At 37.7% G+C, this 122,097-nt stretch overlaps 12 protein-coding genes across 23 annotated transcripts; 6 read left to right on the top strand and 6 right to left on the bottom strand.

Moving 5' to 3' along the window:
* The first annotated feature begins 490 nt into the window (after window positions 1–490).
* LOC143354076 (mitoferrin-1) lies at window positions 491–4,434 on the top strand. 3 transcript variants are annotated; one of them, XM_076787814.1, is made up of 5 exons: window positions 491–1,112; window positions 2,832–3,114; window positions 3,214–3,438; window positions 3,567–3,774; window positions 3,930–4,434. In XM_076787814.1, the coding sequence occupies exons 2-5, from the start codon at window positions 2,838–2,840 to the stop codon at window positions 4,117–4,119; spliced, it is 900 nt and encodes a 299-aa protein (XP_076643929.1). In that variant the 5' UTR covers window positions 491–1,112; window positions 2,832–2,837; the 3' UTR covers window positions 4,120–4,434. The 3 variants fall into 3 exon arrangements, with proteins under 3 accessions (XP_076643929.1, XP_076643927.1, XP_076643928.1); XM_076787812.1 differs by having other exon boundaries at window positions 504–1,168; XM_076787813.1 differs by lacking the exon at window positions 491–1,112 and adding an exon at window positions 2,595–2,732.
* A 2,594-nt stretch (window positions 4,435–7,028) lies between these two features.
* On the top strand, window positions 7,029–8,914 carry LOC143354077 (uncharacterized). Its single transcript, XM_076787815.1, is given in 2 exon segments — window positions 7,029–7,490; window positions 8,598–8,914. Coding segments are annotated over 2 exon segments (627 nt in total). The 5' UTR covers window positions 7,029–7,080; the 3' UTR covers window positions 8,815–8,914.
* Window positions 8,915–9,472: 558 nt separating this feature from the next.
* LOC143354684 (uncharacterized) lies at window positions 9,473–12,755 on the bottom strand. Its single transcript, XM_076788948.1, has 6 exons — window positions 12,736–12,755; window positions 12,020–12,318; window positions 11,753–11,955; window positions 10,739–10,941; window positions 10,168–10,345; window positions 9,473–10,093 (listed from the first exon to the last, which is right to left on the bottom strand). The coding sequence occupies exons 1-6, from the start codon at window positions 12,753–12,755 to the stop codon at window positions 9,830–9,832; spliced, it is 1,167 nt and encodes a 388-aa protein (XP_076645063.1). The 3' UTR covers window positions 9,473–9,829.
* Window positions 12,756–12,784: 29 nt separating this feature from the next.
* On the top strand, window positions 12,785–16,679 carry Suv3 (Suv3 RNA helicase). The gene is made up of 15 exons (XM_076787807.1): window positions 12,785–12,990; window positions 13,089–13,321; window positions 13,399–13,621; window positions 13,715–13,883; window positions 13,944–14,055; window positions 14,140–14,270; window positions 14,359–14,672; window positions 14,766–14,907; window positions 14,994–15,152; window positions 15,218–15,397; window positions 15,463–15,611; window positions 15,865–15,980; window positions 16,082–16,129; window positions 16,215–16,321; window positions 16,473–16,679. The coding sequence occupies exons 1-15, from the start codon at window positions 12,917–12,919 to the stop codon at window positions 16,539–16,541; spliced, it is 2,226 nt and encodes a 741-aa protein (XP_076643922.1). The 5' UTR covers window positions 12,785–12,916; the 3' UTR covers window positions 16,542–16,679.
* A 135-nt stretch (window positions 16,680–16,814) lies between these two features.
* Window positions 16,815–19,266, bottom strand: LOC143354075 (uncharacterized). 2 transcript variants are annotated; one of them, XM_076787810.1, is made up of 3 exons: window positions 18,322–19,266; window positions 17,212–18,244; window positions 16,815–17,136 (listed from the first exon to the last, which is right to left on the bottom strand). In XM_076787810.1, exons 1-3 carry the CDS (start codon window positions 18,538–18,540, stop codon window positions 16,838–16,840), a joined length of 1,551 nt encoding a protein of 516 aa, XP_076643925.1. In that variant the 5' UTR covers window positions 18,541–19,266; the 3' UTR covers window positions 16,815–16,837. The 2 variants fall into 2 exon arrangements, with proteins under 2 accessions (XP_076643925.1, XP_076643926.1); XM_076787811.1 differs by having other exon boundaries at window positions 17,212–18,229.
* A 1,582-nt stretch (window positions 19,267–20,848) lies between these two features.
* Window positions 20,849–23,159, top strand: LOC143354074 (nudC domain-containing protein 1). The gene is made up of 4 exons (XM_076787809.1): window positions 20,849–21,323; window positions 21,406–22,384; window positions 22,468–22,832; window positions 22,922–23,159. Exons 1-4 carry the CDS (start codon window positions 21,209–21,211, stop codon window positions 23,119–23,121), a joined length of 1,659 nt encoding a protein of 552 aa, XP_076643924.1. The 5' UTR covers window positions 20,849–21,208; the 3' UTR covers window positions 23,122–23,159.
* A 15-nt stretch (window positions 23,160–23,174) lies between these two features.
* On the bottom strand, window positions 23,175–27,192 carry Cmtr1 (Cap methyltransferase 1). The gene is made up of 3 exons (XM_076787806.1): window positions 26,840–27,192; window positions 24,017–26,216; window positions 23,175–23,944 (listed from the first exon to the last, which is right to left on the bottom strand). The coding sequence occupies exons 1-3, from the start codon at window positions 26,883–26,885 to the stop codon at window positions 23,476–23,478; spliced, it is 2,715 nt and encodes a 904-aa protein (XP_076643921.1). The 5' UTR covers window positions 26,886–27,192; the 3' UTR covers window positions 23,175–23,475.
* A 4,042-nt stretch (window positions 27,193–31,234) lies between these two features.
* On the bottom strand, window positions 31,235–49,817 carry LOC143354073 (uncharacterized). Of its 3 annotated transcripts, XR_013082271.1 has the most exons (7): window positions 49,663–49,817; window positions 49,395–49,526; window positions 47,647–48,091; window positions 45,781–47,421; window positions 34,171–39,994; window positions 33,431–34,097; window positions 31,235–33,377 (listed from the first exon to the last, which is right to left on the bottom strand). XR_013082271.1 is itself a non-coding variant. In XM_076787808.1 (5 exons), exons 2-4 carry the CDS (start codon window positions 49,424–49,426, stop codon window positions 45,802–45,804), a joined length of 2,097 nt encoding a protein of 698 aa, XP_076643923.1. In that variant the 5' UTR covers window positions 49,427–49,526; window positions 49,663–49,817; the 3' UTR covers window positions 31,235–39,994; window positions 45,781–45,801. The 3 variants fall into 3 exon arrangements, 1 of the variants encoding a protein (XP_076643923.1); XR_013082270.1 differs by having other exon boundaries at window positions 33,431–39,994; XM_076787808.1 differs by having other exon boundaries at window positions 31,235–39,994.
* Window positions 49,818–50,266: 449 nt separating this feature from the next.
* On the top strand, window positions 50,267–52,206 carry LOC143354069 (uncharacterized). Its single transcript, XM_076787805.1, has 2 exons — window positions 50,267–51,087; window positions 51,283–52,206. Exons 1-2 carry the CDS (start codon window positions 50,551–50,553, stop codon window positions 51,424–51,426), a joined length of 681 nt encoding a protein of 226 aa, XP_076643920.1. The 5' UTR covers window positions 50,267–50,550; the 3' UTR covers window positions 51,427–52,206.
* On the bottom strand, window positions 51,800–98,023 carry LOC143354068 (spondin-1). Of its 6 annotated transcripts, none has more exons than XM_076787800.1 (18): window positions 97,957–98,023; window positions 95,920–96,184; window positions 81,326–81,527; window positions 68,946–69,189; window positions 67,788–67,974; window positions 66,149–66,313; window positions 65,508–65,631; window positions 63,814–63,944; window positions 62,034–62,262; window positions 59,783–59,951; window positions 58,939–59,296; window positions 56,646–56,862; window positions 54,863–55,033; window positions 54,589–54,711; window positions 53,998–54,149; window positions 53,733–53,811; window positions 53,598–53,660; window positions 51,800–53,237 (listed from the first exon to the last, which is right to left on the bottom strand). In XM_076787800.1, the coding sequence occupies exons 2-18, from the start codon at window positions 95,920–95,922 to the stop codon at window positions 53,068–53,070; spliced, it is 2,787 nt and encodes a 928-aa protein (XP_076643915.1). In that variant the 5' UTR covers window positions 95,923–96,184; window positions 97,957–98,023; the 3' UTR covers window positions 51,800–53,067. The 6 variants fall into 6 exon arrangements, with proteins under 6 accessions (XP_076643915.1, XP_076643918.1, XP_076643914.1 ...); XM_076787803.1 differs by having other exon boundaries at window positions 51,800–53,243; window positions 59,053–59,296; window positions 97,957–98,022; XM_076787799.1 differs by having other exon boundaries at window positions 51,800–53,243; window positions 97,957–98,021.
* A 268-nt stretch (window positions 98,024–98,291) lies between these two features.
* LOC143354683 (uncharacterized) lies at window positions 98,292–105,615 on the top strand. Its single transcript, XM_076788947.1, has 11 exons — window positions 98,292–98,370; window positions 99,084–99,220; window positions 99,635–99,859; window positions 100,520–100,979; window positions 101,050–101,437; window positions 101,610–101,729; window positions 101,977–102,089; window positions 102,553–102,692; window positions 102,847–102,965; window positions 103,437–103,782; window positions 104,215–105,615. Exons 1-11 carry the CDS (start codon window positions 98,292–98,294, stop codon window positions 105,037–105,039), a joined length of 2,952 nt encoding a protein of 983 aa, XP_076645062.1. The 3' UTR covers window positions 105,040–105,615.
* Window positions 105,616–105,754: 139 nt separating this feature from the next.
* On the bottom strand, window positions 105,755–107,332 carry LOC143354067 (splicing factor YJU2). 2 transcript variants are annotated; one of them, XM_076787796.1, is made up of 3 exons: window positions 107,186–107,332; window positions 106,278–107,057; window positions 105,755–106,196 (listed from the first exon to the last, which is right to left on the bottom strand). In XM_076787796.1, exons 1-3 carry the CDS (start codon window positions 107,207–107,209, stop codon window positions 105,864–105,866), a joined length of 1,137 nt encoding a protein of 378 aa, XP_076643911.1. In that variant the 5' UTR covers window positions 107,210–107,332; the 3' UTR covers window positions 105,755–105,863. The 2 variants fall into 2 exon arrangements, with proteins under 2 accessions (XP_076643911.1, XP_076643913.1); XM_076787798.1 differs by having other exon boundaries at window positions 106,284–107,057.
* Window positions 107,333–122,097: the final 14,765 nt, after the last annotated feature.

Below are 122,097 nucleotides of genomic sequence, written 5' to 3'. Positions count from 1 at the left end.
TTTTTGCATTCTCATCTTAGAATAAATTTCGAGTTGTGCATAAGTTTGAATAAATTTGTTTATATAAAAACAGTGAAATACATAAAACGCAAATTTACTTCGGATATTCCGCCCGACTGAAAGAATACTTTCCCCATAAAATATTAAATGTTATTTCTTGCATAATTATTCATATTATTCATATCAATGCTATAGCATACATATGTATAACAATATTTGAATATATTTCCCTTCGAAACTAATACTATCAAAGTTACATTCCACTTAAATTATTGAAATCCAACTTCGTCGTTTTACAATCAACAACGAACCTTGAAACATTCAGACTGTGTTGATACATTACGTTCAATAAAGTCGAAAAATCGTGGTAATAAATTAACGTTACAGTCGATATAATTTCAAAGGAAGGAAGATTTATTATAAAGCGTTAAATCATCACCACGAAAACTGTATAAATAAATTTATTACTATGCAACTGATAGATGCATACATGGCTTAAATAATAATCAGACTATTTAGCTGTGTGTATGAATATATATAGTATATAAACCACACGCACGAACCACGTGGTTGGCTACGACGCATGCGCGGCACGTGCGCATACGGCTAACCTCACCATATCAACTTGTGGCGATTCAGTCGCACCGCGAAGAATGCCGATGTGCATTAAGTTCTGGGACTAGTCGAGCAAACCGTCGAGCCTAAATGCCGGTCGTTTGTGCATTTTTCATTGTACTAATCGACCAGCCTGGTATAACAGAAATTTCATTACTCTGAGAGAACGTGGAGAGGGGATCGTACATTGTAAATTTGCCTATCGGGGTTAGCAGCCTTTTCAATTCCAATAAGGTTCCATTAAGCAATCAACGTGTACGATTACGTCTTGTCACTCCGAACGAACGAACTTTTTCCTCGATTCCATTCGAATGAGCAACATTTCGATGATTAAGCGACACTACCGAAAACGTGTTATCCGCCTCGACAGATTGCATAACGATTGTGGCATTTTAAAGTGGTAAACTGGAATTCGCGCTGACACCTCTTCAAAAATATGAATGCGGAAATATACGAGAGCCTGCCGACATCCTCCATGGTCGTGCATATGACAGCAGGTGCGTTTGCTGGAATAATGGAACATTGTGTGATGTACCCCCTTGATAGTGTCAAGGTAATATCTTTATTTCTTGCGAATCTTTTTCTAAGATATTTTTACATAACCTCAACTATTGTTACACGTTACTCGATCGCCATTCAATTCCAATAAGATTTAATGACATCCAGCAACGTGACGCTATACAAGTCCCGGCACAGTCGAGATCTTGAATAAATAACTGGGCGTTTACATTGTTTAAGATAACTGCAATTAATCACTGTCAGCCAGTGAAGTTACAGTCGCTTCGCGATTTCACTGATATTTTCGCGTTTTATGTTACGGTTGGAAAGCTATTGTGTAACCAATTCAGACAATATCATTTCATAATTATTTTTAGGTACTATTAGATTGATAACGACGAGCAAGTTTAAGCTGCAAGAAAATTTCGCAGTGATCTTCTTTGTAGCAACATTTGTAACATTTTCATTAATTACACTTTAAACGAACAGACGAAATGTTATTTCTTTTTCTGTGTATAAGTTATGCTAATCTATGGTATAAAAAGACAAAGTTATTCAAAATGAATTTTCCTTGAAAACGCTTGATTCTTGAAAGAAAATGTTTATGCATTCAACTTTTGTAGTATTAGCTCCATTATTATGCAAAGGAGGTGTCCAATTTGAATGTTATGTCATGTTGTAATACATGTATAGTGTAAACAATCATGAGTAAATGAATACTTTCATTACATATAAATAACATTAAAGTTAAATTTGTCTTCAAACACCTGTTTGTATAATTTTTTTACTATACTTGTAACAATGCTAGTAGACATTATATTCCTTAAACAGTACCTGAGTTTTAAATATTCATTACATAACATGTCTGTTGTAGTCGGCAGTATATTTTATTTCCTTTTAACCCATAATTCCTATCCATTATTTATTTTCATATATAAATATGGGAAAGTACATATGTAATGGTTTACAGCTGGAATGAAAATTTGTCATGTCATGCAAACAGAATGTCATAAGTTTGAAACTTTGGAGTTTAAACACTTGCTCTGCATTCTATTTGCAGTGTGCGCTCATATATATATATACATATATATCTCTTTGATCTCGTTTCATTTAAGATTTGCTTAAATACTTGTAAAAATTCTTGGTTGATGATTATCATGTCTTTATATAATTGCAAGTCATGTTCTTCCAGGACTAAAACGATGTCATGATATCTTTCTGTTATTATCCCTAATTGAAAATAATAGACAATGCAAAAAAAAAGAACCGAATTTAATATTCAGTCTCTGCTTTCAGTTTCGTAATATAATATAATACAAATTTTTTATTATAAATAAAAGTATGTAGCATGTATTTGTAGATTATCTGAAGAAATAGTTTTATTAAGTAGAAGACTTATTTGCAATATGTGATTCATGTATATTTAATTTTCCGACTGTATTTAGACGAGAGTGCAGGCATTGACACCAGGACTCGACAATGTCATGATATCTTTCTGTTATTATACATAATTGAAAATGATAAACAATGCGAAAAGAAAACTGAAAATAATATTCAGTCTCTGCTTTCGGTTTTGTAATTTTATACAATAAAATTTTTTAATTATCAATAAAAGAATAGTATGTATTTGGAAATTATCTAAAGAAATAGTTTCATTAAGTAAAAGACTTATTTGCAATATGTGATTCATGTATATTTAATTTTCTGACTATATTTAGACAAGAATGCAGGCATTGACTCCAGGTCTAGGAGGGGGAGGAGGAGTAGGAGAAGTTTTAACTAGAATGGTACGACAAGAGGGCATCCTAAGACCAATCCGTGGTATGAGTGCAATGGTTGTGGGGGCTGGTCCAGCACATGCCTTATATTTTTCATGCTACGAATTCTTAAAAAATAAAATAGTAGCCTCAAGGTCGCATTCTGAATTTAACTTGGTTGCTTATGGAACTGCTGGTTGTGTGGCGACGCTCCTTCATGATGGTATTATGAATCCAGCAGAAGGTAAAAATATTTGTCCACAGATCTTGTAATGTCTATTTTGCACATTCGTGTATAATTCTATTGTTACTCATTGTTAAGAACAAAATTATTTTGTTGCAGTGGTTAAACAACGATTACAAATGTATAACTCTCCATATCGGAGTGTCATAGCATGTATAAAAAGTGTATATGAAAACGAAGGCGCTAAGGCATTCTACAGAAGTTACACAACCCAGCTGGCCATGAATGTACCTTTTCAAATGATCCATTTTATAACGTACGAAGTAGCACAAAACTTCACAAATCCAGAACACATATACAATCCTATAGCACATATGAAATCAGGTATTTACGAGTTCTCGTTCGAAATAGTAATATATATTTGTTGACTTTAAGAATGTTATTACCTTATAAGATATATCCTACTAAAAGTTTCATTATTAAATTTGCTAATAAATTCATATTAATTGTAGGTGCATTAGCAGGAGCTGTTGCTGCTGCGATCACAACTCCTTTAGATGTTTGTAAAACAGTTTTAAACACACAGAGTGGCGTACATGCTCATGGTATGATAGATGCTCTTAAAAAGGTTTATGCGTATGGAGGTGTAAGCGGTTACTTCCGTGGTTTACATGCTCGCATTTTGTATCAAATGCCAGCAACCACTATTTGTTGGTCAACGTAAGTATTTGTATCATTATAGTGATCAGAAAAATGTTTAAATATCAAAAATTTTCTTCTAAGAATCGAATGCAACAATCACAACGTTTACGACTGAATTGAGAATTGAATGCCATTAGATACTATTATAAAATGTTATGATACGACTTTTCTAGGTACGAATTTTTCAAATACATACTACATAAAAAACAAGATGATGTATATTGTGAACCAGAAGCTGATAATGATTTAAGTGGTGTAAATCAGAGCCAGGCTGGCTCTAGGTCTAGTCGCTTTCAGGATGTGAGCGTGTATCTGAATAAAACGGCCCCAACCTCGGTATTACTCGAAGTGTCTACCAGCTAGGTATTTCTAAATTGCTTATGATTACCATCACACTGGAAGACTGTTGGATGAAAAATAAGCGTCTGTTTTTCGTATGACGAGAGTTTATCGAAGATAAGTGATATTTTGTTAATTCATCTGTTGTTGTTGTATTACTACATGTGTATAATAATTGAAGACGCGATTGATGAAAATTTATGTCTGAGCCAAGCGCAGGACGTAGGCCCATTGGTATTGAGAACGTATCGGAAAATTTCTTGTTACTTCTTAGTATGCGGTCGCTCATGTAAGAAGTACTGACACAAAAAAGCAAATAATATAATAATTTATAAAACATCAACATTAGCAAACTATAAACTGAGTGAAGACACAAAGCCAAGAATTGTATAAACAAAAAGTATTCGGTTTTGTTTCATGCTGTAAAATTTGTCTGGATACTACTACACTTCATTTGATAAAATGTCTACTGCTTTTAAAGAGAAACGAAATCGATTTTGAAAAATTAACATTTATTTTTATCAGTATTGTTAGCTGTTATTCAATGTATAAAGAGAACTAAAACGAACGTAATGTCCGCACGAAGAAAAGGAAAAGTTTGTTATGGAAATCAAATGAAAAATGTCATTGTTATGTAAGTACAGTACATCATTAAATATTCTACTGAATTAAATACAAACTTCGTTTAAATTATTTATGAAACGATTGTGTATATATTAACTTATTTGCAAGAACTTCTTTTTGATATTCACGAATCGATTAATCTATGAAAAGATTTGAAACATAATTGTGCCTCAGAGTGAGTTACCCTCAGTTTTTAATTGAGGAGGTATACATGTATTTTGTACAAACAAAAGGCTATCGAGGACATTTCACATTGCTACAACAAAATTCTATTGAACGAGTTAATAGAATAGAATTTACTTGTATATTTAACATTGTACCATAAACTTAAATTAACAGCAAAATAATGGGATACATGGTAGGAAATGTAGAGAAAAAACATTGTATATAATAGTAAGTCAGTGTAATTGACGGATAAGCTCTGAATTTGAATTTCACCATGAAAAATCTCATACGCTAGGAACAGACATGTGAAATTTTAGTATTTGTAGCATTATAAAATGCAGATCTTTGAGTTTATATTAATAACGAAGGAAAACATCGTTCATTATTATTATTATCATTAGTAGTAGTAGTAGTAACTATCTAGACCAATTGCGGATGATGTAATTATTTTGTAGAGCAGTATAAATAAGTTAATATTACACGTGTATGTACAGAACGAACGAACGAACAGGCTAAAAAAGGAAAATGGCAATGGTACAGTACGATAAGTACAATTCGTCTTGATTACCCAAGTACAAATTAAGAATTGCTCCTTAGTCAGTTTGTAATATAAACGACATCGCATCTAAACATTAAAATGTAAAGAACTATTGCTTCCTATGGCTGTGATTACTGGGTCATTTGATGTTGACTTTAAGAGGGAGTAATATCATGTGAGAACTCATATTTCACGCCATATTTATTTATTATTACGGCACCATAATACTACTCATCATTACCGAATAAATCATTAATTGATGTTGCTTAACAAGTCAATGATCCTTGTACACGTTGAACGAAAAAGAAATTGTACACAGGAACGCACGTTCTTTAGAAATATTTTTCAATAGAACCGTGTCACAATAATATACATAGTATTTTGTGAGAAAAGAAAAAAAAATGGAAACATAATGATTATTTCTGCGCCGCAAAACTTTAGTCTCTTGTAAAAATCTTATCATCGATGACGACATCGAGATAGTGCGACATATATCTTTCTGTATACTTGCAAGTAACAAAGTGACGTGGTAAAACCCAACAAGACCCTAAACAAACGCTCAAAGACCTTCGAGTTTATGTTTCTACAGTTATCTCAAATGTTCTCAGAATCTGTGTTGGAAGAAAATTGATTTAAAGGGGGCTCTTTTGCACATCACTGGAATACTTATCTTTTTCCTACTGCCATAATACCCCTTCTTTATTGTTGAAAAGTTCTCTTTGCCGGTCCGCTGGGTTTATTACGTTACTACTGGGTTGTAACATAAATGAACACAGTTATATTCAATATTAAGTAATAATGAAGTATATAAAATTACATTTGATTCATTTTATAATCGGTGACTACAAGTGACTTTTTTTAGAGCCAGAGAATAAGAACATTATTATACTTGCAACTGACCTTATTTATGTCGCAACCTAACGCATTGTTACCTCCAGGTGTACACGTAAATACATATATACATATGTACGTTATATTTATAAATTTTAAAACTTGTGTGTATCGGATAAATGACCGAATATATTTAAGCGATCGCGTCCGGTGTGTAATTAACGTATACTTTGTGTTTACGCTAATTTGCCTTTTTTAGTGTGACTGTCGCGCAAAATTTTTACGTAAAACGCCTTTCTAATGTTTAAATAAATACTCACTTCGTTAATAATAGAAAAAAGTAATAATAATAATAATAATACCAGTCGTCGATTTTAATTGTCATTAGAACTGAAAATTTTAATTACATTGAATATTTATATTAAAAAAAGAATTAACCACGGCTAATCAAATTATTCGGGCGTTGTTTAAATGAAATTCGAAACCGATTTAGTTTCTATTCTCATCGATTTGTACGCGAAGAAATTGCTCCCACTGGAATTATTATCTTGTAAGTTAATAATAGCTCACGCAGAAATAATTTATCGGCATACGATAAGGTGTACTATATGTAATAACAATGTAAATAAAATGATTCATTGAAGTATGTAAATGATAGAACAATATTTCTTTTGCCTGCTATGCTAATGGATCGTTTTGGAAATTATACGAACACCGGAAACGTCGGCTTGGGTGTCTCACTTCAGAGCGATGCAAAATTTTGCAAATGTAACTTTGGCAGAAAAATTAATGTTCATCGTTGACTGCGTGCGATAAAATTACACGGTATGGCGAATAAAGGTATTTGCGATGCTCGTTGCCAGGCGTTCCACGTTGCGATGATAAAAAGGGAGGAAGCTGGACGTATCAGATGGTTTTTGAAAAATCAACAGAAATTATTGGATCGGTTGAAAATCACCGAGCCCGCGAAAACAGTTGAACCAGCCACGCCTGAGACGGAAAAACAACCGAGAATTGTGCATACGAGTTGCATAAAACTTCTACTTGTCGCTTATTGAAATTTAGACGATATTTAAAATTTTTAGATACATCTGAAACCACTGCCAAATTGGAGGCCCGCCGAGCCTGATGACTCTATCGATATGAGCATTATGAAACCAATTGATCCGCAGATTAGAGCTATTTTGTACCAAGATGCACCTAGTTTCATAACTGCTGAGAATTACTTTCACAAAAGGTTCTTTACTTCATAATCCTTCGTCAATTAACGCGTTACATACCGATAGTGATTTACAATAATTGCGAATTTCTGAATTTCCTCCCCCGGACTCCTGCAAGTTCTAGGCCTATGCCAGAGTCATTTCTGACCCACGCCGATATTTCACAATTTTCTTTCAATATAAGGCGATGGCTCGGGACCGGATATCGCCGTATTTCTAATGAAGAAGAAGAAGGGATTTTCTTATTTCGAACTAAAAAGCGTCGTCCTATATCGGAATAAAATTGTACATATCGACGGTCGCTCGAGCTTATCCCCACCGCGACGGGTCACGAATGACACCGGCATAACATACGGAGGGTTAACACATTGACTGCCATCTTAAGAATTCATTCTTGCGTTGATAGTTTGCGCGTACTAAAGCTTCGCGATGCGTGAAATACAAGAAGATTGAAAGAGCAAATCTTATCTCTCGGTCTTGTTTTACTGAATAAACTCCGTTAATGTTATCTGATTTTTATGATCGCTGAGTCGGCGGTCAACGTGTTAAGACAAGTTATTTGTGATAACTGGACTGCGGATTTTATGCATTTATAAAAGAAATGAATAGGTCAGATACAAATAATGTTAGGACAATGAAAGAATTCAAGGATTTTGTTGTATTAATTCAGACGATTGAAAGAGAACACATATATCTACAATAGACATGGGCAATTTTTATTTTGCACCAAGATCCGCATTCTAGTAATAATAGAATTTAAAGGATTTTCTTTGGAGATTATTGTTTAGAACAGTCCCGCCCAGCAAGCCTTGCGGCGGGCAAGGGAGCTCGCTGATGCCCATGGGCATAGCTGAGGGCAATGTGACGTCAGCGGGAAAAATATTATCATAGGCTGAACCATCGAAAGGAGGCGTGGTTCGTTGCACGCCAAGTCCCTCATGCCCGGGGAATCAAATTCTCTGCCCGCACGGGCCATAGCTGAACGGGTCTGGTTCAGAGGGAAGTTGTTAAGCTTCTATTAAATATAGCACAGCCACTAAAAAATCTATTAATAGGCTTCTGATAGCTACAGCGTTAAGCAATGGTATTTGCTGTTATGTTGACGTGTTCATTGATTACGATAGACTAAAAGATATGCCAGAAGAGCGGTTCTATTATCCGGATTGCACAAGTTGGATGCACGGATGGCGGTTCTCGGATTATCCACCTGTGCCACGAAGTAGAGTGGGACACACGAACGTTATGATCCGGGAATTTTATCACCCGAAAATATCGAGTCTTCAGAGGGAACCGGACTGGTACCGACCATGTTTACGCACGCCGTCGACATGCGATTCATAGCGAATATTGTACAGAATGCCAGAAATTTATACTCTACAAACAGTCCCGTTCAGCAAGCCTTGCGGCGGGCAAAGCCGCTCGCCGATGCCCGCGGCCATAGCTGAGGGCATTGTGACGTCAGCGGGAAAAATATTGTCATGGCTGAACCATCGAAAGGAGGCGTAGTTCAGGAGAATCAAATTCTCTGCCCGCACGGGCGATAGCTGAACGGGACTGCTCTACAAGAAACCTCCATAGCACGCAATATTTCATCAACTGTATCATTTCGAAGCAATGTAAATTTGATGCTGTTTCTCCTTGGAAGCAATAAATATTTTTCTTTTCTTGATGGGACATTACGCAGGCATTATTTTTACTATGTAATACGTGACTTCCAATTTTGAACAGGTGTTTTATTACAGATTTTTCTGAACCAAATAAATTTTCCTTGTTCATGTAGTTTTCGGAAAGTTTAGTATTATATCGAAGTTAGAAGTCCGGGAACAGTTATTACAGTATCTCAGTCCCTGTGCTGTTTTCTAGTTTTTAAATTATTAAATGCTGCGCGCACGATATAGTTTATCGTAACGGGATTAATCGAATTATCCTCACACAGTGTATTAAACTTGATAGAAAAGATACGAACTTGCAACATCTTATTTTAAGTCTCTTCGCATGGCATCTTTATTGCTGAACGTTTTGAAAGACTTTTTTAATTGTATTTTCTTATCACACATGTTATATCACTCAGAGTCGTATTATATATATTAAGTCGAGTGATAAATGATTTCAGTTTTGGAGAGCAAATTGTAACGATGCATTTATCATGCATTTATCTCGTGTCAGCAAATATATAGATTTACTGATAAACAAAATTGATATACTAAATGAAACTCATCAATGACTTGACCTAATATTTCTATTCAATCAAGTTTCCTTTAGAGATAATCTCGGTTCAAACTTATTTAATGTTTCTTAAAAAAGAAAAACTCGAGCGAGACATGTACATTTTACATTAGAAACGATACAAGTATGTTTACAATTTTTTTGAAGAATTCTCCTCTGTTTTATCCTTGTCTGGCACTATCAATCGCTGTAACTCCAGTGGCAACAAATACTGTGCTTGTTCCGGGACTGCGGAAAACGCGAAGTCGATAAACTTCTGAAACTGCTTAGCCACTTCGCAGAATTGTTCTTCCAACAATTTTTTCTCCACGTGGCAATTAATGATTTCCTCCCTCATCGCAGTAATAACGTCGTTTAGGCGAGCGATCAACACGCGCAAGCCTTTTATCTTTTTCTGTTTACGCGCAATTTTCAATCAGACGCTTGCAGCTTGTATTTTATCTGGTGTGATAAGGAAAAACCTATTACCTCGAAGTGTTCGTGTATGATGTGCTTCTCTCTGCAACATCGCAACTGTTCCAGACAGTGAACGTTAATTACGTTCACGGTGTTTTGCATTTCGTACTGGTGCTTCTGGACATGCAACTCTCTACCCACTTTCTCCTTGAACTCTCTCTTTTCTTCATCCAGTTTCACGTGCGTTGCCCTACGCGAAATTTTAAGGGGGAATTCTGGTTTTGAACTTGCAAAAGAAAATTTCTTCTGCAACTTCCTTAAGCATAAGTATTCATAACCATGTGTACCGAAGGATTTGTTTAAATTCGTAAAGTTAATTTAGTTATATTTTATAGTCCTAAGCATTACTCTATAACATAGGGTGACGCATACCCTATACAAAAATGTGTAAGTATAATTGTTTCTAATTGAATTTGTTACCTAAACAACTACTTTACGCGTGTGTACAATTCTAATGCAAAGTTCATGCACACAGTTTCTCTGAAAAAAATTCTTAAAATTGGTTAAAAAATGCTATTCAAAACAAGAATAGCCCCTTAATTATTAGTTTCGTATGAACCACGTGAACAGTTCTTATGTTAACCTCGTAATTCCATTAAAATCGGCTATTATGGTCTCTTTTTCAGCACGAAATGACTCCTCGAATTCGTGATACAACATCTGTATCGCGTAAGCCATTTCGGTCCGCATTTTTTGCATTATCTCATCGGTTACTTTCATTCGCTCTTGCACAACCGCTTTCTGCATTCTTTTCACCCATTCGGCGCTGGCTTTACCCCATTCAATCTAGAAAAGGAAGGTATAATCATGTTTTCATATATTGTTTCGTCATTTTCCGCATAACTGTGCCGTGACATGAAAGCGGGGGATTTCCCGCTCGGTTGCGCAGTTTCAACGCTAGAATCAAACAGAGGCAAAAGCTCTCTCTCTCTCTCTCTCTCTCTCTATATATATATATATATATATATATATATATATATATATATATATATATATATATATACTCTTTAGCATAACTTTTCCTTGAAGTATAGATAAATATAGACTTAATCGATGAGAAATTGTATAAGCTTTTAAGAAATACAAAATTGCTTAACATTTGAACGAGCAAAAATCTTATCATTTAGGCGGCAAAAATGGAAGTTTCAAATATTCTTCAGAGTTGTGGGAGAGGGCTAGACTGCGAAAATTATCAAATCAATTGAGAAACAGTAAAAACACTTAAAAAATTTTAAATGCTCTGTTACAACTCAATAAAACGATTAAATAAATAAATGTCATAATCATGCTAATTCTTATTTCAGTAATAATTCATTATAAAGTGTTGACATTTAGCGTGTTGTTCAATTGGTATGAATAGAGGAATTAATCGGTGGGGGAGGGGGGGTTCCCCAAGCTCGTTAAAAAATAAACCAATGGAAGGTTAATACTGAACCGTTGATCATATGACCAGGCTCGACGCCATTGTTGTTTCTGTTAGTTAGATAACACAGTCATGAGTACTGATGCGTATCGTGTGCATTATTTTCATTTGTCATTCTTGTTATTGAGTTTACAGGGTATAGCAAGATACTATGCAAATTATAACGAGTATTACTTCGATCTGTTTCTGAATTTCTTTTTGCACTGTTTTAATATAGTTTTCGTATTTTTCATGCAACTCTTGTGATTTCAGCTCAGCCTCCCGACGTTTCTTTGCTTGATACATGTGAAACTTCTCCTGCGATTGTTTCTCTATCTCATTGCGTAATTCATTTTCGATTTGTTTCCGAAAACGTTGCAGAAGGGTCTCGCCGATTTCTAACGAATCGCTTTCATATTAAAACCGAAGGAAACTTTAATTCAATTTAATTTAGTATTTCACCTAGTATGGCTTCGTGCACATTTGCTCTGACGGTTTCGTCGTGTGCGAGCGACACTAATTTATTGTCGTCAATTTGAACGGTAAAACAGGGTGGCGGTGATTTTTCCGGCGCTATTAAATCCAACAGGTTTTTCGTGTCATCGTGACTATATTGGAAGAATACTTGCGCCAAAGTCGGGCCTAAACAAACGCGAATTTCCGACGAAGTTGGTATGCCCGACCTTGAACATTGTTGCGAATTACATGTCTTGGGTATTCGACCACACGTCGCACGCGCTTCCTCTGTAACAGTAATGTTTCTATATCACTTTTTTATTTTATGCCTTTAAAACGCATTTCATATTGTTGCGCAAACTTACCCATCGTGCTCTATACACTATGTACAAATATCGAAATAATTTTTATTTTACCGTTACATCACTATAAATTTGTAGAAAAACGATAAATTTTTTATCTTAACCTTCTTAGATGCATTCCTTTGCCTGATTTGTGATTAAATAGGAAAACAAAAGAAAAATAGTTAGGTAAATATGCTTTTACCAATAGAAGTAAAATTTTTATCGAAAACATTGATGTTCGTGTTTTCAAAATAAGTGACCTTGAGATCCTACATAAATACAGCGTTGCCGCTTCTTTTAGTTGGAGCATAGAATACTCTCTGTGATATAGTAAGGAGAGAGGATAGAATATTTACTATCCTCTCTGATACTACCTACTCTTTGGTCTGTGCATACATAGTATTTCAAAGTCTGTGCGACGCCTAGCTATGTTTACCACTTCTATGATACAGCGAGTAGTGTCGCTACCTACAATAACCTCGGAGAAGTTAACCCACGAGGTTCAGTTTCCTTGATTACAAATCTTAGAATATGAAAGCTAACAAAATTGTTTTGAAAAATGATTCCACTGAAACATTTAGTCGTAGATCAGTTGAAACGGCGCAATAATTTTCTAATGACACCATTGCTCAGGTTTCCATTAATTAATCATATTTTGAAGCTTATACTATAGATGTTCAAGAATTTTTCAGAAATGATTGCATAAACTGTTTGTTTCATATCGTTTTTAGGCAATTAAGTCCCGCAATGACAAGTATTCCAGGTGTACGGCATAAAAGTAAAAAGAATGAGATGAATGTAAATTCGTTGTTTCAACCTGTTCCTGTTAAAGCCGAATCAAATACTACAAATGTGGGTGCTGAACTGACTGGTGTACTACATAGACATGATATTATATTAGCAATGAGTACCTTTGTGAACAAAAAAGCGATCAAGGAGTTAGCTGTTATGCACGGATTTGATGGTAACTATAATGCTTCATGGTATTCATATTAAAAATTTTATTCATATTTTATAATGATAGCTGTCTGATCTTTTTAGATAGCTTGTTGAAGAAAGTTTTGTCCGACTTCCGAAATTACTGTATATCATCAGAAACGTTACCTGTAGATCTTCATGTTACCTTAAATGACGTTATCAAAGGGGCTGCAAATGTCAGCGATATATTCCCTTATTTTTTACGTTATGCCAAACAATCATACCCGCACATTGATTGCTTAGACGACCTTAAGAAAATTAGCGACCTTCGACATCCACCCAGTTGGTAACGATAAATATTGATTTTGATATTTAAATAAATATTGTGTTAGTAATCTATTCGTTATAGCAGAATGTATGTATTACACGTTATTTGAAGGTATCCCACAGCAAGGTCTAAAACTAGAAAAATAATATTTCACGTTGGACCCACAAATAGTGGTAAAACTTATCATGCACTCCAAAGATTTATGTCAGCAAAGTCAGGTGTTTATTGTGGTCCATTGAAATTATTAGCTGTTGAAGTTTTTAATAAGTGCAATTCTCTGGTTAGTATTGAAATATCGAATGAATCTTCCAATGAGTATAATAAGCATTAATTGTTATAGGGTACATCATGTGATTTAATAACCGGAGAAGAAAGAAATTATGCAAAGAGTGAAATGTACCCTTCTGATCATGTAGCATGTTCTATAGAAATGGTGAATGTACAGAATCTGTGTAGGTATTCATGGTTTGATATTTTCGGTACAGGAATTACATATAGCAGAATGTCAATTGCACATTTCTAATGGTCTTTTACAGATGAAGTAGCTGTAATCGATGAAATTCAATTGTTACGTGACCCAAGTAGAGGCTGGGCATGGACGAGAGCTCTTTTAGGACTTGCTGCGGATGAAATACATTTATGTGGTGAATCTGCAGCTATATCTATTGTAAATTCAGCCATTTTTATTTTTCAAACTGTTAACCGGAACTCGTGATAATTTTCTTTTACCATATAAAATTGATATTGTATTGTAGGTACAGTCTATATGCGCAACGACAGGAGAAACTGTTGAAATTCAGGAATACAAGCGATTGACCGAACTTGAAATAGAAGATAGTGCACTCAATTCTTTGTCAAATGTTCAACCAGGAGACTGTATAGTTTGTTTTAATAAAAATGACATATTTCATGTGTCACAGACTATCGAAAAAATGGGGAAACAAGCAGCAGTAATATATGGCAGTTTACCACCGGGCACGAAACTCGCGCAAACTGCTCGATTTAATGATCCGAATGACGAATGTAAAATATTAGTAGCTACCAATGCAATAGGGATGGGTCTCAATTTGTAAGTTCGTAAAACAAACATAATTGGTAAACAATGAGTTTAATGTATATTTTAACATTATGCAAATGACGAAAATTGTTAATGCCATTTCAGACACATTCGCAGAATCATATTTTATTCCCTTCAACAGCCAACTGTAAATGAAAAGGGTGACAAGGAAATGGATATTATTTCTGTATCGACTGCTCTACAAATAGCAGGACGTGCTGGTCGTTTCAATTCACAATGGCCACGCGTAAGGGGTTTCATTTCATTACCGATTAAGTCATTTTAATCACCTTTAGAAACTAATGTTATTAACTGCATGTTGTTCCATTACAGGGTTACGTTACGACATTTAAACCGGAAGATCTTACTGTATTGAGAAAATTATTAAGTGAAACCCCAGAGAAAATAGAGAAGGTGGGATTGCATCCAACTGGTGACCAAATCGAATTATACGGTTATTATCTGCCGAACACTCCACTTTCGAATCTTATTGTAATATTTACTAATATATTATTATTTGTAGTTCATTGCAATTACTATATTCTCTACTTTTTCAGAATATTTTTGTTGCGTTAAGCCAAGTTGACGATTCCCTCTACTTTATCTGTAATTTAGACGATTTTAAATTTTTGGCTGATATGATACAACATATACCTTTAAGTCTACGAACGCAATACATATTCTGTTGCGCACCCGTTAATAAAAAGTCGGCATTCGTGTGTAATATGCTCGTAAAGGTAAGATGAAATGATTCTCGCTTAGTCATCTTTTCATATTAAAAATTTTCTTATTTGTGTTACAGTACGCGCGACAGTGTAGTAAAAATGAAAAAATAACTACCAGCTGGATGTGCCAACAAATTCAATGGCCTCCGAAACCGCCAGGGAATATTGCTGACCTTGTACATTTGGAATCAGTATTTGATGCATTGGATGTTTACCTTTGGTTCAGGTAAATAATATATCAATAACAATATTATTTCTATCATATATTTAGTTGTTTGCTGCTTCCATCTTGCTAGTTGTCGTTTTATTCTTTTTACCGCTAGCAAAATTATTCGTTATAAAATTAATTCTGTTATTCATGAACAGTGCGCAATAGTATATTCTGTAATACGCTATTGAATTTGTGACAACTAAGGATAAAATACTTGTCACTTATAGAATGCACTTGTTTATGTCTATAATTATTTATTATTGTCTAGCTATCGATTTACCGATCTATTTCCCGATGGAATTGCGATTAGAGAGATACAAAGAGAATTGGATAAAATTATTGAAGAAGGAGTAAAGAAATTGAAAAAACTGTTCCAGCAAACAGGTATAGTTATCTTGGTATACGATGTTAGTCGTTAAGTAATTATGCTTAAAATAGAATGTAAAAACGGAGCATGTACTAATACCATTTCTATTGAACAACAGAAGCTCAAGCACAGTTGGGTCAGTCTACAAATGAAAATCACAGTCAGGGTAAAGATGATTTATTATATGCTAAAAATATGATTACGCAAGATTTTTATATACAAACTAAGAAAACTAATACTTTATATTACAGATGCTGCCCGGTGGAATATCGGCTCGGGTAAATTAACAGACAGATTAATATCCGAAGGTCTTTTAACGCCAAAGCTATTAGAACAGTTACAACAGGAATGGTCCGAGGTAAAAAAGCAGAATTGATCAGATTGAATTGATAAAAAATAGTATTTAAAAGTAAAACTATTTACAGTAATATATAAACATTGAACAATCTTTTCTTGATACAGCGTAAGCTTAGAAATTTATTAATTTATGCATTTCTTGGTCATTTTAGAAACAATGGAAAGGAAATTCTTACAAGAAATATAGAAAGAGAACTTTCTTTAATCCGAAACGTAGGTAGAATTCTTCGGTTTAATAATAATTGTGTACTTTGTGAATCAATTTGACATAAAAATATGACCATCAGTTTTATATTTAGGCAATCCAAATGAAAATGTAAATTCAATAGATACAAATTATTCAAATTACAAAAAAACACTTTTACATATGTACAATCTTTATTGTTTTTCCCCCATGAACTGCGCTGAATTAATTCGTTTGTCTCGAAAATAATTCATCCTACCTATTCGTAGAAAGAGTGCAAAAAAATAAACGTAATTAAAAATCGAATTCCGTCGGAGATTTATTTGAAATTATTTATTTCTTGGATACTTTTATAAATCCATGTTTGCTGGCCTGTTTTTTCGTACGTTTGTATTTTTGTCGAAGTGTGTGTAGTTTTTGTTGGTTTTTCGTGAATATAGAAAGGTTGTATGAAAGAGGATGTTGAGTTTTTGATCTCCGTTGTAATCTATGAGATAAAGTAATACATCTCGTACACCGTAATGAACCATTATTCATTATCAATGGACATAATATATGTCTCCATCTTACACCGTCCTTGTAGGCTACTTTAATGTCAGTAATTTCTTGACAGCCTTCAGCATTGTATATACCTGATAAGAAATAAATAAACGGTTAAGATTCCCTTATAACATTAATTTATAAAAACGCAAGAAAAACGTACGTACCTTGACAAATCATTCTCTGATCAAATTCTTCAATAAGTTCTTCTATATCTAATGAATTTTGTACTATTAAATTTCTCCCCTTTTTTATAAGATTGTGGTTGAGGGGATTTATTTCTTTATTTACAGCGACACAACGTAATGTCAAATCACTCTTTACAAACACTTGTTTCTCTGTGAAAGGCATACCACTTTTCGTCATTGCCATATACATGTATACTATTGTTGTTGTATGGCCTGTTGATGTTACCAAACAAGACCAACTGCGAGGTAATTGTATTTCTGTACATATTTCAAGTAAATCCTCGAACAACATTTCATTCTCTTCATTATCATTGTATGCGGTAGAGCATGCATCCAACTGATTATAATTATTGCTTATTTGATTCTCTAGAGGCAAATGTTCGTTCTCCCCGTAATTATTATCTTTCGGTTCCTCCTTTATTACTGTGTGCTCCCAAAACTGCATCGACATTTCAGTTTCTTTGGGAAGCTCAGGAACCTTCAAAGGAGATTCTAATTCTACTTTAATGGCGTTCGCACGAAAATCTTCTGTACAGATTTCATGTTGGTCTACCTCCTCATTATTTGAATTCGTGCCTTCTATTAAATCAGCATCCGCAAAAGTCTCAGTGTTAAGGTGTACCACTTTACTTCTCTTCACTTGCTTCAAATTCTTTCCTGTAGGTTCATTGTGGGAGCTGTTGTCTGCACTGAAGTGGTCCTCTAATTCTTCTATCATAGTATCTGATTTCGCATTTGGCATATAGTTGTGATCATGAAATTCTCTACTGTATTTATAATGTAAGGGTATAATTCTATGCTTTTCATAACAGTTTATTTCTAATTTCTCTTCAGTTCTAGGTATAACAAAATTTTTTCCTTTCATTTCTGCTGCGTCCATTTTTCTTAATATGAACGGTGAACTATTTTCATCAAAGTTATCAGAATGTTCTTGACTTATGACCTCGTTCTGTTCATGGTAGTCTCTGCCAGGTACTGCTCCTGGTCGTAATCTACACTTTTTGTATTTGATCTATTATAAAGACAAGTTTATAAGAAATAACTAATAAGATGAAATAAAGATTTAAGCATGGAACTTATATTACTTACTGTTATAACATGTGGTGGAACACCACTGACCCAATGCGTAATTATATCGTCTCTGTGAAAATGTTTGCTGCAAACATACGTGTCGTCTGTGACAGTATAATTCTCAATTGCAATCGCTTCTTGCCATTTCTGTCGTGTTCCTGGATCTTTGGGCGCAGAAAAAAAGCTGTAACTATTCCTGTAATTGGTTTCTTTACACATAACACACTTGCGCGTCATGGTGACACACTATTTAAAATGTTTCCTCGTGATCCTATTTAATACAATTAACTTCTACCGTCGCGTTTCGCATTACACTGTCGTGATCATAAAAGAACATATCATAAGACTTTATCATAAAACTATGTAATTAATCAACACTACACAATATTAACAATAAATCATCGAAACCTGTATAGGTTATGATACCTTCTGCACAACATTGAGAAAGGGTAACATGTATTTATTGTCAAATCTTTATTTTACTATCATGGGATCAGTCATATACGTTAATTGTAACAAACTTAAGTCGGATTTATTTATACCGTATTTCAGAATTCTTCCTTGTCATTGAATGTATGTCTTTTTTCAATTCAATACACTGTTATCGGTAAATAATGGAATTTGTATTTAATTTCCGAATATATTTTAAACAGTCAGTGTTTCACGGTATTTCAGTCAGAAACCGAGTAGCACGTAACGTTATAAAATACTTATGGTGCATTATTTATTTTCATCTTGTGTTTTTGTGATTCCGCTGAATCGCATTCCCAGAATGCAAATAGTTTCAAGCGGTACTCAAGTACTCAGGTTGCACAAGTTCTCCAGTGTGTATTTCAATTTCCATTTCAGTATGGTTCGCAAATCAATTTTTATGATTGAAACTATATAGCAAAAATTGCGCGATACGAAATCTTTTAATTACTCTTATAAATCAATCTTTATCTCAATGCGAACAATTTTTATATATCTTTTTAACAATTAAATGTTATTGTAATTGATTTCTACAGTATGAATGACATTCATTAGCGTATAAATTATTTTGATCATAAGTATATATAGGATGTCTGAAAAATGTTATATTTCCTCGAAAGGGTTAATTCCCAAGGTCATTTGAAGTAACTTTTTACTTTGCGAAAGTGTAAAGAGGTGTTAACGAAAATTTTTCCAGCGAACTAAATGTCCCTACATAGGATAAATTCTGTCCTGTACACACGCATACGCCCTCGAAATTGGTCTGAAAAAAAAACGCTAGTGTTTCGCATCAAAGATACGAGAGTGCTCACTCCCGGGGTTTTTGCATAGACGAGGTATAGGAGTAGACCAATCACCATATGGGGTTTCGTGTCTCACATAAAACAACTCGTTTTCTTACAGCCTCCACGCTGACAAACGATAAATGTTGGAACTAGATGCACGAAAACGCGACCAAATCTGATCAAATACATACAGACTCCAAATCGTATTATACACACGTAGTAAAAATGAAGTATGTGGAATATTCAGTTCTTGCTAATACTAATATCCACAAATAGTTTTCAGTTGGATTTTTTTACTGTTTTCGTGTTACGGTTCTCGAGTTGTGTGGCCAGGAAAATGATTAGAGTAATAATTCGAGCTCTACCCTACTCTACTTTGCGCGGCTTCTTTTTTAAGTTCCTGCGAGCATCTTTCGCGTTCAGTGGACCTCAGCTTCTTTATTTGTAAATTTTTTACATCCAGCGCCAATATATAAATAAATAGCGTACTATCATATAGCGAGTACCATCAGTAAGCTATCTCGTTGGGTATGAAATTATCATAATCATGATACTCCTATTTCCGTAACTACAGAATGAAAGAGAGAAGCTGCAAAAATTATAAGAAATGCAACATCATTTTTTAAGAGAACGGTTGAGAGGCGACCCATGGTTTCTTTCACAAAGTTGATCGTTATGACCAGTAGAACACGATTAAATAAAAAATAATTGTTGTTTTGACCTTGATTTTCAAGGTCGAGGTCAATTTTGCGGGGAGTTTTTTATGTTAATTTCCACCAAATCGTAGGTGTAGAATCACACTATGGTGGCCGCGATATATAATTTTTTGACACCCTGTACACGTGTAACATTGTAATTTATTTGGTGAGAAATAAAGAATATTAGTTACAACAGTTCATGTGTTCTTCTTTCCGCAATATCTTAAAAAATTTCGGGAACAGCAACATCTTTGAAATTAGAGAAAATTAAGCGTTGTACTAGGAGAATGTAATATTGAAAGAAGTGGCACAAAATTCAGTAGTTTAAGTCAATGACAAGTTGGACCGTCAAAATTTTCCGAAATTTTTCGAAGAATTGAGCTTCCTATTAGGAGAGGATATGATATTGAAAGAGGTGGCACAAAAATTTCGAAATTCAGTAGTACAACTCAACGACAAGTAGGACGTTCGGGGAAAAATTGAGGGTTCAATAATTAAATACGCAGATACGACTTTTCATTACATTGTCGATTTTTACATAAAATGATTGCGTTAAAATACAATATAAATGTTTACATGTAATGTGGATTGCGCGTCGGTAACCGTGTTATCACACATGGTAACGTCGAGTAATCTTCCCTGTACAAGCACAGACGAGGTATAGGAGTAGACCAGGCTTGGTTTCGAGTGAATGCGTCGTCGAAAGCCATAAATAAAGTTCGTCCCACTACCGACGAGAGTAACTTGCCCTGATCTTTGTTAAAAAGATTTTATTATTTCATGTTATAATACAAGGATTGTTATTAATGTTACAGCGTTGTTATATTGCTAAACGACCATCTTAGTTTATATATTAAAAGTATAGCAGGACAATTGTAAAACAATCAGTCTTGAATAACCTTCTTCGTTGCTCTTGATTTCAAGTGATGCGAACAAGAATAAAGATATAAAATGACGAAAATTATTGAACTACGTCCTAAAAAGAATTTGACAAATTCAAAATTCGAAAAATATCAATTTTGTAATGATGAAATTCCGGTTGCTACTGAAATAGATCTAAATACAGGTAAATACTTACTGTTTACTAATTCATCCTGGCTATATCGCGAGAAGTGATAATATTACAAAAACCTTTTAAAACATTATAGATGTACGTCGGTTGGAATTAACATTGAATCGGGACTCTCTATTGGAAACTCATTTATTTGCATTCCATAATCATTTATTTAAAAATCCATACGATGCATCCTGCTGGTACATAGATGATAACTGGATGGTTTGGAGACTTGGAGAAGATGGTACTCTAGAGCAACTACATCAAATACATAATAATAATGCAAATATACAAAATGTATTATACAATCCATCAATTGTTTTCGCTAGTAATAATATCGTGGTAATTTCTGATGGTGGCGATTATATAAACATATTATTAGTAGAATATAAAGAGCACATTAAAGTTATTCCATTAAGCGAAACAGAACCTGGAGTTATTTTAGATGCAAGATATGTGAATTCAATGTCAACCATTATAGTTGCGTTGTGCAACATTAAAAATATTGGTGAAAAGAAATTTACAAATCTTCTGTTACTAACGTACGTATGGAAAAGTGAGGGAGATGCATTGAAATCTTTTGAATTTAGCCATAAAGAATCTTTGAAAATCAACGGTGCTATCGAGTATATACATATAGAAAATGATGGCAAATATTTTCACTCCATTTGCCAGGATTATATTACATTTCAGTGTCCAAAAGTGCAAGAACCCGTTGATAGTAATGATGATTCAGAAACATCATCTAAAATTAAAATTCCAAGGTATTGTTGGTCGCAAGACGAAGATTCGCTGACTATTTGGATTAAAGTGGATAAAGAACAACAGAAAGATATTAAAGTACATGTGACACCATTAGAATTATCGGTAACACTGAATGGTATTGTGTTAGTACAGGGTCAAAGCCAACATAGATTAGATGAAAATTTAACAACATGGAAGTATGAAGATGATACTTTTAAACTAGAATTATTTAAACACGAAAGTGGTTTAATATGGAGCGAATTAATTAAGGGTGATACCGGTGGTGAACGTTTACCAAATGCAGCGTTGGCTGCTGAAATTCATTCCAGGCAAGATAGTGAAAAAATATTCATTATTTTTGAAGTCCAGGGAAATTGTATTTCTAACTCTCATTCTTTGTTTTTATATTTAGATTAGCACACTTGTGTACTGATCAAACAGATAATAAGCAGGATGGTCAGCCTTGTATAGGATTCAATTCTGAACAACTCGAAGAGTGTGATCTTGAAGGAAAAGACAATCTGTTGCAAAGAATTGATCTTGTCACACAGAAGAACACACATTTAGCTATGCTAGGGACAAATAATCATGTCTTATTTACATACAAAACAAAATCTGGCCAAGCAATATGTCTCAGACATGATAATGATAGTTGTTTATGGGTTAGTGGTGAAGCCGATGATATTAACTGGGTTATAGAGCATTATTATACGTTTCCTGGTTTTGGTTATGTCGAAGCAAGTAAAAGTAATAAAAAATTCTGTGTCTCTCCAGATGGTGAGTATTCAATTGTTATTACTATTAGCTAAACATATTACTTCTATGTTTCATTTTACTTAAACGATCTCAACTTACTATATTTCTAGATGGTTCATATGTGGCTATATTAGAACACACGAGGTACATTTTTTTGTATAAAAGGCCAGAATTGACTGCTCAGGTTGAAAAACAGTGGATCATCGACTTAGGAATCGATGCACTTCCCATTATGGGAGCTACAGCTACAAACAAATATTTAATTGTACTTACTAAAAATAAACTATACCGTTTACATATTTGTTTCTGAAATGAGATGCATTGATCACTCTAGTAAAACTTCTAAACCTAATGCGGTCAATGTTTTTATTAAGACTGTCATTGATTACATATAATATATGTATTTACAGGGTATTATATATTTAACATTAATCTTAAAATCTATAATGCCTAATTACTTTCCCCATCTATATTCTCCATCTAAGACTTTGAAGGCAAAAAATAATTCATTGACTGAACTGAGATTCCCATTTGATAAATATTCTGCCAAGTATGTACGAGAACGTTAACTCGTAGTAAATACTGAAGAATAAATATTGAAGGAACATTCACCAAAGTTGAATCTCAGAGCGAATAGGTAATTACATCGTAACGTAAAAATTAATTATTTCCGAAACTTATCAGAAATATGGTTTATCAGATCGTCCATAGAAATTGTTTTATCTTTAGGCCAATGCCAAATAAGACGATTACTGAATGTTTCAATAAAACTTGCGTCAGCTGAGTCTGGCTTATCTTCCATAAATTTACTCTCCTGGGTTTTCGCATTATAAACGTACAATCTGTTATGTCTTTTGCTTACATTTACTGACCACGGGTCTGCAATTGATTTTAAGAACAGGACACAGCTTATAATAAAATATGGTTTCTCGTCAGAACAATCGGAGTCCAAATCTGTGTCCAACAATTCATACGTTAAAATTTGTTGACTATTTTTCATTATACGTTCTTCCACACGCAGTTTTTCTCGTATGTCCAAACCTAATGGAAATAAGTCTTTGGTACGTATTCGAGTGTACCCGCTTCCATTAGGTTTCCATAAAGCTTTGCAAAATTTCTTTGCGAGCTTATGCCTATAAAAAGTTTTTTGCATCAGTTTTATGTTGTATCAAAAAAGGTGTTGCCGACTGTAGATAATTAATTACCTTTCTATTAGACATTTTTTACTAACGTCCTCGGAACCCAAAAAAAGTACATCTATAATGTGTAATGTGCATAATCTGCGTTGATTCCTATGTTGTTTTGTCATTTCGTTAATTTGTTCTGCATACAAAATTGTACCAGCAGGCATTTCTATGATATTAGGTTTAACCAACTCCCAGGTACCTCTCGTATAACGATACACTTGGCTTCGTCCCAAGCCCAAGTAAAATGTGGCATTACTATTGTCGTCGCTTTTACTGGCGCAGGGAACGCAAAAGTAATCGTGTGGTTGCGATATTGCACTTAATGTTTCTTTTGTCAATACCTTTGGATTTTTGGAAAGGAATGTAGTAGAGTCTGTAAGAAGACTTCTCAATTTTTCCTGAGGTTTCATACGTTTCGGCATTGTCCTACTTTTGTCTGGAATATCCCAGAACTTCAAGCATTCTTCACGCAGGAGAGCCTGCTTTGGTTCGATGAGAGTAGTATCTTCGCAAAAAGCGGCAATTTTCTGAAGACCTGTTATTTGCTTCTTTCCCAAATAGTTATTAGATTCTCGTAGATATTGCAAAAACTGATTTTCTTTTTCTAATTCTTCAAAGGGCACTAGGTGTGTAACATCGTTATTTTTATCTTTTTTCAAAAGTATTTCATTGACGTATTTCAAATATCTCACAACAGCTTCTGTATTCGGCCTTTTATGTTTGCATACTAAATATCGTTCAGAATTTGCTGGTCTAGAGGTGTTTGGTTTGAAAATACAAATCTCGTTGAAACAACGATACATTAAGTAAACTAGTCCCCCGCTAAAGGGAGTAAAAACATCAAACAGTTTTGTGACAAAATGCCCCCCATCTTTCACAATCATAAGAGCGACTAAACACTGGCAAAGATATAATTGTTTCGACAAAATTTCTTGTATATTTTCTTGGCCTTCCACCGAAAATCCTCCATCGGACATCATAAAATGTACACCTCTATTATTGGTATGTTGCATTATAACCTCTCTGAATGCTTCTTGATTAGCAGGATCAAAAACATTACCATCGTCAGAGGGCCCATAGTACGGATGAAAAGTTTCACAAGGAGCAGCATAAAAATCAGCTAGCTTGAAATCGTTTTCATTTTTTAAAGTAAATCCAAATCCTTTAGCGTGCCATTGTTTCCTCCACAAAACATATTCACTGAAACCACCTGGTCCAGCACACACGTCAGCAAAATAAAGTAACTCATTATCTTGTAGGTCTGGGTTAGTAAACATGAAATTACATGCTTTATCTATGTTTGCCATTTTTACAGCTGCTCGATTCAAGAAGAATGCACCACGAATAGTTTCATAGGGATTGCTACGTGTTCTCGCACGGCGCAATTCTATGTCGTCTAATTTATCAAATATAGATTTTGCATTAAGAACATTTCTAACTATATCTTCATCACAGAATTCAGTTTCATCATCTATAATAAGCTTTGCAGGTCCCTTTTTTAACCAGGACATCATTTCGTCGAAAGTTGGTGAATCATCATGAGGATTTTTTATCCATTTCATCAATTCTATAACTTCCGTTTCCTCTTCTGAAGAATTCCATTTGTGACCAGAAGCTTCGAGTCCAGGTATATGATGTCCAAACCCTCTGCGACCATGTTGTTTTGCTGCTTCCACTGGCTCCAGGCGACCTTGTGTATGTTTACCAAGACCACGACCATCTGTGTATCCCATCTTTTGCATCATCCGTTGAACTATATCTTTGTGATAAATTTTCTTTTCGCCATTGTTGCTCTTTTCGTCATTACCCTCATTTATTGTGAACAGTTTTTGCCGTTTGACTGGAGCCTCGTATCCCATACCAGTTGTTATTAATTCATCCTGTTCGTCATTAGAGTTAGATGTTGTATCATCTGTGTGTCTACTTTGCAGATTTTGGCTGCTGCATTCACCAGCTGAATCTTGTTCGCAAGATAAATCTTGATGTATACTATGTGAACTCGATTGAGGATCATTTTTTTCATCAGAATGTTCATAATAATTCACATTGTAATCACTGCCATTTGAATCGGAATTCTCATCCACGGACGTATCATTACTACAATGTTTTCTCTTCTTGGAATAACTCGGATACTCCTTTTCTTCCATAGTTTCCTTGTCACAAATTTCAGAATCGTCATCCTCATTATTCGTAACTTCAAATTCACTGTCATCTGAATCTGAAACATTGTTTATTGCAAGATACTGTAACATCTTATAACTAAATATTAGGTTGATGCACATGAAATGTCTGAATTTTAACAGTAACATTAATCAACCACAATTCTTTTCTAAATGAACTTATTGATCAAAGAAAGCACTCTTATAATCAAAGCATACAATGCAATTTCTTGATTGTATTACAGTATAAATTGAAGTGTTTGGTCATTCATGTGCTTTATTTACAAGATTGTCATCTTTGTAGTACTTTGTAGTTTTTTTTACTATCACAAATAGTGTGTTGATTAATCACCACATTTTGGCCAAATATCAGATGATGCTATCCACAATATGTTGTTTTTCCATTCATACAAAAAGAGTACACGACAATCGCATCAATTGATGTTAACTACATTAAAACTGCAAATAGGATCTGAAGGATCAGCTTTGTACCTTAAAGTGATATACAATAAACTATAGACTGTAATAGTATTTCTTGATCAAAACGTTTTATAACATTTGCATTTTAAAATCAAATATTTCGTATGCAACAAACAAATATAATTGGAGTTATTGGTATTATAGCCTAAATAAAGTTTATAAAAAAAAGCTTTCCAAAATGAAAGAAAAAAGTATCACTTACAGCTTTTCATGTTTGAAGAACTTTTGTAGAATTTTCCATTCGACATACTGCTGTCCTGTTTGACGATAAATATTTCAACCAATGTGAACAATGTGAAGTGTATGAACAATTAAATTCATATAGTAAATAAGTTAATAACGACGATAATATTGTAGGTTATATTTAGAAATATAATCACTACAACTACGATGACACTCGATCATTGGAAAATTAGTAACTTTCTATGTAATTCTATGTAATGTCACTATTTATAACGAAATAATTTTTTCGAACTTCTATTCACACAAATAAATCGACAAGAAAATCAGCACGTGTAAACACGACCGCAGTCAACACAAGACTAATGCCGCTGATGGCAGAGAAAATCCCTACGTCCCTCAGTCCCTAGTAGGTCCCCCAACCACAAGGACTATGCGATGTCACATAGACGCGCGCCATGCGGCGGATTATGGTACTTATTAGTACTGAACTTGCAATACCCGGTTACCAGAGAGCTAGTGATGGGCACCGTCGACTAAAAACTATCGACTAAATCGATAATAGCCAACTACTATTTTCAGTCAACTGATTTTTTAAACTATCGACTGAATTTAGTAGTGGTTGGGTTACTATTTTCAGTCGACTGTTTTACACGTCGTCATCTTGAAATTTCAAATGTCAGTGTCCACACGATGAAACGAAAAGGTTAAAAATACATGATTATGACAGGACGTGCAAATATGCAAGTAATGAAATATGTAATAGATATTTCAATACTTTAATTCATATTAGATGTTAAAATCTTATTGCTATTTATGCGATATAAACCATATATGTGATATAAGTAGGCATAGACTATAGCCCGCAATCTAGACGTAACCACTAAAACGAAATTTCAGTCGACTAAATATTCGATAGTATGTAGTAACTATGTAAATAGTAATTATGATAGTTGAATTTAGTCGATAATGCCCATCACTACAGAGAGCCGAGGTTTTTCTTAAATAAATAAAAAAGTAGGCTACCATGGACTCTAACAATCCAAATAAATTTTGATATTCAATATTTTCTCACGCGTTTGGATGAAAGTCTTTTAATCATCTTAAAAAGTCAAAAATAATACAACATACTGACCGTCGCGTCGCGACAATACCAGTTTTTCCCTCTACTACTCCCTACTACTAACCTAATCCGTAGATTAAATCATCTACGAGATGACAGTTGTGGGCGAAGTGCTATAGTCTGTTGAAAAGTCGCAGTACCGTAATAAATAATAATAATAATAATAATAAATAATAATAAATTAACGAAACTGTACGTACAATAAAGAATATGTTCAACTGCAAAATTCGAAATGTTGTAAACAGCCAAATATTAATATGTACTTTTTAATTGTAATGTATACGCAAATAAATTCATTGTTTAGAGCTGTATTGTCATTGTTATAGGATGACATAATTTTGTTCCTATTATTGATTAACTACATTGCTTTGAACAATAAGAAAAGAAATAAACAAGAGTATCGTTATATAAATCATATGTTCATTCCATAGCAAGTGGTTTTTATGAAAATTTTCATGAACATTACTAACTTAACATTACTTACTTAATAGCCGCAAATCAGTAGATATTTGATTCATCATCAGATTTTTATCAGTAGATAAAAGATTCGTTTTGACATCAGGTACAATAATATGTAATAAAAAATACTTCATTACTATGTAATAAATAAAATAATATGTAATAAAAAAATACTTCATTTTTAATTAATAAAATGTTTTGTAATTTTTTTCTATTGGGATTTATAGATGACCGAGTATCGATTAACTTTTATTGGAAACATTTTTCTGCCAGGTTATCCGAAATGTTCAAAACATCCCTAATGCCCCATTGTGCGGAACTGCACTGATGGTTTTATTGCTGGATAGTTCGACGGCAATGATTTTGGGACTCTAATCCCTTAGGTAAGTAGACCTAGTTTCATTAATCGCGCACCGTCCGCGTCCGTTTGAAGATCAACTAAATCTGAACAGATCAGCAATAAACAGAATTTTATATAGATTTATTGTTTATAATTAATAAATTCTTGCACAACTTATGAAAATATTTGGAAAAAAGCACTAATAATTGTATATGTAATGTTAACATATTATAACAGACACGCCGCAACATGTAACGAATATGGAACCTCGCATAACAACTGTCATTCAAATTTTTGTTGACAATCTTTTGAATATTTTTCCGTTCTTTTGAAAATTGTATTTCATAGCAGAAGGTTCAAAGAAGCCAACAACAGTTTATATGAATCAATTTCAAGATAAAAATAGCACTAAATAGGTATTTCAATTTTCAACAACAAATTTATTTATATAAATTGAAAAAGCATTTATTCAGCTTTAAAATGAGTGTAGAAACAGAAAGCATTGTATCTAAACAGAGATGAAATATTCAGGTTGAATTAATGTAATGGCTCGTTTCGTTTACTTTTCCAGAATTGCGACTGTAACTTGGAAAATAGTCGAAATACGCGCTGTGCATTACACGGCAGTAACAGTAAATTAGCAACTACGCGACGAATATTCTCGGATGTGATTTGGCAACTACGCCTTCGATACCTGTAATTCAATATAATTCCTAAACTCACCACTCTAAAGGCCAATGCATACCTCACAGGCCAGGCCGGTCGGCTCAACATTACAACCCTGGTTTTGTATCTAGCGTTTAGGAGCCGACAAGCCTGCCAGGCTTCGAAACCGATTTTCTTCTCTGGGCTGTCGGGCCTTCTTCAGATGACCTTTCGAGAGCGCGTTGACAGTTCCCTGCTCTGCATGGCAAAAAAATGTTTTTAAGGGCTCCACAGGTCCTTAGGTAAACTATTCCTGGCACTTGGTGAAACAGCATCACACATCCTTTATTTATTTTATCATACGTAAATTATACATATATAATTTTTCTTAAATAATTTATCATGTTATACGCAAATATAATTTTTTAATGAAAATATATTAGAAATATCTGTTCTGCAAATTTTACCACCGGTTCAAGTGTAAACAAATTTTTTAAAATAGGGTCGTATTCTACGATTCTTCCTCTTTGAAATTCCGTTTTTTAATTCGCGGAGCCTCAAAAATTGTAAATATTGGGTACCTAGAACTGTTTTAAAAATATATTAAGTTGGAGGGAAAGTTCTGTCGTATTTTAAAGAAAACATTTGAATCAATTTATAAAAATATATGTTTAATATTATTCAATGATATAATTTCCATTATTTACAAGAACTTGTTGCCATCTTTCAGGTAACCTGTCCATTCTTGTTTCCCAATAACGTAAAAGCAACATGCGTTTTGATTTACAAGCAAAATTGCCTGCTTAAATAGGTATGGGACGCACGGCGATAAAATGCAGGTAGAAGGTGTTGTACCGTACGGTAAGCCTAAGCCATTAATTTTATGACGGGCCAATTGTTATGACGGGTATGTTGGTCAACCCTACAAATGAGGGTAGCGTAAAATTAGTTTCTGCGACGAGTTTTAATTACTTTATGACCACCGTCCGACGAAAACACGAAGGAAAACACACGGTCGACACGAGCTGGAAGGGACTTCCGAAAAACATATCGTAGAGGGCATATCAAAACCTCTGATTTTTTCGATATATCAGTCGATATTTTAGAACATGAGACATGAAGTCCCATGAGATGATAGGTCTTATTCTTATACCTCGTCTGTGGTTGTAGGCACTTTCTCAGTTATCTTGGTTTTCTGCGTCACATGCATATCCTATAACTATGCCGGGTCTATAAGTATATATGGCCTAAGGTCGAAAGAGATTGTCAAGAATCGATGAAAAGAATCGATGGTATATGGGAGAATCGCATTTGACAATCCGCTAAAAAAAGGTCGATTTTTCAGCACAGAATCGATTCTGCAAAAAATCGAGGTGTAGAGAATCGATTCAAAAGATCGATCTCTTCGCTAAAAGAATCGAATCGGAATCGAACATCCCTACCGTATATCGTATTCGGTTATGCCTGCATGCGTACAAAAGTATGCAACTTTCTTAATATTTACATAAATGAGAAAGAAATAAAAATATAAAATTCTTCTTAAATATATAAGAACCTTTATTTACCTATGTCATACAATGAGAATAATTAAGTTTTCGAGTAATATTTATTCAAGTCGTCGTGTCTTACGATACAACGTTTCAAATATTACCGCGCTTTCCATAGTTTTGAATTTCCCGTGCGGCATTCAACGATTGTAAATAAATATAAAGGACATTAACGAGAAAATAAAAAATTAGAACTAAATATTTAAAAGTAGGTGAGCTTCATTTGCGTTTCACAGTAAGGGACAAACAAATCTGTACCAGAAATGAAAATTAATACTGGGTAATAATCGAAATGCAAACGGATTACTATTGCAATATTTATTTTCTTACATTCTACCATAATACTGTGTAACATACAAGAAATGCACTTTAATGAAACCTACAGAAGAGAATTTGAATGTAAATTGTTACTTAATATTGATTACGCCATTCATCTTTTTTTTTATTTAAATCGTTCGACTTTGTACGCTGAGTTATAATAAATAATTTGTGTATGCTCTTTTTTTTCCTATCGAGAAAATGATAATTCTATTTTAAATAGAAGCAATCCATAAAAATAATTAATTCTAACATACATTTTTAAACAAATGTCACTTGTTTTCTATCACTCATTGAAGATTGCGGTAAAGTATATATTGACAATACACGTGCTACAATTTTATAGTCTTTTTCTTTCGAAAGTCGTGTCATGGTTAAAGGGAAAAGAAAAGAAACAAGCCACTGCCTCGTTGCCTCTCTTTGGTCGTAAAAATTACTGTTTTTTTTTGCAGTAAAACGGCTTATAGGATCAAGTAAAATCTCCATTCACGTTATTTCATTCGTTCAAGAAGAATGTGAAAAACAGGGAAAAGAAAACCTCTATGAAATTTACGCGCAACCTAGATTCTCAGTTGCACAAATGTAATACTGATCTTCTGCATGTGCGAAACATCCCTCTGCGACAAAACATGTTCACGACAAGGGTAAACATCAATGCATGACAGCAGAGGATCAATTATTCTTTTTCCTACAGATTAGCATTTCTCCGTTAAAGTGTTACTCATGCAGTAACTACTTAAAAATCGATCAATATTGCTGCACTGTAAAAAGATACTCGCTTCGATACGACATCCTCGGACGTATCAACGGCCTGAATGAATTCTGACTCGATTATTCGCCATCTTTAAACACGTTTGCCGCCAAATTCATCGTGACGGATATCCTCTACAACAGTTTTATTCATCCTCTCTTAAAATTAGTCAGTAAATTATCGAATGTAAGGCAGCAGTGAATCTGTTGATAACGCGCTAGAAGATATTCGCATTTCCCGAAAATTCTTTAGAATCGCTGGTGGATCGCGCGTAAAAGAGAGCCGAGTGAAGCTGAAGGTACAGGCGAAACAGTTTCTTTCATGGAAACTGTCGTTTAAGAAGCAACAAAGAAAAGGGCTTCGAATCGTGGAGCAAAATTGAGATTGTCAGAGTGGCTTCGCTACTACCGGCTCCTGAATCAGGTGCTAAGCCCGAGCTCGTATGTATGAAGATACAGAAATGTTGGAGATCAACTGTCACCGAGTTACCTTGGCTGCGAATAACAAATTTTCAACATTCGTAACTCGAGCATGCTACCGATACGTTCAGAAAAGCTTCGATTGGTTACGGTGGGCACGCATTATAATTCGACTTTCTAACTAGACGGAGTTGGAAATATGATTTCAGATGCAACGGTCCGTCATTCCGAATCAGTGTGCGATAAATGTTCATTCGCCCATCGGTCCACCAATGGTTCAAATAGGAATTCCAGTTGAGATACCCGATAGAGGCACTCTAATAGAGAAAGTTTCGCCTAATGCGCACAAAAAGAAACCATTCTAGGACTGTATATATTTTTGTATTTAACAGTACGTTAACAAGACTGTCTGCTTTTTCCAAACGGAAACAATAGAATACATTCTATTGATCAGCGAGGCGTTATAGAAATGCAATGCAACGTTGCCGTAATACGTAGAACGATTCCGAAGCGTAACGCCTCGTCGCACAATCATTTGGAAGATCTTTGAGGACTGGCATTTCGAATAACTTAACGAGAAATATCTGAACATGATAAAGCCAAACTGCTCACCTATTTAAAACGGCGAAATGAAGTTTCGCCACCTGCTATTGACTCATGCTTATGAAGCATCGGGGACTTCCGTGACGAAACAGCGGAAGACATCGCCACTTTCACGGTCCTTGCATGTCCAAATGAGCGTGGTGATTTTCGAGAGACCCTCCGGCAACAACTGTTGACGATACACGAGTGTTTATCCTCGAGGATAGCAGCTCAAGTTGTAGAGGATCTCAAATATACTATTCGTCTAACAGTCAATCGCGTCGGGGTTTTTTCCGCTGATTTAAGACCGGATACTATTGCTACCAGGTCGAGGGTCTGGCGTGGGTGGTGGATTATACTGAGAGAAGAGAAGTTGCTGGACTTGATGCTACGCCAGATCCGTTACAGAAATTCCATTCGAATCACGACTCGTGGCGTAGGAGTATCAATTGTAAACACCGACGCCAGTTAGATAGCTAGTGGTAGCCACCAGGGACGAAGAAGTTTCCTCTACTGATATGCTGGCCGCATCTTTATCTCCAATTTGAGGAATGCCGTGGCGAGTCTTGGTAACCAGACGACTCATCTCATAGAACTCGATTCCTGGCTCCGTGTTCAACGAGGATGATGTTTTGGTCAATGAGATTATGTCTGCTAACTACGACCTCCGGAGCTTGAGCAGGATCTTTCACTGTTACAATGCAGCCAAAGGAATATCTATTCTAAACCATGCCCAACCAGCAACTGGCTTCGCCAGTGATGGATCTGCGACTGCAAGAGAAACGCGAAATTGAGAAAAATGTTACGTCAGTCTAGCTGCCGTCTGTCTACCACGAGTTCGATCTGACATCTCGATCCTCGTGAAGAATCGGAAATACTTCTCTTTTTTTCGCTGGAAATATTCTAGAATTTACGTCTCCTACAATAATATTTCCTTCATTTCAAAATAATGCGTGTGTGTCTATATACGTGTACATCGAATATTGCGGGCATTCGCTACAACCATGGTAACGATCTAGAGGCACAGGGTCGACCGTGCTTTGAGAATTGTTTATTAAAATCGTGTCTTCGCCCACAGATGAATCTTACAAAACCCCTGAAACAAAAACGAAACAGAAGTTTCGTGGATTGTTCGACGAGGCCACCGCAGAGTTCGAGAAAGAACTTACGAATATTGGTCCATCGTTGCAAACGTGTAGCATCCCGCTCACGACATCAACCCGAAGCGTCGCGTTCTACGTAGTTGAGCGATTTCGAACTTCTCACAAGTAGTGTAGGGCTGGCGCATTGTAGACAGACATGAAAAGTTCTCCTTGCCTCAGTCTCAGCTACCGATCCGACAAAGTTAGGCAACAGCTGCATCCCGAAGGTCAGAGGTCCCGGTCGTCATCTCCGCCGTTCGTCTCTAAAAACCTCGATCGGAGTAAACTGGTGGCAGCAAACTGTCTCCCAAAGATTCGAGTGTCACCATTAGAAATGACGACGTTGAAGATGCACATCCCGTGAAAATCAGGGTCAGCCTAGCGGAGGCCGAAGTAGAATCGGGGATGAAGAATGCCTCTTGGCTGCTGAGAAAGTGTACCTGCCCTCTGGGTAGACAGAGTATATTGCGAACGGAGTATCGAGAGGGAAAAACTTGGACCAAACCGCTTATAGGCGATATTGGGCAAATGAATTTGAAGAAGGGCGGATCATATTTTTCCTCTTCACAGATGACGGAACAGTTTAAGAAGGTCAATAAGGGAGCAGAGGATGACTTATTTGACAAGCAACATCAGAAATAAGCTACGTTTATACGTGAAGACCTGACGAAGGAAACCTTATCAAGAGGTGGTCAAGCTAAAGCAAAGATAATAGAGGTATTGTTCGAAAGAGGCAGAATACTTGCCCAGAATCCGATAAATTATATATGCGTCTGAAAGTGTGTCCTCCATAGTTGGTAGTGAAATAAACGTATCGGTTAGGTAACCTTCTGGCCGGAAGAAAGTCCTGGATGCTGTGAAGCAGTAACCAACGAATTCAATTTGTTTAGAGCGGAAGCAACACCATCCTTTGCGAACCGCTTTGGAACTTCTCTATGTCCGGAGTCATGGGAGACTTCCATCGGAACAGAATGTCCTGAGGGTTCTTGCGAAGAGCGTGCAACAATTTGGACGGCTAGACAGATGGCAAAAAGAAGAGTACAAAAACTATTTAAAATTGATGAGGACTCCCAGGATAACTCCCTCTACAAGGGAGGGAATCCAACAAAGACTTGAAAAAACTTGTCATGGATCAAAAACTATGCAACTCACGAAGAAACATTTCGATCACTTCGTAGATCCCATTATCAGCAGGCACGGAGAACTTTTCCACATCATCTGTGACTGTGCCCATAGCCATAACACCTGCCGCTTGTACAAGTCATCCAAGACAGTCCACGTTGCACCAGAGGACAGGACACGGTTTGTACGAAGAGTATATAGACACACACGTTATATATGCGAACAAATAATTCATAAATCCTTGCAGCAAAATTGACATCGAATCTACGTTCTTCGAGAACTCTTCAATATTACTCGTATTCTAGAAGAATGGAATATTGCCGTCTTCTCTGCTGCGGTTTCACAGAATTTTCGAACGTTCGTTAAAATTGATCCGAGGACGACCAAGGAGCGGTTCCTTTTTTGTTATTTTTTTCTTCTTCTTCTTCTTTAAATCTAAGAGTGTTGCAATCTTGTATACATATCTTGGACATTGGCCGAGCTCTTTCATATTGTAAGGCGTGATAATTCAATGAAGCCGTAAACATGTTACAAAATATGTATACATATTTTGTAATTTACACCATTCCAGACATCAGCGGCTTGATTCTCTGTAAGACTTTCGCCTTCGCGTCGCCTGAAATCATGCACAGTGAATCGTTATGCTCGCGTCTCTCTTTCCCCACATAATTTAGCATACACTAGTATTATTATAGCGTCTTTCGAACTACCCATTTTTCTGCCTTCATTTTCTTCTTCTCTTCTTGATGCGCGAATCGGAACAGATGCGTCAACTATTCCAACAAACAGGAAGTCTACCGTGCTGTACTGCGTTCACCACTCTCTCACCCTTCCCTCCCGCCCAAAAAAAAACAACGATCGTATAATTCCTATACTTTGTTAACAATCGTTCGCAACATCGTTCGGTCAACTTCCGTCCTCGTGTTGTTTACGAAATCCACGTGTGAGGTTCGTTTTCATACAGATCTGCTCGTTACAACCTGTGACTCCAAAAATATGTTTGGATATACTTTGGCTATAAATACAATGTACGCTCAAACAAACAAACAAACAAACAAACGGATCCGTTATGCATCCGCCGCGTAAAAATCAACCGTGAGAAAAGTGCGGATGTTCGTAACGAACACCTGACACGTTATCGATCCTTTACTACACTGAACGCGGTATACATATTTTTCTGATGTTTGCATCTTTGACCCTCTCGCTATGAATCTCGGCGAAACAGGTCGTCGGTGGCTGCTGCACAGTCCTTCCGGCGGGAGGGTCAAGGACACGCGTTTTTACGCAGAGCGCCTCTCGCGACTATTCGATTACAAAAATCAGTTGAACGACCCTACAAAAAAAAAAGATTCAATAATTACAAGGATCAGGAGCGCACAGAGAACCGATAAACATTGCTATGTCCATCCGCTTGAACGTTGACGTTAAAATGATTAAATAAACTTTTACAGTGCGTGATTATTCATCTATCTATACAGGGTGTTCGAGTTCTTTTGCTTTTCACCGTAAAACTTCACCAGCACGTTCTACCAGTAGAAACGAGAGAAAATTATTGTTATCGTGTGCCTGTACTTTAACCTTCCGTGTGCTATGCCGGGTCAGTGACCCGTGGAGATAATCTCGACCGTCAATACGTACAATTTTATTCCATGTAAGACGACGCTTGTTATTTCGAAATAAGAAAATCGCTATTCCGTCTTCTTTTTTTTCTTCATCCGATATAGGACGAAAGCCGGTCCCGAGCCATCGTCTTATATCGAAAGAAAACTGTCGTGATCGGCGTGGGACTGAAATGACTCCGGCATAGACCTAGAACTCACAACAGTCCGAGGGTTAAGTTTCATTTTGATTTGAAATTAATAATTAGTGAATGCTTTGTCTCGAAGAGCCTCGCACGTTATTATAAGAACATATTGTGGTTGTCTACAAACAGGTCTGTTTTGCACCCATAAAAGCGAATAATAGTTTTAGTTGTAAGATGAACCGACAATTTATTCTTACAAAGCAGCTGTTCGGATTCTATAGCTCGTTAAAATCTTTAGGAACCCATGCTCGTGCAACAATTTTTTCTCGCTCTACAGAAAATAGACTGGGCAAAGTTCGATCGGAGAAAACCGGTAGCCCCTGTACATTGTGTTTCTAACATGAAACCATCAACATCGGAACGAAATAAATAAGGTCCGTTACGGTGAATGATCTTAACGCAGATTTAAGACCAGTCGAAGAGATACTGTTCTTCCATCCGAATAGCCCAGGCTTATGTATGTACCATTTGTCGTGTGGCGCATCAGGTAAAATTATAAACTACTTTTCTGTGTACGAACTGCGTCTCGAATATGCGCGCAGTGTCGCGGAAAATGTCTGCACGGTGAATTTCGTTTATCGCACGGTGCGCAGCGGTCGTGCTCGACACACGTTCTTATGTACAAATCTTGCGTTTCGCATAAGAGAGAATGAAAATTTATTTAACAAAAAAAAAAAAAAAGAAAAAAAAAAGAAAAGAACATATATAGATAGATAAGAAACAGAATTTCTGAAAGAGAAACAGACAATAGACATGTTCACGCTTATTCGGAAAAGTTGAGACGAGAAATGAACAAAAAGAAAAGAAAATGGTACAATGTGTTGCGAGCGTGTATCGTTTATAGATTTAATTCTCTTAAACTTTAATTCTCGACGCGTTTAAAGGTTTCTTCTTCGCTGTGACTCGAAATTTTCTCTGCCTCGACGTTTAAAATACAAGGCGCGCGCTTGCGGAACGCATGTCGTTTACAATTTTCGCAAATATTCAACGCGCACGGGAGATGCTGCGCGCGTTGATCGACCGTCGATCGGAAGAAATGCTCGGGACAATTTCTCTAGTTTAACATGTCTTAGTTAGAGCGTAGTACGGAAGATAGCAAAGCACTCGGAGCGACTGCTTCGCGCGTTTTGCTTCTTTTGTTCCTCGGTTCTTCTTTCCCTTGATATTCTCCGAGCGGGGGATACATATTTAAATATCGTATTTCAAATTACGCATCGAGGTAAAAGCTCTTCAACATATCTGCAAAATTTAAGCTGCAACCCATTCACGTTACAAAGAAGAATGCAATATAGGAACTACCATGAAACGGATTTTGCTCTTTTTTTTTTGTTCTGCTTTCTTTCTTTCTTTCTCTTATTGTTGCTGCAGTGTGTTCTTTCCCACGAACGATTTTACAACGACAAATCGAAAGCGGCGAACGCGGCGAGCAATCGTGAATCGAAAGTTGTTGTGTGAGAACGCTTCCCAATCGAGCGACCGACTCCTCCTCCGAGTCGGGACGAAACGAAGAAACAAACAACGAACAAAAGAAAGTATATTAATGAAGAAGAAAAAAGATGAAGTAACGGGGACCCGTGTGTAACTATTCTCGTCACGATGCACCAGGCTACTAACTCGCTCGCTCTCTCTCCCTTACTCTCAGTAAAATGCACAATACGAACACGCACCCGTTATCGAACTATAACATAATAGTACCGACCCGTACGGCACTACTTCGCGTAAAACATATTGTTATAATTAATAATATACAAATAGTCTATTCTGTAGTCTACAGTATACGAACGTATCTGCGGCTGCTAAACTTGTGTATAAGTTGGCGAGATTCAGTCTTCACATATAAAGGAGGATAGAACACTTCTTTTTTTTCCTTGTTTAACATTACAATATGCACATTTACGTTTATAATAATAAAAATGTTTATGTACGCGATATCACAGCGTTCAGCATTATTAAAAAGGTACTCGTGTTCCCGAAAAACTATTTAGTCGGTCGGCGACTCTTTAGCTCATGATAAAGACGAATATGTATTATGTCGGGGCTACCTATAGGCGCGGTAGAATAACTGTGCCAATTTCATGGGACCTTTTCTCCTTTCGCGTGTTCGTTCTAATTTTCCTTTAGACTATCCATCTCTCTATCTCGGTGTGTCTTCTTTTCTTTTTCGTCGAGGAAAACAACGGTCACGACGCGAGTTAAATACAACAAAAAAAAAAAACTCCGTTTTTGAACCGAACGATCAGCCGTTAACGATTTTCTTTTCTTTTTTTGGACAGTGCTTGGTACAAGCGTGAAAAATCTCCACGAGAACGGTTCCGTTTGTGCTCGAACCAATTTTTTTCACCGGATAGAAGGCGCGTTTCACGGATGTCTCGTTTTAACCCTCCGTATGCTATGCCGGTGTCATTCGTGACCCGTGGGGATAAGCGCGAACGACCCATCGATGTGTACAGTGATTTCTCTATATATGTCGCCAAGGTCTGGATGATAAATGTCGCAGAATTATCCCCACTACCGCGGGGTATACCTCGTCAGGGGACGAGAAGCTCGAGAGGCCTCGGACGCCGAGGAGTGTAAATATAACACGACTCAGGGTATGTCTCCTGCACGATAAACGACGCTGGCAAGACCCGTGTTGTTGACGCATATCGAGAGTTCACTGTACAATCTTATTCCGATATAAGACGGCGGTTTTTATTTCGAAATAAGAAAATCGCCTCTTCTTCTTCTTCTTCTTCATTCGAAATACGACGAAAGCCGGCCCGATCGTCTTATATCGAGGGAAATCTGTAGCGAGATATCGGCGTGGGTCAGAGATGATTCCGGCATAGACCTTAGAACTCGCAGGGGAGTCTGAGGGTTAAAAGCTACTCAACTCCCTTCTGTCTCTCTCTCCCTCTCTCTCGGTTCAATGTTTTACAGCCACCGCTGGAAAATAAAAAAAACCAAATAGGAAATGAAGTGTAAACGCACAGATGTATGGAAACGAGAAGAGCGAAAAGCGCGCGTCTAGTCGAATATGCTTGCGAATAAATATATATATATATATATATGTATGTATATATAAAAACAAAAGAAAGAAACGAAAAGCGCGCATGGTAACGAGAGAAATCGTGCGAGAGAATTGAAAGGGAACCATTTTTTATTCCGTTCGAAGAAACTGGCAGAGTTCGTCGTCTCTCGATCACACGTGTTTGAACGTCCTCGATTCGCAACGATAATACACAGTGGGGGTGGCAGCGGCAAGATCCGTTTATTTTTGTGTTTTGTCCGTCTGTCGAGGACCGTTTACCTGTTCCACGACAACGCAACGCGACGGAAAACGAAAGGAGTTGATAATAATAATACAAACTAAAATTGTCGACTAGTTGGATAGAAGTGATCTTCGAAGAAATATATATATATATATATATATATATATATATATACAGTGATTTCTCCATATATGTCGCCAAGGCCTGGACGATAAGCGTCGCGGAATTATCCCCACCACCGCGGGGTATAAACATAAGACAGCTATGTCTCCTGGATGATACACGACGCTGGCAAGACCCGTGTTGTTGACATATATCGAGAGTTCGCTGTATACGACTCGACTTCTCGCGAGTATGCTTATATATATATGTATATCGCATACGCTTCCGTCACACGAAGGACAATCGACGCAGGAAACGCACGATCCAGCCCCGACGTGCTTTTTTCTCTATCTAGTACGGTTCAGAATGGACGCAGGAGTTCGCAAACGATTCTTGTCATGAATGAAAAAAGAAAAAAATGGAAAAGAAAACGAGGAGAAATTCAACGAAGGAAATACTTGCGCGGTTTGCTCATGAACATTTCGCGTAAAGAAAACAAAAAAAAAAACACCCATCCCAGCGATAAATATGTAAATACGAGAAGATGTGTCTCTAACGAGTGGACAAAAACTTACACGAAACGAGAAAATTGAGAGAGAAGAAAAAAATGGATTCACGGAGTACGGAAAACGAAGTAGAAGAACAGAATAAGTATATCCTGTGTTTCGAATTTACACTCGCTCGCGGAGTGGGCCTATCGTGCAGAGGTCTACACCTATCTGTACACGGGGCCGTCACGGTGAGAGAGAGGTAAAAGAGTGTTATTGTTGACAGCTTTATATTACCAGTTATACGCTCGATGGAAACAGAACCTTCAGACTGAAATAGTTCAACTAATACAACTGACATTCTCAGTAACAAGAATCCATATTCTTCGTCAGAAGGTAGCCACTATAGTGAACAGTGGTTCTGTGTCTGCGAACAGTTCAAGAAATTACACAAAGAAAGAGCAACTGTACAACATCGTCTAGAAACACTACTACAACCGTATCAACATACACCACTAAAATTTAAAAAAAAAAAAAATCCACATGGCATCAAAAAGTAGAAGACTCTCGGAACATAGTACTCACAGTAATTCACAGTGGTTACTTCCCCAAGACAGTGACGAAGAAAAAGACGACCCTTCTACTGAAACGACTACTTGCGAGGAGATCCACTTCGAAGAACCTGAACCATTTTACAAGAAAACAAATGCAAAAACTTTGCCAACAAAGCTGTGTAGTTTGTGGTATTTGTTCTGCCTCATCTGGGAGCCCCATATTATTAAAAGAATAGAAACAACATTAAACAAAACTTATCCAAGACAGTCTAAAATCAAGAAACCTAAAACAAAGAGAACACTATTGGCTACGAGCCAAAGAAACGATCAAAACTGTACTACAATGACTGTACAAGAAACACAAATAATTAGAGAACTTTTCACTAAAGGACTTGACGAGCATTTGCTCAAACGAAAAATCATTCATGACATTGTTACAAACGACTCAGATAACGGAAGACGACGAAACTTTGTTAAACGTTTACTCGGATGCAATGGAACTATCCTCTTTGCCTGTAGCCACGGAGAACAACATATTGTCCACGATTGCTCCTAATACAAGAAACACCTGTCGATGCTTAGCCATCAATGATTACAGAGAGGCCTACGGACAGCGAGGAAGAGAACCTCGACGATACAGACTTCCTCGAAAAGTCAATCTCAGTCAGACACTGGGAAAATCTGGCAAACTATTTCAATTATGTGGAACGGACGCCAACAGTCTAACACGTCTCATAAACTATATAAACGATAAGCTAAGACCTTCCGCGCGAATACTTATGAAAGAAGAGTGTCTCCCTCTCAACAGAAACAATACAAACACGTCTCGTGTCCTTCGGATTCCTTCATCCTCCCTTTTGTCTCTCGAAGCCTGCCGCGATACACGAAATTTTCGCAGAGCAAACAAAGGAATACTGGTCTTTTGCTTTCGACAACTTCTTTTTGTACTCCTCTCTCCTTCTCTCTTTCTCTCTCCCTCCCTAAAGTAGACAATGAGCTCTCGCAGTACACGTCATTAGGATCACATGATCTGTATACCATGTATAAAACTGATAAGATACGTTCCTTATTTTAATCATGATGCACAATAGGTAGATCTATAAATATGCTACACCTTACATATCACAGAGCTACGCGTACACCCACTATCAATTTTTCTGTTTTCTTTTTCTTCTCTTCAAAAATGCGCAATGTACTTTGGGAAACATTTGCCCTACCAGGAAAACTCAACTGTGCAATATGCTGTCCTATCATATGTGTGTTCTATTGAAAACAATGAACAAACGAACACGAACGAAAGAAATGTATATAACCCTACGGTTCGAAGGGTCACGGTTCGAATGTTTCTCGAAAGCCGCCTGAATGGAACTCTGTAGTTTATTGTCAGCATTTATTCGATTTCTTAACCGCTAATTAACCAGGGAAAAAGAGGGGGGGGGGGAAGAAATGCTGTTTGAACTGAACACGGAATACGAACAGACGAATCTTGTGTTCTGGTATATTTATGTTGCAGTGTATGCACGCAATTGAAAGAAGCGACGTGGGTATCGTTATATCGGGGGTTGCTTTTTCTGTTCAGCAAATGAAGATAGGGTAGAACAATCGAGCCGACGCTCGAGCGTAAATGAGTCAGAATATAAGCTTCTGTTCGACTGCAGCGGTGTGGGGGAAGGCAGCTTCCAAGAAGAAACGAAATCTCGTAAACCGGATGATTTTAATAGAGGGCGTACGCAATGTATGAGTATTCAGAGTTCCCCCCCCGATACTCGTAGCATACGCATCCTATTATTTATATCACTATTCGCCTCTCCGACGATGCAACGCCGGTGCAAGTCGGATTTCTTTTAACACAGTAGGAGAGCGTGAAGCATCCGCAACGTCCAAAGAGCAAAGACAAGAGCATATATAATATCGCAAACGCTCCGAACAACCTTTCGCGACATTGTAGTGTCTGTGTGTGTGTGTTTTCCCATTTTTTCGAAGTCCGAAAGATGCAATTACACCGCACGTGAACCTAGAAACGAATTCAATATTATTAGTTAGAAATCTCCGTGTTGTTATTCTCTTTCTTTTTTTGTCTTTTGAAAAAAGTATGCGACCGAAAACCCGGTTAAATAGAACAGTTCATATGCCACACGTACTGCTTCGCAACATCTTCTACTGTGCGTAATTAAGTAACGAACTGTGTGAGAGACCGTTTCACGAAAGCGTTACATGTTAATTATCACAATAATTTGTCGTTCGCAAACGAGTCCTTGCTCGAGTGTATTCGAGTCTTGCATTCTTCTCTGTTTTTTTTTCAGCTCATTCTACTATTCGTTTATTCGAGTAGTGACGTGTACAGAGTAATCTGGAGGCCCGCAAAAAATTACTATGCGCTGTCAACGAACGGATATCAGTTCATTTATATACGCCTGACGCTCGCGGCGGTACTTAAAAAAGAATTCGTTCCCCATTTATCGTTATTTCATCTCGCGTGAAATTTCCCTCGGGAGACGCCGTTATTTATGCCCGCATACACACATGTTACATATACGTACATATATATATGGCAATATATATATGTACGTGTATGATCGTACAACAACGCTCGCGACGCTTTCTTCGTTTAATTAATTCTTTTTTTTCTCTTAAATCTTTCTCTAACCCGTTTTTCGTTTTATACACACACACATCTCAGTATGTTCACACAGCGCATTGAACGTTTTCAATGGAGAGAAATTGTGTCCCGGATAAGTCTGAATCGTTCCCTTAAAAAAATAGCAAAAATTTCGACGAGCGCGAACTAAAAAACAGGTACAACTAAATTCATTCGATCGCGGTCAGCCTGCGCGTACGCCTACACATTGATACGGGGGCGCGCATAGGCAAGACCACTCAGTGGCCAATTGCATAAACATCAAACAACAATGTTTCTCATTATTATTATTAGTATTTTTTTTCATCGTATAATCATTCGTTGGTTTAACAACAAATTACTTTCGATATATATTATAAAAATAAGGTATCAAACTTTGCGCCGAGGTACACAGCCATTGTGACTACATGCTTAATTTAAGTTGTCCCCTGAAGCCCAAGTTTTCCTTTTTTTTCCCTTTCTCTATCGTCTCTCTCTTTCTCTATCTTTATCTTTCCCCCGTGATCGGTTCACGTTCTCGAACCGATTCCAAAAAGGACCGAGCCAGGATGGTCACGAAATACTCGCTTTGTTTTTTTTGTACGCTATATAATTATGCTGGATATCCTTCATCAACGTGCTCTAATGTTACTTTTTTCTCTCTCTCTCTCTCTCTCTCTCTCTCTTTCTCTCCCGTCTCTTCGCGATTAATGAGATTACTTTCACCCTCTCTATATCGGAGAGATACGCGCGCACACACACACCCGTCGAGTCGGGGTGTTTGTGATCGGTATATCTCGTTTATAGAACAGAGAACACGATTGATATCGTCGTGCGCTTTGTAAAACGGGTGTACGGCTTAATTTTTATGCAAAAGGCCTTACATTTTGAAGAGCATTGCCTGTACATACATGTAGGATTTTAGGATGAAGAGGTAACCGGGCAGCTCGGTCCGCCATCTTCTTTCCCCGTGTCCTGCTGCCCGGTTTGCTCTTCGTCCTAACCTGCTACACACACATATTTTATATATATGCAAAATATAAATAAATTATCAAATACGAGAACGTTAACCCACCCCCCTTCTATATGTTTCGTGCATTTCAGGAAAGCATTAAATGTCGTTTACATAGTTATTCGCAAGAAGATTAATTACGTTTTTTTTTTCTCAGAGATATGACCATTATTTATAACCTACATATCTGGTCATAGCCTACATCCAGTAATGATTATATCAATGTACCATTCCTAAACAACTACTACTACTTCAAAAAATTCAACTAGAATGTGCCTGTCGGAGAGATTTTCAATGTTACAATCTTCTGCTGTTTTTTTTCTTTCTTTCTTTCTTTGTCTTCTTTCGAAGCAAATGATATGACTGGTATTACTCGTTTTACCCAGGAGAACATTGTTTACTCTTTTGACTTTTTCACACTGTGCCGTCGTGTGCTTGATTGGACAAACAAAATCATGTTCCCTGTGTGTGTGTGTGTGTGTGTGTGTGTGTGTGTGTGTGTGTGTGTGTGTGTGTGTACGTGTTGATCGATTCGGCGACATTCCAGAAAATGATAAATAATAAAGAAAAGAAGAAACATTACGTTATGCATATATTCGAAGGAGACCCAACCTACACAAACCGTAAACATTAATGGGCCCAATGTAGACAGAAAAAATTGATCTCTTACTTAGCCTGCACTCTTACCGATTTATACCGTGAAACGCGTCACTGCTGCACTGGTGTGGGCGGGTAAGGATAACTGTACGGCGGCACAGCTTGAAACTGGCCGTAGCCCATCGATTGGTAAGCACAAGCTCCGGTGTTAGGTGGTGGCCGGTTCGTTTGGAAGAATTTGTTGTTTACCAGACTTTGCATCCCAGAATCAGTGTGCCCGTTCGTCGGCATGATGAACTGCGGCGGCATCGAGTACACGTTCTGTCCTCCGGTTTGGTTGCCGTTGTACGTGTTCTGTCTGTTGTGGTAACGGTTGCCTTGGAAAGTGCCGGTTCTGCCATGGTATCTAGGTATCGTGGCGTTTTGGTATCCGGTTTGATAGTTGCTGGTACTTGTTGGACAACTGTTGGCGTAGGCGTTTGGCTGTCTCTGGTGTTGTTGTTGTTGGTAGGTAGGTTGGAAATTATTCTGCCGATTGTTCTGGTACGTGTTCTGGTGCCGAACAACGGTCCTCTCCTGATTGTTGATGCTGGTGTGGTTCAGCTGACTGGCCTGACACTGCTGATTCTGCCAGCTGTTCGCGGTCGGGCTGCTGTTGTTTCTGGGGCTCACGGAGTTATTGTCTTTACTGGAACGGGAGTGGCTCCAACGCTGGCGTCCTTTTCCGTATTGGTTCTTCATCGAGCTAGCTAAAACAACCAATTGCGGGTTGATCACCTGGCCGGCTTCCTCGAGAACAGAGATCAGCTCTTTCGCCTGTCTTGCGTTGTTGGGCGTGAAGTATGCGTACGCTGTGCCTGCACTTTGGCAACGTCCAGTTCTCCCGATTCGATGGATATAGTCCTCGGAACTGTTCGGGTAATCGAAGTTTATCACGTATTTCACATCCTCCACGTCCAAGCCGCGAGCAGCCACGTCGGTTGCGACGAGGATCATGGTCTTTCCGTTTCTGAACTCGGACAGAACATAGTCTCTTTCAGGCTGCGATTTGTCCCCGTGAATAGATATGGCCGGCCAGCCTTCTCGCTTGATGGCCTTGGTGATGTCGTCCACCTTCTTCTTAGTCTCGACGAATATGATCATTTTGCTTCCTCGGTCCTTGCCGATCTCCCTGAGCAGGCCCGAGAGCTTCATCTCCTTCTCGTGCTCGTAACAGATCTCCACGATCTGGCGAATGTTGTGATTCGCGGCCAACGTCAACGAACCAATGTTGATCTGAATGTAATCGGAGAGGAAATCTTCGGCCAGAGCCTGTACTTCCTTCGGCCATGTCGCAGACCACATCAGCACCTGCCTGTCGGGTCTTATCTGCTCGATGATCTTACGGATCTGTGGTTCGAATCCCATGTCCAACATCCTATCCGCTTCGTCCAGAACTAGGTATGTGCATCTGCGAAGATTCGTCGTTCCCTTCTCCAGAAAGTCGATCAGTCTGCCAGGAGTTGCGATGCAGATTTCAACGCCTCGCTCCAAGTCGCGAGCCTGCGGCCCTTTCGGTGAACCGCCGAAAATGCATGTGTTGCGAATGCACGACGAGGAACCGAAATCCCTAGCAACTGTCTGAATCTGCTGAGCCAACTCTCTCGTTGGAGCCAGAATCAGAACGATTGGACCGTCTCCGCGGTTCAAACGTGGCTGATTGTTAATGTGCACTGTTGCTGGCAATATGTACTAGAAAGACACATAGCAATGCTCGGTTAGTATCATTCGAAAGTGGCCTGAAAGGTATTTGTACAAATATGTTAATATTAGATGTGTTAACACGTTGACTGCCAGTGATAATTGTTAAAATGTCTATTGACAAACTTCCGGCAGATAATGCGTTAACACTGGACTACTGAGCATAACTTTAGTCTCTCAAAAACCTAGGTAAATAAACGATAGTGAAATACATACTGCTAGAGTTTTTCCAGACCCTGTTTGAGCGATTCCAACCAAATCGCGCCCACTAAGTGCAATCGGCCAGCCCTGCGCTTGGATTGCTGTTGGCTCAGCAAAACCCTGTTTCCTGATTTCTTCCATTACATAATCTGGGAAGTTACTTTCTTCAAATGCTTGGATCGGAGAGGGTGTGTTGTTTCCTTTGACAGTAATTTCCTTGCCAATGTGATACTTTGCAATGTCTTCTGTTGTCCTCTTCAAAACATTGATATGTGGAATATACAAATTTTTTGCGATCACAGGCAATTTAGATACATCCCAGTTGGGTTTCTTCAGCAGATCTCCCGGTGTCTTCCTTTGAGCTTGTTTCTTGGCAGCCCTGTCTTTCTGTGCTTGTTGCTGGCTGTTCCAGTACATACCGCCTCCATTGCGGTTGCCAGAGTCTCGGTTACCTCTGGGCCTAAAATGTATCATTTTCACAATGGGCCAATATGGTTTTATGGTTAATATTGTACCCTGATTGGACCATTCATCATTCAAGATATTAGTAGGTATAATTTAATATATATTATTAATTGCTTATATTGTGTTTTACACGTCCGTATTAACAGAAGTAACAATTACTTATTAGATCTTTTAGGTAATGTATCTGCATACATTTTTAGCTACAATATATGTGAGATCAAATTCAATTTATAATGGTAGTGTAAGGTCAGTTAAAAAAAAGAATATACATTGACATTTGCAAGAATGATGCAATTGCATGCACATTATTTGATATGTACACAAAATTTTTTTATAACATCTTTTTTAATTATATTGAGAAGGAAAATCAAAGTATCATTTATCAGCGGTGTTCCTCTTTATAATTAATAATGGTTGCTGGTCATCAAAGGGTCAATTAATATAAGACTTATCGATTTAATTTAAATGATATTAATTAAAAATAACATTAATTTTTTTACAGGTATTTTATTAAGTATATAAATTTGTTTTAATTATTTTGACATTAACATATACAATAATTATAAATAATAATTTGCATTGTACGTTTATAAGCAAAGAAAATATATAATGGTGAATCAAAGTATTCACACAGGAATAACTTTTTAAAAATTGGACCAAACAATTTGAGTACTTTTGACAGATTACAAGGATTAATTGACTAGATAACGCATAAAAGAAATTATTTAAAAATCGCTGTTGGTAGGAATTGCGAATAAAAAAGTAAAGTTCACGATTTTGAACTTTCTCATCCGAGCCCACGATTAAAAATTAAAACATGTCTTGTAAATCCAAGGTATGTATATGTATAACAACTAAAAAAATTTTAATCGTTTGGTCTAATCTTAAAGTCATCCATTTTTAAAGGCTGTGTGAATATTTTGTCCGCCGCTGTATAAACATTTACACGATAATCACTTTTTACGTTTCAACTGCGTGCTTGTCAGCGATTTATAGGGCAACCAAGTCGCCATTTTTATTTTCTAAGGTGCTATAATTTCACACCTCGTCCAATTATCCATAAATGTACTTTCAGGATGACACAAAGAAATCTCATCGTATCTTCCATTACCAGATTTTGTTAACATTTTTAAACTTGGTTCCAATGTTTTGTTAGATAATTGAATACGATCAGTGAACAAGAGTGTTCGAGAACAAAATGGTGGAGAACACGACGTTGCAAAAAACCGTTTATTCGGTTTCACGATTTAACATTGTAATTCAATTTCAAATATGAAAAATCGTAGAGTACTACATACCTACTGTTATTGGAATAACTATTGTTATACATCTGGACGAGCGTTTAGGCGAACCTGTTTCCTGACACACTACCCGTTCCTTAAGGACAATCTTCGATTTTTCAGAAACTATGTTAGCTGTATCAGTTACACCTGCGTATAAGAACAAACGCTTGAGAAATCTTTCGCTTTGATTATCAAGAATGGTGTGTCTGTTTAGTACTGAGTTTGTACGGAATGACAGAGGAATTTACAATCTCTGGAATAGAAAATACTTGAAGCAACTTACCCTGCAAGACCCGGCGAGCAGAGCTGTAATGGCTGACAGGCACTGGGAAGACGGAAACGGCCGACTAGGCAATGTTTCCGTTTCTAAATATATACGTAAACGCACACATGCACAGGAACGCTCCCGATTGGTCGGTTTCTCTGCAATAACGTGATCGAAACAGTTTATCCAATCGCAGCACAGCCTGATGGATCAATGAATTCAACGCTGTCATATATACATCGAACCTGAAGGCAAATGCGTATCAAACGAAAGTACTGGAAGTTTGAAAGAAATTTCGAGAAATGAAAATTTAAATTCGTTCAAGTTGATTAAAAAATTTTTATACACAATTTTGAAATTTCATCCGGGAATTGTTATCAATAATATGCGAACAGAAGTACTAGTAATTAAATTGTTTTGACTATTATAACTTAGCAAACCTTATTTATTGTATGTATGTAATAAATTGTATTTTTGATTTATAGAAAACGAAACTGCACTATAGTACAAATTTATGTCTTAATATCAACTTATACTTATCGTTTAAATGTATAATTGAAATTGAAATTATTCATTTTAAAAGCAAACTTGTTCCGTAAATCTCTTTTGGTGTATTTCTATGTAGCTAGTAGTTATAATTTATTGATTTTGTTGGATGAAAAAGGTTAACATATTACGGTATCACTGTCATGCAAATAGATTGGTACTTCTTAAAATATTTTAAATAAAAGTATTTTTATTGATGTAACAATTTTGTGTTAGTCGCTTAATGTTTGAAAACTGTTGAGGATAAAGCCAAAGGTATCGCGTTTTCATGAATGATAGAAGTCAATAATATACATAACCTTATGTGGCACATCAAATTTAAGGAATTTCAAAATACTGAATGTGTGAGACATTGCTACAATGATACGTTCTTTAGAAATTAATAAATTTATGTGTTATACTTATAATTTACTTATACGAAGGATATCAAGTACAGGTTATCAAAATGTATGTTCTAACCATCTAAAATCTCAAATAAAATGTTTCAGTACAGTTTTAGATACAAATTCAGTGGCAGAACAACAAAAGAAGAAGAAAAAGACTACACGGATACCTCAAATTAAGCTTATACATCCTGATAAATCTGTGACTATTAGCCTATTGGAAGAAGCTCAAAAACTTGCTAAACGCCAGAATCTGCATTTAGTGAAACAACAGTGCACTGATACAGATAACAGAGATGTTTATGAACTGTGTGATAGTACAGAATTCTTTGAAAACCGAAGTAAAGAGGATACCGCAGGAAATGTCACTTACAAGAATACCAAGTTCTTTCCTATACAATCTAAGATTAACGAACATGATTTAGCAATCAAACTCAGTAATATCAATAAGTTGCTACAGAAAAATCATAAAATAAAAATTGCAATTATGTTCCCTGCTGAACATACTGAGAAGGTAACAGAGTCATTCAATTGTTAAAAATTCTTTTCTCCAGGGTTTATACGTAATAAATTGTGATAAATTTAGTATAGCAAATTGTAAAAGGAATCGACAAATTTAGTGTATTATGAAAGAAGAACTTTTAGGGATACTGATAAAAAATCAGCAATTTAAATTGAACTTTGGCACATATACGTATTGATTTTCCAGGAAGATGTGATAAAAAGTCTGAAAAAAAGAGTTCAGGGTAAGCTCACAGAAGAGAGGAAAAAGGGTAGCACTTTTATGCTTATATATCTACCTTTGTTGAATACGAGTAGCGACTCTGACAAAAATATAGTTGACGTTAAATAGTGTTGAATTGTAAATAATAACAAAGAATGTTACAAATATAACAATATAATAGAATGAATGCGTTATGAACAAGTGTTGCCTAATTTCAAAATTAAATCCAAAAATTACATGCGTAATATATATTTGAAGATCATAGATTTTACTTTATTGAAGAAAAAATAGTATACAAATAAAAATTTCCAGTGTTACGATTCAGAATATTAAACAAAGAAATGGATAGCACTTATTTCATAAATCTTTAAAATTTATATTTCTAATACCACGCAGATAAAATTTAACAATTTTGAAAAGTTTAATTGCATTTCACAATCACATTTTCTTTTGTAACTGTCAATGTATTTATTAGAAAAGGATAGAACTGTAGACTTCAATGTGTACTATATTCCATAGAGTATTATTATTGTCAAATAGGAGTGGAGAGAGTATTGTAATAACATTTTTTTCTTAACAATAGATAAACTAATCTTACTATCTATCGATATGTTATCTATATAATAATAGAGTAGTAATTATTGTTGACAAATGTTTCCTCGAAAATGATAAACTTTGTCTAACCGAATTTATGTAAATCTTAGAGCTGTATGATTATAATAGATCCTAATTGAAACATTTGGTCTGAAATTGAGATCTATATCTTCTTAAACCTTATAATATAAATGCCACAAATATATATTTTATACTACTTATATGTATAGATAAATACAGATTACTATTACAAGTGGCTTGTTTTGGTCGATAAAATATTCGAGAAACTGTATTTCTAAATACTTAATATGTATTTTTTCATGTGAAAAACCGTTGATATCGTGATATCGTGATTTTTTCACGTGAAACGTATATATTATTATTTTTGTATATATATCTTTCTTAACAAACAATCATTCTTTCTAGGAATCTTGATAAATTATGTTTCTTTCATAAGCAGTAATTTGATTTTGATTTTTACTCTGTTGTAATTAAGTGAAATGCAGTCCATTTTGAATAAAGAGAAAACAATAAAGTTATGAAAGTAAAACATCAATGATACATTTTTCAATGGTTTTAGAATCGAAAGAACAGCGATATCTAATTAATAATACGTAATTTAAGATAAAAAATCATATTGTATGAAATGTGAAATGATTTTTCTGTGCGTTATATTAATTGGTCTAAACCTTCGTTAGAAATATTTCTCATTAACGACTATGCTATAAATAAAAAGAGTATTTTATTTCTCTAATTATCTAATGATAAACCATCATCTCAGAATTCGTTTATACTGACGTGACTGTATTAAATAATTTTAAAGTATAGAAAAGACAGAATACAATTGTTCAATTCGAGATGACACAATTCGTCAAGTGCCGTCAGATGTACATATTAAGAAACCTTAGATGCATGTCAATTTCTTTAAAAAATTCTCTACTGATTGTCACGTAGAAAACTATTGTGTCCGACGGAAGGTCACAACAAAATCTAGGAATATTTCTATTTTAAATATTTCTATGTTGATAACGATTGAAATTTCGTTCGACGACAAATGATAAATTGCACTTGATTTATTGATGGTCGGTATGGTGTAAATAAAATCTAAGATTCGTTCGATTTTCATGGTACAAATGAAATAGAAAATGGACGTGTAAAATAAGCAGACAATTGTTGTTATGGACACTCTACTCTGCGACATCTTTTGTACTCTGCCAGGGCCGGACATAATTTGCCTCTGGGACCACGGGGTCTAATTTTCACTGATCTTGTCCTGTATTGCGATGATTCTCCGCAGGTGGCTGTACAACGCGACCACGATGACCATTGTGTCATTTTGCAGTCAACTGAAACTAATTAAACATATTACAGCTTAATTATTCATTAAAATTCGCGCCTAATTATAGACTTAATAGGTTGACAAAATTCACAACCCCTTAAAAAACCCCGTCAAATCGAACCAACCAAGTCAATGACTATACTGTGGATATTTATGCAAAATAAAAAGTGTCTGCATTGCAAAATACCATAGGAGCTAGATAATTTATTTCTTTTCTCAATCATTTTAATCAGTTGGAACTAATACATTTTAAAACCTTTAAATAATTTTTACTGTTTTGTAAGAGGTCGAATAAAATTATTTTTTATGACTATTTTTTTTCTGGTAAAGTGAAAAGTCAATATTTCTTTCAATATTTAACATTCACCTTCATTTTCTTCTGCTGCTGAGTCGCGATAAGTGCGTCGTCCTACTCCATCGCCTTGCAGCGCTACAAATGATTAGTTTATTTAGTGCTAATAGATTTTTAATTCCCATTGTTCTGTCTGATCATGTCACTTACAGCACGGTGGGATTTTGCGGCATTTCTTTTTACGGTGAAGCTTCTTCGGACAATTTTTGCCGTTGCCTTTACGTGGCATCTGCGTAGAAGCAGAAAGAAGGAACAATAAGTAGAACGGCATTAGAATTGTTTTTTAATACCAGTATTAAGATAAAAATTTGAAATTTGCTGTTTTGGATACACTAAATTATTTCTATATTTTTATAAAATCACCTATTGGAAATCAATTTCACAGAAACAATTTAGTGGTACAGCCATAATTTACCAGAATTTCCCTGGTGCTAATTGTGTATCCTTGACAACCTATGCACTCCGACCAATTACTCCACTCAGACACCTGGCAATCGTAATTCTCCGTATCGTCCGACGATTCAATCACCTGACTATCAGGTTTCATCCCCTTGAATTGTAATTTTTCTGTAAGAAATGACACCGATAAGTTCCATTATAAAAACTAATACCTTAAAAAAATTAAAATTCAACATTGCAAATTTTATGCATGTGTGACGAAATATTAAAAGAATTTAATGATAAAAGTTATAAAAGAAAGAAACGTCAGTTTCAAGTAAGAAACTGGACGCCATTTTGGTACCAACGGAATAATGCGATAAACAAGAACAGTTGCGTGTTATTAGTCAAGTAATCATTATCTTTCTCTAAATAAATGCCTAGTTGATTAAACAAGTAAATGCGAATTGATATAAACTGAATCCGGATAAAGATTATTCGACCGTTCAAGACCATTCTATAGGACTCTGGCGCGTAAGTAGAAAAAGCGTAAATATAGCCAGACACAGTTCAGCGGAAATTTGAATGGTTTTGAACGGGCAAGCAATTGTTTCAGAATCAGCGTCACCATGATGAGCTCGTTTAGTCTTCGAGCTGCGTTGATCCTGCGCAGGTATATGATAGCTGAGAACGCTGCTGAGAGACACCTTAATGTTTTTCACCGCCGCCGAAGAGTTTGTTCTCAGCTCTCCTTTGTTTCGCGAGCAAGCGTGTACAAAGTAAGGTAAAAGATCTCGTTAAAAACTGATTTCACGCTGTCGAATGTTTCACAGGATTTTTACGACAACCGAAGTGCTTTCGCCATTGAAGACGTATTAGAAGAAAAAAATAATTGAACTCACTTTGGAAGTCGCCGCAGACGCTCATGCACTCTTGTTCCGTCTGGAAATTATTTCGATTTCCGTTGCAGCCGGAATAACTGAATAATCGACAACGAACCGCTTGTTTGTCGAAGTACGCTCGCAAAATGTTGCCATTACAGGTTCCTTTCTTCACCGGTTCGCTGCAAATCTCTGGAATCGATTCAACATTAAATTGCAATTTTTTTCGAGCACATTCAACTCGTTTACTTTAACGGTCGATTATCGATTATAGAACGCGTCGGTGTGTTCGACGTTTCTAAAATACGACAAATAAATTGGAGGACCTTCGGAGAATGCTGGAACAACCGTGTATTAATTTCTCAAGCGGATATTTTTAGAACTTCGTGTTTGCTAAAAATACTGGAAACATGGAAACTGTGTGAAAGAGTCCGATAATTGCAAGGTACACGACTCCCCAAGGCTGTGATATGTGTTCACCGTACTGCCTTGCGCCACCTAATTGCAGCAGCCGCAGATGTTAGCACTCCAGGCTTATGCTCCCGGATTATAACTTCCAGGCGTCGTATACAAGAGAGCCGCTGTAATTTTGGCGGAACAAAAGAACCTTCAAGGTGGCTGAAAGCCCTTGGGTCATGCTAGATGCAATTTCGATATGAACTGCCAGACCAAGATGTGTATAGTAATCTCTCGATATATGGGCTATTCGACTACTACAGGTGTGAGAAAATTAAAGGGCCGGTTCTCCAAGACAATATAAGACGAAAATGAAGAATAAAAAATTCTGATTTCGGCTTCATTTTTTAGTTATTATCAATTAAAAATCCGCCTGAAATGCGACAACCCGGCCAACAGAAGTGTACGTTGCATACGTCATAAAGGCGCGCGACAGTCGCGTATCAAAGGGGGTCCTCGCTCGTACCAAATGGTCAGGCTTTGACGTCACACACTTTAGCCAATAATTCGGCTGGAACCGAAAATGCGTGTGGAATGATCCAATCGTACGGTTTACAGCCGCATTCCTGCCTAATTTCTGCCAAGTGACTTCTTGCGAGGCACGCGGAGTATCTGTCACGTGATACGTGACTGTCGCGCGCCTCTATGACGTATGCAACGTACACCTGTGTTGGTTGGGTTGCCGCATTTTAGGCGAATCTTTAATTGCTAATAACTCAGAAATGAAGCTGGAAGCACAATATTTTTATCCTTCATTTTCGACTTATATTGTCGTGGAGAACCACCCCTTAAATTTTCTCCCACCTGTAGTCGAACGCCCTCTATATGTCGGGGTCTCGTCAACTTTGGGAGCGAAATGTCACTTGCGTGTCCAGAGATTGATGATTTGTCATGAAACTTTTACCAATATATTCCTGAGATTTTTCTGATTCAAACGATACCAAACACGACGCAATTTCGATCGTAGTTACCGGATTAATCCACGAAATAGTAGAACCTCGACTATCCGAATTAATCAGTGCAGCGTCTGATAGTTCCGATAATAGGACAGTTGTCCAACTACAGTGTTAGATTAACCCTTTACTGATTGAATACACCTATACTGCACTGTTTACACGCGGAACACGTATTCGGGTGACAACAGTTCGGATAGTCGAGGTTCTACTGAATCGTGAATTAAACAAGTAACTCTGGTCCAAATTGCGTTGTGTTTGGACTCGTTTTAATCAGAAAAATGTCGCAAATATGTCGGCACAGGTTTCATAAAGAAATAATTGAAAACAAAGAGGCATTGTTGCTAGTGGAAAGGAATTGTTCCTATTTTTGAATAGAAAACTTCGAAACTCACGTTCAGCTTCTTCCTTCGAAAAATCGCAAGTCGGAATGTTAGCTATGCAGGCAGCTTGCTGCTGCTTGCACTCCTCGGGGCTGATGTCTTCGTCGTTGTCCCCTAAACTGCTCCAATTTTTTATGACAAGCCTCGATCGTAGTTGAACACCGGGCCCACAACTGGAACTGCAGGGGGACCACAGTGACCACTCTGTGTAGTGATCTTCGGAACAGTTCTAACGAGGGAAGAAATTCACGGTAATCACGTTTGGTTAATCAATCTTCAGAGTTTCTTGAGCTTTCAACCCTTTGCATATGTTCACATTAGATTACATTTCGTTTAGCTCTCAATTTAGTTTGATAGCGGCTTGCTTTGGCGGTGCTGAACACAGTTCAGCGTTTAATGTCACACCAGAAACAGTACAGCAACAAATTCATTTTTTTTTCCGGTGCTCGATTTTCCAATCGAATTCACTCAATCTGTCGCAAATTATCAATAATGAAAGGATGCAAAGGAACCAACGCAAAAGGTTGAAATATTTCCGAAATGTTCGAATATTTTACAATCACAATTAACATATTATGAAGTACTGCAAACGAATTACAATTGAAGCATCGATGGGAGATCAAATATTTTAGTGCAACGTAACGTGAAAATTAAATGCACTGAACAAATGATAATACTCAACTGCGACGCGAAATAACAAAGAACGAAACATGTTGTTAATCGAGATTGTGACGTTTCGAATGAAATGAAAAAATTATCATTTACGAGCAGAATGATCGAAAGAAAGAATAATACGATTATACGGAATACAGTGATTTCTGTACATATGTCGCCAAGGGCTGGATGATAAACGTCGCGGAATTATCCCCACTACCGCGGGGTCGTTCGAGAGGCCTCGGACGCCGAGGAGTGTAAACATAACACGACTCAGGGTATGTCTCCTGGACGATACAAGACGCTGACAAGACCCGTGTTGTTGACATATGTCGAATTACGGTACAAGTGAATGAAATAAATATAGAAGAAAATAATAAATATAAATTTACCATGAAATAAAATAAAATAAAATAAAATCATATCAACTGCAACGAAAGATGATTTAATCAAATAAACAATGGTGAGCATTATTTTATTTTAACATTTATTATTTCATTTTCGAAACCTTGCCAGTTCTTGATATTTGAGAATCTAAATGGCAGACATTAGGTTGAAATTTGAGCTGCAGCAAAATGAAACTAGCCGAATATCTTCGCTTTTGTTTCAACCGCTCGTCGTTTCGATCCTTCCCGAGTAAATCAACTTACGTGAGGAAGCCAGTGCCATGGATGCGTCTGCGAGAAATGGTGCAGGTATGACGTATAAAGTTGTTGTCCGTACAAATTCGAGATTCGTTAGTGATGATACGAACGTCGACCGGGTTATTAAAAGAGAACACGATATCGGTCGTTAATGATTCTCGTGAACAATGAGAAATTAGCTGTTCGAACATGTTTTGAGCATTTATACAACTGCAAATACAATAATCATCGTACCGCGCTCGATTCTTCGAGAATGAATGCGCGATGCACAATGAAACATTGAACTGTACATATCGCATAAATTATTATCTGCGTATTAGATCTCGCTGATCGCTATTCAATACGAATCTTTTGTTCTTGTAATAACGCCGCACAGTACGCTACACTTTTGTGAGAAAAATAAAAAACGAAAAACTATTTTGTCGATATTAGACTGCGGATTTTTATGCAACATAAAAATTTTCAAACAATTTTTTTAAAACTCGACCAAACTGCTTCAAGTTTTTGGAGATGTTAGAATGATTAATTTACTAAGAAATGCATAAATAATTATTTTTAAAATTTTTCTTCGCAAATAGGATCAATAGCACTTAAAAAAATATTATTTATTACTCAGGAATTTAATCTTTTTAACATCTCCAACGAATTCAAGCTGTTTGAAACAATATAAAACAATATAGCATCGAAAGAGGGCCGTCTTAATTTTTGTACCATGCTCTATCGAAACCGTGTTATAAGTGGGATGACTGTACACTGATACCGAAACCTTTTTAGGAAACCTTTTGGAAACCGTGTTATAGGAGAGACGACTGTACATTGATGCCGAATTGGCAAATCCGGATTTGGGCGCACTGTGCGTCGTTCCCATTCGATGAGCCCGGTACCAGGTTGTTATTGTTAACGTGATGCGATGCATTTTGCAACGTTCGCAAACGAGTATAAGCGCCGGTGTTACTTGTCAATTAGTGGCAAGTTCTGGCAAACGGCCTGACGGATATATTCTGTACCTGCAGCCATTCCTCGGTTACCTTCATCGCCGGTTCCTCTCCTGGGTAATCCTTTCCTTCACCGGTGTCCTGATCATCGTTAGCGTCCTCCTCCTGGATAGGCGTTTCGCTTACCTCTTCGGCGTCCGCGGCCGGATCCGCGTCCGAACACGGTGGGTGGTTCGGGCAATCCATTGTTTGCTGCAGTTCGGGCCCATCGGGGATCATCTTGCACTGTTTCCGGTTCTTCTTGTGCCGGAAGTTCCGCCGTCTCGTCATTTTGCCGGGACCGCAGGTCGTCGTGCACGAACTCCAGCTGCTCCAATCGTCCAGGGCGCAGAAGTCGGTGTTCAACAGTCCTGAGTTCCGCCCCGCTGTACTGTTACCAAATACAGTATTATCTCCGTATCTGTCGCGAAGATCTCCACCCTAACTGGCAACATTACATCCCCACCACTGGGGGAATCTCCCTCGGAACCAGTCAAGCGGTAAACACGCTCGACGACCGAGCCAGCGAGGGGCCGAGTATCGGTGAGACCCACACTAATGCAAGCGAACCGAAAGATTGCAATTTGTCTAATTTTTGATTGTTTGTTTCAGGAAACTTTTGTCATCTTATTCGTCCCGTGTTTCTGATTAAAATGACACCAAGCACGATATAATATGGCAATACAACATTTTGGGACACCCTGTATAGGTACTAATGAGTGAAACAATAGATAATTATTTGTGCACACAAGTTGCTTAGTGTCCACATTTTTTAGGTTGGTGATGAACGCTGTATTGTTGACAGTACGCTGACGATTTTGGGAAAACATTACAATTACCAACCAATAAGGGGTAATTAATATATTATTTTAATTACCACTGGAGGATCTTCCCACGACAGGTTGCCCTGTCAGTTAGCTTAACATTGCACTTGTTCGCCCTGGCAGCGTCTTCGTCCTGGTAATGCCTCTGCCTCAGTTGGTTGCCACGACCACATGTCGCAGAACATGCGCTCCAAGGACCCCATTCCATCACTTTGCACGCTTCTGTATACGTCAGAAAGTACATTGTTTGTCAACGAGAAGATTCATTAGGTTGTATCATAAATATGTTCGATTGCAAATATTAAACATAGTCGTTTCAATAAGTATTTGAACAGTTTTCCAATTTTACTATAATTGCAAAGCTTGGGACCATTGCATTCGTGATCCATTTTTTCTAAAATATTTTTATACGATATGACATGTTTTTTCGAAAATGATACAAATTGAAACAACATAAATACGTTGCAAAATTGTTTTATTGAATTTTGACTGCCAACTTGACGCATTGTTGCCAAAAATGACGCTAAAAAGTCTATTACATTTTTAGTTAAAAGGTTTGCATCCCATTAGAAAAAATCGGAAATAAGTTGCTCCCTAAATAAATATTAAAAGTGTTCTTTCAATGAATATACACCCACTACACCTTCGTTGTGCTCCTTAAATAATTATAAATCACAAAGCTCTCTACCATTCCATACACAATAAATAAATAACGGCTTGTGTATCGGGAAAAACAGTGAGTAATATAAATGTTGATCACTTCTGCACGAGTGGACAAATAAATAAGGTGCTCGGATAAACATAAATACATAAAATGGGGCGGAGCGCTGGGTCGTGAACGTTAACGCAGATCGATACAGGAAACAATCTAAATTTTGTAAATAACTTTTTGCCAACTGTATCCGTATCTCTTGCAATTTCACAGGAAACCGGCGTTCGGATTATTTGTTAGCTGGAAATCGCTCACGGTCCACCGCCTTCTAATTTCTACAAACAAGCAAGCAAATAAGAATTCGAGTCTACTTCCAGGTTTCGTTTACCTCCATCTCCTTCGTGTCTGCTTGAACATCTCTCGCAGGGATTAAGCAAACAGTCTGCGACATAGAAACCGCAAGAGGGAACAGATTTTTCACGGAAGTTTATTTTTTTCCGCTCGGGAGAACCTCTACTCGAAAGATCGTATTCCACGGGGCAACGCGCTAGTGAAATCGAATTTTTAGATCTTTTGAATAACACCAAATATACAGGGTGACCCACGTAACACTTTTCACGATTTTTCAAGCACTTGCCATAATCTGACAAACAAATATTTTCAACGAAAGTTGATCAGTTTTCGATTGGCTATACATTACAATAAAAAAAAGTTCGACAAAAATTTTTTTTAGTTTTGTTAAGGTCACCTTCATTTTTTAAAATGGCACTTTGTATTTTTGACTTAACAGTATTACAGCCCGTATCAAGACGCATTCAACGACCTAGCGTACCATGACCTTTGGATGACCTTGAAGGCAAAGAAATGAAAATTTCTGATACAGAGGTGAAATTATATTTTTATTAAATTAATGAATCCGAACGGAGGGTATACTTTGTCCAAGAGGGTAGTCGACACTAGATTTACGGATCATTAATGGTGACTACAGTAAAGTCTTGATGTAAGCCGAACGGAGCTACACGATCTTAGTCAGTTCGCCTATCCCCTCCGCTGGGGGATAAATATGCCGCATAATCTGATACATAACTTCTTTATTTTTCATTATTTTTTTACGGGACTTTCACCAACTTGTTGTGACATTTTTCTGATTAAAATGACACTGAACACGATATAATTTGAACTATATTTCCTACATCCTCGTTTTCTAAGTCCTTTTTCTACGTTCGGCGCGGCCACAAGAAAATAGTAGCCCTATACGATCTATGTCACAGCACGGACCCGAGGATTGGGCTTGGACAAAGACTTTACTGTACTTTATATTAGATATAACAATAACCAGAATGTATTTGTTTAGATCTGAGTAACGAGTTCGATTACAATATACGCCGAAGGAAATAAAATTGAATAATTCTTCATAATGTGCAATCTCTACAGTTGTAAGTTTAAAAATGTGGAACCTGCCAAACTGATAGTTGTTCTAATGTTAGAAGGAAAAATTAAGATTTTGGAATCTGGAGATTCGATATTTTGAAATTCTCTGATACATTTATGCCCATTCAGAATTATAAGGGAAAGCAAATGCTCTATTCCCGCTTCCTGTTCCTGTGCTCACAGCCAAAACGTAAAAGAAAACAACGAAAAGGAATACTTGCTATTTTTGCGACTATTGCCAGGCGGAGGAGTAGTAACACCTGTTTCAGCCGCATCGTCCGGTACACCGTCGCAGGTCTTCTCGTAGAGTCTTTGCCGGTTCAGATAAAGTTTGGCCAGTGGTTTCATGTCCAAACCGAACGGGTCGTAGAACGGCGACCTTGAATCGTTCGGGAACGAAGAAGTTATCCGCCGAATGGGATCCTGAGGTTCCGTTGGCGAATCTGGAGACTGCACGTATTTGTGTGCAACGAAAATTGTAACATTCATTTTTGAAAAATCCCCTCGATTTTACGCAATCAGTTTATTCGGGAAATTGTTCCTTCAGTGCGGACAAAAATCGAAAATTGATAAAGTAAAATAATTTAAAATTGGTAAAGTTAAATAATTTTTATGTTTGTAAATATACTCTCTTTATATATATATATATATAGAGAATTATGTTTAGGTTAAGTTTACGTTTAAGTTAGCATTAAGTTAGGTTTAAGTGAAAATGGAAAAGTGGCGATGGAAGTTGTAATTTAATTTTTGTAAAGACGGATTTGTAACCCCTAGGGGAATCAAATAAAGTTTATGTATATAAATAATTTTTATGAACAATTTTCTTTCCCCCTTTTCTGTGAAAAAGCTCCTCTTTCAATAATAATAAATTCAATTTTAGAACAGTTACAAAAGCTATCGAATATATAATTTTTTACCCAAACTTTTCGCCTCTTTTGTTTGCGAAAAGAGGAAAAATGTACGAATCGAAAATCCGCTCGGTCAAAAACTGAATAATAGTCCGATCCAGAAATTGGTCCAGTAGTTTTTCAGATATTTTTTGGTAATACCAGTGTGCAACGCGAGTGAACTTTCGGAGTTGTGAATTCAGCAGTTTCGCGAATTTCCAAATGAAATTTTTTAGGATGTAACGTGTTTTTGAGAAACTGATTTTTTTTTTAATTTAACCGGAGGTTGTAGCTCATTAATCGCGCGAGGCCGCGGGCGTGGAAATGGCGCGCTTTTCACAGACCGGAAGCCAGAGACGCCGCGACGGAAAATCGCGAGGGAAAATTCCCGATCGGCCGGAAAAGTGTCGGGGGGAGGCACGTTTACTATGGCGTCGTCAGCGATTTTCGCGAGACCTGCAGCCCTATTGTCAATTGTTAGGATCGGGAGCCACCCGTCAACTTTATTATGGGATTCCCTGCGGCCGACAGCTGACGTTCATTTTGTTCTTCTGAAGTGTTTCGGCTGGCAAAGCCGTGCCATAGATTCAATCGATTCTCCCAGACGATATTTAATCTGCCTTTTCAAGTCGAATCTATTTTAATACAATTTTCTTTCGGGATTTTTATTCAGAGGAACAGCACTGTCCCTTCTAGGAAAGATTCATGTTTAAAAATGCAATCTAACAATTTAATTATTTAGAAAATAAAAGACCAGCTTTTCTTTTTTCCAGAATTTAAGATTTCAATAATTCCCAGGGAAATATTTGTAATACTTTCAAAAATACTCGTTCTCAACTTCTTTCAAACACAACGTAGCAATTAAGAAACCTATTGGCACGCTTACCGTACACAAAGTTTAAAGAAATACAGTGAATTCTCGATATATGTCAACATATGTATCGTCCAGAAGACATACCTGGAGCCGTGTTGTGTTTACACTCCTCTCGAGCTTCGTGGCCCCTCACGGGGTATACCCCGCGGTAGTGGGGATAATTTCGCGACGCTTATCATGCAGGCCTTGGCGACATATATAGAGAAATCACTGTACTTCGAAAGTAGTGATTCAACTCACCAAATATGTGAGTCCATTGTCGGTACCAGCGTCGTAAGGATACAGGTTCAATTCCTTGTGCTCGATCCACGAACCATTAGAGAGACACAATTCCAGACCAGAAACTCCGACTATCCAATCCGGGGACGGGTCTGTAAAATCATTTTTTACATCCCATAACGCGGCTCACTGGTCAATAAGCGCCGGTTACTTGGTTAGAACTTCCGGAACTTCAAATTAAAATGCAAACCGTTCTCGAAACTTTTCAGAACAATCATTGTAATTTGAAAGTCCACCCGCGTAATGGAGAAACGTCCATTTTCGAGATTTCCTCGAGATATTCTCGTCGATTTACGGAACTGTCGACACCCGTACTCTGGCACCCGTCGCTATTGCAGAAATTTTCTACGCTTAACATTCGAACGTCTGTTATTTTCTTTTATTTTATTACTATGCTCGACGGTCCCCGTTTCAAGTACTATTCGTCGCGAGACAGTTAAATTAAAATTTGACACGTGAGAAATGAAAGAACTTGTACATTAAAGCGTGAAAATAAAACGAGCTGTACGTTGAAAATATGAGAAGAACGGGTACTGAATTTATACGTCGAAAACGAACTATGAAATATTAATATGAAACATACATTGAAATAAACAGAGCTGTATCCGTATGTGAAAAATATCAAAGGAAATAGAGATGTATTTATGCATTCAAAATATCGAAATAAAAAGAGGGCTGTAATGATGCATTACAAATATTAAGTATTAATAAAGGAGAAATAAAAGTATTTATATGTTAAAAATATCGAAATGGAAAGAGTGGCGTTTATACATGAAAAATATCAAAATGGACATAGTTACATTTATATATGATAAGTATTAAAATAAAAAGAGTGGCATTTACACATGAAAAATATCAAAGTGAAAAGAGCTGTATTTACACAGGGTGTTCGACTACAGGTGGGAGAAAATTTAGGGGGTGGTTCTCCAAGACAATGCAAGACAAAAATCAAGAATAAGAATATTGCGATATCGGCTTCATTTTTTATTGATTATCAATTAAAAATCCGCCTAAAATGCGGCAACCCAGCCAACAGAGGTGTACGTTGCTTACATCATAAAGGCGAGCGACAGTGACGTATCAAAGGGGGTCCTTGCTCGCGTCCAAGGGTTAGGCTTTGACGTCACTTTAGCCAATAATTCGGCTAGAACCGAAGATGCGCGTGGAATGACCCAATCGGACGGTATACACACCGAATTCTTGCCAGGTGACTTCTTGGGAGGCACGCGGAGTATTTGTCATTTGATACGTGACTGTAGCGCGCCTCTATGACGTATGCATGTACACCTCTGTTGGCCGGGTTGCCGCATTTCAGGCGGATTTTAAATTGCTAATAACTAAGAACTGTAGCCGAAATTACAATTTTTTTACTGTTCATTTTCGTTTTATATTGTCGTGAAGAACCACCCCGTAAATTTTCTCCCACCTGTAGTCGAACACCGTGTACATTAAATGTGAGGAAATAAAAACAGCTATATTTATTGTACCAGTATGAAATAGTACACGAATATTAAAGTTTGAATATTGCACGTGTGCATAAATATGGCGAACAAACAAAATCCACAGGAATGAACGTTAATTGTGCTAGGAACCATATATGAAACGAAATGTGTTACTACATATTTTTCTTTGGAGTATTAAAGTAATAATCTTACCAAGCATGGACACCAAGGACACGAGATGGTGTTTCCGGTCGACGCGAAATACCGCGAAAGTTTTGCCAGTCACGTTGGGGTAACTTATTCCTCTGGCTTTAATTATGGTTCTGATGTGCTCGCTCTACGAAAAAATGAAAAAACGTCTACACATAAAAATTCACGGGTTACCGTACTCGCTGATACAAATGAACTTTTATCAGACTCCACCGATTATAAAAATTACAATTCACTTACTACCGGACTGCGGATTTTACGCATTCATGAGAAAAATAGGTCGGCCAAATGTGAAACAGTGGATATTACTTTCAGCTCATTAAAACTATTCGGAATCAATTTCTATGTGGTTCCCGTGTCTTGCTAGTGATGCAAACAATTTTTATTTTGCATAAAAATCCTTTTTATTTTTATTTTATGCTTTCAATTTTTTCTAGTTCTATGATTCCAGTGGCATTATTATTGAAATTATGAAATTGTTAGGAAGGTATTTTAAATATTGTGAGATGGAAAGGTTTTTATTTTATGCTTTCAATTTTTTCATATTGAAGTTATGAGATTGCTATGGTAGTAATTGTTTAGATATAAAACAAAATTCTATTAAAGGCAAAATCCTTGTAGTAGGTTAATTTGGAAGCATTTACTTGCTCTTTCAATTCGGATTCTAGTTTTCTGGTTGATCCAAGCTCTGCCACTTGTCGCAAACCTTCGCTGGCCTCTCCGTTGTATCTCCAAAATCTATAATCGACTGTATGCGAGGCTCCAATCACGTCTGAGAACCTAATCAGCCATCCCTTGCTCGGAAAATCCTGTTTCGAGACAAGAAAATTATTCAAACAAAATACTTATCAACTAATATCATCTATCAATAAAATTAATCTTAAAAACCAACAAAATTTGCAGTTCATAAATTATTCATTGTTCATTTATTCTTCTACAGAAAGTTTCAAATAAAATGTCAAGTTTATGTAAGCTTATGTAAAATTTACATTTTCATTCTGCCATTAACAACGATAATCGAACGACAGAGTGTACCAACGTTCTCAGCAAATGAAATAATTCCGTCCTCTAATGAGTCAGCGATTATATTTAATGCTTTTATTTGCTGTGCGATATAGTGCACTTTATTATGCGATTCTCAATTGTTACGATCAGCTTACGATCTCGAGTTTATGAATTAAATTAATGCGAACGTGGCCGGCGAAATACACGGCAGAATTTCTGGTTAATGTAAACATCAAAGGTTCGTCGCACTGCGTAATCATGCACCGATGAAATATTGACAAATTTCCTCAAATTCAGGAAACCGTAGCCGGATAATTACATACGTAGAGAGGCGGCCAATTCATCCGTTAATTACATCGACCACTTCTGAATCTCTCAATTTCGCCGTTGTCCACGAAGAACGTGCGTTTACGTTCTTTGGACAACAAACGAACGAACACTCCAACAATTTCTTTTTTTAAAAGATTCAACACTCTCCAATCATTTTTTTTTTAAGATTAGACACTCTCAAACAAATTCTCACGTTTCTAAGAATATTTTCATTACCTTTCCGGCACTTTTTGATAACATTATAATAATCTTGAGGGACGAACAGTAAATTATTTTTCTATAATGACATTTCTATGATGCCAAAAAAAAAACTAATTAATTAAAATTACATTCATCACTGCGTTCGGACATTATCAATAATGGATCGGACTTAGGCCATTTTCAAAGTAATGGTTTTAATTATTGAACTAACTGCGAAAACTTATGTGCCCAAAATTATCGTATATACTCTGAATATATTTAATCGCAAATGTTGTTTATGATAGCTAACTTGAAGTTGTACACGCAATTACGGGCAACAAAAAATAATTGACAAATGGACTTAGGCCACTTACAAAATAAACGACTGATATACTTTAACACTAGAACTACCGAACCAGTCAAAATGACTGGTTCCTAATTTTTTCTTTCACAATTACTGAAATTATAAAAATGAACTTTTTCATTGAAGCACATGTTAGAATAAAAATTGTATTAGGTTTGAATAGATGTAGTCTTGTCATGATTACAAAGCAATATTCGTCGGGTGTATTTATTACTCGGTAGTTCTAGTGTTAAAAAGAAAGCCTGTGTTTGGTGCATCGTTAGAGAGTCTTTAATATCTAAGCGAAGGCAGCAATCAGCTTTTTCACGCTTCTCCGGAGAAGCCTAAAAATGCGAGAGGATCGATAGCCCAGCAGTTCCATGCACTTCCGACTGTCGATTTTATTTGACGAGGTTCTTACGTGCCTTAGGGTGGGTATTTCTAGACCAAAGTCCCTCGAAAGTAACTTCGTACTTCGCCTCGTCGCAGGCGTAGCAATCCTGCAACACCGGGCCCTGATCGTCCGCTTCCGCTTTCAAGTCCTGACAGACCTTCAGAACTAAGTTCGGATCATCCATGTACCACGTATCCGGCGTTTCCAATATCGTTGCCCTGTGCTCCAGAAAAGAAACGAGAAACGGACACGCGTTACCGAGACTCCGCCTCTGCCATTTCTCTCGCCGATCCACGGTTGAGAACCACTGTTCGAAACTTTCGCGCGGTGCGGAACCAGCGTCGCCAGATGAGGGGAGGGAGCACGAATCGAGGGGAGAAAGTTGCCCCCTCTCTGCCGGTACCGGAGTATGCACGACAGAGACGGAACGCGTCACGTGACCGAGCCGCGGCGGAAGCGTGGGGAGTAGCGCGGTGGAAGGGGAAGTTAGAGTGGGGACGCGAGTCTTGATCTGGCGACGCTGGTGCGAACCATAGTCGCCAGAATTCCAAGGACAACATTAGTAACGCTAGAACTACCAGAAGAGAGTCCAAATGACCGACTTCAAATTTATTTTATGATTACTGGAAATAGGAAGAGACCACTGTGGAAAATTATTGAGCAATTGCATTTTCTCAGTTTTTATAAAACATTTTCTATTGTTCTAACTAGTTTCTATGCTAGGTAGTTCTAGTGTTAAAACAATCTACGAAAAGTCTATCAATAATTAGGTGACTTAATCAGTCAGTAATCTACTATTTTCCAGCCTTCGTCTGAGGGAAAATTAGAAATTCAGCAACATTGGGCGATCTTCTTCAGCAACCTGTACTGAATATCTTTATGATGATTCAACATTCGTTTATAGCAAAAAAGAGTAGGTGCGTTTTAAAACAGTAGAGAGATTAAAGTACGCCAATGTATTCATTTTAAGTTGTCAAATACCTGGCTCCTGTCTCTTGCAGTAGAAGCAGACAATTTTTATTTTGCATAAACATACACAGTCTAGCACTTTATCGAGAAAATAGTGAAATTACTTCTTGGGACCACCTGGTTCCGCGACAACTCAAAGACAGTTCAACGAGGCAAACGTCAATGAAGGAATAGATAATATGTTTGTTGTTCATGCTTTTTTATTAAAATATCCCTTCACCTGATAAATATGCAACCGCTACCTTCGGTAGGACTGGTCCAGGCCACAGAAATTTCCTCCTTCGGCACTTTCGATGTTTCCACAACGGCGTTCGGGCAAACTTCCAAATACCTCGACAGTAACTCGTCCTGTAGGTCGAAGACGCCGCTGTCGGCGCCATCGTCTTCGTTCTCGGATTCGCTGGATATCAGGAACCTGGTGAACCTCCTGGGAATCAATCCGCTGCTGTCAGCTTGTACAATGACTGGAACAAATATTTTATTATCCTCGTTAACCTTTTGTCTGCTAACATTTCACGTATTTGGACCCAAGAGCCAGAACCGTCTTAAGGGGTCATTTTGAATCGTTGAAAAGTGAGATACATTCAACGATATTTTTTTTTATATTTAAAATTATGCTGTTTTAAACAATCAATATGCACATCTTACGTTTCACGATGTTTAAGTAGTTGCTGAAAATTTTAGCTGGGTATCTTAAACTAGGAGGACGTGGCAGCCATTTTCTCAAACTGGAGATGACGAGTTAAGAGGTTACGTAATTTTTAACGATTCAAGAATAAGAGACATTTAACAATTTTTTATTATATAAAATTGTGTTTCCTTAAGAAATCAATATGTACATCTTGTTGTGCGATATTTAAGTAGTATTTGTTGAAAATTTGAGCTAGATATCCTAAACTAGAAGAACGTGGCAGCCATTTTCGTAAACCGGGAATTACGAGTTAAGAGGTTACGTATCTTTTAACGATTCCAGAATAAGAGAAATTCAACAATTTTTTTATTACAGAAAGTTATGTTTCTTTGAGAAATCAATATGTACATCTTATTCCGCGGTATTTAAGTAGTATTCGCTGAAAATTTGAGCTAGATATCTTAAACTAGAAGAACATGGCAACCATTTTCCCGCAGACGTTTTCTCAAAACACTGTTTGCGGTACCAGATATATTTTTGTAGAGTTTTGTCTAATGTACATATTTTTTATTGAATTGTAATATAAATTCGTTCGGCTGCAAATAAAAATATGTTTTAATTTTAACGATTTAGTTATGATTTTTTTTTTTGATTTTTGTAAATGTACATCACATTGATTAAAAAGTAGATACTTGCAATCAGGAATTATATAATTGATTGTGTATTCATGTTACGAACACATTAATGAAATCACTGGCCAATTGATTAAAAGTGAAAAACAATATGTCCTCTTGTTCTTTTGATATTTTAATTCAAATGTAGCATTTATTCACTCGTGTGAACGTACACCGACGAGATTCAGTTTATAACCGTTCCAATTTAATTAAAAGTCAATACTTTGATTCGATATAATAGTTCCAATTAACTATTTGCTAATGGAAACTGCTTGACTGGTTAGAACAGTACCGAACAGACAGAAACGCGTTTCATCCGAATGAAATTAACGCCCGAAATTCAGTTTCTGCAACGACCGCGGTGAAATCCGCGTTGAAGTTCTCTGCAAAACCGAATAAAATACCGCACGGTTATTTTCGCGATACACGCGATATCTCGGATCGATTAAATTGTAGGTACGGGTCCCGTGTTCCCGTAATCTCCATGTATCGAAGGAATATTCGTGTGTCTAAAATAGAAATATAGAAGCTCGCCGTTCTGTGGCCGGCTATTTATAACTCGGATTAAACGCGATGTACAGCCGAGCCGAATGAAGTATCGGCGGTTTGCACGAATTTTTTCCCGTTAACAAGAATAACTACAACACTTGAACTGTGGTCACACCGTAACAATCTCCAGATTAATTAATTTCAGCTTCTCCGCTGAAATTGTGTTACGAGATTTCAAACTCGAAGCTTTCTTATAAAAATCGTCTTCAAAAAGAAACCATAGCAAATAAACTTTATTTCGAATACAGAATAAAATTACACTAAATCACAATAAAAATGATTAAGCTTTGAAAACATGGTTTTAGACGCCCTCTTCCGAATTTAGGTTTCCTCGCTACTAGACTGCATGAATTCATAGTATCTGGAGCGTGGAAAATTGGTTAAACTTCACACCAGGAAACCAAAAATTTTTAACTTCTTTTTATGCAATCCTGTAGATTGTGGCGAGAAAATTACGAACATCCAAGTTTTAATGTTAGGTATTCACTGGTTTAAAAGTTATGCGTGTTTACAGTTGAGCGATTTTAAGCGTTTTTGGTAAGAGCGCCGCCATGTTGGTATGTACACATTGACATTCCATGAAGTACATAATATTTCTACAGCAATTTTTATAGTTTCGCGGATCCAGATAGAAACAATGTATTTGCTGTATTCTTAGGTGTATAAATAATTTTCATGGGTAATATAACTTTCGATATCAGTCACACTCGAAGTCAAGTCGATGGGAAAATCGTGAATTTTATGGTTCCGTTGATGTTAGCGTCTCATACAGAAAATGTCGCTGATTTATGGTGGTCTGTTTTACAGAATGCTCCTTTTACGAGGATGTAAACTTTTGTGAACAATTTTTCTTGACGCAAGAAAGGTTCCGCGTCCCTTCCAGTCGATTTTACTTCGACTGGTGCTGTGTACCAGGGTCGTAACACGCAGATGTTTGGAGCATTTATGGCTTCCAGTATTATGGGTCTTCGCGAACTGCGTCCGCATCAAATATTCAGCCGCCATTTAGACCCCCCCCCCCCTCCCGGGTGACAAATATTTTTTACAGGAAATCGAATTCCAGTTAATCGAGTCTTCCCTTTTTTAAAGCCAATGATTGACTGGGGAATCGAGTTTGTTTAGCTTTGAGGGGCTCCTGGCGATGATTTTTGATTTTTCAAAAAGATCCTCTTTAACACAGTCTTTGAAAATCCTATTTTTGCAACTTGAAGAATTAACCCCAAAGAATTATATCTGTATTTTCAATTCCAAAGAATTATATAAATATAATATTTTTAATTCTAAAGAATTATATCAATATATTATTTTCAATTCTAAAAAATTGTATCAATATCGTATTTTCAATTCTGAAGAATTATATCAACATCATATTTCCAATCCCAAAGATTTTAATCAAAGAAAATGGTTTGGTTTATGAAAACGGTAAATGGTTTAATATTTAATAATTGATCAGGGACATGACCAGTTTTATTACTATCCAGCAGATTTTAAATACTAAATGATATTTTTATTTCATGTGTACAATGAGGACTCTTCCATAAATGGGAATGTATCTGTTCGTTGGGAAATAATAAAGTACAATATTTTAAATATTTCTTTATAAGGAAGACAACTTAATTGCCTTGGTAATTGATTCTTAAGATACTCATTAATTATACGGGATCCATTTTTATCTCTCCGCCTTTCTTTTCGCACAAACGAAATTTATGCAATAAGGTCATATTGCTTTTGTAGGGAAGTGGCTGCTCCGGTTGGAAAAAAATAGCCTGGCCAACAGAAATTCAAAGAACTATTTAATATTCGCGGAATCAGCACTAACCTTGTTATCTCAATTTCCGAGGGCTCCGCGTTTAGCCGCGCAAGCCCGGAATTAATTATTTAACTTACTTTCGTCCGCTGAAAGGGAATGTCGGAAGTAAGATCGAAATTTTGATTAAGAAATCCAAAGTTGATTAAGAAGATACTGTTATTTAAAAGTTAATTGTTTCATGCGAAAGTAAGTGTACACTTTACATTTATCAATTAAATTATTAACATCAAGAATTTACCGCATAGTTGTAATTTTATAAATTCATAAAATATTTTGTAAAAATAATTAAAATTCAGCGTAGCTACACTTTCATTTTAAAAATTCATTACTTTTTAATGTAAACTTGATAATGCACGAATGAAAGTGAGAAAAAAAATGGAAAGCAAGTACTATAGCGATTTCTATTAAACCTCTGTTCGTGCAGACAACAAATCTCCGTGATTTACGTTCGAAGGGTTTCTAAAGACATAAACGGAGTGGCGATCAAACAGCGTGACAACTAAATTCTCGAGACATTGCCATCGATTGCGAGCATTATTGAATCGATTTTCAGCTTAACGGGATTCGACTCGGTTTTTTTTTTAATAAGCAATGTCTGCCGCTTTTTGGACAATCGAACTGTCAACCTCATACTTTCATATTTTGCATTTGCAGTTAATTTCACATTTCTATTTAATTTTTCATTCGCACGAGATTTTAATACAATTTGCCAAGGCTGTCGCCAATAGTTACAGTAAAATCACTAAACTCGTGTTAAACTAAATTTCGACTTAACAACAATTCTCTTAAGGGGGTTAATCTAATTTTTTTTCAATCATAATAATTTGATAAAATACCAAGATATTTGTTGGAAATATTTAGCAACATCTTAGCTCTCTTTTCATATTTTTTTGATTGCTTAAAATTACAAAATGGCGGAGTTGTTAAGCATTATCTTCAGTTCCATGACTTTTTCTGGAAAGGATACTTAAACTCATTCTCATCCGACGACGTAAATAGTGTGATATGAAATACTCTTTTCTTAATCCGTTTCGATAAGATTTGTTGATACGCAGTTGGGACAATCAACAAGGCTGCATACTACTTTCCTTCCATTTTTACACGCAGTGGCGTGGGAAACGCGATACCCCGATGAAGGCTTTAGTTAACTTGCTGTTCCCCTTCCTCTCCCCCCTCCCCCACCCGTTTTTCACAATTAATTCTTCTAATTCAGGGTTATGGGAATTATCGTGGGAGGTTATGAGTCAGTATACTGACGCAGTTCCGAATATCAATGTCTGCGACGCTTAAACGCGTCCTCGTCCAGATTTATGCTAGAATTGTTTATGGCGAACGTGACAAGAAAAATCGATCGGACTTTACATTAATGTTTTAGGTTTTCAAACAATCTAAAAACAATTTGGAATACGTGTTGAAGTCTCCGTTTTAACATGTAATCGTCGGAACACGTCAAATGTTTAAATAATTAATGGGAAAAAATAAATGGTGGAACGAAAGAAATTCAGGAGTGAAATTTCACTCCGGACATAAATGACCTAGGTTGCCCACGGAGGATTAATTATTCCCGCAATGGTACTTCGGGGCCTCTCATGACCCCAGGAAAATTGACTGTATACTGATTATCTTTTCTCGATATATGTCGCATATACCTGACTGATAAAAGTCGCAGAACTATCCCCACTACCGCGGGGCATATCCCGTGAGGGGTCACGAAGCTCGAGAGTCTTTGGACCATAGAATATCGTCTCCTGGACGATATATGTCGCTGACAAGACCCGTGTCGTTGACATCTATCGAGAAGACACTGTAGTCACTTGCAGTGGTCCGTAAACGTTAAAGGAATTACGTATAGTATGAACATTTGACTTCAGGAAAAAGTTAGTGTAAACCGAGTCCCTTTTCACGGCCGAGAAACTGAAGAAATAAATTATTTATCATTATTTATTATCAGAAAATATTCCTTCGCTTTGCAATTTCGTTAGCCGATAAAGTCGCGCAGCGTTCGATCAAAGTCACCGACGACGACGCGCCAACGCACGATTTATTTATTTACGAAGAAAACAATTTTTCAACCGGTCTCGTCGATAAACAATGCGTGTTTGAATATCGAATACCACGGCGGCGGAACGTGTCCGTGAATAAAACTATTAAGCAACACTGCGCCGGACGTTTTATTTTTAATGGCCGGGCATCGTGAAGAATGGGTGGGTTTTAATTGCCGCGGGGGAGAAGAAAAAAAAAGCTGAATTCAGTTTGCGCCAACGTCCTCTCACCATTCATTACTCTTTTTTTTTTGCGCCGGGTCTGGATTTGAGGGATGATCATAAACCACAATTTCCACCGTCCCTGTTCCATTGGACTTCTTCCGGCTGCGTCGCAAACTAACAATAAGCACTTTCGAGCGACAAAAGAAGATTAAAAAGTTCTCCTCCTCAAGACTGCCGCGGCTTGTTACAAAAACACGCTGCACATCAAAGCGCGCGTGCCCGCGCGATAGAAATTGTTCTTACTCATCTAAAAACGTTAGAGAATTTCCATCATACGTTCGAACAACGTCGCGCGGAACTTTCCGCCAAAAAGTACACCATAGAACTTCCACCCTTCGTTCGGGAACATTACAATTATTTTTATTTAACACTAGGTTTACGGGACCCGTCAAAATGACGGGTGCTAATATTTTTAATTTACAATTACCGAGACTGTAAAGATACATCCATGAGAAAATATTCAACAAATTTATTTCTTTGGGAATAGAGTGAATTCTCGATATATGTCAACAACACCGATCTTGCCAGCGTCATGTATCGTTCAGGACACATACCCGAGCCGTGTTATGTTTACCGAGGTCTCTCGAGCTTCGCGGCCCCTCACGGGGTATACCCCGCGGTAGTGGGGATAATTCCGCGACATTTATCATCCAGGCCTTGGCGACATATATAGAGAAATCACTGTATAAAAATTAGCTAAAAATTACGATAGATAAATTCTTGTTATTTTTACAAAATAATGTAGAATAGTAATTTTTGCTTCTCTCTATGTGTTGAGGATATCAATATTATAATTCTCAACTTCATCAAATTGATAAATTAATGAAGATAATTTTTATTTTGCGTAAAGATCGGCCAGTCTAGTTACGGCTAATTGCAAATGTATATAATAGTGGTTGATTTAATCGAGTAGCTTTACACTTCGTCAGGGAATAATCGAAAGACATGTTAGGCGACTAATAAAACCGACGAACCGCGTCCAAAGCTGACAACAAGTATCTGCAAACCGCAAAATCATCTTTTTCTAAATATTGATCAGCGGCAGCCAAGTGTCTAGTCATTAAACTTTTCCGGGGCGGCAGCAATTACACGAGCCAGAAAGTCATCGGGAGTAACCTAATTTAATTTCCTTTGGGATGCTTAATTAAAGGAGAATTACTAAGCTTCTTCCCGATACAGCAGCAGCGCGAGCGTGATCGAGAATGTTATTTATAGGCTTCCAATGGATAAAGTCCTAAGAAACATTACAGAAACCTTTCGGCATCTCTTCTCGGTTTCTTCTGGTCACGCTTTTCCTCGGCGGCCATTTAAAAGATTTTCGGGTTCGATTCGAGTGAGTGGAATTATCGAAAGCTAAGCGGGGCCGAGGGCTCTTCTCTCTCTCTCTCTCTCTCTCTCTCTCTCTCTCTCTCTCTCTCTCTCTCTCTCTCTCTCTCTCTATCTATCTATCTATCTATCTATCTATCTCTCTCTCTCTCTCTCTCTCTCTCTCTCTCTCTCTCTCTCTCTCTCTCTCTCTCTCGTGGATCCCATGGGGTCGCTAACTCATGCAAATGTAGACGGAGTCGGTGAATTAATGCGTTACGTAACACGCTGGCCGACGGCCAGGTGAGAACTCGTCGCGGATGCAGTTCAACGAATGCACCGAGTGCAACGCTACGCACCGTGCGCCGTTGCTCATGTCACAGAAATATAAAGGGAAACCACGTTACTCTCGGTTCCCCTAAACACTGTTCGTTTCTACGTTCCCCGGTATAATCGGAGACCTTGGTACGAAAATCGGGTGAGTCCTGATTTCAAAAATTGCATTCCTGCAACCAAATCGATTATTATTCATCAGGTTCTGAAATTCATTTTCATCGCAACCGTATCGACGAAAATTAATTTTATTGGGGCTGAAAGGTGCAGAGAAATTGGAGGAGTAATCATTATGATCAGTTTGATCTTTTTAATTAGTTAACGTAATTAATTGAATTCTGTTCACATGTACTGAAATACTACCCCGTTTAAACAATTCATTTAATACAATTCAACGATAATATGTTTAATACATTACATTTAAATAACATAATTGTTCTATTTAACCAGTGGCCAGTTCGGATTATTGTATAAAATTATCAGGAATATATTCAACCAGATTTTTAGCAGCTTTTACCATAATATATGTTCCAAGGAATAAATGTGTTAAATAAATTTCCTGTAAATGCATTTTTACAATCGCAATAATTGTAAATTAAAGAATTACTGATAATGGTAATTAAAGAATTACCCGTCATTTTGATGGGTCCCGTAAATCTAGTGTTGACTCTCATGTCAATATCCTTCGTTTCTAAAGTTTGTTGAATTTCCCTCTTCAGAAATAATAAAATTCCTATGAATTTCTCGGTTAATTATAAATTTATTTGCGCACGAGACTACTTGTTGCATGGGGAACAATGTTAATGTCGTGAAAAAATTTGAGTACTGACATAATAGTTGAACATAAGTAAATAACAATTAACCCTCCCCAATAATAGGATCATTTTGACGTATTACGAACAAGGACGAGGAAATTCTTCAAAGTTCTGGGCTATACATAATCGGAGAGCTGTCTTTGAATTATACTGTATTTCAATTACACATCTGATTAAAATTAGTAATTGAATTGATTAGTAATTGAATTGATTAGTAATTGATTAAATTAGTAATTGAATTAATTGGAAGGTTTGAATTATGTAATTCAGTTACAACGTAGTTGAATTACTATATAATTGAAATACAATGTAATTCAATTGTGCAATTGAATTACAACGTAACTGAATTAGCACAACTTTGACGACGCTTTTTATATCGAAATAAGAAAATCGCCAGTTCTTCCGCTTCATCCGAAATACGGCGAAAGCCGGTCCCGAGGCATCGTCTTACATCGGAATAAAACTGTAATAGTGAAATGTCGGTGCGAGTCCAAACTTCGAACACAGTTTTACGTTGCTGTGCAACCCCCGCGTCCACGCTGAAGAGGTGATAAAATCACAGCAGATAATAGACTTTCCGGCAGCGGAACAATGAATTCTTCGTTATCGAACAGTCTTTCGTTTCCCCGTTCGATTCCGTGGACGTCGAAGTCGAAGGTGTTCGGTTTCGCGGGGTACTTTGCAATTCAAGGTGCGCGCGAGTACATAACCGGGAATATCGATGAGGGGAAAGATACTTTCTTAATAGAATTTCAAATCGTTTCGGAAATTGTGCAGCTATCGACAAGCACGATTAATTTGTCGTTTATGAAGCGGCCGGGACTGTCGGGTGGCTCTGACGGCAAATATTTAACAAGTTCCCCGAAAGCGTCACGCGCGCATAATGCTCACGATTTTGTAAAGGGTGTCTCAAAATGACATTTAATTTATTAATAATTTTTATTTTAAAACAACGTACAAACATGGAGGTTATGCGTGGAACTCAATATCTGATAAATGGCCGACACGTCCCTGTTTGCAAACGTTCACTCTTTTGACGAAATTTTCGATAACAGTTTGACATAATTGCGGACTAATTTCAGTAATGTTGCGTCGAATTGCTTCCTTGAGCTCCGGAATGCTTTTCCTTTCAGAAAACCCCATAGAAAAAAGTCCAATGGCGTCAAATCGCAAGATCTTGGTGGCCAATTCACATCGCCGCGGCGGACTTTTTTTTTAAACGGACTTTTCCAACCATCTCTGCAAATTCTTCACAATCGTCGCAGTAAATTTTCACAATTTCTATGCGTTGCTCGATCGTGTAATTCTCTATGACTAAACCTCAATACTTCCTGATTCCAATTTGTTAAAGATTAATGGCGCGCAATTTAAAATGTCAGGTCATTTTGGGACTCCCTTTATTAGGTGTACCAAAGGGGCTGGGGGTTACTAAATTATTACGTGTGCAAATTAATTGGATCAATCAGTAGTAATTGTATTTTAAATCCAATTATTCTATAATTATTTATAATTATTTAGACATCTTATAATTATTTACAACATGGGGTAAATGCACTGAAAGTGATAGAGATTATTTTGGCAGTTTAATTGATTGTAAAGAGTCAACAACTTACTATACATGAAGTTCAGACAACAAGAGTTGAAAATTTAATAAAACAGCAACAAAAGTCGTACGAGGTTAGAAAGCTTGTTCTTTTATTACACCGATTTGCAATACTCTTCGTGGTATAAGGACCTGAAAAAAGTACTTTGGATTGGAAAAATAGAGGAAGAACGAGAGAACAAAATGAAGAAAAAGAAAATCCATATTCTAGTTCCTGTTAGAAATTTGACTTAAAAGAACCCTTTGTTGAATTTAGCCATTATAATTATACCAATTTTCAATATTTTTCGCATTTTAAAGACCTAAAAAGTTGCTTTGAATTGTAAAAATTGAGGAAGAATAAGAGAAGAAAATTGAGGAAGAACAAGAGAAGAAAATTGGGGAAGACCAAGAGAAGAAAATTGGGGAAGACCAAGAGAAGAAAATTGGGGAAGAACAAGAGAAGAAAATGGAGGAAGAAGAAGAAAATCCATCTTCCAGCACCTATTCGAGATCTGACCGAAAAGTTGTTGAATGTTCGCCATTATAATTGGAAAGAAACAATACACACGAATGGACGATTCTGTTTAAACATTCTTCACAAATACAAAATCTCGAGTGTCCTCGATATGAAATGAAGAAATTAGCCAGCGATTTTCCAGTTTGGTTCGCGAACAAAGATTTTTTCGCTGAAAAGGCCGGGCTACGCTTTGAAGACTTGGAGTGCTCGGGACAAATGGCGGCCCGTTAAAAATGGCCAGAATTGAACCATATCTCGCGCGAAAATGGTAATATGCATGGGAATCGTCGGTTGTTTCAATAATTGCCGTCATTATCCCTGAAAGAAGCCTATTCTTCGCCGGGGCCTATTCAGAGTTCAACGACGTCCGCTTGCGAGATATATCGATAATGTGACTCTGCGCGAACGCCAGGAATTGCAGCCGTGAATCCAGATAGCGTTAAAGTGTAAAATATGGTCCTCGGCGCTCGGTTGAATTATTTACGGCCGCGGATTGACAGACACGTTCCCCGTCGAGATAGTTCGAACCTCGTCAGGAATTATACTTGTTACAGTGCGAGACTTCAATATTTATCCGGTAATATGATTCATAAACAAGTATTCAATGAGCGAAGCGTATTAAGCAGCATTAATTATATCGCATATTCGGATGAATTATAAATATCCGCCGAGAAAATCGATAGCTCGTTAAACAATAATTATGTAGCCGTAATAACAGAGCTGTTTAACTGGAATTTCTGGAACAGGTGAATTTATTTAGGCATTCGAAGAATTTACGACTGCATAATTTAATATTTCATAAAATACTTGATAAAACCAAGAAATTTAGAATTTGTAAAAATAACCAATTTAGAATTTATAGAAATGACCAATTTGGAGTTTGTACGAATAAGAAATTTAGAATTTTTAAAAATTAATTTAGGATTTATGAAAGTAATAGAATCGATAAAAACAAAAGAATTTATAAATGTAATTAATAAGATAATTAGGGACTGTTATTTGGGAATGAAATATAACGATTGCGACGTTTGTTAACGAGTTAACAATAAGAAACACGGTGTTCGGAGAGGACAGCTTGTTAATGGCGATATTTGCGTAACGATGTACGCCATAATGGTGCTCGAATAAAATCTATAGTCACGTTTGGCAAAGTACATTTCCGTTTCCGTAATTCCTGCAATTAATTAACAGTCGGCAACAGTGCAGCTGCACAATCTCCTTCATCGTAGACATCAAACAAACAAGCAATTTGTAAGCTCGGGTGCGAATCCATCTAACTATTCAAAGTCGGCCCGAAGAGAATTAAAAGTTTCAACAGAACTTGGATCAAGTTCGCGCAACTTCTTCCCGAGCAAAGTTCATTAGTACCGGCTATCGTTTGTCAAATCTGGCGCGAATTAATTTTTCTAATATGCCTCGTGGACGGCATTTAATCATTCTCGGATCGAACCACGCCACGCGGGGACCGAAGTTTTTTAATATATTCCCCGCCGCGAAACTCAGCCCAAATCAAACGGCGCGCGCTAAATTTAAACTTCCGAATTTGTTCACAGTGATTTACCACCGCGCTGCACAGCCATTACAATTTTTGTTAATTCCTACGGGCGGTCGTGAACATGTTGAAACGGTCTAATCTTAAATCCGGGAACCGAGATGGCAGTTTTCTGAAAATTAAATTCAACAGGAATTAAATGTAATAATTTTACTTTTGGCTTTTTTCATTTTTAGAAATATTTAAACACATTTTTCCCTAGGAATTGAGGAATAATTTTATTCGTTTAACTGCATCGAATCCTTGTTACTAAATTATTTAAATATCGACAATTTTTCAGAAATTGGAAAATGTAGTGTTTAGATTTTTTTAGATCCACTGTACACCTACTGCAGACTACAAATTTATGTTAAAATATTGAAGCTTTTTTAAACTTTAAATAAAATTGCTAAATTGTACTTGATTTGTTTAAGAACGCTATCGACACTCATACATTTCTAGTCTGTCTACAAACGTAGTTTTAGTTCGGTATTAAATCGAACAAGTCGGATGCAGCGTTAGGGAGTGCATTGGACCGAACTGCAGGGAGATAAATTAGAATGCAAAACAATAGTAAACTCACCGCTGTATCGGGTATTGGGCATGTAGGAAAAAATTGTTTCCGTTCGGTTGAACAACGTGAGGAAGAGATGATATTTCCCTTCGGCGTTCGACCGCGGCATGGTGGTCCCGTCTATGTGCCGGTTGCATTTCATTGCACTTGTGCTCGTTATCGCAGCCAGCAGCAACAAAAAACAGCGGACGGCCCTTAAGCTTTTTAGCCTCTGTAAAAAAGGAAGTGCAAGGTCAAAACTGTGACCCTCTCATTTTATTGCATTATGCACGTCAGGAACTTAACACCCGAAGAATCCAATATGGCGGGTCAGCGCTCGTGAACCTCCATTTCGGATGAAGATTCGAAAAATTCTACGTACTGACGCGCACGGATGCGTGTACGCATGCGTACTCTACACATTTTTAAATTCAAATGACAAAGTAAATCAATGATTATTCGGAAACTTCGTTACAGCAAACTTCAGTGCCACCTTTGTTACAACAAATTTAACTGCAATACAAATTTCGTTACTGCAAAATTTACTGTATAATACAAACTTTATAGAAATACAAATTTCAGTACTGCAAAATTGACTGTTTAATACAAACTTTATAGAAATACAAATTTCATTACTGCAAAATTTACTGTAATACAAATATAGAAATACAAATTTCATTACTGCAAAATTTATTGTAATACAAATTTTATAGAAATATAAATTTCATTACTGCAAAATTTACTGTTTAATACAAACTTTATAGAAATACAAATTTAATTACTGAAAAATATATTAACATATATGATATGTAAACTATATTACTATATTATGTAAACTTTATTGTGAGATAAAGTTTACTGTACTATGCTTTATTGTAGTAGGTAAAAACTTTGCTACAGTAAACTTTACTGTCATGAGAACTTCATGGCAATAAACTTTGTTGTAAGACTAGTTGTAATAATATCGTTTTCCAGCAAGGTCGCCTAGTTTCTAGCTTGGTTCATCGTCTCGTAAGGTTCTTTATGCCCTCAGAAAAAAATGTTGCGACTGCCCCTTAAGATCTCATCATCACCAGGGACACTACAGTGAACAGCGCTAGTTACAGTGAGATGCTCCTTGAAAAAGCTGAAGCCTTCAATTCGAGCAAACGCCAAGGACCACTGTCGGAAGGTGTCGTGTTATCACATAACAGTTGCCGTTCGCATACTAGACTAGACTACTGCACACATTGTTACGACCCCCCGGAAACATTATTCAAAATTTGAGTTATATTTACAGAGTAATATTTCAAAAATTTCTCATAATAAAAACAATATTTAGTAAATTGCTAGATACTCTATAAAATAATATTTAATATCTACATTTATCAATAAATAAGTAAAAAATATAGAAAACAAATTAGAGTCCCAGTGTAAAAAATACATTTTCACCATGACAGACAATATTTCCTGCAATGCTGCCAAATGTGTATTGAGAAAATTCAATTTGCCAACATGAATATTTCATAAAAAGAAAAATATTCGGTGTAGATGGAACTTTTTTTTAAATTGATTGTTTTAATGTAAACGCGTCAATTTGCGTAACCGGGCCCAACGATTTGCTCACTGTATGAAAACTAAATGTGACAGTACAATAGAGCCAGCCATTTTCACTGCATCTCGTCAAACGGGTGACACGAGATCAGTTTTTGTTTATTTCGAAGCTCGTCATTTTCTGCGGCTCGCCCCGACTTGGCACGATAAATAAGCATGATGCGTCGCAGGTGGGATTAGGATCGGAAACCGATTGACCCAATTTATCCATGAACAGTCGCGACAGATGGTGGCAGACGGTGAGTTTTCATTTTATGTGGGCAGAAAGAGATGAGGAGGAGGAGGAAGGGAGGGGGTGGGGGTGGGGGTGGGGATTTCGTATTTCTTTTCCCGGTGGCAGATGAGACGAGGAAAGGGAGATCCGAGGCTGTTTCGAACGTATCGCGCTTTTGGCCGGACTCACGACACGTGTGCGAAACAATCGACGCCATGTTCCCTTCGATACAGGTTTTCCCTTTCCACGAAGAAAGTATATCAAGCTCTCTGGCACGTATACAGTAAGGAGCAAAACTGATTACACACTATTTGAAACAGCATAACTTTTTTCAAATTAGTCCAAATAACTTTAGTGTTTTTGAGAAGTTAGAGGGATTAGTTTATTAGACGAGATGTAAAAAATTTTTGTCAAAAATTTGAATTGTTCGGAATCGTGAAAGAAATAGTAAAAGTTGGTTTTTTCAGATTTTTATCTGAGCCTTTATTGAAAATTTAAAGAATGTGTTTGATTCGCTCGAATGAATTATATCCATGCTGAAAATTTCACCGATATTGGTTACTTCGTTTACGAATTATAAACGATTAAAAGCGCGATTTTAAGTCGAAAATCGTGAACAATGGCAATTTTTCCACTTTTAACCGTCAACTTTAAATTTTCAATACAGGCTCAGATAAAAAGCTGAAAAAACCAACTTTTACTATTTCTTTCACGATTCCGAACAATTCAAATTTTTTAAAAATTTATCTAATAAACTAATCCTTCTAACTTCTCAAAAACAGTAAAGTTATTTGGACTAATTTGAAAAAAGTTATGCTGTTTCAAATAGTGTGTAATCAGTTTTGCTCCTTACTGTATTGCGCGATATCAATTTTCCTGTTGAAAATGCGAAAAATATGAAAATGCAAAATACTGAAACTGAAGACTGTAATTGAAGAATTTTATCTGTGAAAAACACAAAGCCGCTCATCTTTACACACGCGTAACTTTTGAACCAGTGAATTCTTCGCCTTGAAACTTTGATTTTTGGCATTTTCTCGTCAAGATCTGCAGGATTGAGTAAAAAAAAGTTACAAATTTTTGGTCCCAGAAGGAGAAGTTTAACCAAAGAAACGAAAAGTTATAAAACAACGAAATCAGAAAAATGATAAAATTATGTGTAAAAGGATTGAATAAGAAACGGATTAGATAAAAAGACAATCAAAATAATTCTTCCACGATTTTAATCGTGGAAACAGTGGCCGAATAAAGGATTTCGCATACTAATTTCTCGGGACAAGCAATTTAATTCTTTTTTAATCATGATAATCGCACGTTTCACCGCAAAAAACGCACACGAGCCCTGCTAAAATTAACAAGGTACCGAAACAACTCTTTGAAAATGTAAAAATTCAAAAGAAAATTCGCGATCAATTCGCAGTTTGCAATCATGTTTCCATTATTTCTGTGTTGTAACAACTGAGCATTTCTTTCTAAATTCAATATATTTCATATAAAAAAAAAAAAATTATCACACCATAACCCAAAACCATTTTTACAGTACTAAATCTGTGTTGAATATATTTCTAACAACGTAATTTTAGCAGGAGCAAATGTGAATTTTTGAAAATGAATATAATGAATAAAACAAAAACATCCATATTTCATTAAATTATTCTAGATCAGAAGATACAGTGAAACCTGTTTTTGTGCGATTTCTTTTTATGCGGTATATGAATGCCAACGGTGTTTAGCATTATAACACCCTTGTAATGTTCTCATCACAAGAAGATGCGCGTTTTGGACTATGATGAGTAGTATTGAATTATGTGCATTTTGAACATTTCTCCATGTTTAAAATGAGAAACTAAATTTTTTTAAATGTTCCATGTGTAATTTAATTATTTATTTTGTTTGGAAAGCACTTTCTCGCTATTTCGTAAATCTTTGACATATTTTCTAAGTGAGACTTTTTTTATCCGATCCCTCTCCACCGCATAAAAAATTTTTCTTTACTATGTTGCAAAAATTTATTTGTTACAGCTATTTATGAAGTATCTGAATATTTTTTTGTGCGGTTTCTTTTATGCGGTCCCTATCTACCGCACAAAAACAGGTTTGACTGTACTTCTGGAGGCTAAAATTGGAACTTGGAATGCAAAGGGTAGATGATAACGTTGTTTCCAATTATATAAATGTGTTCGTCAATTAAAACAGCAGAGATGTAAACATTGTTGTTCCTCCTGCGAGTCACGTTCACGACGAAATATCAATTTTGTGCGAGCGAAATGGCAGTCGTTACTTTTACTCGTCAAGTTCTCATCGTGCGGAGTGTGCGATTTTATCCTGTCACCGTGCAACATTAAATTAATTTTCGATACGTTTTCCCAAACAGTTGCAGCACGCAAGCAGTTTGACCCAATTGTGTCCATCGTTCTACTGGATTTCTGTTTTCATTGACAACCGAATTAATTTTACATCTGCCCCTGTTAATTCGGAACCAGTTTAATCCATTACTGATCTCCTCGAGTTTATCAAAAAAGGAATTCATTAATAATTAAACTGCAGATCTTCGGGAGAAATAAACATGTTTCTAAAATATAATATAAAATATAATTTTCGAAAATAAAGATTTCTTTTGATGTCATTTATTCGTAATATTCACTTGTGCTATAAATTCGAAAGAAACAAAGAAAAGAGACGTTGTTGAAATCAGGAAAACAATGAAATTATTATTCTGTGCAAAAAGATCGAATAAAAGGGCACTCAGAAAATTGGAGAAAATTCTTCCAGGATTAAAACCGCGAAAAAATTGGCCGAATACAGGATTCCGTGTGCGAATTTTTCGGGGCCAGCGATTTCATTCTTTTTTAATCAAGATAATCGCACGTTCTACCGCAAAGAACGCACACGAACCCTCGATTCGCAAAAATTGGCAAGATTCCGTTTTAAAACTTTCATTTCGCGCCGCGAATTCGTTCTCCGTCTGAAATTGAAAGTTCGAAGTGGTCGACCACATCGTTCACGTGTCGCTGACGTGAAACGACATGCAATAATAACTTGCGCAAATATTTATGTTTTGTTTAGTTTGATATCAAAACGTTTCGATAGCAATACTCAGAGCGAAAATGGTATAAAAGGTAGGGGTGTGCGAGATCGGTACGAGTAAGCTGTTGAAATAAATGGCGGTTGAAAACGTCTTAAAAACTGATGATTATTAAATTAGCTTATAAGGATTAGCTTCCGCATCACGCACTTTCCCCTACGTTTTATAGTAGAGGGGAGGTATTAATCGTCATAAATCGCGGGACCCTGTTCGCGATATCGATTCTTTCGCGGCCGTGTAAACGGATTTTCGCGATCGCCACGGCCAAGATCTTCATCAAGGCAAACGTCAATGATACGATAAGCTGCGGTCATTATGTAAGAGGAAATCGCATTATCGGTCGATTGAGCGAGATGCGCGCGTGTACAGTGTGCTGCGAAAGTATCGTGCCTCTGCAAATTGTTTGCAAATTTTTCCCACCTCTTTATAAAACATAGAGCCGCAAGAAAATTAATTTTCTGGAGAATAAAAAGCATACAAAATGTACGGTTCCACTTTAAAAGTTGACCTGCACAAGTCCTTGACGCGTCTATCTACAAAAATCTGTGTCACCAGTAAAATACAGTGACTCACGAAAGTATTTGAACACTTACCATGAAATACTTTATTTATTATAATCAGTATATTATACAATACTTACAGAAATATTATTGACATTATAAATAGACTCTCTAGATTATACAGGTCAAATTTCAAGTGAATCGAAATATGTATACAATAGTTATGAATTATTTCTCAGAAACATAAACTTTGCTGATGCCACAAAAGTATTCGAACACGTAACTTTTAAAGCTTTAATATTTAGTAGGTCCACCTTTGGCACGAATAACATGTTGTAAGCGAGTATGCATACTGTTTACTAACTTTTCTGTAACACTCGGAGATATAGAGTTCGAACAGTAATTAAAATACAGATATCAAAGAGAATGTATAATTCAAGTTAACCCACATAGCAAATATTCATAGTTTCAAGATAACATTGCACTTAGACAATACACGACAGGATTCGCGTACCGACGCAATAGAATTCAGCAATTTCGCGAATAAAACTGCAACGAGCGTTCCGAATGAATTTTTTTCACGCGCAAGGTTCGTTTTCGGAGAAATTAAATTTGAAAATTTGTCGAGCGAACGGTTTGTGAATATGCCTGTCCACCGCTGGATGTTTCTACTCGCAGTAAAATGGACTTCGCGGGTCACAATATATTTCGCAATATTCGTACGCAATTGTTACCGTCAATGAACGATATCGTTGACAAAAGAACCACGATAATGGAAGGACGCGGTAAACAAATTGTATTTCATTTATGGTATTCCTTTCTTTTCGAAATAATGGCGTTTCTCTTACTCGCGGAACGATTATTACTAAAAATTAATGTGGCCAGGTAAATGAAAACGTGGTCGGGTCGTATTTCTGAAACTTGTTTGACCCAAATTACGCGTGGATTATTTCGCAACGGATAGATCACTTTTCCCGTTTGATGTGTGGGATTTCGATGCATCTGAAACACGTTAAAACACGCATGAAGTTCCTGGCCCGGAAACGCTGCGGGGAACCACGAGGACGTCGATGTTTCGGGAAATTCGACGAACGTTTCCACCAAAACCGATTTGCAGAAACGCAGACAATGGTCGGGCCAAACAATTTTTAAAAATCGTTCTGAAATTTTTACTTTAATCGAACTATTGTTCTTTTGATTTTGTAATGTTTTCTTTCTTATCCATATTTTTAAAACAAAGAAGAAATTTTGTTCACTTTTGGCCAATGCGTGTCGCTCACGGCCCAAACAAAGAGACGCATCCATCAAGCGAAAGGTTTTGCTAGAAAAGAAGCTGCACGGCGTACACGTCGCGCCGCGCAATTATGTAACGAACATTGTGTAACAATAAATATTCGGTGGATAGGGAGCAGGCCTGAGTCACAAAGTGTCACTTTGCCGGGTGCCGCTTCTATTAAATTAGAATGCGAATGTTCCGCGGCGAAGCACGTGAATGCCGGGGCCAAAGCGTTGCCAACACGTGCGACAAAACGTGTGTTCGTACTACTTGGTGCGCCTGTACGCGCGGCCGAACCACTTAATGACTCGGCTTGCCAAGACGCCTCCGTACCGCGGCGTCTTGCAACTGTAAACGATTGCATCGACCCCGCCGCCGGTATTTTCTCTTCCATTTCGTTTCCCATTTTGTCGCGTTGCTCCCACTGACAATGATCGTCCACGTTCCGCGCGATTTCGCCCACGCGAATAGCGCTGGGTACATAAATCGATGAAAACAAAGTGACCACGACACTTTGGACAGTTCTGGAATATTTTTTTTTGCATAAAATTATGATCGTTTAAAAGATCAATATGTACATCTTATCATACGATGAAATAAAACTGTAGTGAAATATCGATGTGGGTCAGAAATGACTCCGGCATAGGCCTAGAACTCGCAGGAGTCCGCGGGTTACAGAACGACAAAGTAGCCGGGTAAGGAGGTCAAAAGTGCACCGAAACAAAATTGAATTTGCAATAGGTCATTCGATAGCTTATCCAAAGAAAGTACTTTGTGCCAATTTTCATCCCCATATGTCGACAAGGGGGGTAGTAATGGGGTAACGAATAAAATCAGGTTTTTCCGTAATTTCTCTTATCCTCTTCAATTGAAAAATCTGAAAAAAATCATAGATGTGCATTCTAATGGCTAAAATATGCCTGATTTTTTTCAGAATTTTCAATTGAAAAGGGTAAGAGAAATTACAGAAAAATCTGATTTCCTTTGTCACCCCATTACTACCCCGTATACAGGGTTGAAAATTGGCACACAGTATTTTCTTTGGATAGGCTATCGAATGGTCTATTGCAAATTCAATTTGATTTGGGACCACTTTTGACTCCCTTATGAAAGCAAAAGAGTAACACAATTGCAAGTTCCAGATTTCGTAGGATTGGTGTTCTTTGATTGTTAACAAGTTTCAGTTTGTGCTTCATAAAAATAAAATAGAAACGTATCGAAGTCTGCAGAGTCCGGGTGACAATGAAAACTGTCGAGTCGAGCAGCTATTGTTGAATTCGGCGGCGACGAAGAGTGATTGGGTGCGATCCATCATGGCGGTCACGAAGTCAATGGGGTTCGCAAAGCTTTCCGTAGTTTCAGTGTTTCTCTGTATTTTTTAGCCGAGCACTCGAGACGAGTAATTCCGTTCGGTTTACACGACGAAGCATTAGCCTAACCGAATAATAAGCCGTCGGCTAACCATAAATCCTCCCACGCTTCAATACAATATCGGTCGAAGAAGGCTTGCATAGGATAGGACAAGGGTATTTGACTCGGCCTGGCGTTCTGCCATTCTCGTTGCCATCCTCGGCCACAGAGCGCCGACAGGAATTCAAACAATAGCTTACTAAGCCACGACCATGATTTTCCTGTCCGCCCGCGACATTATCGCGCCGGGTTTACGTAACCTTGTTCTCCAATTCCATCGTTGTTCTATTCTGCGGCTACGTTTCAACGATCTCTCTTCTCTCTCTCTCTCTCTCTCTCACTCTCTCTCTTCCACCCCTTCTTCAACTTTACCTTGTTCCAACTTTTACAATGTAACACTGTCGCGACACCTATGCCACTGTCTTTGACAAATTTAACCTTATTTTTCGAAAGAATTCCAATTCATAATTATTTTAATGTTTATACTGTTTTGCACTTGTCCATTTCTGCCATAAATGCACAAAATCTGCAATCTACTTATCAGTAGACACGCGTAAGTTTTAAACCAGTGAATTCCTCGCCTTGAAACTTCGATTTTTGGCATTTTCTCGTCATCCTTTACGGGATTATACTTAAACAAAAGTTCACAATTTTTGGTCCCAGAAAGTGAAGTTCGGTCGCGCATTTTATTAATTAATACACGGAATGGAATTACAAAGAAGAAGAATCATACTTTCCAACACAATACTCAATCTTGCAACAACCTCCCTACGAACAGTAAATATTTAACAATTAAATTTTGAAATACGATTTTCTAGAAATTGAGTTTTAAAAGACAACGAATCGAATGAAAATGTGTGGCGAAAACGCGTGAAGATTAAAGAATAATTCTTTTGCGCAACTACTTCCTTGGAATCTCGAAACGTGTATTTTTGTTTCGCGATTTTAATTATTTCTTTTACACCACTTTTCACGAAGCTAATGGTCGCAAGCATGTTTTTCACTTAAAGCGTGCGCGCGCGTTGCAAAAGTTTTTTCCTCAGCAATATACCGGAAAATATCACGCCGGCAGCGTCTCTCTGAATGGAAAATTCTCAGTTGACCAACTACTTAGACGAGTTTTTGTTTTGCCGTAGGAGCTAACCAACTCTCTCTCTCTCTCTCTCTCTCTCTCTCTCTCTCTCTCGCTCTCTCTCTCTTTCTCTCTGTGTGTTTTCAATATTGTTCATGGCAGCGGTGCGAGGTCCGCGACGCGCGCCAACTGAAACACAGAAAAGTCGCGGTATAATTGCATTTCGTGTTGTGCTCTCGTGGCTGTCGATGCTACAATGCAGTGTCTTCATTCGGTTGATGGTTTAATAAAGCACCGCCGAGGCGCCCGTGGGAAAAGTAATTGAATGGAGAATTCTCTTTGTCTCCGACTTTCGCCGTTTCGAGCCCAGTTAATGTCTACAGAACTTTCATTGTCTTAACACTTTCGAGCATCAACGATATAAAGTCGCTGCTGAAACAAATTCAAACGAAATGCCACGGATCTACGCAACCAAACACTGTTTCAAGGCATCATTTCGTTTTGCGCGTAATTCAGAGACAAACACTCTTTACTCAGATTCAATGTAAATAAAATATTCATTTTACAGAGTGCGGAAAATATGATGTCCACTTTATTGAGTGTAGCAATGAAAATGTTCATTTCATTTACCATACCACTGAAAGTGTTTATTTTATTCAGTATACTAAATAAAAATATTTATTTTATTTAGTATAACACTGTTTACTCTTTTAGTGTAGCCATGAAAATATTTATTTTATTCAATATAGCACTGTTTACTCTTTTAGTGTAGCCATGAAAATATTTATTTTATTCAATATAGCAAATTTTATTTAATACAGCACTAAAAATGTTCATTTTATTTAGTGCAACAAGTAAAAATATTCGTTTTATCCAACAAAGCAAATGATATATTCACTTTATTTAATATATCACTGACAATGTTCAATTTAATTTGTACAGGAAATGGAACATTCCTTTCACTTGTTCTAGCAAATAACAAAGACTCGAATAAAATACCCAGAAACGTTTTTTCTACTGTCTATGTGAAAGATTAAAAACATATTTAAATTACATTATCATAAGATAAACAAATAATATAAAATTGCAAAAATTTTTAATGAGTAAAAATTGAGTCTCTGGTCAAAAATATTAAATGAAATAGTACTTCTTGATGTCCCTAATATGAAACAAAAGTTTATTCGAGAAATGAAAGTTTCGAATTTGTTTATAACTATATCTAAAATCTTGTTTCCCCCGATTAAAATATTACGGTCTCGAAAGTTGAGTAACCTTTAAATATTGATCTGGTTTGGTCAAACTTCGTCGAAAGCGATTAATATCTATCAATTATTTAATGTTTTCTTTGCCAGCCGAAATCAAATGAAGATATATCAACGGCAAATTTACCGGCACATCAAACCTATCGCATATTATCCCATGAAATATTCAATAATTATACGACGGAGTAGCAGTCAATTAATCCGCGGAATTAATTTCAATTCGTCTAAAAATTTACACGAACTATTTCAGTTAACATCCCCCATAATATTAATCATTTTTTTTTTGCATCCGCTCTCCGGGGGAACTTTTTCTTCCGCTTCCGAAATAAAGTTTCGTCCCATAAATTATCATCAAACTTGTCTGGAGGGGAAAAAAAAAAGTTGAACGCAAACTTGTGTAAACTGAACGGGATATTTTATCCACCACAAGTTTTTAAAGGTTGCTGTAAAAAGTCCACGGAAAATAGTTCTCGACCACCGGGTGATTGATGAACGTAATCAAACGGCGAGAGGGGGAAGGATATCTCCTGTAATGGCGACCACCTCTTAAAACCTGGCCCAATGAAACATGAAAATTTTATTTCTACAAGCGATACGAGATTCAGACTTCCTGCGAGTCGAATTCGCAAACGAAGACGTTCGCTCTGTTTCTCGTCGAATTCAGGCCACGAATTTTCCACGATGACAATGTAATTTACAAAAAAGTGGGAGAAACTGGACTATTTTTTTGTGCATAAACAAGATGCTCAAATATTTGAAAAAAATTTTTATAAGCATTCTGCCAATTTTTATGTATTTGTGGCTGACGAATCATAAAAGAATGCAACAACAATTTTCAACGAATTTGATTGTTTTTTATATTATTTTCAGGATGTAATCTAATTACTATAGAAAACAAAATTAATTTTATCTAAATTTTAAAAATCGCATTTTATATAAATATCCACTGTATACTATAATGTAATGAACTTCTGTAATTATTAATTCTCTAATTTTCTAATTATTAATTCTCTAATTTCTCTTAATTTCATCATTCACTTTCATTAATGCGAAAATTATTCTAATGAGTACACACTGATCAGAGTCAACTATCTATTATTATTCGAGAACTAATTACTTAATTTTACTGTTCCACTCGATCCAATTGTGGCATTAATTGGCTTACCATCCTACCTACAATTTCGGGTAGGAAGTGATCAGTGTGATCACTTAAATCAATTTATTTCGTACTTTACCATTAATTTCGAACCTACTGTGTTCACAGATAATATCATATCGCTGCATCTCTCTCCTTCAATAAAACAATTAAAAATAGTAATGTTTATTAGGTGCACAAATTAATTGATAACAAAGCGTGTTCAAGTCTCCGAGAAAAATTATCTCCGTTATTTTGTATACATTTACAAAATTTGAGTTCAAAACAGTTTGAACTAATTAATTGTGAACGAATTCATTTCCACACTGAATATATTGTGTTCGACTAAAACGAGCTACTTTGCGCATGTTGCTAATTTCGCGCTGCGTTTATTTGTCTGCATTAGGATAAGCTCTTCAAGCTTCCTTATTCAATCAAGCATCCTTATGCAATTTCATAGAATTTATACAGCCTATGTGTTAATTAATTGGAAAACAAATGGATGCTGAGGAACTCAGCCGAAAATGTAGAATAAAATGTCGTCCCTTCATTTTCTCGAGAATTCGGAAAAACTGGTCTGAAAACGTCCCTGGATGCACGCGCATTCATGCTGGTCGTAAGTAGAAGCGGCATGTAATGAACAGACGCGTTAGCATGAGCCCTGTGACGCGGCACGCGCATTCAGCGAGTACTTAAAATCGATTTTCTCGAAAACTAAGCGATTTGTAGAAACGTTTTATTCTACAGTGTTCTCACGTGGAATCATCTATCGTTCACATAATGTTAATAATTAATTTTGGAGAATTTGGGTTCATTTTGGGTTCGTGGCGACGTTCCATCTAAATTCTAATTTTCCAGAAGTTATTGTAACGTTAAACCGACCGAGAAATAAAAATATCGAATTTATTCAGAGTGATTTTTATTACGATAGATTCTTAAAATAAGGAAATTTATTTTATCATCTTCCACAAAGGGATTTATATTTTTAAAATATCGGCTATTTATGTTAAGTCCAATAAAAATATGGGGACCAACGTCGATTAAAAATAAATACCTTTTAAATAATACGTGAGAATTCGAATGAAATAAAATAATGTGCGAGGATATCAAATAAATGCATTTCGAGGAATGCTGAAATAACGACGGAGATAAACAAGTACGTATAATGTGATATAATGTGCATGCGAATATGGTGAATAACTTTATTCGATAGTATTTTTCTTTTCTAATACTCGATAGATATAAATTCATATCATGGTTCGAAAAGTATGAATAATACGATCAAAATAAGTAAATATGCGATATGGATTTTGCTGCAGCTTTCTAGACTAAACTCGGGTCCGAGAGATCACTGTTTATCGCTGTGGATCACGTACTCTATGTCAACATACTCTGCGACGTTCACGAGCAGTCATTTCAAGGGTCATTGGGGGTTTGCACCCTCTGCACACTGCTGACCTTTTGCGGGAGATCACGGTAAATCGTGTACGCCCATCAAATGACATTCTCATTTTATTTTTGCGCAAGAGAAATGCCAGTAAAGGCGTGTGCAGCATTTTTATTTCTCCGCATCAGATGCATTATACCGATCTCTTATTATACAATTCATTAACGCTAGATCGACGAATCAATAAAAATAACTATTTCATGTTACTTTATAAAAATAACAAGAAAATTATTTATTAAAATATGCAGTTTTTTTTATCGTAATATATGTATCTACAGAATTCAATTTATTAAATAAGTTCTCTATAAATGTATTTTTACAATCCAAGTAACAGCGTTATATTACTTTATAAAAATAACAAGAAAATTATTTATTAAAATATGCAGCTATTTTTATCGTAACGTATATATCTAAAGAATTCAATTTATTAAATAAATTCCCTATAGATGTATTTTTACAATTTCAATTACTGTAAATTGAAACCTACAGTAGTTCTAACGTTAAACAATATGTGATTTAATTACTGAATACAATTAACAACCGAATAAAATTTTCTACAATTTATTTATATTTTCTGCGCCTTATTTTTTAGATTTTTAGATTGTTTCATAAAGTAAAAGTCCACTCCGAATTAGAGTAATCGAGAAATTGCTTATAACCTTTGAGCTATTGATCAATATTGATAAGCTCTAAAGGTTAACTCTGTAATGTTTTCATTAGCTCCTACATCAACAATTGCTGATCAGTTCGAGACTACAGTTCGCCAACAGTTAAAATATCGATTAAACTTGTGCAAGTTTAAGTATCAATTCTTCCCCCTCGATTAAAATTAACAACATTCCAAAATAAATTAACTGTACGTACAATATGTTCTTACGTAATAATACTAACAACGATGTTAATTTTAATTAGAACCAGTATATAATTGAAACACTAATTGCAACCGAGATTGATGATTAAACTAGTAAAGCTTCATTACACTCTGCTTTGAAATACTTTTGTTCAATTCTTACTACCCAAGATTTATTAATTGAATTTTGTAGTTAAGCAATGAATATTAATTTCATGAATTAACGAGCAGAAGGCTCCTGCCAATCATCGTAAACAGTAAGGGGAAACCACCCCCAAAGCGCACACTTAATATAAATATAATTTTGAATATAATTTTGTTTTGCAGCTTTCTTTAAAAATATATATATTTTGCTTATAAAATGCCAGCAAATGAATCCACAAATAAAATGATAAAAGAAAAACACGATTACATTCGTGCAATTACAATGAAAACAAATATGTTAAAACGACACATTAATATTAACATTTAAACGTAAACAAATGTGTTGCAAATCAGTATGTTATGCATAATCAAGTATAATAACCACTTCATGACACTTCGTCTCCGAATGACTAAAAGTTACATTTGTTTACGTCATTATTAGAGCGCTGCAATCGTATTAATAAATTTGCAGATTTTATAACGCAAAGTTCACTGAACAATTCTGTTCATTAAATGACCCGTACATTGTAGAATTGATTACTTTTATTTCGACCTCGACTAATTATGCAAATTCTGACACGAATCTAAAATAAACTGCAAGTGGCTGTGTTTAAAGAAATACGTGATGGTACTCACCATTGCGATTATCGGAGAAAAGTACACACCGACGTGTGAAACATGTGCACCACACTTAAAACAATCGGCTTTCGTGCCTCATGTCACGTGCGTGTATCACAATCGGGACGTACGGCTGAAAGGTTCGTCGCGTACGCGAGACTCCGGGCAACTGACTGCGGCTCTCGAGGCGTGCTAATAACAACTCAACGCTTGCGCGAACTTGCGTGCGCGTTGCTCATACAAAGGAGATTCAGCAGTAAGGGTCAGACGCGTCTCGTCCCATCTGGAACCGAATCGAATACTAATCATTTTCCCATTGGCACTCTAATCGATTAATCGCCTACAATCCCTCCAAAACATTTATTACTACATCCTTGTGCATCTCTAACGTTTACCAATTTATTCGTTACAACTTAACAAAATTAATGACACCTGTAACTTAATTCTGCTGCAGGGAATCTCGGTGAAATAAATTCTTCATTTGTTTCAACGTCCCTTAACGCCTTCTTTTATTCTTCTAATAATGATTATTATTGTTAGAGCATTCTTTAAAATTAATTCTGACATTCTTTAAGCTCTCCAACTTGGATTCTACCTCCTCCTTCAGATCCCGTATATAATTCTTTACATTTTAATTACTGGTCGATGACAGCTTATCCGAGAACAAAGTGTAATCGCTCAACTTTAAACACGCATAATTTTTGAAACAGTGAATTCCTTGCATTAAGACTTCGATTTTTGGCATTTTCTCGTGAAGATTTACAGAATTATATAAAAAAAAAAGTTACAAATTTTTGGTCCCAGAAAGCGAAGTTCAACTATATTCAAGTATTTGTTTACTCTTCTAGTAGTGAACATTCTTCGAAAATAATTCTGAAATTCTTTAAGATCTTCTTTTGTTCATCTGATAACGATCATTATTCTTAGAACACAGTTTAAAATTAATTTTAAAAACAACAGTTATTAATCGTCTGCCACCCCTTCAATATATTTATTATTAGATAATGCGCATCTCGAACATTTATAATTGTATTTGTAATGTGTTAACAAAGATCAATAACACCTGCAATTTATTTTTGCTACAAGGAATTATCGGTGAAATACATTTTTCGTTTGTTTCAACGTTTTTTAAAATTGGTTTAAACAAATTAATTTTAATTGTAATAAATGGTATTCGATTTTGTCAATGATAGTGGACGCGATTGAAGGAATGTTCCAGAACGAAAGATTCGGTACTCTTGTACCGTTGATCCACAGTATTTCTAGAAGGCCTTCAAAGAAAAAAAGCATGCCCACGAATTAGGTCAACCTTATTCCAGACTAAATTGCTCCATCTGTTTCATTGCGATGCGTCCGTATGGAAAGTTTTTGGCAATTATAGCGGCGCCTGTGTTTTGTCATAACTTTTTTTCATTCGTGGGGACGCGCGTCCAACGCGTTTCTTTTTTAAACACTTCGACACAATTGCCACCGAATCCCACACGAATTGAGACTAAAGCTTCTCTTATATTACCACAAAAAAAAAAAAAAGAAAACAGAAAACTGGACAAAGAATTTTTCATATCACAATTTTATTTTATATTTTACGCAATCGCCGCGGTATTAAAACAATATTAAATATTCAGTCCAGCCTCGGCAAGGCTTCCTTTAATTAAACAAGGAAAATTCTATTTTCTATGAAAACTGTATAAATACTATTTAATATAAAGATCCTGGCGGTACGATAAATTTTTAATTCACCCTTGACGATAGTAATTTCCAAATAAAATACACTGTTGTGTAACACCAATCTTTGCAAGTTAGACAAAAAAAATTTGAAAATTTTGTTTCATATAAACACTTGTAGCCAAATAAAATTACACATTGTACATACCCTAGTGATAAAATAAAATGTTATGTTCACCATTGATAACAATAATTTCCAAATGAAATATACTTTCGTATAAATCCAATTTCTGCAAGTTGGACAAATAAAATCTGATTTTACATAAAGCTCCCTGTAATGAAATAAAATGCAATCATGAAGATCCTAGTGATAAAATAAAATAAACCCACCCTCGATAAAAACAACTGCGGGTAACCGCATCGTCCGTCATTTTTCTCCCCCGTTTGACGTTCCGCAGGTAAATTATCGTGTCCCGTCCCAGCAACCCACAGGTAAAACGGAACCCAATTAGCGATCCGGAGAACCTCGATACACGCTTATTATGCCGAACGATGATCTGAAACGCGAGCCCTTACGCCCGTGAGTTCTACGAGCAAGAAAATAATTGTTTCCGTGGTCGACGCGTCCGGGTACCGTCGGCGTCCGTCAGCGTCGCGAAGTCGTCGACTGTCTTCGAAACGAATCGACGGTCGTGCGACCTCGCTGTCTCTTGGCCAGTGGGAACATGAAATCGAAACTTGACAGCTCTTCCACCGTCAACAGCACCGCAAAATTCGTCCGCGTGTCGCAGGCATCGGAACTCGGTTCGTCGTCCGCCGAATTCCTCGACGACAATGAGCCAATCAACGGTGTCCCATCAACCCTCCGGTTCGTTGGTTATTTATGAACACGTTAAACGCTACGATCAGGACTGCGGATCTTTATGCGAAATAAAAATAGTCTGGATCAATTTGCGACGGAAAAGAATCATATAAAAATGTATCTCAGCTCTTAATAGTTTTTATACGTTGTAAATAATGAAACGATAATATTCAATTCATGTTTCTTCCATTTTGCACTTCATCCACTCACTTTTGCCATAAAAATCCGCAGTCTAGCTGTCACGGTACTTGGGGACAATACGAAGTAATATATAATATTAGATTATATATTATACTTATACAAAATAATGATAAAATTTATAAAATACAAAATTAATTTGAATATGATACATTTTCATTTGAAGTTTTGTCCGTTTAAATTTGTTTGTGGAAATATGAATTCATATAAATTTCCACGGTCCAATTGTTGTGGTTAAATTTAACGAGGGTATGATAATGAAGGAGTGAAGAGTTGCGATAGTAGGTGCAGTGGTGCGAAATAATTGAAATATGTCGCCTGACTTTAAAATAATGAATTTACAGTTGGTAAAATAATATGTTTGTCGATGGACACCATTACAAAATTTGTGATTTTTATTGTTTCATTTAAGTGATTATACCATATTTGTAACGTAAACTATGTGTTGTAAATACAGAAAACGCGAGACCCTCCATCTCTTCAGAAAAAATTGCAATGTTCACTACTGGAAATAAAGGACCCAGCGCAGGAATCAAAGCACCAGTGCAAAGGACCAAAGCACCAAGAAGTGCAACGCCTCGCAATGCAGTTAATGTCTGTATCAACAATATATATCATATGTATTAACAAATTAATATTGTAGGAGTGATAACTAGACTTCGGATCTTCAACTATTTACGACGAATACTATTAAGAACGAATAAAAATTTAGTGAAATTAAATATTTTATAATATTAAGGTTTAAAAACAGGTTTAAAAATATTTGCAAACCCTCATCAAAGTAATAGGTACCTATGAATTTTTCTGTTCATAGATTACTCATTAAAAATACGAATTATCATAAACGTCCACAGTTTAGTGAATGAATGATTCAGATTTTCAACGTTCTGTTTGATAAAAGTGTAAAACCAAAAATCTTGATAATTAGAAATGTTTTATCTATTTATTTCTGGATTTGAATTCTGGACTTCAAATGTAAAATGCAATGTAAAATGTAATAAAATGTAATTTCAGAAGGATCTTACCGGTAACACGACAGACGATGCTTCGAGCAGTACAAAATCGCAAACCAATTCCGCGCGTCGTTCACCGGGGAAAATGGCGGTCAGTCCCACTGCCTTCAAGAGGCCATCTTCTACGACGCCTGTCACTGCTGCGCTGAAACTCGAGAAACAGTATCAACTGAAAAAGGAACGCTTCCAGAGACTCAAAAAAGATCTAATGGAGAAACAGGTAAGCAATAATTAACCACATCTCCAATCCAGATAGCAAAAATAATCGAACTAGTCCACGCAGAGTAGAGAGTTAATAGGCTTTCCAAACTTACAAAGAAAGAATTCAAAATTTCGTTTGGCTGTCACATATATATTTAATTAGAGACTTCAATGAATATCTCAGAATTTGTACAAATTTTTTACAGCCTGGAACAATAAAAATTTAAGCCAGGGAATAAGAAATCGGGCGGGGGTTAATTATTTTTTTAATGGAAACTTTTACCAACATATTCGTGACAACTTTCTGATTAAAAAGAGTCCAAACATGGCACGGTTCGACTTATATTCACCCGTTTATTCCACGATGCAGTAGAACCTCGATTATCCGAACTAGTCAGTGGAGCATGAGCGTGTTCGGATGATGGTTACCTAGCTACAGTGGTATAGTGCTACAGTGCTAACTACTACTGCACTGAATTGTGCAATGAATCATACAGTTGTCTACATCATCGGTTCGGATAATCGAGATTCTACTAAATCGTGTATTAAACAAGCAAATGTGCATCGAATTGTGTCATGTTTGGACTCAGTTTAATCAGAAAAATGTCACAAATATCCCGGTAGTTGCCTACCGTGTCTTAAAACGTTGTGTCTCTCGAACAAATCGGAATCTGCGCAGAAAGCGGCTCAGGACGTGTACAACGAGGTGTCGCAGCTTCGCGAGAAAGTGATCGCGAACGGTACAAAGGATCCAGGGAAACTAGACGACCTGAGGATCGAGGTTGGATCGTTTAGGCATCTGGGTCCATCCGACCCGGGTAAAACGGACACCAACGACCGGACGCTGGATGCCATCGGGAGTGACTACGTCGAGCGTTTGGGGAGGCAGCTGCAGAGCATTCCGCAAAAGTCTCAGAACCTTTGTCGAGACATACTGAACAAGCAGGCCGAGCTGATGGCATTCGTGGCTTCACGATTAAAGCCCGACCCTAATGAGCCCGACGGGGATAACGCTAACTTCGCGGTGGTTGCGCAGCTGGAGACGCAGCAGAAGGACTTCGAGAGCCTGGAAGCGTGTTTGGAACAGGCCGAGGCGATGGGCGCGGGCATCATCGAGCAAATATTGACGGAAGCTCGCGGTAAGCTTGATGTACTTGATGTAGTATATTCTTGAAGAGAATTAATGTGGCTGTATAATGTTTCTCACAGGTATAATAGTAACATACGAGACCAACCATGCGAAGTTGAAGGAACTGAAGCAGATGGAGGAGCAAACGGAGCTGCAGTCGCAGCTGGACAGAGTTTCCGAGGAGCTGCAGGCGGAGAAGGAGAAGAGCAACCAGGCCAGGGAACGTCTGCGACAGGTGGATTCGCAAATGCAGAAGGCGAAAACGAAACTACGCGAGATGGAGGCGGAAGGGATTGCCAACGAAGAAAAGATTCAGACGTTGCAGACGAACCTGAAGAATCTGACCGCTCAGATGAGACAGAAGGAGCAGCTGATGGAAACGAAGATGAAGGACACGCAGAAGACGTTGAAGAGCAGCGAGGCCTTGATCGCCAAGGTCGAGAAGCAGAGGGACAGCTTCGAGACACGGTTGTTTGTTGCTGCAAAATTTATAATGTCTTGTTAAATGCTCGTCGATTAGGATCGCTGATGAAATATTTCATGAAAAATATGGCGATGGGGTTTTGTGTCGAGCATTTAACTAGATCCTAAGGCAACGAAATGCAGTTTTCCTGGCCACTTCTGACTCGAGTTATCGTAGATTGTTCGAATTGAAAGAGAAGATGAGCGCGAAGGATAACGAGACAATGAACACGATCAAAGAATTGTCTGAGAAGCTGAACGCCGTCACCCGGGACTTCGGTGCGGAAAGAGAGAAAAGGTAATTGCAGACGATTTTCTTGCTCCTCGAAATCATGGTTGTTTCATCGAAACAACTGCTGACACAATTCTACCCTTAAAAATTAATTTCTTTCCTGTTAATATAGTTTAGCACAACTGAACTTCATTAAGGTCGTTAGATAATAAAATAGAATAATTTTAACTCTGAAATTTCAATCTCGTTGATTAAATTACAAGAATTGATAGATAGTGTACACTACCGACAACGATGATTTAATTTCGAACAGACAGCAAGTCGAGGAAGCGCTGAACAATATGGAAGAACGTTACAAGCAGCTCGAAGAGAAAAGCAATCAATTATGCGAGATGGCAGAGAAGACCAAGGATCTTACTATCACAGGTACGGAACGCAAGAAATAATTACAGTGATTTCTCTATATATGTCGCCAAGGCCTGGATGATAAACGTCGCGGAATTATTCCCACTACCGCGGGACGTGAGAGGCCATAAAGCTCAAGAGGCTTCGGATGCCGAGAAGTGTAAACATAACACAGCTTGGGAAATTTCTCCTGAAAGATACACGACGCTGGCAAGACCCGTGTTGTTGACATATATCGAGAATTCACTGTACAGGTGTCTGATCACCAATGCAGTGAGGTGTACGCCTTGAAATCGATGAGGCATCACTAATTCAGCAATAAACCCTGTTCTTAATTATTCTTTATGAAACTTTTACCAGCATACTCGTCACATTTTTCTGTCATATAAATGTTTCTGTTTTCACATAAATCGAAGCATTACTGTGCTGAGAATTTCGCAATATTCTAATAATCTAATAGCAAATTATCGATGAAATTTTTTAGAAGGCAATCATTCGGATAACGAAGTCCGGTTGTTCAACGAGCTGCAAGAGACAAAAGAGGAACTAGAGATACACAAGCAGTTGGTTTTGGAGCTGCAACAAGAGAAAGACGAGATCGTGGCGGTGATGCACCAAGCGGCCGTTAGTTTACACTACTTTCGGGAAATGTCCTCGAATAAGTCCTAACAACTGCTTGATTAAGATCCTTTCGTTCGTTTATTCTTCTGGTCTTGTCGATGATCGACGATAATTGCTAATCGTACTTTTTTCGTTTCCTTCGTTGTCGCGGTCTCAGGATCACGACGAAGATCAGAACTCGAGGGAGAAGCTGGCCGCCGAGTTGGTGTTCAAGACCACCGAGTTGAAGAACCTGATGATGCAGTACTCGGATCTGAAGAAGATCGCAAAAAACGCGTAAGCTTCTAACGAGAGACATCGTCCAACTGAAAATTATCAGTTCATTACATTAGCAATCATATTTATCCTTTTACTGTCAAGGAATTAGTTCTGTTGTGTGAATTCTTTAATTAATATTTGGTTCTCAATGTTCTACAATACCCTACGAATGAGCAAAGTTTTATTAACCCTTTGCACTCGAGTGGTGACTCTGAAGCGCCAATAAAAATTGTTCTGGCATTATTTCAAAGAAATTACAAAATTTTTTATGTAATAGATTACTAAACATTTAAATATTATACGTGGAAATCTGATCAGTTTCCTATGAATAAAATGAAAATATTCTAAGACAGAAGAAAAATTTAGTTTTAGAGTGCAAAGGATTAAAATCGGTAATTTCGAATTGGGCGATGTTCTTCGTGAAAATCCCGTTTCCTAAAGCATCATTAATCATTGAGTTTCCAAGTTCATGTTTGGAACAATTCACAGCCAAGAAAAAAGTGGATCGTTAGAACAGCAGCTAATAGAGATCCAGGGGAGGCTGCGCTCGCAGACAAAAGAGGGTGGCAAAGTTGGGCTAAGCGCCCAAGCGATCGAGCTGCAGCAAGAGGTTTCCGATCTCCGCAATAACTTGGCGGAAGTTCTCCAGCAGAAGGAGGAGCTCGAAACTGCGTTGACCCAGAAACAGTTGGAGCTGGAGCAGCGTGACATCGTGATGCGTGAACAAGGAAAGGTCCTCAAGCTGCGGGACGAATTATTAGTCCTTCTGAAAGGCAAGACTCAAGATGAGAACGGTGACTCGCAGACTGACGAGAACAACGAGTACACTGACCAGGTATTCCAAACCGATACGAATACTTGCTTCGATAACTGTCGATAACTTGTTCGGGAGTTAAGTGTGGCCGAAGCGCGGCAGCTGGTTTGGGCATTATTCATATGAGACTGGATCGTCGACCTATATATAAAATGTAAATATCTGTTTTAGTTGTACTGATACAACAAATATTTGGATACTTATACAATTTATTGAATTGAAGGGCAGAATGAAAATGGGGATCTTTTGTGCAATTATTTTTTAGCACTTCTTATGGTTAAGTAAATTCATTCGTATAAAAGAACGGATAATCTTATCACTAGCTCTTATGTTAGATTTTTTAAAGTCACATTAATTTCTTGGTTTTTAGTGACTATATGTAGCCTTATGATCTTATACCAGATAGAATGTATCCGATGAAAGTGCATTTAACGTGTCCAACTCGATAAACAGATAGCTCTGAAGACGGAGGCGATCCAAGAGCTGTACACGACCCTGAAGAGCAAGCAGATGCAGGTGATGCGTCTGGAGAAGATGGTGAAGCTGATGGAGGACCAGCAGGACCGTGCCCAGGCGCAGCGCACGCGCCTGGAGAACCGGATCGCTCAGCTGGAGATGGCCTTGCAAAGGAACAAGGAACAGCGGTATGTGAGGGACAGGTTGTCCCTCCCTATGAAGTCTCAGGAAATCGGCGATCAGAATCGTTTCAGCGATTCCGATCAGCCTGCTTCGCTGCACTCTCTTGCCTCGCACTATTCCCCCCATTCCAACCCGTACGGTTCGGTGATCAAAAGGTCGGAAGCTGCGCTCAGCACCATAGCCTCGCAAACAGACGATAATCAGTCCTATCAGGACCTCGAGATCGTTTCGCGACAGAGCTCCTCCGACGAGGAGCAGCATTACGTGTGCGAACGTTGTCGCGAGCTTGGACCTTTGAGCAAAGACGATGAACAATGGTCGAACAAAGAGAGCTCAAACGAGGACGGCCAGGAGTCTTTTCGTAACAGGTTCACAGATGAGTCCAGTCTAGGGAAGAGACAATATTTGGTTAACAATGATTTTCGTGAGAACGTTTACTACGACTCACCTGCGATCAGGGGTAGGAGCTTCATCTCCTCGAGGAGCAGCCCCCATGCAGAATCTGCCAACGTGTACGACAGTAGCAGGGAGTCGCACGACCCTTATCTAATGGGAGGCTGTCAACGTTTGCACGCTCTTCGCTATTACGTTCGCCTGCTGCCGACTCATAGGCATCACTCTCGCAACGAGAACCTGTAGAATCGTTTCCAGATGATTAGGCCAATGGTTCATTCATGTAGGAATGAAGCTTCGCTCGTTATTGTCCTGGCAACACATCTTGATTGCTTACTTTGCCTGTGCGATGAAATCAGTAAAATTAAGAAAATTTGCTATCTCTGCTCCTGGAGCTATATAACGCTGTTTTAAGCGTGGCGCTTAGTCATTATCAGTATTTCGGTTATCGTCGTGTGTTGTTGCCATCTGTTAGTGATAGAAATTCACATGTTTAATAGTGGTTTTTCTTTATATAGAAGCGTATGTAATGTACATTTATAAATAAATCTGAATGCTCTGTTTACATGGTCTGATTTAATAGGCTAGGTACTCCCTGCTACAGTGTTTAAAATCATGTATCGTTGATTTGAAAGTTCCTTACAAAGTGCCTAGCCTTTGAAACAGACCAGCCTTTTGTTGTCTTCGTTGTCTCTGATCGATTTTGTTTCCTGTGTTCTAGGGGCAAAGGCTTCAGCATCCTGTAAGGAACTTTCTAAACATCATCAGTACAAATGAATCCGAATGAAATTAAATTGAGCGCTCCTAATTCGAAGGGATTCCGTGATGCAACCATGCATTTCGTGGGTGGCGCGGTGCAAAGCGAAAAAAACTGTTCGCCATGTTTGTAATGAAAGAAAGACATGCGAATGGACTAGCCATTTAGATCCTAAATTTATTGGACTCAACAATCGACGATACGTTCCATTTTATGTGTATATTCAATGACACCTTTTTATATGTGTGTATCAAGTTTGTAGGTACAGTTTATTTTATAAAATTAAATTTTATGTACAATATCGAACTTTGTGTTATTCACTGTCATTCTCACTGCTGTCGGAGTAAGCTCCCAATAAGGACAGGGCATTGTGAGTATTGCTTGATTTACTATCCCCAGTTTCTGTTTTGATAGCATTCGTATCACTATTACTTTTTTCATTGGTAGAAGCAACAGGTTCTTTTGCAGTTGCAGCTTGCGCTTCTTCCTTTTCTGTACTACTATGTGTGGAAGTTGAATTCACTTTTACACCTAAATTCGTTTTTCTTTTGACTATTCCCAATAAATTTTTTTTATTTGACGATGATCCTACATTCTCTGACCACAGTGATGAATCAGACGTTTTTGTAGGTTGACTCTCTTTAATCTAAAAAAGAACGAAAAATATTATTTGCATGAATTGCTTGTAAGGTTATATAAAAATAGATTTATAGAAAAATAAAATTACATTTACACTTTCTTTTTCTGTCTTCGAACTGCTGCTACTGCTGCTGCCGCTGTTACCACTGATACCACTGCTACTGCTGCTACCACTGCTATCTTTCTTTTTACTAGTTTTCATTGTTTTCTTTGGAGGTTCACTCCTTTCTTCCTCGTCTAGTTCTACTATTTCTTCTTCTACAACAACTCCATTCGTTTGTTTCTTGCCAAATATCGATTTGATATACTTTTCGTCATACTCCTCTTGCTCCTTCTCCGTTCTCTGTTTAGCTGCTTCCGTGTCAAACTGTTCCAACATCTGATCATAATCAATAGTCTGTTGCCTGCGATTCAAGTCTTTTAATTCTTCCAAAGATTCCAATAATTCCAATTCCTGTTTCGATTGCAATGTTCTCTTCTCCAAGAGCTTCATAGGGTTGGTAGCCTCCTCTTCTTTCTCTTCATCCTCTTCCCGCTGTGCTTGCTCTTCTGCCAATTTCAGGGCCATAAAATTTCTGGTCGCCCCTGCCTCGATCTCATAATCTGTATTCTTTGGATCTGTCTTGAAACTAATCTCTTGAAGGCACCTGGTACATTTTATGTAAAACCTGTAAATTCGTATTCCTAAGTAGTCATCGCCTTCCACGTCCTCCTTGCGGGCATTAAATTTTTTTCCTTTGTAAATGTACTCTCCACAAGTTTTGCATCTCATGTTGAAAGGAGCCATCAAACGTACCGTGTACTGCCTGTTTCGGGCCAATTTCATCCGAGGAATTTTCGACGGATCGAAATCTGGCGGATAATATTTCTAAAAAGTAGAAGTCATAAGCAATTCATTCGGTAAAAATATATGTACACATGAAAATAAACACAGTGTAAATAATGGGCTTTTATCTAATATTTAAACGTTCTTTAATAATGCAAAGTATTACTTACGTTCAAAACTTTTCGCTCCGACATTCTGCTGAATTAATTCGATAAAATTATCGACAAAAATATTTAGCAATGCGTAAACACACAACAACGTTCAGGTTAGGATCAATTTAGGTTAGAGTTTGCCAACACAAGTCACTGATGTGGAATCTGCTCTTTAAACAGTGTCACCACACGTGCAATACAAAATGCGCAATCTCCAAAGCGCAACATTGCCAAGCCTGTCATTCGATTAATTTGAATTTGAATTTTTTGATCACGGTTTAATAATTTAAATTTTTGAATTGTTCAATCAGGTTTTATGTCAATTGAAGGCATTTTTCAATGTGTAAACACAATACAATGCTGTTGTCGTTATAATTTAATTTTTACTTATAACCAAATATTTCAAACCATTTAAACTATAGTATGTCGGTTAATAAACAATATTAACGTATTAATATAACATCGATTTTATTAACCACTAACCGATTTTTACAAGTCTTAAAGTAACTGTTTCAAAAACAAATAATTTATTACCTTTATCCGAGTTTCAATACTTTCATGTGTAATAGTGTGACTTGGTATTTATTTTCCATATTAAAAATTGCATTCCATTTGTTGTGTTTTTAAACATTAAACATTTTCGATGGTAAATGGCTAACAATCTTGAGTAATGGAAATAAAAATTCGCAATTTATTTAAGATTTATTAACCCTCATATGTTCCTAAAAAATAATTGCAAAAGGAGACTGAGATAATAATTCACCTATTTTTGTTCTACGCTTCATATGAAAAAATTCTGTTCTACTTACAACATCACATTTTAAAGAAAAACATTTGGCAACACAAACAGAAATAAATAAATAAATCATTTTGCAGTATGTAAAAATAAGGAAATGGGTGAATTTTCAACCTAAGGAACATGTGAGGGTTAAATATCACTAGATTGAAGAGATCTTTAGCGGATAAAATTATTTCATCTCTTTTATTCTTCGAAATCAGATGATCATAACTTATTGCGAATATGTTGGTATAACTCTTTTAGGTTGACTTAATTATACTTATCTCGACAAAATACTATAAAAAACAATAATATACTGTAAATATAATTGTGCCTCAAACGATGTTCTCTATTAAACCTTGAAACTTGAGCATCGCTATCCCCACCACAACAGTGAATGGAAACCAATAAGGCACGCGGTATGACGAGTATTATTAATGAAAAACAAAACCTTCATGCGTTTCAATTTTCCTGATAAAGACGAAATAAATCGATTCAATAAAATCTGTTCAATTTTACCGGGAAAATTTTTACGCTCATTATAAAAACATAAATGATACAATGTTCATAATGTACAGCGAAATAAAAATCTATTTTATGTACACGCGCATCGTACAAAGTCTCTCGTCGTTTCATACAGCATTACATTCATTCCTCACATTCCGGTGATCGTTTCAGTCTTTTTTGTTACTGATAGTGCTCTCATAATAGTTTTTCAAATACTCGACTTGCAGCTGAATATACTGTGGCTGCTGTTTCGACCATCTCAGCAGAGTTTCGAACGCTCTCTTCATCACTTGTTCAGTGGGTGCTTTAGCCTCGCCATCGAGCTCATCTTCATCCGTGTCGTCGTCGTCCTCGTAATCATCGTCGTTATCATCATCGTCCCCTACCCCGTCGAACAGCATAAAATTCTTCTCTGCCTCTTCACATCGGAATAGAAATTCATTGACAGTCTCCTCTGGCTCTTGCTCCCCGGAGATGACGCCAATGATGTCTTGGAGACTAGGTTCTAGAGGGTCAACTGGCTCCTCCTTTAGCGCATAAATGTCAGGAATTTTGTTAACAATCCTATTCCAGGCGGCTTGGATGCTTGTAATGCTAATTTCCGTCCACGCTTCGGTAAAAAGATCAATACAATCTTTCAGGTCGTAGTCGAAATAAAATTTTCGTACGCCGCCAGGAAAATTAAGCACACGGCTCAACATTTTCAGGCGGTAAGTTCGCTTAGTCTTATCTGCTATCTCCTGTTCGAGAGGTTGCAAGAGAGGGGTAGCAGTGGCGGGATAGAACATGATGCGAACATCATCGGTCTGCCCAAAATTTTTAGGAATCTCAAAGTTATGCCTCTGCTCATCATCTAAAAGTAGAACAATCTTCCCGGCACGGTCGGGAAACTGTAGTATCTTTACAGTTGGCTTAAAATGATTTTCAAACCAGTCGACAAACATCGCTCGATTCATACGAGCTTCTGATTGACTTTTAAAAAGCACAGGCAACCGATCTCTACAATGTTTCAACGCTTTCGGATTCTCGTTTTTATAAATAAACAGGGGTTCCAGCTTATGACACCCGGAAACATTACAGCACAAGCCGACGGTCACCCGATCCCGTTTAAACTTCGCGCTCTTGTCCGTTTTCCTCTTACACTGTTTTAGGAGCTTTGTAGGGAACGCTTTCCACGCGAGCGTCGTGTCCTTCAAGTAATAAATATTCTTGTTCGTGACACCTTCTCGTCGTAGTCGGTCGGTGAGGGTTTTCAAAAATTCTTCCGGATTTACTTCGCTGGAGGAACTTTCGTCCAGCGACAGGTCTTCGTCCTCGTCTATCATTACTTCTTCTTTTACATACGGTTCCTCTTTCACGTAGACCTCCGTATAGCGATTCGAATTTCCCGCCGGTTCGATATTGGCTAGATTCACTCGATGGCGCTCCTTGAAGTTCGTCAGCCAGCCTCTGCTGATCGTCGGTCCACCCAATTCCTTCTGCAACTGCACCGCTTTTTCCCACATTTTTGTGTCTGTAAGAGTCTTACCGAGAGCGTTCTGTTCCATGACCCACGAGTACAGTCGAACGTCCACATCTTCGTCGTTCAATTTCCTCGTGTTTTCTCTCATCCACATTATATCCTTCTGCTCAGCCGGCTGGCATACCGTCACTGCTTTCCGTCTGATACGGCGCGCAGTGCTGGGATGAATGTCAAACTCACCAGCTATGCGGCTGATCGGTGCACCCGTTTGCAATCGTTGCACCATGTCGAACCTCTCCTGCACAGACAGCGAGGACTCTTGGTCGATCTTAATGCCACTTGCCATTGTTACCGGAGATTTTCAACAACTGTGGAACGAGCAACATCTCATGCCCATAAACCCGACGAGCGGCGTCTTTCTACCATCTTCCCGTGCACCATCTATGTATGTATGTAGCTGCAGCCGATGATATAATGACCCTCTGCGCATCTGCACTGCGCAGCTTCTAAAGATGGCGCGCTTTTGCTAATTTGCAGGGACTTCGGCGATCGATGCGCTACCTATATTCCCTAGCTAGTAACAAGAAAACCGCACAGTGCGTTGAAAAGCCCGTTTTCTCGACAAGATTTCATTACTCGAGAATTATATGTGACATAAAAGTTGTAGAATACAGAAGAGAGTACACGATGATTATATTTGAAAAGATCTGTAGAGATTACAATTGCAATTTTGAGTGGAAACCTATATATTTGATCACGTGTATTTTTGAAGATGTGAGTTGTATCAATTACTTTTGCTAAAAAATTAGATGGCAAGATGGTCAAGGGAGTGCTTGTCGACATAGTTGGCAAAAAGTGTTATAAACATTGACCAGCTAGAAATAATCAATTTCCCAGTTAATTGTGTTCGATAAATTAATGCGTGCGAATATTCATGGTTCAAAAGTTATTCTGTATCTCGAGTTCTATAATTTATTTTTACTAAATAATTAGATGGCAAGATGGTCAAGGGAGTGCTTGTTGATATCATTACCAAAAGAAATTGTTATAAACATTAAACAGCCAGAAATAACAAATTTATCAACAATTACTATCATGGCTACCGATTGAGATCTACCGACAATAATTGGGGTGGGAGAGTTGCGCACCGCGTACCGCGCAACTGAACTCGGCGGCCGCGCTCAGTCAGTCAGTCGAAGTGCGCACTCAGAAGGGAGCGGAAGTGCTGCGGGACCAGAAGGTCGAAGGACCTTGGAGCTGCTCCGGCCCACCCTGACAACCCCGGCCCACTCTTGCCTACCTTCCAGTTGATCAGGGATCCTCCAGAGCTGCACTGGACATCACTGGCCGACCTTGGTCTACCTTTAGCTAGCTTAAGGTGGACCAACGGTCATTTAAAACTTCCTTGGTCCACTTTGGGGTGGGCTTCTTGGAAACGGCAAGGTTCTTGGAAGCTTTCTCCGCTCACCTTGGTCAACTTTCAGCAACTGTTTGTAAGTAACAATTCAAATATACACTTTCTGTTTTGGAATTCGTGTTCATTCTACGAACGCCGTCAATTATTATTTCTGTGTTTCTAATTCGAATTTGCGTCGGGACTTTTCAAAAGGTTCTCTCCTTGAAATTATATTATATTACATTTTTGACATAAAATTGGTATTCCTCTGAATGGAGGTCCCTCAGGGGCTCATTCACGGATGGGGCCGTGGGTGAGTACAGGTATTGGCGAACCCGGGGCGTCCCGAAGCGCCATTTCAGTAGTTTGAAGTTCAGACTTCTTCTACTTTTGTTCAATTGTTGTTGGTTAGGCCGCACTGGTGTTCGGGGTTAGCTTGGCTCTCGTGAGCTGGTGATAGGTTGGCTCTCGTGAGCTGGATAGATTTCGCACTCTTGTGCATGTTAGGTAGGCCGTACTCGTGTACGGGGTTTAGAGTTGTATTTCGTCGTTTCTCCATGACAACGTTTCGTCTTCTTTTCATCTTTTCCTTCTATTTTTGTACCTCTATGGAATTGTGACTAATTATGATTTGTCTGCTTCAGCCGGAGTACGACAAGTCATTATCTTTGTCATCGACGGAGGACAACACATCGATCGAAGACGTCAACAACATCGACGACGAACGAAGACGTCAACAACATCGTGTCTAATTACACTGTCCAACACCAAAAAAATTTTGCAATACCTGTTGGGTGATTCTTATACACTTTGTCATCCTAAAACCGAATCTGAAAGTAGAATTGCTCCATCACGCAACGTTTTCGAAAAATTTTGGTTTTTGTAAAATTTCCCGATTTTGATACGAAACGACGTGTTACGCAAAAACTAAACACGCGAGAAAGTTCAAATTTGAGTCAAGAGATAGAGGGGACTCTCCTCTACATATTCATATAGTCAATTATATTTTTATGTACTTCCTAATAGTTGTAAATGGTTGTTAAAGTTTGAACATGTGCCGACGCGGGTACTTTGTACGCTCTATTTTTGTATTTATGTGAAAAATCCTTTATCTAGCAGGAATTTACTATACAGGAATGCATTCTACAGACATTTCTGGTAAAGAAACCATTCACGAAAAGTATTTGGTTCCCTTAATGTACGAGAAGGATCAGAAAATGTTAATTGACAGCGTGTGCGCGACGCGTTCGCGCCAGACGGCCATTGCAGCCTTTTCGCGACTCGCCAGGGCCGTCGCTATGCGTAGTCGACGTTGGTACCACTCAAGTATGTCTTTGCTTACTATGCTTAATTAAATACATTTTTTTTTGTCTTTTTGGGTGCCAATCATTACAAAAGATTATAAAAATACGAGTTATATTCACATTTCATTGTGGAAATGCTTAATCTTACAAATAGAGAATATATCGAGCTAATAGTTGCACAATTATAATTTGCTGTAACATTTTAAATTAAAATTTAAGACTTTCTAGTTATAAAAACTTGTATATGTAATTGAACTGTGTCTGAATTTACTTTGTGTTAGCTTGGGATGGGCCAAGGTGGGCCTTCAATGCTTTCCCTGTTTACCCTGGGCCCACCTTCACCTTCTTGGTAAGCTTCTGTCAATTATTAACAGAAACACACAGTTTTCGTTTCGGAGTACCTTTTCATTCAATGAACATCGGCAATTCTTTTTCTGGATTTCTAATTAAAATTTTATTCTGAACTTTCCGAAATTCCTGTTCTTAAAATTGATATTTTGTGCCTTCCTGTTCTTAAAATTGATCATTTCCGACCGGAGGTCCCTTCATTAATTATAGGCACATATATGGTCTAAGCTTCTCGTGGATCTAGTTGCAACATTTATCGTTCGTCAGCGTAGAGGGCGTAAGAAATCTAGTTGTTGTTAACGATGTCGGTATTTCAGATCGTGAGACACGAAACCCCATATGGTGATTGGTCTGCTCCTATACCTCCTCTGCGACAGTACCTCGTCGGTGCTGGCAGTCTTTTTAACTGTATCTTGTCGGTGACTCCACATTTCGAATTTCAACGCTCTAGCGTAGAACAGAACCTGCTTCCACTTTTAGTATGGAACAGAACCCGTTTCAATTTTGTGCATGGATCAGAACCAGCTTCAAAGAATTGGAAACTGCTTCGTACGATCACGTATTTAAAATTCCTACAGGCATTGCATGCAATTCGAGACTTAAGACGCAGACTTAAGATCAGTAAGTGATCAGTAAGTGATCTTACGTCAGTGTCACTAGCTAGGGTTCTTGCAACTAAGTGCATCATAGGGAATATAGGTGGTGCGTCGATCGCCAACAACGCTCCCTACAAATTATGTAGCGGAAGAGATAGCGCACTTTTGATGTTTCTTAGTTTTTGAATTTTTAATTTGTCAATTCGTTCTCGTTTAGATGATTATATTTTCTTTTATAAATGTTTATTTTGTATTGTGTCTACTTGTTTAACCGTTCAATCGTAGCGATTGATAGTGACACTTCACAGATAACTTCGGAGAAAAACCATAGTCAAGATGAATTCAACTACCTATAACATTATGACTTTCTTGCGACCTTGAGAACCAAAGATACCTGGAAATAGGAATGATTATTAAGGTAAATAAATCATAAAAAAGCGAACAACGAATATTAAGAAATCGATATTAAATATTAATTACATATATTTTCATCCACTTTTGGTTCTTAAGGTCACACGAAGATCATGATATTACTGGTTATTCGTCTTGATTTCGGCTATTGCATGTCCACAATGAGCAAGATAATTAAATTGGATGGGATATTTTGTAAATTTTGAAAATTATCGCAAAAATTATCCAGTATCCAGGATAAAAAATTGAGAAACACGTTTCGTGAAATCAGCACAAAAAGATATTAAATTTTCCTGTTTTCCGAACGAAAGCGATCATTCTCAGCCTTGAGAGATTGCTGAATTTCTTCTGGATCTTCGGTCCGTCGTTACAATTTACATTTAACGACGCGATGAACCGCCCTGAGGATTCAAAATTTTATAACCGGCTTCGCACACCGAGCGAGAGAGATAGAGGAAGATAGAGAGAGGAAGGGAGAGAAAGAGAGAGAGGGAGAGAGAGAGAGAGAGAGAGAGAGAGAGAGAGAGAGAAGGTGAGAGTGAGAGAGAGAGAGAGAGAGCGCTTTTTCGTTATAAATTTCAGGAGTTAGCAGCTCCTCCTTTCGAAAACGTTGCAATAATTAGCCTTTCCCCGAAGAACTCCGACGGCCCGGCCACTTAATCATGCTAACCGAATGGGTCCGGGTGTAATTCGTGTACAATACCGCAGCCTCCGAGTAATTTATTGAAAACGAGTGCGTGCAAATCGGCAGTTTGATTGCGCGGAGAGATCACAGCGGTAGATCGTAATTTTCATTTTATTGGAGTACTCGCGCCGATCCTTTCGAATTGCATCGCATCTTTGTAGCTTGTACGGGGTCAATGAAGGCTTTAACCTTACGCGGGTACACGCCACGATGATGATTGCGATAGACGAAACAAATGAAACGGTCGGGAATCGCGCGTGTAATTCCACCCCGTAACGAGGCGGAAACTTAATTAGACGTTTTCATAAAACACGTCTCCGTGCCGCTTGTTGTTGCCGGTTGTCGTATACACCGCGTGTTTTTTGAACGGCCTGTACTATTCGTGGAAGCCGTCCCATTCATGGCGAGTAGACGATCTTCGTCGACAGAGGTGCTCATTTTCTTTGGCTCAATCCCCATAAAAAAAAAAAACAAACAAACCTATAGGCAAAAGAAGCTGTACGAAAATTTTAGACTGATTCACAAGTCCTATTGCGCTTGAATTTTATCTTGGAAATGAACATTTGTTGGTTGTGTGCATTTGGAAGAGGAAGAATAAATTTTATGGGAAGAACAACTAATATTTATTATTTATGATACAACTGCGTTCAAAGGAAACGCAACAAGACTTGTGCATCAGCCCAAAGCGGTCATGAGAGGTGTGTAGCTTACAACTGGATAGAACCTCAGTTTATTATACCAATCAGCTCACTTTTAATACCGTGCTTTAACTATCACAATAGTATTATATATTTGTTCATCAGAATTTTGTTTTTATTAATTTTGTTCAGATCTAGCCCGTGTCGTTCGGTTCGAGCAACTTTTAAAGTTTGGAATATTATTTTTGCGAAGGATCTACAAGGATCTACCCGAGGATTATACAAATTTGATAGGGCCATCAACTGTTCGAACAGAAATGATGATACACGTAAAGTTAATTTAATCGATAGCTTCTACACAGTGTTCTTCTGGCTGGCATCGTTAAAGGCGAAGGTTCGAGCGGCCCGCGCCCTGTATTTTACAAAAACGTTCCCGATAAGAAAAAGAATGGCGGTGTGCGCCCGTCGATCCACCGCCAGAACTTTTCTCAGAAGTGTTTTGCACCGTACTTTTATCCCCTCGGAACCGCAAATCGTGGTATGCCCGCGCACATTGTTATGCGTGCCACGACACACTGAGCGCTCAGCTTTCTTTCAACCGGGCCAGGAACTTTTCATCGTCAAATTTCATCTTGTTCTCCGGGGCCTGTTCTTCTTAATTCTCCTCCGATTCAAGGGGAAGGGACGCTAAATGACCACCGGAATGCTCGTCGGTCTCGTTTGAAGCGATTTCCGATTAGTATATCCCGCCAAAATCGAAATTAACGTTGCTCATGCGAGACATGCTCATGTTCATCCGTGTGCATGTTGGTGTAATGCGCGCCGCTCATTCTTCAAATTCCCCTAGAACATCGGAACATATAGCAACTATCAAAACACCTTATAACAAATACCCAATACTGAACGTAGCCTAATAAAATTGAAATAAATTTTTGCAATGCGATTATGAAAAAGATGAACTATTTTACGATAATAATGAGTATTATTATCTGAAACTTCTGTATCAGTTTTAGAATCTGCTACAAAATTCGTTTGCACTCCCCCTTTAAATTGTACCCAATTGCGCCCATTGTGTCTCCCCATTATTGTTACAAATATTAGAGGTACCCATAATTAATCAATTATTATGTATTCTTTTACAGTTTTCGGTAAAGCAGCCTGTGTTCAAAATATTCTAAAAAGTACTGCAATGAAATGGCGGCGTGCGTACCGTCCGAGGATCATATTCGTCATTGTATACTTTTTCATTTTCCTGCGGGATTTCATGCAACGGTAACAACAAAGAAAATTTGCGATGCTTAGGGAGATGTATGGAAGGTCAACAAGTGTCAACGTTGGTTCAGAAGGTTTGCTGCTGGTGATTATGATCTGTCTGAAGGGCCTCGAAGTGGACGACCAGATGAATTTGATAATGACACCCTAAAATCTCTAGTGGAAGCTGATCCAAAATTAAGTATACAAGAATTATCGAGAAGCTTTGGGTCCACATGGTCAACTATACAAAGTCGATCAGTTTGCACTTCATTGCTATCCAGATTTCGTAGAGATCCATTTCTTAGCAGAGTAGTTACCGGAGATGAAAAATGGATAACATAAAGCGTTCGAAGCAATGGCTTTCCGCAAATCAAACCGCAATATCAACCCCTAAACCTAGCTTATCACTTAGAAAGGTGTTGCTGTGCATTTGCTAGGACTGTCGTGGCACACTTCACTTTGTTGAAACCTGGAGAAACAGTTACTGCTGAGTTGTATTGTCAGCAATTACCACGGCTGTATTCAGAACTATTGAAAAAGAGGGCATCTTTAGTTCACAGAAAAGGTGTAATACTGCAAATTGACAATGCCCAGTCCCATACAGCGAAACTCACTCAGGAAAAAGATCAGAGAATTGCAACGGGAAGTTTTACCGCACTCCCCGTACTCACCGGATATTGCTCTGTCCGACTATCATATTTTCAGGTCTCTGGAGCATTATTTAAGAAATAAAACATTCACTTCTGTAGAAGATTCACGAACCCTGGATTTCTATAAGAGGGGGATTGAAAATTTCCAGGAAAGATGGCAAACTGTCCTTGATAATGATGGAGATATATAATCTCTTAGATAGGAGATATATAATCTCGTTTATTATATAATCTTATTATATAATAAATTAAGAAATAAAAACTTGAATTTACTACAAAGTTTGTTTCAGATTTCAAAATAATTGATTACTTACGGGCCCCCCTAATATATAAATTCTTTTCTACGAGAGGGACACCCTGTACAAGAATGGCAGGAAAAATCGTTTTCGCTGAACGAAAAATCGGCCGCGCAATTATTTCGCTCGGCGGTGGTTTAGCGGTGTTTACCGTCGTGTAATAAATATTTCCGCGGTTCGACCGTTCCCAAACAGGAATTCTACGTCGGGCGTCGTACTTAAATGGTAAACGATACAATTTCTCAGCGGATGCCGCTACGAATTCTCCGCGATCCTTGCAAGGCATCCGCGCATCCTGTTCGGAGAGAGAGAGAGAGGTCCACCGTCTCGGCTCGGGTACACTACCAAATTACAACGGCACAAAAACAGTCGTCCGCGGGCGCCACCAGACGAGATCTCCTTGTCCGTTTCATTTCTTTTCTCTCTTTCCTGTTCGACGTGATACCATGCTATCTCCGAGCGGAAAGAAATCCTCGCCGCCGCCGGTTGAACCTTTTTGCGACAATCTGTTATCAGCGGTTTTTTTCCGAAAACACGTCGCGACTGTACAGTCAGACGTTCCTCCGTTTATTTCCGTGGCTAGGTGGCAGAACACAGCCGCGAGTCGCATTTCCAAAGAAACCGAGTTTACACGCGTGCACAAATGACACACGCTCAGCTTTTCTCCAAGAGGCTGACGTCGCTCCTAACCTGCGCCTAACGGTTGTCATACTTCACTGGATTAACGCGGGTTTTAGTATTTGTTTGTTATTTGGATCGTTCATTCGAAATTACGTGCACTTCGTGCGGTAATCATTTCCCAAAATTTTCATGACACATCGTCTAGCAAATCCATCTAGCTTGGCAGAAAAACTGAAATCGTTTGGCGCAGAAGAAACGGACTGTGACGTAAAGCGTGTGCCATCAGTTGTGACCGCGGACGAGCATAAGTTCAGTTAGACGAACATCATTGGAGGGAGGGGCACCTGAGGATAGAGTTAGCGGACTCCTGTTACCTAAATCGCCGTGTCCCCGTGACTGTTTAGCACAAATTTAGCTGCTCGCTGTGCCAGAACTCGTCGAGAAACAGATCAGTTCCTCGAAGACCCTTAGTTTCACATCACCACACCTATCCAGCCTGAAACGTAACTGGCATATGTTGCCTTGTAACAAGATTATGTGCACTTCGTGCGGTAATGATTCTCCCAAAATTATCATTACACATCATCTAGCAAATCCATCTAGCTTGGCACGAAAAGTGAAATCGTTCGGTGCACAAGAAAGGGATTGTGGCCCTAAAGCGTGTGCCATCGGTTGTGACTGTGGACAAGCAATAAGTTCGGTTACACAAACGTCAGTCAAGGGAGGGTGGAGTTAGCGGACTTCTGTTATCTAAATCGCCGTGTCCCCGTGACCGTTTAGCACAAACGAAGCTGCCCGCTGTGCCAGAACTCGTCGAGAAACGAAGACCCGTAGTTTCGCATCAACCGGAAGAAGCCCGGCAACTTCCCCGCAGGCAGGGAGACTTTCCCATGGCTCTGATTAACAGGAACCCGGGTGGAGAAGGTTCCACGGTCCGAGGCCACCTCGTCGATCCTCGATCAGCAACCCGGTGTGCTGGACGGTGGTTCATTGTGCGGGGACACGAAGACAATGTCTTACCCGCGGTAGCCGTGGAGTAGAAAGCGAGAAAAAGACACGCGGTGGGACTTTTAGGTAGGTGGCGGGCCGAGTCTCGCGAGAACGTATTCTCGGAAAGCCGAAAACCGAAACACGAGCCGGGGTCTCGGCTCGCGTTGCCCTCGCCTCTGCTTCGGCCTCGAGGAGGGCCACGGGGCGGCGTATGTGTGACACCGGAGAATCAACCCGCCATTCCACAGTGGCCAATTCTCTCTTTCCTCAACGGTTTCTACTCCTCCTCGTTTTCTTTCCTCTTCTAGACGCGAGTGCGGGCCGGCTCGTCTAAGTGGCCGCGGGTACCATTCCTTTTGGTCCCTTATCGAGTTTCAGCCGCGCAGGTAACGTCTTAATTGGTGTTCAGGCTCTTCGCGGATACATTGTCGTTCCGGCGAACCGAGTGTCGTGAAATTTTAATCCGGCCGTCTCTCTTTCTCTCCGCCTTTTCCGCCAACACGAGCATCACGAGCACGTCGATGTCTCCGATCACCCGCCGAAAACAAAGTAGCACGCACCACCGAATGCCGGGCCAGTTCCAAATGGACGGTCCAGATACGGTTTTTCTCCTTTTTTTCGCGTTCGGCTTTGCGCTCGGCGTTCTGCTCCTTTTACGATTCCGAGGTTTCGTTGCCGCTGCCAGCACCAACAGGTGGTGCGTCCGTTTGCGCCGCTCGATCCGATCGACGCGGCGACACGCGGAATCATTTTTGACGGTTCGCTTTTGGCACGGCCGAGTTTTTCCGGTGCTTTTGCGCACTTGGTTTTGTGCCCTTCTGGGGAATCTTAACTGCGCATCGTGCTGAAATTTGCACAGTTTTGGAGTTAGGCTTCTTGGGAGTCTTGACTGAACATGGTGGTCAAGTTGTAATTGCTGATTTTTGGAGTTTAACTGGATAGGTTGCTGAGGTTTCGCTGGGTTTTGGGGTTGGTCTTGTAGAGAATTTTAACAAGAGATCATGCTGAACTTGCACTTTGCTGGGTTTTTTTTTTTTGGCGAACTTTTGGTCCCTTGTGAGCAGGATTGGTTCTACGTAAGTAATCTCTGCGGGGTGTAGAACTTGTTTAGCTCTTGGATAGTGGACCGCTAATGGTTTTAATAACTGTTCAGTTGACGCTACTTGGGACCGTAAAATTATGTATTATTTCGCATAAAAATCCAATTTAATAATTACCAAAGGGGGAGGGGGAGACGGATAAGAATGAAACAGCTAAAACGAATAATCGACCTCGTGCCACTAATATGTTATCGTCTGTATCATTGACCTATTCATCATTAAGAACCTGTTCTTGCTCGTATTATGCTTCTTCCAGTCAACGATACCGATAGTGCCGTCGCACGTCGCGTCGGCCAATGACATTGCATTTCAAACTGTTTCTTTCGGTGCTCCTCTTCGGTGCATATTACACCATGTTTCGCGAACGTATGCGGACCGATAACGTTATTTATGCGACCATCGAGGAGGACACGCGAAACCGGACCGTGAGAAAACCGAGAATTTAATGGCTGTCGATTATGCGAACTGCTCGTCGTGTGCAGAAATTTTCCATCGTCTCGAACTCGGGCTTCTACATTACTTCGTTTCTGCTGGAAATTCTTCATTTTATGGTGGACAGTTTTATAATCAAATTTACAGTAAATTTTAGTGGAAATTTTATAGAGACGTATCATACTTCATTTTATAGGGACTTATTGGCGGTACATAACTTGAATTCTTGACTTTAATAAACTTTTTGAATTCTTTGAATCTTTTTACTGTTTGAAATTGCGCCAACTCATTTGTGTCGTGAATGCATAAAATCCGCAGCCTGTTAATTATCTTATCTAACCTATGTGGCCCCATGTATTGCACACTTTAATATTCTTTGATTTTCTCCTCTCTGTACTTTTGCCTTTCCAGCCAATCATAATCTTTCCCGGCACTACCTCTTCTATACTAATACTTCTATCGGTTTCTTTGCAATCCCTTATTAGACGTTCTAAATTGCGGAATCTATTTCCACATAAATCGCAATTCCTTGCACCTAAACACCACACAGTACATCAGGCCAGGGCAACTGGTGGCTCGCGAGCCACTTCTCACTCCTGCGACCCCCACCACGCTCTTTTGGAGAGTGGGAGAAGGGGGCAGGGGGCTAGGAACCTAACAGGAGGTTGTCTTCAAGAGAGATAAAAGCACGGTAGGGTAATTTGAAGTGGCCAGTGCTGGGGGAACCTCTACATCGGTAGTGGGGGGTCGTGAAGCCACAGCGGGGAAGAAGTTGCCTAGGTTTGCGGTACACAGTACATCAAAGCTATTACAGGTTGTTAAGAACAAAATAACTACTAAAGAGCTTCAGGATGTAAGAATGAAATGTTCAGTGTCACAGCTAATTTATCGTAAAAATACCGCCAGGCGGCACAACGCAGCAACCGTCGGGCATTCCATCCGAGCAAACAAAAAGCGGACAGTCTAACGATCGAGTAGACAAGCAAACGATTGGTCCCGAGTATCCGATCTATCCGAGGATCGAGGCCCGCTTCCTTCTTTCCTCCGGGGACGTTTAGCAACCGGGAGCCCGGAGAGTTCCATCCAGCAGGGTTGACCCAGCGATCGTTAAATGGATTGGAAAAGAATACTTTCCTCGGTCGAAATACCACACGGACGCCGGGGCTGGATCGGCGTGTATTCGGTTACCGCACCTTGTCGGAAATCCTGTTTGATCCCACGGTCCGCTGGAAGGCCTCGCTGATTCGTACGTGATAAACGCAAAAAACTTGCCGGGGCAAGTTGCAGCACCTACGTGACACCCTGGTAAAGAGATTATTGAATTCCTTCTTCCTCTCTGTTCGTTCCGCGGTCTCGCAAACCACCCCTTTCGTTCGTTCCCGAAATGTTGGCCGCGGGCAAAAACATGCCCGGCCGATTTCCTCGTACACGCACCGGCAAAAACCGCATTACTTAGCCCGGT

Source organism: Halictus rubicundus, chromosome 5 (genome assembly GCF_050948215.1).
Source record: "Halictus rubicundus isolate RS-2024b chromosome 5, iyHalRubi1_principal, whole genome shotgun sequence".
Lineage (NCBI taxonomy): Eukaryota > Metazoa > Arthropoda > Insecta > Hymenoptera > Halictidae > Halictus > Halictus rubicundus.
This window is presented reverse-complemented; position numbering and strand designations above follow the sequence as displayed.

Bases quoted from the DNA above. Each gene is read 5' to 3' on its own strand.
- LOC143354068 (XM_076787799.1), bottom strand. The intron at 65,632-66,148 runs GTAAATGCTTCC...ATTTTTTCGTAG, and splicing joins AATCCGAATTGAAAGAGCAA to AGCGAGCACATCAGAACCAT. The intron at 55,034-56,645 runs GTGAGTTTCGAA...AATCGATTCCAG, and splicing joins TTCGAAGGAAGAAGCTGAAC to AGATTTGCAGCGAACCGGTG.
- LOC143354076 (XM_076787812.1), top strand. From the start codon at position 1,052: ATGAATGCGGAAATATACGAGAGCCTGCCGACATCCTCCATGGTCGTG. The intron at 1,169-2,831 runs GTAATATCTTTA...GACTATATTTAG, and splicing joins ACCCCCTTGATAGTGTCAAG to ACAAGAATGCAGGCATTGAC. The intron at 3,775-3,929 runs GTAAGTATTTGT...CGACTTTTCTAG, and splicing joins ACCACTATTTGTTGGTCAAC to GTACGAATTTTTCAAATACA.
- LOC143354683 (XM_076788947.1), top strand. From the start codon at position 98,292: ATGAAATCGAAACTTGACAGCTCTTCCACCGTCAACAGCACCGCAAAA. The intron at 98,371-99,083 runs GTTCGTCGTCCG...TTGTAAATACAG, and splicing joins GTCGCAGGCATCGGAACTCG to AAAACGCGAGACCCTCCATC. The intron at 102,966-103,436 runs GTAAGCTTCTAA...AACAATTCACAG, and splicing joins AAGAAGATCGCAAAAAACGC to CCAAGAAAAAAGTGGATCGT.
- Suv3 (XM_076787807.1), top strand. From the start codon at position 12,917: ATGATTCCACTGAAACATTTAGTCGTAGATCAGTTGAAACGGCGCAAT. The intron at 12,991-13,088 runs GTTTCCATTAAT...TATCGTTTTTAG, and splicing joins CTAATGACACCATTGCTCAG to GCAATTAAGTCCCGCAATGA. The intron at 16,130-16,214 runs GTAAAGATGATT...TTTATATTACAG, and splicing joins AAATGAAAATCACAGTCAGG to ATGCTGCCCGGTGGAATATC.
- LOC143354069 (XM_076787805.1), top strand. From the start codon at position 50,551: ATGATACGTTCTTTAGAAATTAATAAATTTATGTGTTATACTTATAAT. The intron at 51,088-51,282 runs GTAACAGAGTCA...TTGATTTTCCAG, and splicing joins CTGCTGAACATACTGAGAAG to GAAGATGTGATAAAAAGTCT.
- LOC143354074 (XM_076787809.1), top strand. From the start codon at position 21,209: ATGACGAAAATTATTGAACTACGTCCTAAAAAGAATTTGACAAATTCA. The intron at 21,324-21,405 runs GTAAATACTTAC...AAAACATTATAG, and splicing joins TGAAATAGATCTAAATACAG to ATGTACGTCGGTTGGAATTA. The intron at 22,833-22,921 runs GTGAGTATTCAA...CTATATTTCTAG, and splicing joins ATTCTGTGTCTCTCCAGATG to ATGGTTCATATGTGGCTATA.
- Cmtr1 (XM_076787806.1), bottom strand. From the start codon at position 26,885: ATGTCGAATGGAAAATTCTACAAAAGTTCTTCAAACATGAAAAGCT. The intron at 26,217-26,839 runs GTAAGTGATACT...ACAATGTTTCAG, and splicing joins TTCTTCAAACATGAAAAGCT to ATTCAGATGACAGTGAATTT. The intron at 23,945-24,016 runs GTAATTAATTAT...AACTTTTTATAG, and splicing joins AAAAAATGTCTAATAGAAAG to GCATAAGCTCGCAAAGAAAT.
- LOC143354073 (XM_076787808.1), bottom strand. From the start codon at position 49,426: ATGTATAACAATAGTTATTCCAATAACAGTAG. The intron at 48,092-49,394 runs GTATGTAGTACT...GATACATTTTAG, and splicing joins AGTTATTCCAATAACAGTAG to GCCCAGAGGTAACCGAGACT. The intron at 47,422-47,646 runs GTATGTATTTCA...GTGTCTTTCTAG, and splicing joins GGTCTGGAAAAACTCTAGCA to TACATATTGCCAGCAACAGT.
- LOC143354075 (XM_076787810.1), bottom strand. From the start codon at position 18,540: ATGACGCGCAAGTGTGTTATGTGTAAAGAAACCAATTACAGGAATAGT. The intron at 18,245-18,321 runs GTAAGTAATATA...TCTTTATAATAG, and splicing joins TTCCACCACATGTTATAACA to ATCAAATACAAAAAGTGTAG. The intron at 17,137-17,211 runs GTACGTACGTTT...ATTTCTTATCAG, and splicing joins TCAGAGAATGATTTGTCAAG to GTATATACAATGCTGAAGGC.
- LOC143354684 (XM_076788948.1), bottom strand. From the start codon at position 12,755: ATGTATGCACAGACCAAAGA. The intron at 12,319-12,735 runs GTAGGTAGTATC...AAAGTGATATAG, and splicing joins ATGTATGCACAGACCAAAGA to AAACATTACTGTTACAGAGG. The intron at 10,094-10,167 runs GTAATAGGTTTT...GCGCGTAAACAG, and splicing joins TCATACACGAACACTTCGAG to AAAAAGATAAAAGGCTTGCG.
- LOC143354067 (XM_076787796.1), bottom strand. From the start codon at position 107,209: ATGTCGGAGCGAAAAGTTTTGAAC. The intron at 107,058-107,185 runs GTAAGTAATACT...TCTACTTTTTAG, and splicing joins CGGAGCGAAAAGTTTTGAAC to AAATATTATCCGCCAGATTT. The intron at 106,197-106,277 runs GTAATTTTATTT...GTTCTTTTTTAG, and splicing joins CAGAAAAAGAAAGTGTAAAT to ATTAAAGAGAGTCAACCTAC.